Source organism: Coloeus monedula (assembly GCF_965178545.1).
Source record: "Coloeus monedula genome assembly, chromosome: 8".
Taxonomy (NCBI): domain Eukaryota; kingdom Metazoa; phylum Chordata; class Aves; order Passeriformes; family Corvidae; genus Coloeus; species Coloeus monedula.
Window position 1 is genome coordinate 32,183,231 of NC_138788.1, and position 144,179 is coordinate 32,327,409.

The following is a 144,179-nucleotide window of genomic DNA, read 5'->3' on the forward strand; positions in this document are numbered from 1 at the left end:
ATATTTTTCTTGATACAAGGAGTTCACAGTTCGTGCCTGAAGGGGGACTGTGTTTTCTTGCAGAGCCACCTAGAAAATACCAGTTTCAAAAGACACGTGAGCAGTCAATAGAAACACAATTCACATGCAATGACTGAATTCCTCTGAGCTACAGGGATAGGAAGAGCATTTTTTGTCAGATGCTTTTTAGTTTCAGGCAGATTTCTGAAGAAAATAATTAGGTTTGTAAAACTGAGACCAGCATGTCTTCCCATTGATCACGGAGCTAAGAGTGCCCTCAGGGCTGCGTTCACTCCACAAGGAATACCAGCTTGGAAAGAACAGATACAACAAGGTGTTATTTAGCCTAGTTATTTTCCAGCTTTTAATGTGCTTGGCAGAGCCTCTTTTCTTGTGAGATGAGTCTTGTCAGAGCCAGATCTCTCCATCACTAACTTGTGGTCAGTAATACCAGAGTACTCAGACAAAGCCTGCCATGGAAATGCTAAAAATAGCTTCCCTGGCCATCTTGCAGCGTGATGGTTCTCCTGGACAGTTCATGTGGACAGACACATTAAATCCTCAGCCCCATGCAGCTCTTGTTAATGTTTGCTCTCAGGAATGAAAAATATTCCGGGTGCAAAAAGCCAAGAAATGACGATGTTTTGGGGTGTGGGACAGAAGTGCACTGCCTCTCCCTCCTCTCCTGTCTCCTGGTTTCTTTAGGCTAAATTTTCAAGCAAGTCTAAAACACAAGGATAAAGGATATAACTGGCATGCCAGGAAACCATTGACACTGGTGAAGCATTGGTGGTGTTTATTCTGCCATTACTTTAGCTACCATATAGATAAGTAGCCAAATAGTCTCCCAGCTATACCTAAACACTCTTTTCATGCTGTAACATGTTTAAGTATCCCAGTTGATGTGTTTTCCTCAGGGATTTAGACAGGGAGCAGGGTTAAATGTTTTTTTTCTATTTAAGCAGTCCCCCAAGTCCAGAACTGTCAAATGCTTTTTTCTAGTGTGAATAGCAAAATAGCTTAAAAATGAATTTTAGAGATGTTTTACCATAGAACACAATTTCCTAGTATTGAAACACATTGAAAATTACAAACCTTCATTGAAACCCTCACAATATTATATTGTGAGGGTTTCAATGAAGGTTTGAAATGTTCAACTCTTGGGGCTTTTTTAGTTGTTTTCAATGTGAATGGTACAGAGCAAACCTGAAGGAACAGCATCTCAGACTGCTACTCCTATTATGGGCCAAGACTATGTGTGAAAAATATTTTAGAATAAGTGTCCTAACTTGAAAAACTTTACTTTTTAGCGGGTTAAATTATTTAGCACATATAGCTGGCCTCTGCCATTATGTATAGAGGCTCAGGATTTTGTCCATGACACATATATACACGTATAATTTTCCATAAGCATCACAACAAAGCATCACCTGTTTATGTTCATATCACCATCTCCTCTTCCACCACAGCTTTCCTACAACATCAAGAACCACCTGTGTAGTTTCTTGGTGGATGGGGAAATGCCTGTCCTGTATTCTGCCACTAAAATTAATGCTGTTGTTTCTATTCAAAGGGGAGCAAGTGATATTTTACTCCTTTTTAGCAGAGATACATGAGCTGTGCAATGTCTCTTCTTCTCCCGCATCCCATTCCTCCACCCTGAGACTTTCCAGCTTTAAAAATTACCCCCTCAGAGCATGTCAGACCTGGTTATCACACACAGTTGTTCAGCCAAATAAATGTTTAGCATTGTAGATGAATTGGTCAGTGATTCTATGAAAAGCAAAATTTCTGCTTTTTTTCCTCTCTCCTCTGAACATTACATGCCATAGTGAGAAATCATAGATATAGAAATACACATTTGCACACACACTTTCTGTAGGTTATAATTTCTGCAGATTAAAATATAATGCACACCCTCTGCGCCTGGAGAAGAGGAGATGCATTATTCAGTGGAACTAACTACCACACAACCTCACTGCAGAGTAATTAGCAGCATGACTGTTGGGCACAGAGGGGGAAAAAAAAGTCTGGAAAGAGCTGCAAAGGATGAAAAAGCTGACTAAATATGTTACATGCTATTAGTAAAAAATAAGCTGCCAGGTACGCCTTCCAACTTAAACTGTAAGAATTATTTATGGCAGGAGTTTTCCCCAGTAGCAATAACTTCAAATTATTAATTCATAGAGAAAGCTAAGTTAATTATGAAGTATTGCAAATTAAAACTCCGAGCACTAAAAAAGAAATGTGAATCTTAAAAAGAGACAGCTTTAAAAGGGATTGCTTTTCCCAAAGAAGCCAGCAAGGTAATGCATTTCTCAGACTGGATTGTGAGAACCAGGAGTGTTTTTTTTCTAAATTTCAACATTTAAGGAACCTGTAGGCAAATGAGAAAAATTCCATTTCTCCCTGGTGCTTGCAATGGAATCATGGAATGCTTTGTGTTGGAAAGGGTTTTAAAGATCATCTAATTCCAATACCCCCTGCCACAGGCAGGGACACCTTCCACTGGACCAGGTTGCTCCAAGCTCCATCCAGCCTGGCCTTGGACACTTCCAGGGATGGGAAGTATTTTTAAGTAAGTTCTCAAGATTTGTATTTCTAAATAAAAATACCCTTTTGGAACTAGTTTCAGAGTTTATTTATTCTGAAATTTTCTTACTAGAAGTCTATTTCGTATTAATTTCTTATTAAAATTAATAAAGTGATTGCATTATTAAATATGGGTCTAATAAGCATGTGCATAGTTAAAGAAGTCAAAGCAAATAAAAAGTAGAGACTTAGCAAAAGAGATGGAGCTGACCATTTTTCAAAGCATATTTGAGCATTTTTGAGCATTTTTACTCCACTGTTCTCTTGAAAGCTAGAATAACAACTGTGAAAAAACCTCCATGGCTTTTCTTCACTCTTTTTTGACCAATCTTAATTAAAAATTACAGAATAGTAAAAACTTGAAAACCATCAACAGCTGATTTGGCTGCAGTCCTATTCCTTTTCTGCTTGTTCTTCAGCAGACACAAAGATGACTGATTAAAGACAAATGGATGCTAGTGGAGGAATCATTATTTGCCTGAATGCAGTTCACACCTGCAGAGCAGCAAACCTGGCAGGCTTCTGCCCTGCTCCCTTCCTGGGGGTAACCACAATTCCATCAGCTGGATTAGTAAAGCAAAAGTATCCATGCACCAACAGGCACCTTCACATGCAAATTAATGTTCTTGAGTGCTCTTCTGTCTACCCATGCTAATAGCACAGGCATGATTCTGCATTTATATTTTAGCATTATTTATCAAACAATCAATTAGCTGAAGGCAAGAGAAACCAGGACAGTAGGAAAGAGGAGTGAAGTAAAACTCCAGCAAAGTGACCAGATGTTGTCAGTGTGCTGGAGCACCACAGCAAGAGAGGCATGAGGAGGAGAAATATCCCAGAAGAAAGGACTGAGAGAGGAGGCAGGAGGAAGGGAAGATCCCCCTGTCATGTCATTGATGCCAAGAGGTAGAAAAAAATTGCTTCTACAGTTATGTCCCTCTTCAGGAATGGTTAGAAAAACATCTCATTTCTCTCCACATCTGCTTTTTGACAGGTGACAGAACAACAGCATTGCTGTCGATTAACTCTCCTGTGAATTGTCGGGAATACAAAATACCCAGATCCATGTTTTCCTGGTAAAATATTGCTATTGACATTCCACTGACGTGCATCCCATATTAATGCTGCTTCTGCTGCTGACCAGAGCTGGTGCTCCCCTCCTCCTACTGCAATCCATGCAAGTTGTCAACTAAATAATGTCATTTTTTGACTAAGTGCCTTCAATGTCTGACACTTGAAAGATGAAATATTTCTCCTCAGTTCAGTCCAGTTGATTTTATTATTCTATTTCCTCTGAATACAGAAGTGCTGTTTTGGAACTTCAACTTCAAATGTGAATGTGTCCAACTCCTGAAGCTGCTGTTTAAAAAAAACTTTAGAAACCCCAAGACAATTTTAAGCCATCATTCAAGAATCAATAACCTATTAATAGCTTTGGGTGATACTTGTCATGTGCTGGCATAATAGGTTCTATATAGAAATAATACATGGTGGACATGTCAAATAAAATCAAAGCTAGCTGCATGCAAACAAAAGAGAGCTGAGCTGTTAGCAGATCCTCTCCCACTTTTCATTCTTTTTAGAAAAATCTGTGTATAGCAAATAACCCTCTGTCCTGAAAATTTATTCCCATTCCCAAGACCTGTCAAAGTTCACCCAGAGACGGGTTAAGACCTAGGAGCCTAATTTAGACCATAAAAAGTTATCTCCTCCTATAAGTGACATTGGCAGAATTCCAGTGTAAATGTCTTTTGTTCTCAATCTGGGTGTTTAGAGCATGAAATGGCTGCTGCCACAGAGGCACCAGCAGAAGTTTGAGCACCTTTCCTGAGAAAACTGCATTAGCAGTGAAATCACATCCCACCCAAGATGAAAACCACTAAAGTGATTAAAATGCACAGCAAGCAATGTAGCTACAGAAGTAAATGACTTGAGTAGACATGATGTCATTATCTTCAGCATCACGTTTGGATCTGGGGCTCCTGAACTCCTGAAGCTCCCATTCAGTGGGTTTTTCCAAAAGTGGAGCTCTGTGAAGCAAAGAACAGTTCACAAAGTATTTGTTCCGTATTTGGTGACTAAAAGAAAGTTTTGTGTTATGTGATATGAAGGACAAGAGTTTTACAGAAGTTAAACCTTTGTTAAAATGTGTTTCTTGGCCAGTTCAATGTGGTTAATCTCTTTTTTAACATAAATTGAGAAGAAATTGATAAAGTGAGTCAAACACTTGGGATGCCATGCAGATAAGATGAGAAAAATTGAGGGGAGACCTCACTGGGGTCTTCATGAGGGGAAGCTCAGGGGCAAGTACCGATCTCTTCCCTCTCATCACCAGTCACAGGACTCAAGGAAACGGCATGAAGCTGAGTTAGGGAAGGTTTAGGCTGGATATCAGGAGGACGTTTCTCCCCCAGAGGGTGGCTGAGCACTGGAACAGGCTCCCCAGGGAAGTTCACAGCAGTGAACACAGTCCCCAGGTGTGGTCACAGCACCGAGACTGTCTGAGCTCAAGAAACGTTTGGACAATGCTCTCAGGCACGTGGTAGGATTCTTGGGGTGTCCTGCATAGGGCTGAGAGTTGGGCTCGATGATCCCGGTGGGTCCCTTCCGATATTCTAAGATTCTATGAAATTCCCCATTTTAGGCAGTTGTTCCGTGCGGCTCGCCAAAGGCCGCACCGATGTGCTCCGCTGTCTGAGCAGCGACTTTTCCCCTCCCTGCCCCTGTCTCGGCGCATCCCGGTGGGCACACAGAGGTTCTGGCACATCCCGCTGGGCACACAGAGGTTGGCTGGGCACACAGATGCTCAGGCGCGACCCAACCCGCCCCGGCTGCCCGGAGCATCCCTGCCTGAGGTGGAGGGACAGAGAGAGGAGGGCACAAGAGGACAGAGGAGGGGAGCCCTCCCCGCGCCGCTGCGAGCGCTCCCCGGGCTCACACGGGGACCAGAGGTGCCGCCCCCTCTCCTCTCCTCTCCTCCTCCTCCCGCTCCTCCTCTCCCGGCTCCCGCCGTGCCGCTGGCAGCGAGCGGCCGGCCGGGGACGCGCGCCGGGAGCGCAGCGCGGAGCGGGGTTGCGGGAGCGCAGCGCGGAGCGGGGTTGCGGGAGCGCAGCGCGGAGCGGGGTTGCGGGAGCGCAGCGCGGAGCGGGGTTGCGGGAGCGCAGCTGCCGCCCGGGTCCCCGCCGGTCCCCGCCGGTCCCCGCCGCCCCACGGCCTCTGGGTGTCCGCAGCCGGGCCGGAGCATGGCTTGGGGCGAGCTCGGGCTGCTCCGCTGGCTGCGGGAGAGCCGCCAGTCCCGCAAACTCATCCTGCTCATCGTCTTCATCGCCCTGCTGCTGGACAACATGCTGCTCACCGTAGTCGGTAGGTGGAATGGGCTTGGGCTTGTTTCCCGGTTTATGCCAGGCATGATCTCCGGCGGCAGATGTGCTCCCTGAATGCCTGATTAATGCTCTCAAACCCAACATTTTCAACCACTGATTTATTTACTTATTTATTTATTTAGCTATTTTAAACCATGAATTATATTCCGGGCATTGCAAACGCGCCGCCGTGGACATCAAAGTCTCGCTTTGTTTCCATGTTAATTGCAGGATAAGAAATGGTATTAAAAGGTCCCAATAACTCTTCTTTTTCTCTTTTTCTTTTTTTTTTTTTTTTTCATTTTCCTACTAAACGCCACTAACACTTCACAGAAGGAGAGATAACAGTATTTTTAGCTCATCATAATTTTTTCTCCTGTGGTCATGCAACTGAAACAACAGGCTAGATAACACTGGAGATGCCTGTTTCCTTGTGATAGCTCCTCTTTCCCCCACATAGGTCTGAAAATGATAGGTTAATAAAAAAACTATCTAACTCACTTTCAAGAAAAGCACTTACATGGGTTAGTTTAATAAAATAATCCAAGTTTTGATCAAGGTCTAAAATCCAACTTTTAATTACTTCAGTGCGATAGTGTCAAGATTCAGGCATCTACTCAAATAAAACAATTGAATATTTTTCACTGGTAGATTTAGAACTGCTCATATTCAAAAGTTTATAAGAATTTAAAGAAAATGTTTCAGAGAAACCAGTGGCTCATGGATGTCCTGGAAATGACTCGGTCTGTGCAGAGCCAGCTCTCAGGTGATGCTGCGCTCAGCTTCCAAATCAGACTCCTGAATTTCTTGAAGGGGCTTCATCAAAAGTTGATGCCACAAGGTAGACCTTAGATAAAACAAAAATCTATTTTTTGCAAATTGATTTTGGAAAATTTTTTACATCAATATAATTCCTTATAAAATTATTAATATTTAATCACTTGTTTAGTAATATGTATGCTAGAAGCCCTAGAAATTATTATAGCTTGCAGCCTTGGGAGGGTGGGCTTTTTCAGGACGAAATGCAGGATGGGAAGGGGTGAGTCTGTCACTTGTGTTAAAAGGAATGAACCTGACATCTGTTTTTACAAACTCTGAAATCCTAATATCTGAGATACATGTTAGAGCAATTAAATTGCAGCTAAGATCCTAAAGCATGTAAAGATGGTTCCTTCTGGGTGATCTTTTCAATGTAAATTTATAAAAAAATGAGATATGCAAATATCAACACATTAGTTCTGATCCCTTGATATAGGACTGTTACATTTTTTTCCTTCTTATGGCTGCTACTTATCAATATTTTTGTGGTTTATTTTAGAAATGTGGTTTATTGTATATTTTATATTTTGATTTAATAATCATTCCAATGCTGTTCTCATTAATCATGCTTTCACAGTCTAATAAAAGGTTTTGTGCAGCCACGTGCAACAAAGAGGCTTCAGTCATGGGTTTTGATACTTCTTATATTTTGCTTAATGATGTCTGTATAGAAAACCTTACAGAATCTTATGAAAACTATCAAAACACAGAGAATAATGTAAATGAACTTTTTGTTTTAAACTGCACTTCTGAGTTATGGGTGTGTTTTTTCCTGTGAACAAACTTCTCTTTCAGATTTGTTTCTGAATGGGCTCTGTAGGAAAGCCTTGTATTTCCCAACTAATGGCAAAGCAAGCAAGAAAACTTGGTGATTCCATTTACAAACAACCTGATAGTAAGATGCCAATGTATTCTATTTGTTTTTCCAGTGCCAATAATTCCCAGTTACCTTTACAGCATCGAACACGAGAAAAATGCCACAGAAATCCAGACTGCTAAGCCTAACCTCCCCTCAGCAACGATGGACAATTTTCAGAGCATCTTTTCCTACTACGACAATTCGACGATGGAAACGATGGTCACGGGAAACGAATCTGACAAGACACGACCTGGAGAGCTGCACCAGACCCAGACAGAGCAAATGGTTGTCAGTGTGACTCCTTCCCCCTCTGACTGCCCCAAGGATGACAAGGAGCTGCTGAATGAAAATGTCCAAGTCGGTCTCTTGTTCGCTTCAAAAGCAACAGTGCAGCTGCTGACCAACCCCTTCATAGGGCCTCTGACAAACAGGTACGGAACTGCTGCTGCACCATCACTTAGGATTTCACACTCATGTTTTAGCCTGGATTAGTATTTGAAACTAATTATTCTTAATTCTCTTTTGGCCCTGGCTTACTGCCTTCTTGCTTTTTCTGGAGCAATATTTTAGTGAAATACATTTGGTGAACACCTGTAAACGTTCACACCCTTTCCAAAATAGCTGCACATCAGCCGTCAGTATCATACACTTTTCCTCCAGCTCCTGAGACCTCGGGTTTTTATAGAAACATTTGCTGAAATGGTGTTGAATTGTCTCCCATATAGCTATAGGAGGCCAAAAGACACTTCAATGTAGTATTTACACAGATTGTCAATATTCCTGTGACACCCACATTAGGCAAAGATGATGTTGAAACTGTAGGCAGGGTTCAGGTCCCTTCCTTGCTCTCACTGATGGGATGAGCAGCTCTTGGTCCGATTTGGTGTGTGATGGTTTGGAGCTGTCTGAGGTGAGAACCAGTGGGAAATTTGTGTGGACTTCAGTGAAAAGTGAGCAAGTGTCCAGTTTTGCTGATGCCATGTTCATCACCAAGTTCAGTGGGTCCCACATTTCCATCAGTACATGATTCAGCCCAGCCTTCTAATTGCTCCCCCTGATTTCTTGCAAATATATGATTTCTTGAACCAAATAGGTTTAAATGGGACTTTACAGAAAATTTATTAAACCCAGGATCAAGCTTATAAACACCGATATAAATGACTTAAAGCCCCTCTCCAAATCCAAGTACTGATGATGTTTACATGAAGATTAAAGAGTAAATATAATATAATTTAAATTTTTTATGTTAATAATTAATTTGATTTCATTGTTAGCATTTTGTGTGACTGCTCCCCACAGAAGCACTTCAGTCCTCCCAAACACACTATGAGATCAATCTCTGAAGGAAATAAACTCCAAATTGTATTTAGCCCAGTCACTGATCTGCATACTTCTTATGTGAGCTGTTTTCATAGAGAAGAATTATTCCTTTCAGAAGATAATATGCAGCAGAAATTTGTACTTGTAGAACACTTTTGTTTAAGCTGTCAATGTCCATCATAGGTGACAATATTTAAAACAACCAAAAAGCTCCAATGCTAGATATTTCAGATTTTGAAGCCAAAACTACCTTAGGCTTTACAGCATATATATGTACATACATACATGTAGACACACACACACCCACACAAATATATATGTGTAGCCTGAGGGTTTTATTTCAATCTCATAAAAGATTATCCAGCGGAGGGCTAAGCAGCATTTGGGCTCACAGTGTTATGTATTCAAAACCTGTGCTTGATCTGTGGAACTGATCTAAACACAAAAGCTTTAAATGATTAAGAGAGACAGTTTCATTTCTCTCTCATTTCCCCTTATCACCAATCCATATCACCTACACAGATATAAGCACGCCACCACAAAATTACTTTTCCACAAATATTGCTGTAAGCTGAGGGGGAAAAATGATTTTTCTTACCTGGATTTTCCGTACTGTTTAGTGAGGATATCATGGCTCATCTGCAGGTAAAGTAACATAACATCAAATAATATTTTTATAATAGTTCTTTAGGTGCGTCACTTTTCCTAAGTACCTAAATTATTACACTATTGATACTTGCTCTTTTTCTGTTAGCATCTCCATTTTCAGAGCCTGCCAAGGCAGGAGAAAGGCGTGTGGTCACACCTCTCCCCTGGAGCCAGCTCCTGGGATGTGCGTGATGCATCCCTGGGCTTGGCAATGAGGAGTGAGATGTTCTTGTAGCATCTCCTTCCTGTTAGGGGCAGGGTTGGCACCACACCAGTGTGAACTCCACTGCTGTGAGCTGAGGTTTCCTCCTGGAAACATCCTGCAGGTTTTTGCCCAGGGCAGGGTGTGTGACCGCAGTCACAGGGGCAGGTTTGCTCAGATGGGCAGTGAGTGTGAGGAGGAAAACCAAGGAGCACGTCATCCCCTCATCCCACATGACAAACTCTTCCCTCATACAGCAGAAGGAGTGCCTTAATGGCAAAGTGGCCCTAAATTAGATTTAGGGTTCACTGATTTTCTTTCATGCATTATTTGTATCTTGGTACCGGTATCTGCCTTTCTTCTGAGAAATGTTTAGTGGGAAAGATCAGTTAACACATTTATCAATTAACTCTAGAAGTTACTGGATACCCTCCCCCTCTTAAACTGACAATTTCTAATAACAATGTATATGATCAGCTAAAATTTGTGATGGTATAAATCAAACAGAAAATATCTGAGTTATCGCTAGAAAGGCTCTTCCTTACCACCGATAAGCTCTTTGGTTACTGTTAAGCTTTTTGCCTTTATTATGTCTACAAAATTCCAGCAAAATATCAAAGCTTAAGGAGAAACGGTTTCTTGTTTCAAGATGAATGTGCACAGTTGGTTAAGATGCCCAGTAGCTTTCTTTTTCAAATAAGTAGCACACTGTGTACAGTGATCTTTATTTTTTCATCAAATATAGCTGTTCAAGAGTGGTTTAGAATTTTAATCAGGTGCTTGTTTTCACCAGGCACTGGCTTTGAGTGCTTGAGTTTGTACAGCAGCAACAGGATGTTCTGCTCATATGAGTGTGCAAATAATCACTATTTTTTAGGTTTTCTGAAAGTTTTGGAGGCCTGTTTTCCCTTTTTTAATAATTACTGAAGGAGTAGGTTTTCATAAATTTCAAAATTGGTTTCATTCAAGGAGTAGGTTCTGAGAAAAACATTCCCTATTTAAAGCCCAGCTCTTTCCATGGAATACCAGACACACCTGGCTCAGAGAACAGGTTTGCAATTCCTGAAACAATACAAGTTCCCTCTGCCCTAACAAAGTCCTAGAAAAGCAAACACTGGTGATGGCTTTGCCATAGGAAGTCAACAGCACACTTCCCACTGTGGCATGGTTTCAGGGCAGAGCTGATAAGATTTTGTGGGTCAGAAGCACATTACATTTTTCCTGGTAACAAAATTGGTAAGGAACTGCACATAAAGGACAGAATTTGACACAGGGGTCTTGGTGAGAAGGATGCACTGGCATGGGAGGAGTGAAGGCTCTGCCTAAAGCTGTCCAGTGAAGAGAGTGTGCAAAAGGCTGCCCTTTATAACTGGTTTATCCAGCTGTACTGGAACAGGTGCCCAGAGAAGCTGTGGCTGCCCCATCCCTGGAAGTGTTCAAGGCCAGGTCGGATGGAGCTTTGAGCAACCTGATCCAGTGGAAGGTGTCCCTACCCATGGCAGGGGGTTGGAAGGAGATGGGGTCTAAATTCCCTTCCAACCCAAAGCATTCTGTGATTCTCTGATTTATTCCATTGCTTTTTTCAAACTCTCACCAAGCTCTGTGCACCAGGCTGTGAGCCCAGCTGTGCCAACCCTTCAACCACCAGAGCAGATCAATGCCTCTGCCACGTGTGTCCCCTTCTTTTTTTTATCAGTCTGAAAAAATATGTAGTTTTAACCTCATGCTTATCCATATCAGCCTCAAAAAACATTAAAGAATTGTTAGATACTTTCATCATCATCTTTTTGACACTATCCTGTCTATAGCTTTGAACTCCTTTGCATGAGAGAGAGCAGCTAGGACCACAATGTGTTTGTGCCCAAGACACACACAAAGGAGGAGGCAGAGGAATAAATAACATTTGTAGCTACTTATTTACAGTTCAGTTCCTGTGTGAGCTTTCCTTCCAGGTGTTGGCAGGAGACTGAAGTGATCTGTTCTGCAGGTCACTCTGTCCCTCTGCCTTCCCTGTGCTCCAGCGTGCAGGTGGGGAGTGCAGGGACCACATGTCCTGTCCCTGCTGACCCTACATGTTTGTCTTTACCTACACACACATTAAATGGTTCATTGGTTCAAAACCTCCAGGAACATATTCTCCTTGCCATAAATCCTCCCCTGTCTTCACTGCCAGTGAAGGAGAGCCAGAGTGCCAGCCAGGACAGACCTAGCAATGGGTGCTCACAGGGGTGCCATGGAGCTGTGTAACAGCAAGGTTGCAATCAGTGGATTTGCAGCACTGTAATTGATAATTAGGTTCTAATAATCCACAGCTGCTCACCTGGTCAGTGTAAGCTTTATTTTACTGTTGCACAGAACCACCAGTCAGTTGTCTTATTCTGGGGTAATCTTGTTAATGGGTATAAATCATTTCCTGAGAGTCCTACAATCTGGGGCCATTGTGACTGAAATGGAGCTCTTGTGGGCATTCTCCATCAGTGGCAGCCTTTCCCTTCCCTCCTTCAGGTAGTGACTCAGACTTTTTCAGAGATCAAAAATACTTGTAATAAGCACTTTTAGCTGCAAGCAGCCTTGGTGAGACATGCTGGACTCTGCTTCAGAATTGCTTGGAGGATTTTGAAAGGAGTGCCCAAGAAAATTATATGCTTGCCCATAGTAACAAGAAAAAATAAGAGAGAGGCTGTAATATTCTTTGGTTCTGTATACATGCAGAGGAACAAAATGGAGAGGTAACTGTGATGGAGAGTGCCATGTCATGGCTGAGAAGGAGAAAGTCATATTCACTCTTTTCACATGGAAAGAACATGAATGTCCCAGGACCAAGGAACAGAATCACTGAAGGGGCTGTTACATCTGGGGCCTCTCCCTTTTGTGATTGTTTATGTTGTATGTCTACTGGTTTGGCAAAACCTCCCAGTCTGTGCTCTCTAACAGACCAGAGAATGCAGCTGCAGGTTCGACATTTGTGGTAGCACAACTGCCAACTCAGAGGTTCAGCAATCCCATGCAGGGACAGCACTCCAGAACTGTGCATCTCCACATTATGGGAGATGCTCTAGGCAATATTATCTTTCCAGAGTATTATAAGGACTTCTTTAACTCTCACCCTCTGCTGTGTGTCACTTCCCACCTTGCTGTGTCCCTGTTTGTCCAAGGAAAAGGAAGAATAATATCTGCGACTGGAAAAATTGAGAGCAATGCTCCAACAGGATTTCACTGAGCATTGGATGTGACTTCCAAAATACTTATTTTCTTCCTGCCTTCAACCACCAGAAACTTCCCAGGCGTAGGAAGCCTATTGGAAGAGTTGAAATCTCCTTTATTTAGTATGATAGCAATGCTCTGTGTTTAACCCATGAATGCTTATGGAAGATCTCATGGCTCATGTCCCTGATGTAACGATGGAAACGTGAATGTGGGAGCCAGTTTGGATGGCATTTCTCTTCATGCAAATAACTGAATATTATTTCAATGTACTTGTAGCAGAAAGAAATTGCTGTCTCATAGGCCCAGTGTCAAGTCTATGAATTGCTTGCATTCTGTACTGAAAGCAGAATTCTCCCCCACGGTGTCCATCCTAGGTACCTCTGGGATGGCCTTGAGAGACACAGCCCTACTTTACTTTGCAGTGGGAGAAGGCATAAGGACATTCACCTTTTGCTTTCATACCCCAGAGAAAGCTGATAATTCCCACCACCAGCAGCATCCGTACCTGCAGTGTTTATTTTTTTGTCTGTACTCCTATCAGTGCTTTCTTTAACTGAAAAACCTCAAAATCAAAGCAGTTATGATCAAACTCTGTGGCCTGTTCTACCTGGGCCCACTGGGAAGGGAAGTGCTCTCCTCATCTCTGAGGCAGGTAAGAGGTTGGCAAGAGGTAATTTTTTATTTCCTCATGTACACAGAAACACCAGTGGAGACCAGCATCCCACACACACAGCAAGAGAAAGGCTGGCGTAGAAAAATCATTCACTTTAAATAGAGTAGGCAAAAAAAAATATTGCTCTCTTATATGCCATGTATCCAGGTGCTGAGAGATTGAAGTTATTATTAAGAGGAAGTTTGTGATGGGGATTTAATTTGCTTTGGAGATGCTAGTCCAGGTAAGTAGCACACGAGTAACCAATCTCTGCTGGATATTTACAACATCTGCTTACAAATTTCAACTAGAAGAATCTGTGCACTATGCTTCTATCATATTTTAATGCAGTCATGATTTAAGGCAAAATACCATGTGAATGATCAATTTCTTTCATTCACAAGAATGAGACAAACAATGAACTTTTAGCCCTGCACTTCAGAGGGTTTTCCATTATTGAAGGTTCTTGATTGTATAAAAATATTAAGGAAAAATGAAGCTCAGAATAAGTATTTTGGTTTGCCAATGTCATGACTATTATTATTAAAAGTTAAAAGGGCCATTGTAGACCCTTCCATTATTTGATTGACCTCGTTTAACCAATACTGCCCATTGAAATGCACAACACTGTCAAATCATTGGAAGCTGAAATCCTTTGGAAGTGCTCCTCTGAAAAGCATTGTCCACTGTTGAAGAATTTGACCATTAAATAATGTCCTGGCAAATACATTTAGAGATGCACAATCCTACAAAAAATGAAGCTGTGAACAAAGTGTTCAGGATAGAATATGCACACTGTCTTCAGAGCTACCTAGGTTTTGACTCTAGGGTAGATTTTTAATGGAGTGAAAAACAATATATTGTGATTTTTGTTGTTGTTGTTGTTGAATTTTCAGTTTTAGCCTCTCAAAAAATGTATTTGCTTTCCAGCCAGGAAATTCTTTATTTCCTGGAAACTTGAAAATACTTGGAGCAACCAGGCATTTCTACAGGCTGTTTAGAGTCCTAATGAAGAAAGCTTTGATCAGCTCCATTTCTACTCATAAACACATGGAAAGCAAAAATATTATACTCAGGCACTTTGGGACTCTTCCAGTGCTCCTGAGGCAAAACTCCCAGAAAAGCTGATGACAAATTTTTCCAGTAAAAAAGCCATTGGCTTGACCATGTCTCATTATAATCATTGTCTCATGACGATGGAAGCAGATGAGCATTGAAACATGACTGGATATTTCAAAGCTCAGCACACTCAGGCAAATCTTCCCTTGGCATATCTTTGGCAACCTCGTAGAGGCTGCTCAGAGGGGTTTTATTGGGAACAATTAAGACAGAATGAGAACAGGGCAATCAGGGCAATCATGAGAAGGATTTCTTCCAGGGATTTCATATGCAAAGTCTGTTGTGTCAGATGAAAATAAATTTGTAATGTGGACAAATATGGTCTTGTGGTCCACAATAAATAGTTCAAAGCCTACTAAGAAACTGTAGGCTGGATTTGTGGTGTGGTGTGTGAACTCATGTAAGACTAACTCAAAACCTCCATGGGACAACCTCAGAAATCTGAATGTTCTTTTTGTTTTCCAGAATAGGCTACCAGATTCCACTGTTTGCTGGCTTCTGCATCATGTTTGTTTCAACAATCAGTAAGTGTCCACATCTCATCTGGTCTGGCCTAGGGACAACTTTTAAATAAATGGTCCATAATAATTACCACGAGGAATTCTTGTTGTTGATATAAGGGGACTGATTTCCAAGGAAAATTTAAGGGAGCCTGCCACATGTTGATGGTGATACTGATGAGATTGAACAAGTGCTCTCTTAGGAATGTGTTCTAATCACAACCCTCCATCCCACCTCAGTGGGCCTCTTCCTTAGCTGAATCTTTCAGGTCTTTGAGATCTGGAGCAGTGCTCAGACAATTTTAAATAGACAGCCATGGGAGAGCTGTCTTGCAAAGCCCTGAACAAGTAGATATCATGGGGGCTTATCAGAAAGATCATGAGGCTGCAGTGGCTCATGAGTAGAGTATGAGTCAACAGGATCACAACGTTGCTAAACATCGCTGTGGGATGTGCAAACAGGAGCACAGCCTGCAAGTCAGCTGAGATAATTTGCCTGCTCTAATGGCATTGATAAGGCTTCAGCTGCTGTTTTATGTTTGGTTTTGGCCTGACATTTAAAGCTGTGGTCCAGACAGAAAGAGCACAGAGAACATCAAGGGTCATTCGAAGCCTGTGAGGATCGCTGGAAGAACTGTTTTTGCCTCGGAAGGCAGATGTAAGATATATTAGAGCCTAAGACAAAAAAGGAAGGGGACAAACAGTTTTCCATGTCCACTGTACATAAAAGAAAGAATAATGACAGGTTTCCCAGAAGAAATGTGGGTGTCCCATCCCTGGAAGTCCTCAAGGCCAGGTTGGGCATGGCTTGGAGCAACCTGGGATAGTGGAAGGTGTCCCTGCCCATGGCAGGGGATTGGAGCCATGGTGATCTTTATGGTCTCTTCCAACCCAAAACATTCTATGATTCTATGATCTGAAAACTGTATGCTCAAGGGGACTGAATGCTACTAGAGATGACGACCTGGTCTTAGAGCCACTGACAACTCTGTGTTTTAGGAACATGTTAGATAAATTCTGGTTGGGATGTGGCCAAGAGTAGTGAGCCTAATTCATGGCAAAGGAGAGAAATACTGATCTGCTGAAATCCTTTTTTCCTTTATTTTTCTTGATTTTTCTCTGTCCACATAGTAGGGATTTCTATAAGACCTGTTGAAAAGCCCAAGAGGCACAACCCCACTGGGCAGGTGGGAGCAGTGCACGTGGATCCCATGTTTAATTGGTGCACAACAGCTTCTAGCAGCTATAACCTGGCCAGCAAAATTCCTTAAGTGGTCAACAGATGGGAGCTGATAAAAAGCCTTAAAATCTCATTGTAGATTTAATGACATCTACAATGACATGGGCTCTACAAGCACAGATGTGGTTGGGTTTTTGGGACACTCCTGTTTTCCAGTGTTGTGGGTGGGGAATTCAGCCAGGCTGAGTGCAGCATCCAGGGAGTGGTTGGGGGTGAAGCCTGGGCTTAAATCTCTAGGGGAAAGAAGAGTGGCACGTTCTCTGGTGCAGTGTCTCTGCTTTTGGGAGGAGCAGGAACTTCCTGCAGGTTTTGAATAGGTGGATCTGGCTTCCCTGCACCTTCAGCCAGCTGTGCTGCACACATCTGGCACGGGGCTGGCAGCACCTGGGAAAAGCTCTCTCCACCCACTCATTATTGGAGGAAACATTGGTGAGTGTGTTTTACATCCTGCTTTCCCCAAGTGCCTGGAGCTCCAGACTGGGAAGCCTCAAACAAAGCAGTGTGGAGAGGTGAGGCTGGAAAGAAAAAGTCTTATTACTCCTCCTGTGTGCAGCTGAATCAGAGCAGATGTAATCAAATCCTAAGTAATTAGTTAAAACTGCTTGGGATCTTGCATTCTGTGTTAGCTGGAGGCCTAGACACCTGAGAGCAATTCAACACTGACACATCTAAATGCAATAAGAGAAAATAATGCAGTTAGTATTGAAAGTGGCACAAGTCACTGTAAACACTTGACTAAATTGTAGGAAGTTTTTGTGATAGTTTCAAGAAATCTAGCTTCTTAACCTAGTTAGACTTAACCAAATTAAAAAATTTACCTCTGTGTTTGTTTTTTTTTTCTGTAGTGTTTGCCTTCTCTGGAAGCTATGCACTACTATTTATTGCCAGGTCCCTTCAAGGAGTGGGTTCCTCCTGCTCTTCGGTGGCAGGTAAGAGAAGAGGTGATAGAGGAGAGTGCAAATCACTTTCAGTCATTTTTTGGATTGAATTTTGTCAGCACATTCAATAATTTATACAAAAATATTCAATTAAATCAATTTTTTTTTTTTTTTCTGTCCCTTTCATATAAAGTAGCTCAAAAGCAAATGTCTTTTAAGACTTCCTTGGTATTTGGGTTGCAGTAGAGGTAAGAGCACTAAATGAACTGCACTCTCCCTGGGATTTCTGCACCTGTGTCTTCAACATTTTAAATTCATTTTTAGCCATTTTAAAGGTCACTGGGAACTTATGTTGGTACTTATTACAGTTAGAACTGCAGCTCTGTCTGTTACAGAAATTTCTGTTATGAAATGTTGTTTTCAAGGGCTTACCATGCTGGCTGCCAGTTTGGCCTCAGTATATCTTTCCAATGAAACTGTCTCATTTTTAAATGAGTAGGTAAAATGGAGTATGGGTTTTCAGCCCAAATTATTTGAGCATTCTTGAGGTTGAGGCTGGAGATAATATGTTTTGCTCATGCTGAATATTTCAATCTTGGAAAAATTTCCTGCAATAGCAGGAACTGACATCAGTTAAGGTTACAAGTCCAGCTTTCCCAAGGGAACACATGCCAGAATCAAACCTATTGTTCAGCTTTAACTCAGTCCCTGTGCAAGGGTGCATCTTGAGCTACTGGCTCTTAGATGAGCACATGACTTTATTTTTTTCCCAGCCAATGTACACAGAAGAGCAGAAAAGGCCAAGGGACCATCTAGTCCATCCCCTTCCTGAAGGCAGGATCAACTTAGTATCTGTCATTCCTCATGCACACTTGACAGGCATGACCTCAGAAGCCTCCAGAACTGCCCTCAGCATCCAGCTCTGTGCTTAAGTACCTTTATGGTCAGGAAGTTTTTTTCCTGATGTCTCATCTAAAGGCTCCTTTCTGCCATGTGAACTTGTTTCTGCTTCCCATCCTTCAGAGAACACAAAGAACATTTTCCTTTCTTTATCTTTCTGGCTCTTTTTCATATTGTAAGACTGTTATCACCTCTCACATCAGTTTCCTCCCCTCTGGTTTTAAATTGGAAGTCCTGCAGTGGTCCCTCACAGGTATTATTCCAAGCCCTTGCTCACCCTCGTTGCCATTCTCTCCATGGTCTCCAGGCACCCCCAGCTTTCTCCCTGTGCTGCACCAGAACCAGACACAGCTCTGGGAAGCAGCTCTGACTCCTTATAGGGGCCACCAGCAGTGAGAGTCACACCGTGCATCTCACAGGCAAAGGGGATTTTTGTGTACTATTGCTGCCAATCATTTACTCCCCTGCATTTGTGTGTGCAGTCATTCCTACCTATGTGTAAAACCTTGTGTTATCTTCTCTGCATTGCCCTCTCCTTCTTGTTTTCCAGAATATTTCCCCAAGTCCCACATTCATTGTGAATTCTAATGCAGGTCTCTAACAGCTCTCCGTCTGTTCATGTAGACAATTTGATGTCATCCACTCTTTTCAATAAACATGGTAATCCACACAGGACCTCTGCTCTTTTGATGCACATGATGGATGGTATTTACTTAATGATCAACCATACAATGTATTGTTTTCCTTTTCTGTGTAGCTGTGGACCTTATTTGCTGAGTCCTGCATAAATCTCGATTTGAAAACAGAATGATTAATTTCTATAAGGACTCTTCTGCAGCATTTACGTCTACAGAGTCTGAGTGCTCCACAAAAAGATGAGCAAATTAGGCTTCATGTTTCCCTTTGTGTAATGAAGTTTCATAATCAAGTGCAGAAATAAGGCATGTGAAGATAAAGGTCAAAAGAATCCTTTCATTTTGGATGCTGGACTCGAAATACTCATTTACAAAGTAATCAGCTCTTCATAATAGCTCCTGCCCAGAGCGCTGACCACAACTGGAGCTAAGTGGTCACCAGACCTTTGTGCACTCCAAGTATAAACAAACAAAGGTGAATACTTGTCAAAAGCTTTGTTTCTGCTCATTGAACAGCATCGTCATAAAGCTCTGTGACAAAGAGATGCATAAAGAATCTAACAAATAAGGGCATCACTAAATTACCTGACTGATACTGCACAATAGAACATGGTCTTGGAGACCATGGGTATTGACAAAACCATTTGTGCTTGGAAGTTAGTTCAATGGGGAGGGACTATATATATATGTGTGTGTATATATATATATACCCACAGAGAGAAATACTCGGTCATTTCTGTATAACGTTTAGTAGCTGTGGCAAATGATAACCACAAACTGTAGCACACAGATGCTTATTTTTGTGCTGAACTTTTTTCTTTTCTTTCTCCCCTTTTGCTTCTTTTTTTTCTTTTTAACTGTAGGGATGGGTTTGCTTGCCACTGTGTACACGGATGATGAGGAGAGAGGCAACGCAATGGGAATTGCACTTGGAGGCCTGGCTATGGGAGTATTAGGTCAGTGAGTTGGAGGCTCTGCTGGCAAAAGAAATTATCCCCCAGCCGTGTTCTTGGGACCTCTGAAAGCAGCAGAAGGGTCTCACTGGGTCTAATGGTATTGTGCAGTCTCCAGACTGGATTCATGGTGCATGTTAAAAACAGCTTTTCCCGCAGCAGACGTTCCCTATGTGGATACACGTGTCAGGCAGTCCTATCTGAGATGCTTGGGTTTTGTTTACACTGCTGAGTGTTTTGGGGAATGAAGAACATGGTTATTGCCATGATCAACAATCTTTTTTGGGATTTTTAAACTGGATTTTTGGTCGCTCTGTGCCAGTAGCTGGATGTCTGAATGCTTGCAGGTGGGCTGTTCAGAGTCAGAGGCTTCACAGCTGTGTCCTTTCCTTTCCCTGGCAGTGGGCCCACCTTTTGGGAGCATCATGTATGAGTTTGTGGGCAAGAGTTCTCCTTTCCTGGTGCTGGCAGCGCTGGCTCTGTTCGATGGAGGTCAGTAGATACCCTGCGTCAGTATCTCCCTGAAGCACATCCTTTTCCTATCCCTGCCATCCCTCCTCCTTCCTGGAGGAGTGTTACAGCATTGATTTCTTTCCACAGCTGTTCAGTTACTTGTCCTGCAGCCCTCCAGAACTCAGGCAGAAGTGAGTATTAAGGTAAAACACTGTAGGCAATGGGTGCCACTTTGCCTTTCCTAATCCCAAGGTTTTGTTTCGCAGAGTCAGAAGGGGACACCTATACTGATGCTTTTGAAGGACCCGTATATCATTATTGCAGCAGGTACCAGACCTTTTTTTTCTTCTTTAAACCAGCCATTGGTGTCATTTCTGGCTTCCTGGAATGCCTTGGGCTGAGCTGCTTTAACAGTGTCATCATTTGCTGGTTTACTTTGCATAAAGATCTAAGATTGTGTTGGTAATACAGGGTGAATATACCAGTAGGAGCACAATAGGCAGAAAGCTTGAAATAAATACGTCTTTCCAACTGAGAGGCCACTAATGACTTGCAGGTACCTGCTGAGGCAGTGAGATGTGGCCAGGAAACTTCCTGTGAGGCAAGTGGCTTGGGCCAAGCCTCTCAGAGTGAGGGATTCCCAGCACATCACAGGCAGGCACAGGGAGCAACACAGAACTTCATTTCTGTTTGAAGAGGGAGTTAGTTTGGTCTCTTGAGCATGGGTTGTATTTCAGAAAAGGTTTGGGTTGAATGGTCTGTGGTATTATTTGTGTCATTTGTCTAATGAGCCTTTCTGTCTCACGAGAAGTTTGCCTTTTTGCATTGCACATTGTTGAATGCTTATTCTGAAGTCTGTAATTAAGCCCAGACCTTTCTAATGTTGATAAAATACCTGGAAACAGATAATTATTTTCACAGTTCTCTTTCTTCATCCTAACTTGCTTGTCCAACAGAGCAATTCTTCCAGGCATTTCTTGAAGTTCTCTGTTTCTTGCTGATCTTAGGGAATTACCATAACCTTAACTTTGTGACTTGGTCGAGCTGTGACTTAAATTATACAATCCCTTTTGCTTGAGAAATTCTTGGAGCATTAAAAGACCAGTGAGTAAAAGCATTTGAGAGACTAGAATAGCAAAGACTGCACTTGTCATAAGAGATCAAATTTGTCATTCAGCTGATTCAATAACTTCTCTTACAGCAGCTAAAGCATATAAAGTAAGAGAAAGTCTCTCCCATGGATTATCAATAGGATTAAGGAGAACACCTGGGGTCTCTGCCTCCCAGGACAGAGGCTGCCCAGTGCTTTGACTGTACAGACAATGCTGATGTTCTCTAACCTCAGCCTCTTGTCCTGCTTTATTTCCCTTGCAGACCAGATTTGGTTTTGTCAGAGCTGAATGGCAAATACTCTGGTTTGTGTCAGATGTGATGCTTCGTAGTCTGTGCCACCAGTAATCACCAACCCAGGCAGAAGAAATGTTCCTGACATGTTTTGTCACTGCTGGGGGGAGCTCAGGGAGTGAAATCAGTGTCATCCTTGCAGCCAGACCTCACTGACAGGGATTACAGGAAAGTCAGGTGCCACTGCCTGACAAGGTTGCATGGGCAGAGTTTAGTTAGTTTAAATGATCAGATTCCAAAACCAGAGCTGAGACAGATGTCACCATGAGCACACAGGTCCTTGAGTGTGACAGCTTTTCGCTGGGTGCCTGCTCTTTCACAGGAAAATGCCAGTGATGTCTGTGGCACTCTGCTGAAAGCTGAGGGGGTTCTTGGCTGTGGAGATGGGATTCAGCTGGAAGGCTGCAATTTCACACCTTCCAGCACAGGACATTTAATCTAATTCAAGGAAGAAAAGATGTAGGATTCATGCCCTTGATACATGGCCCTTTAAAGAAAGGTCAGCTCCACGCAAGACTGAGGAAAAAACCTTTGTTTTCTTTTGGGGAAGCTTTGCTGAGGTAGCAGGGTCTTGGACTTTGCCCCGAGATTGCAGAGTACCAGCTCAGGCTCTCACTTTTTTCTTGGGGTACACTTCAGAGATCTGAAGCACCTTTATCACCATATCCCTGAGTACCTTGGTAAGCTCTGGTGATGCTTCCTGGCCTCAGGAGAAATAGGTGCCACAAACATGTGCAAGCACACCTCTTTCTCATTCCTTTGTGAGTTTTGCTCCTAGTAGAATGAAACCTTTGCTATTTAAGCCATCTCTGTTAGAATGGTCCTGCTTCCTCTGGCTGCACTTTGTGCAACCTGAAATATTTTTTCCAGCATCAAGGAAGCTGTTTGAGCATGGCTGATTTTGGCTTGGAAGAGGGCAGCCCCAAGGTGTTTAACTGGGGCTCCTTACAGACACACTCTGGGAGCTTGCACCCGAGTGGAAAGGTTGGCTTTTGTCTTTAGGGCAAAGCAGGGCTGAACTGTTGCTCCTTGCCCCGGGAAGGGAGTGAGCCAGCTAGCCAGCAAGCTCATTTTAGGAATTGCAGATACACAGTCTAATACATTCTGACAGGTTTGAGCAAAGAGTGACATCAGTGCTCATTTGGTTTTGAACCTTATGATGAGGAACTTGTTCCGAGAGAAATAATGTTTCTCTGACCTCAGAAAAAAATCTGTTTTTCTTTCTAAAAAAAAGTAAAGTTTGTATAGTAAATGGCTGGAAGAATCTAGAATATTTTCCTACATTTCAGAGATTGTAAATATTTGAAAGAAAGATGGGAACACAAGTTTGAGGTTGTCACTTCCAGCAGTGATTTCCAAAAGCCATCTCATAAGGGATTATCAGAAGGGACATGTCCTGTTGCCCTGCATTAAGCTTTGAGGGCCTGAGGGTCTTTTGAGTAAGCATGAAAGGCATCTTGAATCCACAGAAATACCATGGGGTTTCATAATCCCTGCACTAAAGCTGAAGTGCACTACTGAGGAGAGATGAACACGACACAAACCCACTGGAGCCTGGATCTGCAGGCAGCGGTGTAGGGCAGAGCTGAGCTGTCAGGCAAGACTGAATCAGCACTTCCACCACTTGTTACCCTTTGTGTCTGGGTTATTAAAGGCCCAGGAATTCAAAAGAGATTCGTAAGCATTTGAAATTCATAGGGCTGGGCAAGCTCAAAGCCAAACCCACGTTTGCTGCACAGGCTCCCTGGCTGCTGACTATGGGATCTTGACAGAAAATTCCCATTTGTGGGGGTCAGACTTCCCTGTGGTTGTATCTGGGTATTTTTACAATCAAGACCTCCACATCCCATCACGTGATATAGGCATGATCTCTCAGATAACAGAGGCATAGGGTCAGAGCCTGAGCCTCTTACACAACAGGGCTCTGGAATTGCCCCAGGAGACCAGGTAAAGACCAAGTGATTGTGGTTTCAGCTAATCATTTGTACAACAGACCTCATGAACTTTCCAAATGTCATCAAGCTCACTGCAAACTTTCACATTATGAAATAGCTTAACCTTTATTGTAGAATTTCTAGGAGAATAGAAACATATAAAAAGTTAGTGTTCAGTGATTTTACATTGTGTTCTATTTAATCACCATCTGAAAAATAAGGCTGTAAAAAGTGCAATATTTTATATAAAAGCATCCATTCTTCACATGGTGTTTTGTTTATAGTCAAAAGAAATAATTACTGCTATTTTTGACCCCTTCCCTTCTTTCTTTAAGGATCAATCTGTTTTGCAAACATGGCTATTGCTATGCTTGAACCGGCTTTACCCATTTGGATGATGGAGACCATGTGCTCAAAAAAATGGCAGCTTGGTAAAGTACAGTATATTGTCTGCATCTCTATATTTTGTCTTTTGAATGTCTGAGTTCTGTTAAAGATTATGTGCTTTGGGGAGGGTAATTTTTTTTTTTTTTTTTTACAATCTTTAAAGTGTCAGTGTTAAAGCTGAACAATTACAAACACTGGTGTGTAAGTAAAATAGAGAGTGGGGTGATGTTATTGCAATCGAAGCTCCTGTAATGGGCTACATTCACATTTCAAGGAAAAATAGTTGCAGGCAGCCTTGGGACTGGGGTTAATCCAGCTCCATTGGGAATCCCAACACTGCTTTGGCAGTGAGTGTTGGCCAGGGTAGCTGCGAGGTGCCTGTGGAGCTGCAGAGCCAGCCCTGCAGAGCAAAACCCTTTGTTTGGTTTTTTTTTTGCCTGTTGGGAGTCCCTCCTCAGTTCCTAGTTTGAATTGCCCTGAGCAGGCAGGCAGAGAAATCTGCAGCAGGTGCACTGTGCTGGGTACAAAATGTGTTTGTGGCAGCACAGCCTCCTTCCAGGCTGATCCTGGTAACATGTGGTAGAAACATGGACTTTTGCTTAAAATGTGGCCACAAGGGTGTGAGGAGCACTTTCCCTTGGATTTGGTATATTTGACATCCATTTAGTGGTTACTTAATCATCCCTTTCAACAGAAAGCAATGGGGAGCCCCAGCTTGGACCTCTTTGACTTTTAACAGGGACACAATCTTGGGAAACCAAGTGCACAGGCAAACAGGGCACATGCCCCATGAATCCATTTACACCAGAGAGTAAAGCTGGGGCAGTTACTTTCTCTTTGAGGTGAACAAGAGCAGGGAAAAAACCACCAGAAAGTGGGTTAAATTCTAGTGAGCGACAAACCATGTGTGAGAGGTTGATGTGAAACTACTTAAGTGGGGGATGCCCAGCCTTCATCTACGTCCTTGATGAATTTAATGATGTGTCCTGTGCTGTGATCTTTCATGAGGGTATTTTTAAAATCAGTGTATGGCATTTGAAAGAAAAAGAGAAATCCCTGACAAAAACGATGTTCTGCTGATATTCCTACTCTCTGTTAATGTAGGTGTCCCTACACCCTATAGAAAGCACAAACCTTAGTTCCAATTAGTGCAGTTGAGATCTAGGGTGGCCACAGATGCAGTTCTTAAAGTGCTGCTGGACCTGACAATAACCTCTAGCCTGTAATACAGCAAAGTGAACACGCAAACATAGGTACTTTGAGCCTCAAAAAGGAAAAATAAATATTGCTTATCTACCTCCCTCACTAGTTTCATATTACTGGTGCAATAGAAATGAGATTCACAAATCTCTTCATTGAACAGAGGTTACTCGAAGAAAAATACCCATTTTAAATTAAGACTAATTTAACCCCTTAATGATATAAGTAATTGACTCCATTTCCCTTTGTCTGATTTGACAGCATTAATTAAAATTTTTAAGCCTCTTAAATTGTACCTTGAACTGCAGGGTTTTAAGCAAATTCTTATCTCATGCAATTGGAAATGCAGCTGTTTGAAGCATGATCTGAAAAAGGTATGAAGAACCTTGATGTGACCAATGAGTATTACTGTGCATAAAACCTCTTTAGAAAATTATGGTTCTGCTTCAGAATACCACAGCTTACAGACCAACCTGTGCAAGTCTTATTTTACAAGATTTGCAGTATTATTTCTCTTTTCCAGCTGCCAAGGTCTGCTCTGTGTGACCATTTGGTATAACCAGACAGCTCCAAGCAGTGTTGAAGTAGCTGTGGTTACACAGGTGAAAATTAAGTCTTTCCCCAGCATCACCACTGTAACCCACAAGGTTTTTAATCACAGGATATTGCTGTGCTAAAAATTACCTCTTGATTTTTTTCTTATGAATATATCAGAGAGATGGGAAGGAAGATGGATAGGCAGGAAATGAGAAAATCTGTGTTGCCCTGGTGAAAGATGAGGAGCATATACATGTGAAGGCCATGTCATGTACCCTGATGTCATGGCTGCTTTCCACATCTCTGCCTGTGTCCTGCCCTGGGACTTCTGTGTAAGGGGAGGATGAATCCTCCAGTACAGACTTTAATAATTGGCTTTTAAGCCAGAGATGTCACATACAATGGCATCTACTCCAGATAAGGCCACTGCTGTGGCAACCTCAAGGATAGAAAAACATTTGCTGGTGCCAAAAATGAGCTTTTGCAAGTGGAGGTAGGGGATGAGAGAGTCAGAAAGAATTTACTCAGGTGTCCTCATCTGCAAGTTATTACAGGTAGTTTTTTTAAATTTATTTAAACCAATACATAATTTTTTAAAAAATTAAAAATATGGCTAAATTGTTTCATTACAATTTTTAAAGGCTTTTTACCCTTTCATTATTGATATATGCTTGACTTCAGTCTCGATTTGACCAAGGGCCATATCATGGCACTACAAACTTGCCTGTAACAGGAAGCTTCATGGAATTCCCAGGTTTAGAGGGGGACTGTCTCTTGCAAAGCCACAGCAGCTCTGCTGTCCCCTCCTGCAGGGGGGAATCACCCACCCCTGAGCATCCTGGGCTGGCTGCATGTGCTGAGCATATGCTCCATAAGCCCTGAAGCTGCAGGAGAGTTGCTTTCCTTGACCTATTCCAAAGCTTACTGTAGTTAGATATAAACTTTTTGCTCTTTGTTTTTCTGTCCCCTCTCCCAGACCAGTTCTTGTAGCTGATGCTGAAAATCTCTTTTCAAAGGCATCACGTTGCTCCTGCATTTCACAGATGATGTCTTTAGATTTCATGGGAAGCAACAAACCGGATATTTGATTCTTTGGGCTCTATTAGATGTGTCTAGATCAAAATTGCAGTGTCTGGGATTTATTAGTTTCTTCTAACACTTCACTAAAGTCCTTGCTGATAAAACATCTCGTTCGTATTTTTCAGGCGTTGCTTTTCTTCCAGCTAGCATCTCTTATCTCATTGGGACGAATCTTTTTGGGATACTTGCGCACAAAATTGGAAGGTATGGTTAATTTAAAAATACTAATGATCTTCCAGTCTCTCTGTGTACCATTTCCAGTGTTTCCCAGGGCAGTTTATTGATAGTGGAAATCATTAAAGTTTGTTCTATTGCAGCAAAATTGCTTCTTTTTGAACACATTGCTACTTCTGCTGTTTAACTCAGCACTTCAGACATGGCTTTGAAACACTCAGGATCATCTCTAATATCTCATTATCACCCATCTCTGAGTGACGTTTCTTCTTTAATAGGTGGCTTTGTGCTTTGCTTGGGATGCTAATCGTGGGAATAAGTATTTTATGTGTAAGTAGACAATCATGCATCTTTTAAATCATGTGAATGTTTGTGTGCTCATCTTCAAATATGCCCTTTTCCAGTGAGATTTTTATGACATGTTATTAAGCAATGTGTAGTTAATAGGTTCCAGATCAGAGTTTTGAGTGCTTTCCAATTTCAGTGCTTCATTTATTTTTAGAAATGATGATTCTGAAAGGAGGATGCTCCTCTGTTGAGCTGTCACTCAGCAGTTTGTTCTTGCTGATAATAGTAACTGTGTCAGTGGTTTAATGGCACAGTTGTCTGAAATGACAACTCAGAACAAGGATCAAGCTCTCAGATATGGGCCATAACTGCTTGGAGAATTTATCTCAGAAAAAGAAACTAACCTCATTAGTATGTGCAGTGTGACATAATTAACTGCCTGAAATTTCCTTTATAGGTACCATTTGCTAAAAACATTTATGGGCTCATAGCACCAACTTTTGGAGTTGGATTTGCCATAGGTAAGAAAATTTGCAATGAGTTCTTACAATCTGTTGTTTATGTAAAAATGATTTGATATGAAGTTACATGGAAAATCAGTTTTGTTGCCATTCTGATCTAACAGTGGTGAAGCCTCAGCTGTGGCCCATACAGGCAGGCAGAGCAAAAAGGATTAAAGGACAGTGCTCAGGGTGTTTGAACCAGGCTGCCTTAGACAAGCTGGACCCCCAAGCCCAGAATTGCTCCATCGACCTAAACAGATCTTTCAACCTGTCCATGAATGTAAATGTTGCTTTCAGAAATGAAGCTGTGCACTGCCCCAAACCCAGAGTCTTCCCTGCAGTGGAAAAGGATTTATATAGATATTTCCACAGAAAAAAAAAGGCTTAACTCTTTTGTACATAAAGAGGAATTCCCAAACCCACACACGTGCACTCCTCAAGTAACTCCTTCCTTATGCTGGGCCATGCAGGCTGCAGTGGGGACCCTGCCTTGGTTTTCACTGCTCAGCAAATGTTCTGCGGCATCTTCACACACGAGGGATGTGTAGTGAGGAAAGATGTCACAGGCACAACTACAGATCCCAAGCATCTCAGCAGTTTTGCGAGCTGTCTGTGCTGTTTCTTGCCAGAAATGAGGGTGTGTATCAAGAGACATGATAAAAACACTGTAAGTAATTTTGAGGGACTGGGGGCTAATGCTGTCTTTAGACCTTCAGTATATGTTAAGTTCACACCAGATAACTATCCCCTAGTTACTTGGCTGGTAATGTGAGGTGGGAGCTTTGCACAGACAGTTGCTGGGCAGTGTGGATACACTTTAAGCTCGCATCTCTCCTGCCCTCTGGCAGGTGTCACATGTACACCTGTATACATGCCCACACATGACCCCAGACACAGCAAAGACCATAAAAAGCAAAGATAATACAGACTATTTTTACACAAATCTTTTGCTTAGCTATGAATAAGCATCCTTTTAGCTGCTTTTGCATCCCTTCTTAGCACATAGTTCACCAAGATGTTGAAAGTAGGGGGAAAAAAGCACAGCATTTTCCTGAAGTATGTTTTGCTCTCTCACGAGCAGGAATGGTGGACTCCTCCATGATGCCAATCATGGGCTACCTGGTGGATCTGCGCCACGTGTCAGTCTACGGCAGTGTGTATGCAATAGCTGACGTTGCCTTTTGCATGGGTTTTGCCATAGGTAAGTCCAGCCCTTCCCTGCCTGGAAAGCACAGTTAAGAAAAGGGAATCTGCTGCAACGCCGGGTGTGAATCCCAGCGGCACTTGCAGATTATATGAGAAGGGGTTCTTATTTTCTGCAAGAAACCAAAGCAGAGGGAATTGTTTGGCATCTGTTCCCCTCTGCAGCAATGTTGTGCTCACTTCATTAGCTGTAAGAGGCTTGGAGGTGTCTGAAGGCACTGAACACAAATAGGATATGCCTAGGAAAGAGGCCTCGGAACACTTAAAATGAACACCACAGCTGTGTTCCAAGAGTCTGTGAGGGGAGTAACTCCCCACTGACCCCCTGCCTCCTTGAGTGCATGACACAGATGCCTTTAGGAACATCTCTAATCTCCTCAAGGAACGTGGGGTATGGAGCTAGGAAAGTTTTGTCATATAATTACAAACGTGTCTTTACATTCCTCAAACCCATTTATAAGACAGGAGTTTGTATATAAAATTAGCCTCGTTTAAAGTGACTGCTGAAAATTTTGTGTCTGAGCAATCTCCAGAAAAGGGTTTTTATCTGTGCAAGGTCCCTCTGCTGGTGGTGCCATTGCCAAGGCAATTGGATTCCCATGGCTCATGACAATTATAGGAATTGTGGATATCCTCTTTGCTCCCCTGTGCTTTTTCCTTCGAAGTCCACCTGCCAAAGAGGAGAAAATGGTAAGAGTAACTTGGTTTCTTTTTTTTTTCTTTTGGGTTCTTCAATGAAACAAATGGTAACTTATATTTGCATCTTTGCCTCTCATTTCCTCAAAATGGGACCAGCACAGTGTATTTCACCCTCAGGCATTAACTTTGGAATGAACTCCCCCTTCTTTTTATGTCCAAGATGTATAAATGCAAACTCTTTAGTAGTTAGATGTTACAAAGTCACAAATGTGATTTTTAGTAAACAGGGTCCTGCAGACATCCCTCAGCAACAGCCTATGCTGTGGTGGAGTCAGTAAAGAATGCATTTCTGTTTTCCTTGAAGAGCCAGAACTGTATTGGGCAATTGACAAAATTATTCCTTGGTGTGCCTAAACCTGTTTTTTTCCCATGGTCCTCTACAGTATATTTTGCATCATCTTTTTTCCTCCTTCTCCTCCCTCCATGCAGTTCACTTGCCCCTACAAAGCAATGGCTTCTCTTGTCCAATGCGTTTTGGGGTTTTTTTTATATAAATTTGCCAAAGACTTAATGCTCTAGAGCACTCAGGGTTCCCCAGCCACAGTAGGGTGTGTAAGAACAGTGTTACAGGCTGTAGGTTTAGCCCACCCAGCACTCCATCCTTGCTCTTCCTGAACAAGGCTGCCCTGGGCCCAAAATGTAGGTGCTGGTTGTCATTTGGGTGAAAAGAAACTGATCTTGCATGGTCATGGTCTTATTCTGCAGTGGCACATGTCTGCAAGGCAAGGATAGCACCTGCTGCTTGTGCTGCTCACTTCGTAGTGGCAGAAGCACAGAAGGTGGAAAATTGAATCTTGCTGAAATAATGGTGCATGTGAGGCCAAAGACCTTCTGTTTTGCTCATATTTGGACTGCAGAATCCCAGAGATCCCAGTTAATCCCTTGTCATGACCTTTGCTGACTGCACTGGTTTAGTTTGTTTTGGTTTCCATATATTAAATAAGGCTGAGGAACAGAAAGAAAAAAAAAAAGTAAATCAGCTGCTGTTTCCTGGCAATATAAGATTTACCAGGTGCTTCCCTGGTCCCTGACAGTTTCATTTGTAACATCACAATCCCTGAAGGGACAGGATCTCTCCCCATGGCTCCGACACCTTCCAGCATCTGCCACCTCTAACATACCTTTAAATGCAAAATAGCTCCTGTTCCCAAAGTGGCTTATGGCAGTAAAATGATGGACCTATTCTTTCAGGTTGGAGAGTCAAAAGGAGGGCTCCAAAATTGTGGTCTTTGCACAGTTAATTAACCCCCTTAATCACATTCACCATGAAGAACACTACACAATGGCTCCAAAACTCCTTGGGAAAATTCAACCCAGAGAATTTAGTACTGCATCTGGCCCTTAGCATGATTACCACTTTCAGCTTGCCATGGGGGGCAAGGCACAGTAGTGGGACTGCCCCTCTTGGCATTACCCTCAGTTATGCTGTTCTGGATCTCCATGGAAAGAGGGAACATAAGCAGTAAAAGAGAACTGGCTGGAAGCAGTAGGACTGCTCTTGACCATTCATCCAGTTTTTAATAAGTGGAGATTAAATATGGGAGGGGTAAACTACTGTATCTGGAGAGCAGGTGAATGTATTTCAATAATACATGGGCTGAAATACTGGAAAGAGAAATTTTCCAGAGATGTCTTTAGGGCCAAGATCCCACCTCACAGACCTGTGGACTCAATTTACCCTAACTGCAATCAGTTTGGGCTCTACCTCAAGGGAGGAGAGGTGAATCCCTGAGTGGTGCATGCAGCATGCTGGCTGTGTGGTGGATCAGCCCCAGACTCAGCTGGATGTTAAGCAGAAATACTCTCACTCTGTTTTCTTCCAGGCAATACTCATGGATCACAACTGTCCTGTGAAAACAAAAATGTACACCCAGAACAACATCCAGTCCTACCCCATAGGTGAAGAAGAGGAAGAATATGAAAGTGATGAATAACAGAAAAGCCATATAACGTATTTAGATGTACAAAATGCTGTGGTTCATGTGAAACATCTCATCCAGAAATAGGTTTTAGTTGTACTGTACATTTAATAGTGAAATGGTCAGAAAAACCAAAGGTACATTATTTATTGCCCGTGACTATAGAGCAGACTGCAAACCGCCTTACGGGGGGGGGAAGAGCTTTTATAGACCATTTGTATAGTGTTACTCTTTGTGTATTTAATTTTATTGAATATTACACTCTATTTTTTATTAAATGTGTAGTATAAATCTGTATAAAATGTGAATTTTAACTATTCGGTTCTTAAAGTCACCTCCTTGACAGTATTTCATATTTATTTGGTGTCATAAGTTACTGTCAAAAGCTCGAGTCTTTCTTATTTAATTGGAAATTAAAAGAAGCAACCATCAAAGAAAACCTATCCAATTTGCATCCTTTTAAGTGGCACCCTTGTAGGTACATTGAAACGAGCTGGAATTCAGAGTCTGGACAGCACTATCGCTTTTTTCATCAACTTCAGGTCATAATAATACAAGTTCTCTGCCAGTTGAAATAGTGAGCTCTCCCTGAACCACCAATGTTAGGAAAACAGGTAGTTAAACAGCTGAGTGTATTGCTATTATTGGTATTTAAGAAAGTTTCAATCAAGCAGTTGTGCAGCATGAAGCCCCCCAGACACACACCACCAGGTAAACAAGTTGGTATGAATATGCATCGTTCCTTTCTCTTGGCAGGGAATGTAACAGCATGAGGATAATTTTTGTATTTTTATCATTTGGATCTCTTAACATATCTCAACCTTATTTTAGTTGCATTATCAGTGACTGGTTAAGAAAAGCTGCAGTATTTAGTCTTAGCATGTACTGAAAGTGAGCTGCTAACTGGAGCAGCTCAAACAACTCTTTCACATGCATTTACATACACATCTAAAAATACAATATATATTTATTTTTTTAAATGAGTTCAAATATACTCTTTGCTTAAAAAAATGGAAGAACCAGCCAGTTCGTTACCAAGCTCTCTCACCATGTGGGGACACAGTCCACTACAGGTGAAGTATTGTATTAGGCAATCCTGATCTACACTGAGACAAAACAAGACTTGGAAAGAAAGTGTTTTAAAAACAGTCCCAATGTCCTTCTCAACCATGCTGTATCATTTAATTTGTAAAATGAAAATCTTTATGTGCCTTCTCTCATGTAATTGCAGATGTTTTATGTACTACAGCATAGATACTATGTTTACATATAGTTTTGTAAAGCGTATATACTATGGTCAAAAAATATGAAAAATATAGTGGATCAAGTATTGCTCTGTCAATAATTACACATTCAGAACGTATCAAAATAAAGTTATCTGACAGAAGTTCATGATCTATTGTAATAAAGTGCAAAAAGAATTAAAAAAGAATGAACCTCCCTCATGATTTGCCTTCTGCTTTACCAACGTGGAGAAAGCTGTCAGGTGTCTCAGCTGGTGGGAAAGCACTTCTCAGAGCTGCTTCAGAACCAACATTCTGTCATCTGCTGAATACTTCACTGTCACCAAGTAAGTAACAACTGTGCAGATCAGTGACTATTTACATTAGGTTCAGATTTTACTGTGATTTGGACAGTTGAAACTTTGCCCCAAGAGAAGTTATTTTACTTAACTTCACTAAACTCCTGTGGTCAACATCACATTGTTAATCCAATCAAATTTGAAACTGAAATACCAATGCAAAAATTCTAAATTATTACAGGACATGTTCATTTTTTTGCCAGCTGATCAATCAGTGTATTGCCTGACCTCACAAGTATGTAATTCAAACATAGCAACTCCCATATATTTCTTAAAAAGCACAGAAAGGCTTTCTTCATGGCTTGGTTTTGTACTTTTGGGCACATCAAAATCAAGGAGGAGCTTGCATTAATCTGCAACATGACTATGAGGAGGAGACCCAAGGAGAGATTCATGGATGACATTCCTCTTCTGCAGCTGGAGCCAGGTTTCTGCTGGGCCTTAGGGAGCAGCATCCTCCCCTGATTTCCTGAGCAGACCAATGTGGTGCAGGGGCTCCCCTGCTCTTGCCCCACTCCTGCTCCACCAAAAGAGGAAGGTAACTAAAATCCACACAGACACTCATGTTTGGAATCTCTGAGCCACCTTTCCCCCCACTCCCAAATAAAAACTTAGCAGTTGTTTGGGATTTTTTGAGTAATGAGTAACCAAACCTTTTTTGCTGACAGTCAGGAGAAATTTTACTCAGAAAACACACAAAAATCCCCCTTCTGTTCTGGAAAAATATGGATTTTTCATATTTTGTATATTTTGATCTGTGTCAATTTAAGTGTGATAAAGACACTTAATTCATTTCCTCCCACTACTTATTCCTCCTCTGCCATTGTAAACTTCCACAGGTGCTTTACTTCAAATTTCTCAGCCCAATTAACCCAGTAAACAGTAGTTTAATATAATGCAAAATGTGTTTTTTCCCTGAAGATCGTTCCTTTAAGTGGTGGCTTTAGATGATAAGCTATTGAAATAGAAATGTTTAAAAAACATTGACACAATGCAAAGAACTTGATAATTTAGCAAAACTATTTTATTAAAGCTTATTCTCATGATAAAATAATAGCCAACAAAATCATATTAGGCAGATCTTCTGCAAATGTGTAGCTGCCACCTATTCAGATATCATTAAGTCAAGATATTCTTGTTTTCTGTGGTATTCTTTATTTTCAGCTATTTACAGTCAAGCATGAAGCAAAGATTACATCAGGAATGTAGTATGACAATTTCCCCCTCGAGATTCACTGTTTATTGTAAATAATGCCAGATAGGAATTTATGTTTTCCTTCTTATCACTAAAATACAACTATTTTGCCCTTTTTCCATTCGGTATATTTAAAAATATTGCACTACATTTAATTTACCTCTTACAATCATCATCATAAGCAACACTATGCGAGGAAAACGATATCCAGCTTTTCTTACCCACTGTGTTCCACAGGACAATTTAAAACCATGAATGTGTTTTTGAAATCAGTATTTGCATTGTTTTCACAGCTCCTTCATGTGCACCAGGGCTTAAATGAAGCACTTGGATATATTTGAAAACCTCTATAGTATTCTGTAAGAGCAAACACTGATGGGATTGAATGCAGACCACCACCAATGGTAAGCCGCTGAGAAAATGCAGTGGGGAAGTCTTAATATGCATCTCAAGCAAGTATAGGTTAAATAACTTTTAGACAAGAAGGGAAGCTAATTTTGTGCGATTATTTGCTGAAGCTTAATTTCAGAAGTGTGTCACATGCCTGTTTTAGCATGGATAGTGTTTTCCATACATCAACTAAATAGTTATCAACTGCCCAGAACTCACAAAAAAGTGCAAGTAGTTGCATGACTGGCAGTAACCATTTTGCTTAGAAGCACAAGTATGCTGTTCCATGGTGAAAACCACTGCTTCGTAATTTTGCCCATCACAAATTAAACCAAGATGCAAATTTAAAGGAGAGGTACATTATAGATGACCTCAAAAACTAAAGGAGTTATTTTACCATCTCAAACTCCACTCCCACAAAGGCGTTTCTTTTCTACTACCAGCAATACCAGTGATTGATAATGATACAAGTACCTAGCACAGTACCTAAAATAAAGATGATATTTTATACAAAATTTCTATACACAGAAGGTGAAACAAAGACATGTCTACAGGAAATAAATAAGAACAATGGCCTTAGCCAGGTGATGCTAAGATCCACAGTTTACACACAGCACAAGACCAGACAGTTCTTTTCAAAAGCAGCTGGCTGAATTTCTTCCTCATCTCTACTGGACTCACAAATTGACTCAAATAAAACACGTTATATACACTATAGGACATTTTGCTGACAAAGGTGATCCTTCTGCTCAGACTGTATGTTCTGTCTGAGAAGCTGAATGCAACCTACCACTCTGATTACTCAAAAGTGTTGAGAGAACATGTTTAGTTACTTTATATTTTGCACCTTAAGCTTTCCAAAATGATAGTCTGCAGCAAAATATTAATTTCCTTATATTACTTACACCATCATTACATGCTTTTTCACAGAATGCAATGAAACCTCCAACTCTTGTGAAGAACAACTTTCCTTTATCAGGCTATCAGATAATACAACATCACAAACACATGATTTTCCTCTGGAAGGCAACAAGCCTCTTACCTTGAAAATATTCCCAATTAAATTATTATGAGATACCAGTTTATACTTTGGTATCTAACAATAGTCCGAAGTTCTAAGGAGGATTTCTTTTAGCTTAGCATTACTATATCTTGTGTTAATTACAAACTACAAAAAGTTCTTGTATTTAACAAAAACATGGAAAACAAACGATATGCAATGGTAATTTCAGTAACTACTAATAACAGACAAAATGAAAGACCTTTTGTTTGCTTTCATGATATGTTTGGCAAAAAATACACAACTACCTAGAAGACATACAATAAAACTGTGATCAACACTTAAAAGCCTGGCCCCTCTGTGACTTCTGCGTCAGTCATCAGCTTAGGCATGCAACAAGCTTATAATGTTTTCATCATACAATGGAAACTGAATGTTTTGAAAATCCTGCCTGTTTCCCATTGAAAAGACTAGCTAAAAAAAAAATAATATGGGGAGGGGAAATGGGGGCAAGTAACACATTAGGGAAACCACACACATTGATGTGAAATGGTAAGGTTACATAATTAGAAAAAATAAAAATAAGTTATTAAAAATAAATTTCCAATATAAACCCCAAAATGTAGTTTTAACCAGCCAGTTTAACAAAATGGTGGTGCTGTAGCTGGAGAAGAACCACTATTAGCAATTAACTGTGGAGAAGCAGGACACGCACATTATACCAGTGTTTTAATTTAATTTGTGTGTGTTTGGAGTTAAGTGCAAAGGATTCCTTTAGTCCATTCCTTCAAAGACTAAATATGTAAATATCAGTCTACTGATTGAGGTGGATCAACTGGTTCTTCTGATATGATGTTCAATGTTGGAGCCTCTGTCAGACTGCCATCTTCAATATCCACTTCTTCTGCTATACTGGATTCCTCAAAATCTTTAGTTACTTTTTTGGATTGCTTCTCGAAGAACATGTTCTCCAGGGACTCTATATCCTCAATGCCTGCCCTGTAGTGGATCATCAGCAGCGTGAGGGCCTGCAGTCTCTCACCCGACTTAGCCAGCGCAGCAGAAATCAGAGCTTTTTTCCTCGCGTCGATTGTCTCTTTTTCTTCTTTAACGAGCGAGTTATTATTTTCCAGCTCTTGGTCTATTTCATTCTGCAGCTTATCCAACATAAACTCTAATTTCTGAAAACGCTCCTCTGTTGGTAAACTTCTGTAGAGATCACGCCCAATTTCTTTAACAGCAATGAAGACACTGTCATCGAGGCCGCCCTCCTTCCGGACCAGCTTGATGCCGGTGCCCGCTGCCCGCTTGGAGGGGCTGCTCGGTCCACTGAGCTCGGTGTCGCTGCTCTCATTGTCAGACGTGTTCGGGGTGTGCTTTGGCGAAGGCTCGGCCACGTCCGGGCCCTGCTCGGCCAGGCGGGCTTTGGGCACCTGCCGGAGGTTCAGCAAGCGGGTGCTCGTGTTGATGATATGCCTGGTCAGACCTGTAGTTCTGTTCACAGACTTGGCCTCGGAATCAACCCGAGAGGCTGCGGCTGGGGGAGCCTCCTGTCCCTCTGCTCTGCTACCGCCCACAGTTCGATCGAGCCGCTTCTCAGCTCCTACACAAAAGGGTGTCTCAGTTAAACATTTTTCTTGACATTTTTTATGGCAAACGTAAGCACAGAGCATGCACTGCGAAGCTGCTTTAGTCCATACTTTCTTTTTGCAGTAATCACACCAAGTTGGATTCTGAAACTGAGTATCTTGAAAGTTATGCTTGTTCTCTGTAAGAACTTGTCCCGAGAAAGGATCCTCTTTCTGAAGGGCACGAGCTTCTTCTTCTAAGTGACACTCCCTCTCTTTCTCCAGCAATATGCTTGAATCATCCACTTCACCTTCTTTTAAATATTTGAATTGTAAAGTTACATCACCATAACAAAATTTTTCATTGAAACCTTTATGGGTTGTCAAACTCCGCAATGCTGTTCTGGTGACTGCTGCTTTAGGTGTAGGAGCATCCAGTTTAAATGTTCTAACAAATTCCATCGAGGTTGTAGCTAGACAATCTAAAGCAATTTCTTCAAGTTTTATGCTTGCATATCCTAAGCAGATAAAACCACCTGCTTTGAAAGGGTCTCTGCACCACAGTGCAACATTAAGGTACTTATGGTATCTTTCTACTTCAAATAGACAGGAGGATGTTCTCGTCACTGGCCATCGGCCCTGACGGATTTTATACGGAATTTCTGGTGATTCCCATGTTCGCTGATCATCGCTATCTTTGCAACTACGTGCATTTTCTGTAAGTCCATCTTTTAACGTATCTTGCTTTGGTGCTGTTACTACTTTTGATACTGCTGGGTCTTCTATTTGATCACTAATTTTAACTATCTTCTCTGTAGATTTTTCTCCATTATGTGCAGGTGGAGGTGGCCTCTCTGGTTTATCGGAACATACACCTCCGGTTTCTAACACATTTTGGCTATCACTAGTAGACAAAATAGGCTTAATTTGTGGCCTAGGTGGCACAGGAGGCTTAGTACTGGATCCTTGTGACTGTTTACCCAATGGCTGTGATGCATCTGAAACCTCAACAGTTTTAGGTGCTGCCACTTTAGCCCCATCTTTTTGTTGCGTTTTTGATGTTGTCTGATAACTTCCTAAATGCAGCTTCCGATTCAGGATGGGCGATATAGTTCCAAGAGGTTTAGCAGCAGCAAGAATTACTACCGACCGTTTGGGACTTGGAGTTGTTGGCAGATCTTCTTTCTGCTCAGGTGAATCACAAGCTAAGTCTTCAAATTCTGAATCAAAATCTCTGCCATCAGCATCAGCTGATAAACTATTCTGGTCATCTTCTGCCTGTGTCAAGAAAGCAGCGTCCTCCAGTTGTCCAAATCCATCCTGCAGTGCTGGTCCATGCTGATTATACCCAACAGGCCTTTCATAGAAGACTAGAACTCTGTCCCCAGCCTGTCTAATAAGCTTCAACACTTGGACAGTTGATGTGATTTTAACACCTATTAAAAACAAGACCGACATTATTAAGTTTTAATTATGATAACAATCTAAATGACCAAAAATAGTCAACAAACACATTGTTGCTCAGTAACAAAGGAAGTCAATTACCACAGAAAAGCTTAACTGAAATGTAACAGATGTATTCTCTCCATTTTATTCATGCAAATATGGAGTTGGAAAAAATAATTACATAAATACTCCAGTTTGCTGCTTGGTAATAATACTGTAATCTTACAGAGTAATGTTGATTTGATGTGGAAACAGTTTTAACTTTGCTCTTACTGTAAGTTTGGACTTTTCAGCAGTAGACATTTAACAACGGACTCATAAAAGATGGGCATCTTTAAAGACAGTGATAATTAAAACAGAAGCATGCTAAAAAAAAAAAATAGTTCCAATACATTAAAAAAATGTGGCCATGATGCTACATTATCAGTATGGCTGGAGTGAGCTGAACCATCTTCCTCAGCAGAACTTTCACAGTTGTTTGACGTATTTCCAAATTACATGCAAGCTAAAACACCTTAATGAGCACACAGTCCAAATACAGCCATGCAGGGGATCATATAAAAATGACTTGTCCTTTGTTCTAAAGCAATCATCAACTATCTGTTCAAAGCAACTGAAAACCCTTTTAAAACAATCACTGGAATATTGCAATGGGGACTTACTTAGGCAGTACTTAAGCAAAAGAACTCTTAGTTTTTAAGCTCTGGTCTGTAAAACCTCTATAAAAGCTTAAACTTTCTGCTAGCACAGTCACATGAATGTTTTGGCTTTTTGGGTTTTTATTGTTTTGTTTTGCTGTTTGTTTGTTCTGTTTTTAATATTGTTGCCAAATGTTTATTCAAGCTTCTTTCGGCTTTTACCTAGGAAGGAGTAAATAAATATGCAAGAAAATAAATCAAGCAAGCAAAGACCTTAAGTGACCATAAGTACATAAATGCTAGCTTTTGAGTGCCAAGCACAACTGTAATTATTAAGAAAGGGAGATTAGTTGAACTGCATACATGACGACCCTTATTGTGAAAGCTGACATATCACTCACTGCCAATTGCCAGCAGTCTGTCTCCTCTCTGTAGATCAGCAGCTGCAGCAGGTGAGTTTGGAGTCACAGTTTCAATGACAACATGCCCTGCATCCTCCTCCTTGGACTGCACAAGGCGCAGCGTGAGCCCAACGCTTTGCAGATTCCCTTTCACAAGTTCTGCCTGCAGAGAAAGAAGTCAAAAGTATCTCAGTAAAGCTGCCTGCAAAGATTCATGGCTACTAATTTGAATTAAATTATATTATTTAAATATCATTTAAATAAAATTATACCATTTATATTATTAAAAACAAATTATTATTTAAAAACCACGTTAGGACATCCATTTAAGATTATCAGCTAATTGATTAACTGTCTACCAACTAAGTTTACACCTTTGGAGATATTCACAAAAAGCCTGAGTCCAAAATAAAATATTATGACTAAACACAACCTCATAATCCATTTTATTAGGAGCACTGTAGCATCAATCCAGGTATCACTCAGAATGTACCCCATTTGTGTTATAAAGCCTAACACTATGAGCAGCTCTCCAGTAGTCTGTGCAAAAGGGTGTTTGGAGTGACAAAATTCTTATGTACTTACACATTGCTAAAGTATATTTAGAACAAATCTCAGTTAACAAATAGCCTAAAAAGTTTCTTCAAAGACTCAAACCCTTCCCTCATACTTGTCTTGCAAAATAAATACAATTTAAATGTTAACTCAAATAACCTCAAATACTTAAAAAAAAAAAAAAAAACAGCAACAACAAAAACCAACCAACCAACCAACCAAAAAAAAAAAAAAAAAAAAAAAAAAAAAAAAAAGCCAACTGAGGTGTTCCTGTAGTTGACTTTCAGATAACAGACCAAGGAGACCCAGGTAGTGATCAATTGTTTACAGACCTCAGTGCCTGAGATCTTTGGCAACTTTTTTTCCTAATAAAAGCAGTCCTTAATGAATTTAACAATATCCTGTTTTCCCCTAAAGCACATTTCCTTTTAGACTATTTCAAATGACTATCTACCATCATTCCATCAACATATATTCTATTTGAAAGGGGAACTCATATGTTTCAGCTTCAAGGATAGAAATTTAATTTGCTTTTTTGATTTCCAAGAACAGAGAGGCTGACAGTGTAGAAACCTCCACAGGAAATTTTGTATTTGGTTTCAATCTATTGAGTTCAGGTAGACAGCCTTCTCCTCCGTCCTTCTGCATTTACTTTGCTGCTATTCAATTGTGGATGTTTGAACTGTCTGCAGTTGAGCCTCCTCTTTGGAGGATATGTTTGTTTACTCAGTTTGTGCAATGGCTTTCCAAAGATGAAGTGGATTACTCAGCTCAGTCCATGGCTGTCACTCCTTTCCTATAATTTTAACAGCACCACATCTTGGTTTTTTGTTAACTATAGTTCAGTTCTTTATAGAAATAAAAATGCTGTGCTGCTTGGCAGTTTGCTTAAGAACAGCACTGAGTTTGAAGAAGCAGACTTGCGTTAACTTTCTAAGCTTTGTCACTATTCTCTGCATTTCCTACAGGCACTTAACTCTTTTTTCTCAAACTCCTATTGTGAATACACAGTAGTGTAAGTAAGAATAACAAGACCAATATAAGCATAAATGCTGTTCCCAGATTTAAGGTTACTTCAGAATGAAACAAGTAAATAGCTGCCTACAGAAACAACCTTGATGGGGTTCTTGGGTTGATGTTTGTTCATTTGTTTAAATGCCATCCTCATTTACACCAAAACCACTGTTACATAATTACATTTCAAAAAAATTAAATAATAAACTCCTAAGTGTTAAGAAACAAAGAAGTATTAGAAATGTCTGTGGAAGAACACAAACTTTTTTTGTAAAAAAAAGACTTGCTCTTCTGCTTTAGTCCTTTATTCATATGCAATATAGCTTTAAGCTGGCAACCCACAAATGTTGCAATGTCCTGTATGGAAACAACATAAACAATTACTGCAATTTCAAACAACACTAATTGAATATTTTAACTGTCAAAAAAACAAATGACATGAATTTGCTTTGGCAGCACGCAAAGCTGCAACAAAAACAACATCCAAAGATCACAATAATGTAACTGCACATTCTTATCAAACAATGAGGAAACCATTATTTCTGAGCTTTGCTCAGAGTCCAAGTACTCAAATCTCAGTTTTCCTATGATGGTTCCTTTGTAAGACTCACTCTAAGTGATTAAGCCTGAAAAAATATTTCCAAATCATTGTGTTTGAATAGAAGAGGAACTATCATAATGAAGATCAGGAAGTAAACTCACATTTAAGGAATGCTGACAAACACGAAAATTACAAAGGGCTGAAAACCGAATTATAACCACTTTTTCCCCTAATTTTTGTTAGCACAATGAAGTAGAAAGCTGTTTAGTGAGAGAATTCTGGGAAAGTAATGGATGCTTAGACAAAACAGTGAAGAGAAAAAAATCCCAAAAAAACCTTGAGATGGTTTTCCTTTCAACACCATGTTATTCTGGCCATTTAATTATACTCCTTTAGGGAGTCATCTATTTTGACCGCGTATAGTTTCTTCTGAAATCTTACACTAGTTCTGTATCTCAACGCCCAGAACTGGAGCTCATTAGTAAGACAAGATGTTTGAGAGTCACACCCATCCAGGATAGCCACCCTGTTAGTTTTCCACGGCAGCAGGAGAGACATTGCTGTGAGTTTGTTCACAACACGAGGTAACTCTTGTCGACTCAGTTTCTGAGCAGAGCAGAGAATCACCCAACTACTGAAGGAAAGTGGCCATCACAACACTGTCACAGGAGTTACCTCAGGCAAACCTACCCCTTTCTTTTACAGTTGGGTAATTCCTGATCTGTTCAAAGAGTGGCCCAAAGTGTTAAGATTTCTTCAGAAAGCCACAAGTCTTGTCTGAAAGAGAACGTCAGGAGGAAAAGAAGAGCTGGTGTTGCAGTATCTAGTGTTTTGAAGATAGGCAGCAATGACCTCTAACCACTGTTGGTACTTGAAATCATGGCAAAGTGCACGATGAGCAGATATTAGAAAGGAAGGGCATAATTAGACAGTAAAAAGGGAAAAAAAAGTTACCAAAAGCTCTTTTTTTCAGAATTTGCTGGTACAGACTCTCATCCTCTTGAGCTCCCTTTGAATCCAAGGGCTCCTTTGAGCAGAGCTACATAGTGGATGACTCGACAGTGAAAATATTCTGTAGTGCAAAGTCTAGAAACCCCTGAGGTGATCCCCAGCAATTCACCCTTCCCTCCTCCCCCAGGGAGAGACCACATGAAAGAAATGAGGGACAGCTGGGACCCAAGATACATAGGTATCTCGGAACATTTGGCTCCCATGCAGATTACAACGCGTATGACTCACTGATGGCAAGGAGACTTCCAATATTCCAGCAGTATCTGATGGAAAGCTGTTTTGGAAGGAGAGAGCCTTTGAACACAACAAGCAAAGTTCATCTCAACTTTTTATTAACTTTGGCAGAGTCACAAGCTTTCTCATGAAGTAAACTGGTCTTATTTATCAACCCAAACCAGATGAATAGTTTCCTTGATTATTCTTTCTGGCAACTGCAAGTAATACCACGTTATCTCAGGGTAAGATGAATGCAGGTGAAGACCATTTTGAGCTTTCAAACACCCTCCACCCCAACAAGTACACTCACAAACCCAAACATCTTTGTATACCCAGCACAGCTACTTTATGCCTTTCTGTCTCCCCCTCAAATTAAGACTTGATAATAAATGTGAAGAGCCAAAGAGCTATTGGAACACAAAACACGAGGAGGATGAAAATCAGCTAAATGACACAGAGGTTAGAAGAAAATTGCTGATAATGAAAGGACATTTATTATCAAGAAACCTTGCTGAAGGGAGAAAAACTAACAGCTGCACCCAGGAGAAAGGGAAATTTTAACCAATTATAGCTATATCATATTAAAGCAAGTTTATTTTAATTTGATCTAATTAATAGCTCCATTTTACTAGTTCCTGCAAACCTCAGTAGTTATTTAAATAAGGAGCAAGACAAAACAGATATTAGTACTTCGTTGTCAGTGTGTTTTATTTTGAAAGAGTTAGAACTAAACTGTATCCCAGAACTGAGAAAATATACCTTTTTTTAAAAAAAAAGGCAAGCAATCCTCAGACTATTTATTAAATACTTAAGATGCAACAAAACAGGAATGATTATCCTGGGGGAGAAAAAAAAAAAAAAAAAAGAACTAATTTCCTTAGTGTTTTATTAGTAAAAAACCCCAAAACCAATAAAACAAGAGGACATAAGATGACCATTAACTTTAAAATTAATAGAACATTTTGATGTGGAGCTGTGAATGCTTGACTTTTACATGACAGAGTCCTTAAGTATTAATTTCACAGCCCAGGCTTTAGTTCATTTATATGCACCAGTGTATGAGGCACTGCAGAGCATAACCCCACTGCTACTTTCAGTTCAATACTGGACGTATGCTTTGGAAACACAATGCAGGAGAAAATTATCTTGTGTCTCATAGCCTTTCCTTGCCTCAGCCTTCTTGTTCTGAAAGCCTAGCAGCTGAATGTCAGTGAAAATCAATTTTTCCAAACCTTTTTAAACATACCAATACTGAACTCCACAGCTCCACAGTGATTAATCAGAAGTTTATAGCTTGCTAGTATCATGTAAATGGCCAAATATTTATATGAGTGTCAAAACACAATGCAGTTTTAATCTTCAAATGCTTCATTAAATTATCAGTCTGAAATAATTTATGAATACAACAGGACGATAAACAAGCATCCCTTTTATAGGCAACAGACAAATGTGATGCCATCTCATTTACTATTTATTCCAAAACTGTACATCTGAATGAGATTATGATTTATTTCAGAGGTAAGAATGCCACCAGTAATACTGTAGTCTTGTAAGTAGAATGTAAGTTAACATTAGGTACAACACTTCCATTCAGAATTTCTAAGACAAGACATAACAAATAATGTCCATTAATAAATACAGAGATTACAACATCTAGGAAAGTGTGTATGACAATCTCTAACCAGCAGTGCAACAGCATTCAGCTAAACTTTAAAAACTATTATGTGCATACAAAAATAGAAAATCACAAAATTAAGCCACAGCAGGATAATTAGAACATAAGACTTATTCCTGCTTAGTTTCAGGAACTAAAAAGGAAATTGTTTTTTTGAAAGCTTAATTTTACTTTGTAACTAATACTCTGTATTTGCTTAACTATTTGCAAGTATTAACATAGTAAATCCACTAGAATTTAGTAAGCATGTCATATTCTTTTGAATAAATGCTAAGAAAAGCTTGAACACCCAAGCAAAAATAAGGAATCTTATTTTACTGACTTTACATCAACTAAAAGAATACTGTTTTTTCAAATCTTTCCTATTCCCTATCAGGGAACGTAACGCACTCTATGTAGCAGAAACTGAACCCATGTCAGTGCTGTTCTACAGATAAAAGTATTATTTTAGTCAAACCATCGGAGTTGCCAAAGGGGATCTTAAGTATCCTTGCAAGGCATGGTCTAATGTGTTTTGAGGAAAAAGAAGTGAAAATGTCTGTGAATATGTCTGTAAAGTATTACATTCTTCCAGACAACCCTGCACACTGAGAGGAGAGGAAGGAATATTTCATGTCAAAACCCCCCAAAACATTAAAGTCCAAAACTGGGAAGCAGTTTCTTCTTTTCTGAAGACTCAGTTATTTTTATTATTGAAAAAAGGTTTTTGGCAAACATCTTTAAAACATGGACTTTGGTATTATTGCTTTTTTTAACCCTATTACTGAATGCAGTTATTATATATGACCTGCAGAGCAAAGTGACTGAGATTATCTACGGGGGAGAGGAGGCAGTGAAAGGAAATGGGTATCGCCACACTCACGATTAGCTCCTTAGGAACATTGGACACAAAAGAAAGAAAATCAATTTCTTTTAATGTTCTGGGAGGATTTCAATCTATGGTTTAGAAAAGCAGTAGATATTTTTCTTCTCCTTGTGACACAGCCCTGAAGCCCAAAAACAGAGTGCCAATGTAGCACAAGTCTTTTTCAACCTCTTCTCCAGCCCTCCTGTCCATGGGGCACGACAATCCCTGACGTGTTCTGATGCAAACCTTGACTAAGGAATGCATGATGACAGGAACACTTTCATTTGCCAGGCATAGAGAAAACTCCCAAAAACAGAAAGAGAGGAAAGTTTTCTGAGCATCCAAGAGCTAGCCCTGTTCTTGGGCTGCTTAAATAGCTCAGTAGTCAATGAAGTATGCGCTGAGAATCAATTATAAACTGTGTTCACTGTCTTACACATGCACAGGTGTAACGATGAAGATGTATGGATGTGCCTCCATCTCCAGATTTAACCAGTGTATTTCATTTAGCAGGTTCAGAAATGTTGAAACACACTGACAGAAGGTTTAAATAAAATAAAAAGCTGTAGTAATATTTATAGAATGACTATACAGTATGACAAACAATGAGAAGGAAGGAAATAATCTCTGCAATCAAATTAAATCTACATAGGAAATTGACTTAAGATATTCACTCATTAGAAAACGACTGATGGCAATGCAATGTAAAAGATAATACACCGGCTACTTAAAACATCAGTGTACATCACAGCGAGAAGCAAGATGCCATTCTGAGAAACCAACATATACTAGAAAACACATTTACAAACTTGGAAATTAATTTACTGATTTGTGAAATAATTTTGTCAAATTGCTAATAAAAGACTGCTTGAATAAAAATCTGACTTTAATTTTTTTTAGTTGAAGTTAAATCTAAAGTTGTTACTGTTCCAAAATTTGTATCAAGACTTCTATGACAGTAACACACTCTTTTTTGCTATGTGATCCTTCCTCCATACCAAAGATATACACACTAATAGTATCATTCAAGTGGAAATTTTAATGTATGTTTCCACCATTCCCAGGTTTACACTCATTCAGTTAATTTCAACAATCATTTTGATTTGTCCCCATCATTTTTTTAGTAACTTAACAAAACATATTAGGCAAATATGTTGAATGAATATGTATTTTTTCTCAATATACAGAACAGTGGATGAAGGGGGTGTGTGTAATTTTTTTCCCCAAATAACTACATTTATTAATACACTTAAACATTTAAATATATATATGTGTGAATAGAACTTTCAGTAAGAAATCAAAAGGAAACTATCTGCTGTATATAAAAAAAACCCCCGTTGAACCGCAATCCCAATTATTGTTTTTGCACAATTCCTTTTACAGTCATAACTGAGCAACTGCCAAAAATATATTCTTGCACCCATTTTGCCTGAAAGAAGAAATTTGATGATATTATTAAAAATTTAACATGCAAAACCAAAGTAAGTTTGGAAAAGCTACTAACTGTAAAATGGACTTTCACCATAAGGAGATATCACCAATAAAAATAAAATTTCAACCACCTTTTCCTAATTTCTCTTTCTGTTCTATGCCCCTTATTTGAGAGTTAAACCATTCCTTACCTTTACCCAGTGTTCAATGTAGTGTTTGTAGTGGGTTTCTGGAACAGGCTGATCCTTCAAATTTTATATAGTTTTAATTAATTGTTTTTTGCTTAACCTGGTGTTCTGCTTTCCTCCACTGCAGCTCTTACTCTGTGCTGAAAGCCCAAGAGTCAGGAGGGTTTTTCTGTACTCACAGCTGTCCTGAGCAGATGTTCACTTGCTTAATCCCCTTAAAAAAGTCAGCTTTTCACACTGCTCACCTTTCTACCCAAAACCTCTGAAAAACACATTCTGTCCTGAAAACAATTTTCATCAGTAAAACAAAGGAATCAGCCAATAATCAAAATCATCTTGAGACTAATTATTCACACAATTTTTCTAGTACAAACGTTTGCAATAGCAGAAAATAAGTTCTTCAGCTTGTTTCCTTTAATTCAACATTGCCCATTTTGCAATTTCTGCATTTTTGACATATATTTGCATTCCATACCCTATCAGCTGGAGCAGCTTTATAGGACTGGCTACACCTTGGTATCTTTTATGAGTGTCACTGAATGAATACTAAAGTTCCTTTATAAAGGAATTCTGTAAAATGACCCACTTCTAATACAATGGATTGACTCGTGTTCATCCACCATCACAAGGATCTCTGCAAGCTTTGTGCGACTGACATTGACTTCTTAAAGTTCTGAGAGCTGAGAGCAGAGGAATGACATGGTCATTTTGAAAGGCACAGTTTAAGTTAATATCTCAGAAATTAAAACATTCAGAATAAAGTTAAGAAAGAAATACTGGAGTCCTAATAGCACTAGACCTTTAAAGGACCATTTTTAACTTGTAAAAACACCTCAGTTCCAGAAAAAGATTTATTTTTTTTTTAAATTGTGGTTACTGTTCTCCCAGCGCATCATCTCAGCAGATGATGCACATGACCTCCACACCACTTTCCCATTGCTTCTCCCCTTCACTAAGAGCTATAAAACCAAAAGCAAGCAACCAACAACCCCCCAAACACACACATGAAACACCTTTGCCTTCAAAAGATTTCTTACATTTACTGGCATCTGGAAATGGCCAGTAGGCGATTGGTTCTTATGTTCTTCAGTGACCAAAACATTGAAACATATATGCTGACTTTAAGCATGTTGGTCTGTGTTCTGATGTCAAATTGGTCAGCACAAGATGAATTAGCCCACTCTGAGTTTGATGTTGAGACAGCACTAAATCTTAGTACAGATAAGTTTGCACTGCTCAGTTATTTCAGGTATATTAATATTAAAGTGCAGTACTTCAGTTGCTTTGAGAGTGTGTAATATTTTTAATACTCTCTACCATTTTTAATCTTGTCCATTTAAAGTATCTTTAAGCATAACATAGGATTTTCTCCAAGCTATACTGGCAGCAGCTTTTAAGAGACAGAATTTCCCATTAATGAGTACATCACATTTTGGCCACCAGAATTAATTAAAATGTAAAAGAAGGTAAAATTAATTAAAAATTAATTAACAAAATTACTTTCTCTTTAAAACCCAAACAGCATTATTGATGAAAAAGTCTGTACAGCAAATGTGACACAGAAAGACACATCAGGCTTGATGGACTCTCTACCTCTGCTTTCCTACAAAGGTCTGGAATAGCCACCAGCCATTTTGTGGATTATTAGGAACAACAGATTTTTGATGACAAAAAAACAGTGAAAAAAGGGAAGTTCTTCTGTTAGTCTTTGTAGCCTTGTGAACTGTGGTCTGTGCACGGGGAGAGAACGATCTCAGACGAATGTCACATTTTTCCTGTTTGGTTTGTTTAATTTTTAGGAAGAGGTGTATTTATGGATAAAGGTCTTGATATTTTCTTACTAGTCATCTTAAATAGCAAGGCAGTGGGACTCATTTTCTGGTGTACATGATAGCTTGTAAAACCCAAAAAATACAAGTTACAAAATATTTTTGTAATTTCATTCTGAAATGAGTTATGTATTGGACCAAGATCGTATTTAAAATAGTAATTCATTAAGGCCACAATACTGCAAATGTTATGCACATGTCTAACTTCACCATCATGAGCTATTTGTCTGAAAATAAATGTGACAATTCATCGTAGCAAAATTAAACATCTGCATGTCTGCCTGATGAGCACTGAAAACATTTGACATCAGCAAAATCCAGAACAGGCTTGTTACAGAACAAAATGAGGAGCTGTATCTTATTTTGCCCAGTACTTCTGACACATTGCAGGTGCTCTTCAGCTAAGCCACTGCTTAAAAAATTGCACCTTCCAATTGCATGGTGAAGCAGGTTACACGACATGCAAAAAGCAAACTGTTTAGCAATTATCATGAATTGCTGGGGCATTCTTACAGCAATTACAGGACAAGAATGGAGGAGTTAAAGACAAACAAGGCAGCAGAAAACCTGCATTTAACTTTGAAGTGTCAAAAGCAAGTAAAATACAGGCCTTCAGTTTTAGGTGGAGCTCTTCTTTGCAGAGCAATTTATCACAAACATCAACATAGCTCTTCTTTAAGTGCTCTTACTCACTGACATCCTTTTAGTCTTTATTAAGCCCAACTCTGATGATTTCCTTTGGCCCTGAAGAAATGGAAAAGATTGATTTTTTTTCCCCTAATGTTATATCACCATATAAGTCTTTGATAGGAAAAAGGCTTCCTCCAATATTGCTTAAGGATTACTTGGTCATTACATAAATATTTTGTGCGAAACTCAGGTAGTCTAAAAAGAAATACTGAAATAAGACTACTAAGTTCATTAATAATACCATATGTGACATCAAATCAATAAAAACTTTACTTTGTTATGAATCACTGGATTGCAAATCACAGATAAAGGAGATTAATGAAAACCTGTGAGTTTAGGCACTGTGAATAAGTGCACATGAGAGGTCAACCCAGGGTTTTGTTCATCTCCAAGGTGGAAAAAACCTGAAAACATTCAAGTGTATGTATTAAAAGTAAACCCTCTAAAACAGTACTTACTTATATGTATCTTGGAAGCACCTAATCAACGGTGATAACACAGCTACTGTTAATCTTCCTGGAATAAGCTCAACATATTGGACTATCAGGTAAGGTTCTTGATAATGGAAATAAGAGACATAGTGAAGAGTTTTCTCCACACAGAGAAACCGCTTGGCAATTTTGATTATCAGAACCAACAGCATTAGCTATCTGAATACTGACATGGATATTGCCATCAAAACTAAAAATACAAAAAGTTATTATCCACTGCAATTACAATAATGTGCATCACAGATGCTAGTCCCCATGGAAATCAGATATACAATGTAATTAATATGCACTAGAAAGTAGTCACTTTTAGATTTCAATAATGGGCGTAAAAGTAACATTTTAAAGGGCTTAGAAGTTACTTTCCTGACAGAAAACCTACATTCTCACAAACAAACCATTATGACTGCAGATAATACAAATTACACTCTTATCAATAACACGGCCAAAGCAATAGGGACCTCAAACACACTTAGAACCTACATAACCACACAATTTGAAATACCATAGAAGTTAAGAGAACAGTTTGTTATTTCTGCACTGCATAAACACACTATTTTCTTGGCAACTGGTACATGTCTCATCAACATTAATGGCTAGATGGCTATTAAAGCAAAGCACAAGCCTGAACAATATCCTGCGTGACCCAGTGAGTGTTCAGACTCCCACATTCCCACTGAACTAGCTAAACCCAAAGGAACTAAAGCAGATGTAGTAAAATGATTCGTGATCTTAACAGCTCTTCAGAGATTAAATAGAAGACCCATCTGTATCAAAATGAAGTTTCTGTTGCATACAGCCCCAGCCCCACCCTTTGCCCGGTAAAACCAGATCCACACTTTTCTTCTGAAATTCTGCGTTACCATGGCCAGAAAAAATGAGGATTTGTATTTAATGTATTCCAAATAATTCCTGCAAGAAGGCCAAGGTTTTGTATATAATAATCTTTCTGTACCTAGAAAGGCAGCCAAACCACACTGAGTTGTTTTCAATTAAATTCTGGACAAAACACTGCAGTATAAACACACAAATATATAACCAGTAAAGATTTCCACAGCCATACATCTATTTCTGGTTATTTTGTTGAACACATCACACGAAATCAATTTATTTACGGTTATAGGGCACAAGTCGCTGGCAGGCAGTGAAACAGCAGCTCAATGTCACATCTAATTAGCAGCACCAAGACAACAGCACACCTAGAAACCAGATTTTCATTCTGTTACTAACCATCACTTATAAAAATTGCCACAACTATTACACTGAAAATATCTTTACATCAACGCAGTCAAATACTGACAATTCACTTTGCTAAAGAAATCAATACCCAGCTCTATCTCCTCTGCACTTGAAGAATAATCCAGATTATTTTTTTAAACACATAAAGATCAATTCCCAACAGCTACAAAGAATGATTTAGAAACAGAACATTAGCTATAAATTGGAATCACATACCAGCCAGCTTTGCAACTGAGCTTCTAAAAACGCTTCATGAAAATCCAAACATCTGAGCTTTTCACAGAAGGGATCTTTGTGTGCAGTTTTCTCTCCACGCAGTCAAAGTGACCATAACTTCCTAATAAAAAGTAGGATTTCCTTTCCCTATAGTCAGCTATCTGAATGACAAGAAATCAATTTGTGTAACTACATCTTCTCCAGAAAGCAATTTTAGATCTCAAACCACTAACACTAAAGCACGTAAAAGAGCTAAAAATAAATATTCTTCCAAAAACAGCTTATTAGGAGTACAACAAAAAAAAATTATGAGAGGAACAGAACACTACCCATAGTGGAAGTAAAAGTTCATTCCTTTTGACCTTTTTTTTTTGTATCTTCTGGCTCAGGGAAGTAATATATACCATTTCCTCATCTCCCTTTGGTAAGGTAAGTGAAAGAATGAATAGGAAATTATGTCAAGCTTAAAAACTTCTTTTACTTCAGCACTCGCTATAACTTCATACACTCTGGTTTTATGCTCTATTAGTTTTAAATTAGCAACAGATTTTATTGATAGCTGGTGAAATATATATGAAAAATACCCATGAGATTTCGTAAAGCAACATCTTTCTACTTCCCTTTTCCCCTTCTTTCCTCTGTCACCAGAAACCCAGCTTGCTTGGGACTGTGACCAATTACCTCTCCCAAAGAATTCAGAACTCACTCATTTAATTGAAAAATCGAACAAAGGATTAGTCAATACCGTACAATGTTTGAGAAACAAATCTAACTTAAAAAAAAAAAATCATACTGAAGAAGGTATGAATAATTCAGCTTACTTAATTTCAATGACCTTTATTAAAAAAAAAAAGAAAATTGCATCTAAGAAGCTGATGAAAACTTGTAAAATAATTTGAATACTTGGTTCAGACCATGCTACTATACTTTTTTGATCATCACCGTAAAGGCATTGGTGAAACAGGCCAAAAAAGGCATCGTTCATAAATGGCACATTCAGTACTAAGTATTCAAAAGTCTGAGGTTTTTCTTTTAGAGTGATGCTCTTAAAAATACTTCATTTGAAAACCTACAAGCTTAAGACATTAGGACTCTATAGAAAACACAAATGTGCAGTGTGATGAATGACAAAATATCTCACAGTAAAAAAGAGTAAACCCAACAAAACTTTTAATAGCAAAGCTTCAGGACACAAAATTACAAATTTAATCATCAGCTTGCTCCCAATGTTATACAGCCACTTTCCTCCCACTAGAGTTCAATATTTTTTATAACCTCTGCAACACATTAAAAAAATCTACCAGAAAAATTACATTCAGTCAGAGTTTAGAGGAAAAAAAATAAAGGGGTAAAACGACTGTATATATAGAGACGGGAAGAGGAAAAAAAAAAAAAAAAAAATCAGACCTGGACTGGAAAACTGCAGTTTGTAAACCCATGGCTGCACTATGATGGCAAAAGACTTATAATTTTCCCATTCCCATGACCTCTGATTAATAAAATGTAATTAATTTGCATCAACTACCAAGAAACCAATGGATTAAACTCAGCTTTTCAATTATTTGTTTGCAATGTTACATTTGGTAGAGACCTCCATGCATATATTACACTATATTAAGAAAATAATTGCCTTTTTTGCATGAAAAAGAAAAAAAAAGACAATTTTGGAGCTAAAAAACCAAAACTATCAATGCTTACTTTAGGAGTCTGCTAGCCTGCAATGCTCGAAGAAAATCATAATGAATAAACATGTGTGTTCACCATGCACAGCTTGCCCTTCTTCATGAACTCCTGAAGTCCACAAAACCAGACAATGACTTACACACTTTCATACCATTTGATCAAGAGCATTACAAAGTAATTAAACCTCAGGTAAGTCTACACTATTAAGGCAGACAAACATCAAAATTAACTGTAATCTAGATACTTTCAGCAGAAGCATCATTATTTTTTGCCATTTTCATACAAGGACACGTTTCTGAGTTGAAACAGTATTTTGCGTAGAAAGCAGTCCCAGGTTAAAAATGGCATGCAAGGATCATAATCTGAATATAATGCTAACATCAATTAGTAAGTTGCTAATAATTATTGAGAGAGCTATGGTTTTATTACACAGAGAGTAAAGTAGCAAGCCCTTTACAGGCCCTTCTCCCACCAGATTTCATAACCCAACATCCTTCTATTTCCATTTTCCCCTTCTCTCCTCCTTCACCAGAAATCCAGCTTGCTTGGGATTGTGCCCAATTACCTTCTCCAAAGATTTCACAACTCACTCATTTAATTGAAAATTGAACAAAGAATCAGTCAACACTATACAATGCCTGTGAAATAAATACAACTTAAAAAACCCCATACAAATAGCAAAGCTCTGAGGACACAGGGCCAAGGAGAGTAACAAGGCCTAGAGCCAAGCTAGGCCACCTTCTTGGCTAAAGTCTCTGCCTGGGTAAACACATCTTTCCCAACAGAAGTTGAAAGTCTATTTTACAAATAACTGTGCTTTCATTAAAAAAAATAAAAGGCATTATAAAGGTATACAGACACTCAGAGGAATAAAAACAGGAGACATAGCTAAATTAATACAAAGATGAGACTCTTCCACTGAGCAATGAGACACCTCGAAATGGATATCAAAATTATGCCTCCAGATTTCAGTGACACTCACTCAGTTGACACAACTACCTCAATGTAGTGTGGCTAAATATGATTTTCTGAAATTTTTAAATAAAAAATTGCACTGCTGACAATAACCAATTAAAAATAAATCTTTACACTAGATAAGACCCCTAGCCAACAGTCACATTACACAATGTTGGGGAAGAGGTGAAGTGATAGAAACTCGAAAAAAGCTTGCCTGCATCTATAGTGCATCACCCACGCATATTTTGCATATCAGCCACACTCTCTCTCTTACAGAAGGCATTGCTTTGAAGTATTTCTGACCAACTGATAGTTACTGGCTGCCTGCTCATTCAGCATTCTCAACTGCTATTCTTTCCTTAGTAAATGCTATGCAGAAATGCATGATACCTATAGATACATAAAAAGATGTCTGGACACTTCAAGTTCATGATCTACTTGCGAAGTTTTCACTTTTCTGTAATGACAAATTAACCACTGTTCTCCTGTTCTGGGTTTATGCTGATGCCTCAAGAGAAATTCCACCTACAAAAAAATTCAATCCATTCTATTGGCAGCAGAAATTTATACTCCTGAACTTTGCATTTGTCAATACATAACACCTGAATCTTACCTAGTAATCTGTAGAACTGCTAGACACCAGTCATCAGGAAAGCACATAGCAAGAAAAAAAGAATCTAGCTTTCCAAAGGAAGAAGAATTTCTTTCAGAAGCTGGTTGGTAAAGTTACTCCCCAATAAAATGAAAAAATAAAAAATAAGAGTGCCAAGTTGCGATGTCAAAGAGTTATTTCTGATATAGACAGAAGAGAAGAAAGAGAAAGGAACTTGCTTGCGCCTCTCCTGTTCTACCACTGCCTTGCTGAAAAGGAGGGCCAGGATAAAATCTCTTAAGACCCAAACAGCATCCTTCCCTACACTGTTCTTCCTGCTGCCACAGTAGCATTCCTTGAGTCTCTTCTGTCATAGGTTTAAAATACATACCTCAGCATTTGAGGAGTTATATACCAGGTTGAGGATTTGGCAAAATCAAAAAAGAGCCTTTTGCTCCACTAAATTATTCCTGAACATGCAGGAAAGTGTGTATTGTGTCCAGGACACATTTCCAGTGCCTTTATAGGTTACTACTCCCATCTGTTAAAAGAAATAAAACAAATCTCTGTGGAAGTAAATTTTTTCTTCCTAGCAAGAATCAGGTTCTTAATTTTCTGATAAATCTCATTTATTTTCATTACAATTATTAGATATGAGGGAATGTTGCTTTAATGACTTGTCATAAAATCTGCTCCTCCTAGCAGCTATTTTTAAAGCTCAGCAATTAATTACAACTCTTGGTTACCTCAGTCATATGCAACCAAGACTTTTGGTTCCTCATATACTTCTACACAGCAGTTGGCAAGAATCTGAATGCCTCTGCTCCCAACTGCAGCCAAAAGTTTGCTCCTAGTTATTACAAACATTTTCAGAATATTTGCTATTTCAGATTCTCTTCCAAAGCTAAAGCTTTAGGAACTCTAGTGGAAATACAAACATTTATCAAGCTAGGCAAAAAACTTGTTTAAAAAAATGAATTCTTTTCTCAAATATTGTTTTACAAGGAATAAAAGTCCATCATAGATGTTTTCATGTCTTGGCTATACACCCATTGTAGCCAAAGTGAAGAAGTTTAATATTACTTTCTCTCTCCAGCAGTTCTGTACCTCAGGTGTCATCTTGATGCAATTTAATTAAGAGTTTTTAGGCTAAAACTGCCTCTAGGCTGGACTGCCTGCTACACAAAAAGTTTATTCCATCTGAAGCCAAGCCTACAGATAGATTCTTAGGCTAGTCTGAAGACTAAATTAGTCTTTCCGTGAATTATTTTTCTTTAACTAGTCACAATCAGTTCAGATAGCTCTGCTGCCCTCCCGTCCCTGTGTAACAGTATAGTCCGTCATGGACTATTTAGCAAAAGTGAAAATACAATTAGAAGAAAAAAGACTTTTTTATCAACAAGCACTGCCTGACTGTGCTCAGGAAGAAGGTCTGAGCCAATTTAGCCCTGACCTCACTGGAGCTGGGACCAGATTACTTCCCTTCTGTTCTAAATTACTGACTCTAGTCTAGTAATCAAACAGATACCTTGTCCAGATACCATTTTAATCTTGTTTTGGATTATATATATATATATATATATATATTTATAAAGAAATTCTTGGATTATACATATATTTATAAAGAAATGCTTGAAATCAAGCCAGTTTTTCTGCTGAAGCCAGCTGCTCAATGTTTGTGATAGTACAACCACATATTTCCTGGGAGTTTCTCAAACCTGTAGGTAACATACATTAATCAGGCACTTTAAAGATTCCACACTATCCTATGCTCCCTTCACATGTAACTCACATAGTTATATAAAGTGATTGTTTTTAGTTTACTAGCTGCTGTGCAGACTATTCCTGATATATTCCCACAGATGTGTGATTTAACTGCTGTGGAACCTAGAAACAGATTTCTGCAATTGCTCTCTAAATATCAACTTTGTTATTTCTTGACTGTTACAGATCACTGGAGCTGTAAGTGCTGATGAACTTCAGGTAAGTCAATTCCAATTTCTCAAGGATCATTTATTGTATTTGCAAGTACCTACATTTTTTAACATATGGTCAACTTGTTATGCGTCAGACTTCCATCTACATTTAACTGAAGTAGAAAAACTGATGTTTTTCATTTTATCTATATATACATTTACTAAGTGCATGTAGTTACTTTTACACAAGAAGTGCATATGCATATTTATAATATATATGCTTCTAGATGGCTTCTATAATTAAAATAACTCCAACAAACAAAACACACAAAAATACTTCTGCATATCTGCCTCAGGTTTCTAAGGACTTAGGTTTTTTTCTTTCCTTCAGCCTGGGAAAATCTATAGCTTCGATTAACATCAAATGGACCTGAGGGTGCACAGACATGATATTTGTTCCATCTAAAAATGGAAAGGGATGACGTAAGTATAGATCTGAATACACTGACTTTTGGTTAAAGTATCTGTGAAGACATTCATAGTTCATAAATTCTATTTATCTCACCCAAACTCTGACAGAGGCAGCCTTTTACCAGACTGCATTAAGGGAAATGCTCCATTTTCTGATGATGATTTACTCCTGATCACTTCTGATCTGCAGGTGGCCTTTGCAGAGCATCACTCTGCTCTCCCTCTAACCTTAATACACCAGGTGACCTTTTAGTCATTTCATTTGTGTGACAGGAATCGGCAGTTCCAGGTTTGATCCCCAAGGCTTTTCCAGGGCAATTGCTGCGCTGCCCACTCACTTTATTCTCTTAGTGCTCTCTGCCATCGTCACAGAGCTCTGGGAGAACATGCACTGCCCTTGCCTCATAACATTTCTGCTTATACATTTTTTTGAATTATGGAAACTATTTTTAAGATACTTGGTCATCATTAAGAATCACTTATCTTGCACTGATAATTATCTTAATATTCACTTTTGCCTACGAAGTGAGATTTCACTCCTGCTACTCTACAGACACAGAACAGCCACAGTAACTGGTAATGCAGTAACCAGCGGAAATTGTAACAACGTAAATACACCAAGCATTGTTCTCAATCACTCTGTGTGGCCTCCACGTGTTGAGCTCCACCAGAACTAGAAAAGACTTGTAACACTGAGACAAGCACCTAATTTCTGGTTTAGCTTGTGATTGAAGAGGGAGAAAGAAAGAAAAGATAAATAGTTGATTTAAGATAATGTTCAGTTAAATAATTACATTCTAGGAAGGTAAGATGTGACATGTAAAAACACTGCATTACCTTGAGTCCAAGAATCTGAACCGCTTAAATCATTTGACTTCATAAAAATAGTTACAATACATTAGAGTGTACTCAGAATAAGGAATTCCTCCCACAAAATTAAAGGCTTTGCTATCACTCAGTACATTTTATGCTTGTATTTTGACACTTCAACCACAAAACTTAAAGTGACTAGACATCAACTATTTGTGGTGTAAGAAAATTCATTTCTATCCCATTGAAGGGCATCAGATACCTACGTTAAAGACTGGTAAGTTTATTAGTTAAATAATTCATATTAATAATTATTTTATAGTTATTAATTAAGCATATTTTTTAAAATCGCCATTCCAAATTTCTTCCTGGTATCAAACCTGATGATGCTCTTGTTTAAGCTAATGTAATTGTTAACTTAGCCAGTGTAAACATAAAAATAGGAATCAGAACCAAGCAGCTGAGATTTCTTGTACAGTCATCTCAGTAGTTACTAATGCCCTCCAAAGTCTATAAACAGGTGAGATGTTTATACTTGGAAGCAAGGACAGTATCAGATTCCTGAAGGGCAGAAGTTAAACATCAGCTGTTCTGTGACAACTACAAGCACTTGCCTATCCTTTGACAATCTGCAGAAACTCCAGTGTAATTTTCTCCTCCTTAGCTGCAAGATGAACTTCCAGATGATGAACTGCTTGTGGCAGTAACGCTCAGACAAGTTCCCACTGAGCAACTCGCAGTCAGAAAAGAACAACTCTGCAACTCTGTCATGTGTCAAACCAGCACACATCTCACACAGATTTTGGAAGATGACTGGTTTTAGGACAGTCTATGAGCACCAAGTGCCAGTACCTTGCTATTTCTTAACAAGTATTTTTACTCACAGCCACAGGCCTCTTTTCCACAATTTTTTACCCACTCCCAGGCTTTCTCTCTGGAAAGCGTTTCTGGTCAGTAATTACACATTCAAGCACAGACTCCCTTCCTTCATTATTTTGGGAGACATAACTGTTCACCAACAGAAGGAAAGCATGCCCAACTTGATGAGGTCCTGATTTGGTAGGGAAACATTGCAACATCATTACAACATCCATACAGATGAGTAAATTAGCTTCAATCCAGTCACTACCTCCTTAGTAAGAGCAGATCCCAGTCTCTCAATCTGAAAAGGCCTGTGTTAGGCAGAGGTTAGCTATTATAAGGTTATCAGAGAAAATGTATTTTAAAAGTAAACTGGATGGCTGAAGAAGAAAACAAACTACAAACCAATAAGAATAGAACCAGCTTATTTCTCCAAAGGTGGCTGTGGATATCTGTGTTTAAGTTAGTCCCTCCCCTTCCACTCCAGCCATGTGAGGCAGCCTCCAAATGAAGCTGCCAGCTTATCTGGCCATGCAACTTTGCAATAGGATGTAACAAAATAATTTAAAAAGTCATTCCAGAAATACTGAATTACCCAGAAACCACTCTGTGTGCCCTGGTCAATAAAACACTGTTATCTCTCTTACAATAAGCCATACTGTTTATACAAACTAAGTTAGCTTTCGGGCATCAGCCATCTATTTATTTAGCAAGATCAGCTATCACTGTAAATCAATTTCTCTGCAAATGAGAAAGACAGCTGCTGTAAAACCTACTTAAAACTCTTTACTGCATTCAGTATTTGGACAGGTTGCAGAACAGGTGACAAGACTAGGAAAAAAAGAGTCACCAGTACCACATCTAGTGACACTCTGAAACAGTGTTTACTTTTACAAGCATTTCTAAGGAAAAGGTATAATTTACTGTTTTCTTATTAGTTATATATATTTAAACATGAAACTGTACATTAAAAAGTATGACAAGAAAAGCTTACAACTGCCACTTGAACTGGGTACTACCAGGATGGTACATAAAATAGTCACCTGAAAGGTAACTCATAGAACCTGTACTACAGGTTGGCTATTACATGCATAAAACCACAGCAGAAATGAGTATTCTTTTCATATCAGCTCTGTAAAAAGTACTAAAGAAACAAAACTAATCCTGAGCAAGCCTGAAGTTTCAAGTAACTTTTGTCCTGGAACAGTCATACAGAGAAGTCTTGCTATGGGGTATTCACCCAACACAACCAATTAAAAGGCTGGAGCCTCTTTCACAACTTTGTGAAGAGTCAGGAGGTCACTGCCATGTTTTCAGGGAGTTCAACACCCTGCAAAGTATCAGCTTGGAAGACCCCAGCTGGATAGACAGTATAACCAATGGCATCTGCAAAACCACTTGGCTACAAAATCTAATGGAGATTTCAACTGGAATTAAGTGGCTTCAAATCAAACTTATTTCACTATACGAGACAAGTATCTGGTTGCAGAACTCTTCCTAAACCCAAGTACCATGAATTAGCCTTGTTGGCAGCTCTCAAAGTTGGGGGTCTGGAAGTTCAAGAACACAGAGAGCACTAAGCACTATTCAGCACAGCTTCTTCTCACTCAATTAATGGATTTCATTCATGAATCTCTTCATCTACTATTTTAAATTTGAGACTCAGCAAGTCAGATTGGTTGCAAGCAGTCAATTTCTGCAGTACTCCAGGGAAAGATCACAATGTCAAATTTGGACATAGGGAGAAAAAGGTGCAGGGAAGGGAAGCTCCAGATTTGGATGCACATGATAGATATATCTAGTACTGCCTGCTGCCAAATGCTGCTGTGTGGCAAGTTCCACTTTCTGCCTGCCCAGCAAGGGTCTTCATGCCCAGGGATGCAGCACAGAACAGCTTCTGATGAGCAGGTAAGAAGTACCAGGTCAGACTGTGACTAGAATGATGACATTGAGTTCTAAAGAACTATCTCAATATACACTGAAATAAACCCCTCTGTCAGTGGGGTTTTGGTGTGGGTTTTTAATGTTCGTATTCAACAATCCCTAAGCAATAAAGAACTACAGTGCATTTTCACAGGAGGTTGTTCATTAAATCACAGTAAAGCTTTTTGAAGCCTCAAGTCAAAAAGCTTAAATGTTTAGGAAGAGACTGAAAAAATCCTGATGGCCTTCAAGTTTATTTGAAAGACAGATTACAGAACATTATGTAAGGCACAAATCTCGGAACTATTCCCCATTGTATTTACAAATATTACCAAGTTTTACAAGATCATGAATTTTCATAAAAAGTGACATTTTCAAAAAGCCTTTCTTGCTTTAATCCTCCTCCTTTCTTTTGATAGGATTAAATGCTGAAATGGCAGGCTGTAAAATAAGCACACTGAAATGCCAACTGTGAGGCATTTAATTCCATGTATTTACAAATTAACATTTCACAGTTGCTTTAAATTTTGACATTATAGTTTAGTAACTTCAGGCAACTCATTTCAGAAGGGCTGGATTTGATTTACATTATTTTTCATTTTAGATTCATATGTTATGGTACTGGAATACCATTAAGTTTCCCTTAATCCCTGATAAAGGAAATTTAGTTTTATGAAAAGCTGAGAAATATTGCTCTTCTTTTTGAAGAACAAGTACCAACCAGCCTGGAGATCACAGCCTATATATCTCTAGGTATACATATGAACAAATTCAAAGTGCAAGATTGAAAGATGGTGTTAAAGGTCATCTCCTTGAGTTACTCCAGTGCCAACCACAATGTTCAGAATGAACTGGAGAAAACATCAAGCAGTATTCATAAAAAAGCACTGGGATGTTTATCTTAATTCTTTAATTCTTTCTATTATTAGTTTACTTCAGAAGATATATGTGTGCTCCTGAGACAACTGCTGCAAGAGTGAATCCTATGGGCTACCAGATGTGGCATTTTAGATGGAAATTTTTTATTTTGCAGAATATGAAATGCAGTTTCAGCACTGCTAAAGTTAATATTTACAGAAGGGATTTCCACAAAAATTGTAATGAAAAACCCAACCAACAACAAAAAAGCCTCAACACTTACTGCCTGTAGAAATAGGAAACTGGAGAAATACAAACCCATGGCTGTTCTTACAGTACCACCTCAGACAACGAGTTGACACCAGAGTTTAAAAGTGTTCCTTCTTTTTTTTGGGTTATCTAACTTGATTATTTCATGATCAATAATGGTTCTCTTGTGCTCCTGAATTTCTATAAAAAATACTAAGAGAAAACTTGGAACAGATACATTTTTGGTGTGCAATTGAGAACCTCTCCTCACTACTTTAGATTCTTACAACCAATAAAAAGTACAAACCAATTACAGTTTACATATGTTTTCTGGGTATAAGAGTATCAGATGATACCAATCTCTTTGCAATAGTTTCTGCAATTTCTAGAAAACTACTTAATCTTTATCATAAAGATCAGGATGTAGATAAAAACCATGACTACAAAGATGAGCAGAGCAGTTCGTAAGAAACAAGATTCTCACTTCAATACAACAGTACTTTTGAGCCACTCTTCTCTACAGAGGTGGATCCAGAGAAAAGCACCAGCATCCACACAGCAGTCAAGACACAGCAGTCAATGCACAGGGTACTTACAAAGGTACCTCAGGTCTCTACTACTCATACTTCGAGTTCATCTCTATGTCCATTCTTCTGCCAGTTCTAAAGAAGGCAGACTATATTCTCCCCTCTTATGCATAGAGAAATTTTGATTTCTGCTGAAAAATCATGCTGTTCTTTCACAGCATTATACAGGAAGTGCTAGCACAGGTAAAGTCACAGCAAGAGTCTCATCAAGGGTAAGGGGGCCCAGGGGTCACTCTGAACAGATGTGTTCCAAGGGAAAATAGAACAATTCTTTTTGTTTGTAGAAATAAATCTGGTATTGCTGACTGGCAGTTCAATGGACATAACCATCCACATTTATGATACAGCCTCCACTTCATATCTACAAGCATGTATCTCACTATTGAGACATATCTAATTATTTAACCATGGAACACCTGCCTAGTAATCCAGTGCTGCTAATGCTAATTACTGCATCCTAGCCATACATAATTTTTACATAGCAATGCACTGATTAACGTTAATTCCACCAGCATGTACTACTAATTAAGATATTTAAGAATGTTTCACACAGGAATGTGCCAAATCACTCTCTGAAGTCTTACTGGTGTTTCAGACCTGAGAAACATAAGCCTGAGACACCTCTGTATTGTAATAGACACTTCAATAATGCTCCAGAAATATTCAGTAACACAGCAGCTTTTTTCAAAATCAATTGTGACATCTACTAATGTTCCATAAATTCTGGGATCAGATTAAAGTCTTGCCAAAATTCATTACAAAGTATTAAATCTGTCTAATCTTTTATCACTACTACCAGCACAATAAAAAGAATGAAAACGTCAGGAAGTATAGAAAGTTATGAGAATTTTCCTCAGGAACATTGTAGAACATAGTCTGTATCAGAGGATGTATTGTCATGCCTTTGTGAAGCTTGTATAAATTAGATCCTTTTAAACCAGAATATATCTTTTAACTTTTCACTTCAAGTTTGTCTGCCATTTCTTCTTCACAGTTTCTGAAGTTGTTACTCATTCTAACTTCATCTCGAGTAAATATTGCACATGTGAGCATTAAAATAAGGATTTAATATTAGAAAGATAAAGTATTTGCTGCTTCATGGTTAATATTGCATTAGGACTAATAATCAGAAGGACAGAAGTAAACTTTTTGTTTGGAAAAATATCACATTTTTTTCATTATAACTTGCTATTTAACTACTCACACAGTTAATATTTCTTAAAAAAACAAAGCTCCAGTGCTAAATGTGTCAGCAACACTTCCTACTTTGTTGAGGATCTTTGGCAATACTCTTACCACTCGGTGAGATGTCCTAACACTTCGTAACTTAGCTTGAAAAGGTAACCTGATTTCCTAAGGAAAAGAGATTTCCATGATTACACTACAGCTGTTGAATATAAATCAAGAAGCAACAAGTAGTTCTGCAAGCTGCTAATTTTAATTTTCTGTATTGTACCATATCAAGACCTTCAAAAGCACGGATCTTTAAACCAGGCCACCATTCCAGTGGCCTCAATTCATGGTGGTTGAGCACAGTGAATTCTCCAGTGCCAGCTGAGCTCGAGATGCAGCAACTCAAACCAAGGAGTCTCTGCTCTCTGCCAGTGTTTGAACACGCTTAATGAAGGACTGCACAGAAAACCCTCCCGTACACTGCAGGCCAGATTTCCAAATACTTAAGACAATTTTAAAAACTGCCATTTCATTTAAAAACCTGCCATTTCATTTTAGATGCTGACACAGAAGATGAGTTTTGAGAGTCTCTCCCTGAATACTTTTCCATAGTTTTAAAAATCAGCCATTCCATCCTCACTCATTTACTCTTACTGCCATCTGCTGTCACAAACACATTCGTGCCAGTGTCTACAGAGTGTTTTTCCTTTCCTCTTGTGTTGTTAGAGTGTAAAAGAATGTGTGCTACTCCACACCTAAAAATAATCACAGCCTTATCTGTGCAGAGGAGTGTACTGGTAAATCAATGCACTGCCACCTTCATTGCCAGAGCATCAACCCTGCAGATCCATGCATGTTTTCATACACAGATGTTACTCAGCCATACACCCTTTTTGGCAAAACATAATATACAGTAAGCTGGAAACAAGTATCACAGCATTTGTTAGAAGGATTTTAGAACCAATGCAAAGTGGAATTTAATGGTGGAAAACTGAATGAGACGTTGAAATTCTGGATTCTTGCTACTCCAGTGGAAAATGATGCTGGTCTCCAAACACAACTCCAGTCAGATATAACAAAGGCACATGCTTAAGCTAGTTGCACTCAGCAGAGGGTAAAATGCAGGACAGGGATTTTTGTTCCAGTGATTTCTTTACATGAAACCAACTGTTAACATGAAGTCTTTTTAAAGCTTCAGGGGTTTTTCTTCAATAAGCACGCTACTTACTGCTCAGCACAAGCCCAATTCAATTTGATTACTAACACAATATCCCTCTAATGTAAAACTGAAAGGTTCTTTCATACATCACACCTCTTCTCTGAAGATATAAAAAGAAGGTCATTCTCACCCTCACACACACAAAAAGGCAGGCAGTCTATAGGCTGTATGCTGCTAAACTCATGTTATCAAGTGTAATAATTAGTAAAACACTACCTTACAATACTGGCCAGGCAAAGACAGGTGAATCTTACTCACTGCCTTCTAAACACTGCCCCACCCAAATATAACAGGATTATAAAATGCCTATTTTCCACTATTTGTTTTAATGCAGCTGACAGTATATTCAAACCAGGTACAGTTTCAAGCACAGTTGTGATAACTGAATGTGACGTTGTCCATACATGGTAATTTGACAGTGGATTAAAAAGTAACTGGTCTGCTATGTTTAGGGTTTGTTTTTTTTCCTGTTATATCATCCATTTGATTACCTAAAGACACACTTTCTAGATGATGTACCAGGAGCACAAGACAAACTGCAATATGCAATGATGACACCCTTATTTTTTTTTTTTTACCGTTTTAATAGAACTTCTTGATTTCTCTTCCCAAACATTACTGCTCAGCTCCATTGTGCAATGAACATTTGTTTCTCTTTCATAGGATCCAAAGATCAGTAACCTGAAAGAGAAAAGCCAATAGTAAGAACTGTAATACCATTACGAATACCCCAGATATTACATTAAACTCCCCAATCCTTCATTTATACACTATTAGTACCAACGTGTACACATAGAAGTCCAGATGGAACAGATTGCACAGGCACAGCCCTACAGCAAAGGAAAGCCACTGCCACCCTCTAGTGGAAGAACTCCAAAAATGTAAAACACAACAGAATTTTTAGCTAAGGGGTTTTTTTGAGTTGACTTTTTTCCTACTTTGTTTTCCTTTTTTTTTGTTGTTGTTGTTGTTTTGGTTTGGTTTTGGGTTTGTTTGTTTGGGTTTTCTGTTTTTAAACAAAGTGTTCAATTGGCATTTTTTCCATAAAGGACTTGTGTTTTATTTTAAGAAGACCAACAACAGCCACCAGAGTTTCCACTTTAGTCCTAAACATCACAATGCAAAGCTCTCCTTGGGTTTAAGAGAGTTCTTACGTAGATTAAAGTCACCGTTTACTACTGCTTATATTTGTATTTCACTAAACTGGGATCCTCTTATCTGTGATTTTTGTAACATTTATAACAAATGCAAGAGTGGTTCTTCATGCATGATACCCTATTCCAGAAGGCTACAAAACTTTTCAGACTGATATCAGTACTAGAAAAGAGAAAAAACCCAGACTATAAACTTTAGGCTATAGAACAACAATCAAGTTGTTCACAGCTTATCTTACAGTAGCTGGAAGCAGATAAATATTTTGGAATAAAAACTTCAAACAAACCTTAGTCACTCAAAAGAGCTGTTAGATTATAATTCCCCCTCAACCTTCTATATACATTTGACAAGAACAGTTTCTAAGTTTTCATCCAAAGTATCTTATTTGTGACTGTGATGTGTTACACAGCTCTTTAGATGATACGGACAAAAGCTGTCAGAAAAACATGTCAATTTTCTCTGTTTATCTTGACATTGTTAAATAATATTTCTAGGTTAAATATTTATAATCAAAAAAGCACCTCTTCTTTCAGATGTGGAGATTTGTAGTAAACATACTTTGAAAATTAAGTAAAGCTATTGAAGACAACTTTCACCAATAATTAGAACTGGTAAAATTAAGCCAACCCAGAAAAACACCTTTGTGACTGTGACAGCTCTCAAGCTTGCTTTTGATCACTTAGACACACTCCTGGGGAATTTTTCAGGGGTACTTATGGTCCCTCCAAAATATCAGCACAGAAGCTATTTAGCTATACTGGATAGAAAAACAAGCACATGAGATAGGTGAAAACAGGAATAGAACAATTTTTAGCTAGAACTGTAACATGAAAGTCACAAGGAAAACAAAGAGCCATATTGAGATTTCACCTTACAGCAGGTCAACAGCACCTGTTAACCTGGTGAAAGGTGAAGAAATACATCACAAGACAGCCCAACTACATATTAAAATTTTGAAGAGCTCTTCATGCTGGAGTTTGGAGCTCAGTTTGCAATTTCAGAAAGACAGAGGGGAAATTTTAACTGCTGCTACACTAAGAAAATTTTTGTTTGAACAATATCTCCATTAATATGCAAACAAAGGTGCTGTACCCTGTAAGATGGCTGCACATAAAGACTGACATGATTACATATAACTATATATGAAAGAGATATCTATATCCTACAGACTGAAAAGTGCCCACTTTATGGCACAGTTTTGGAAGCGTATTCTCACCTAATATAATCAGTTTATAGGCTTTGTTACTTTCTTCATAGTGTCTCTTTAAAAAGAAAACAACAAACAACAAAATTTAGCAGAATGCTGCTTTGTTTTTCCCTTTTTCTTCAAAGTTTGAAGAAAATGACAGATAACAATGTTTTTGCAACAATTAAGTTCTGTGAGGGCATCACACTGACAGAATTTGAGGTTTTTGTACAGGTTAGATAAAAACTAGCAAAACATACTCCTTTCATTTACACCAAAATTCCCATCCTTTCATTAATTTAAAAGGTGCGCAAAATTTAATTTTTCTTTCAACAGAAAGAAACATGACAGCAGAAAATTGCTATGGTCAAGCCTGCAATTAGTGCAAAAAGTGCAAGTATTTGGTCATGTGAAGAGCATAATTTAATTAAACAGGCCATTTATAACATAGAAAAAGTTTGCTAAATGTTTTACCACTATAGTTTCACCACTGATGTCCAGACTCAAACAGGAGAAGCAGCAGAACTCCATTACCTGACTAGATGGAAGAATTCTACTCCAAACTCTGTACAGAAGTCAAAGATCATCTACTGTACTGAGAAAATATAAAACCTTCTGGGGCACTGAGCAAAATTGAAAACCACACAGAAATTAAAGTGATCTTTCGTTCTGGAATGAGAATGAAAGAATGAAAAATGATCAGGCCTCTGTGGCAGATATAAGTGCAAAAGCCCTGGATGTCAGCACAAAGTGCTGTACTGGGAATTGGCCCAGCCAACTTCACACCACTCACAGAGGGCTGGTGCAAAAGGGAAATTTGATCACTGTTACTTTTGTATATATTGTATGTTTCTTCTTTTACTACCAAAATTCCCTATTTCTCTTTCTACCTCATCAATATCTTCAGATGCAAAGCAAGAGTACTTACTCACTGAGGGACCCTATGGACAGCAGTTGTAGCTGTTCTGTTCAAAAAAAGAATGGGGCAACTGGAAGATCTGAGGAATTACTGTGGGTCCAACAGTCAGACATCTCGGCTGAGAAGGGTGTGTTGAGAAAGCCCAAGCTGCATAAAACACTTGGATTATGCCAGACCTGACAAATCAGCAACTGCATCCTCTCCCAGCCATCTGATAAGCATCTGTGACAGCTGAAAATACTGAGAGGTCAGATGATGATGTCAGACTGAGCAATCTGGGTTCTCAGTGCAAAGAAACTCAAGAGTTGATGCTGCACAGTGTTTCAGATTCAGGAAAGACAACATTTAAAAGATTACTTTCCAAACCAAGAATAACTGCACACAGTGCAAGGTTGGTCATTTTGGATCTTATGATAAAAAGAAATGCACCACTGGGCTGAAATTGGAGAATTGCTATGAAGAGAGATCAGAGTTCCCTTACTCAGTACAGGCAAAGAGGGAAATGCTCCTAGTGGACAAGGAACTCAAGACAGACATTTTGGGATCCTTGGATTATCCACAGAAAACATCACAAAGATAGGGAGATAGGTAAGCAGGAATTCTATCACAAAAATATAACCACTGTTGTCACCACAGAACCCTTAGAAGCAAGAAATCCTCAGCGCTGATAAACCACACTAGTACAGCAAATACAGCTGAAGTGGTTGTACAATGCTACAGAAAGAAAGTGCCAAGAGGAGTTGACATGGGAATGCAAGCAATGAAAAGAACAGGTAAAAAAAAAGGTCTTGCCGCAAAGCAGTTTAGTTCATAAAGAATAGAACTGCACATGACTAGATCAAAGCCTTAGCACTACTTGGATAAAATCTAACAAACCAAAAGGCCTGACAAAAAAATCCCCAGCAAACCAAGAGCCCACACACCTTCTCTCCAGCTTTGAAGAGAGTAATTTTCTCTTCAAGGAATGAAGGAAATAGATTTTACTTCTTTCCATTATTTTGTTCAAGACAAAGACAATAAATAATGCCTTATAAAAGTGATTTGGATTTATCCAAGTGAGTGAAACAATTATTTCCCTCTGCTTACATGATACAGTAATATAATTGCAACATTTATATTGCCCTGGAAAGAGACTCCTAATTTGGTGTGGCAGAAAGGCAAATCAAACAAATAAGAGGAGGCACAGATTAGCTTGTAACCAGGCAAAATTCAGAAAGGCAAAGGCTTGCACCCACACAAAACAGAAGTTTCTCAAAGTAACTGCAATTTCCTTTGCTCATTTTTAGTTTAAGGAAAGTACATTTCTTGATTAGAGTGCAATCACAGCACCAAAGCTGCCACTTTGTGAATCAGAACTGGCCTACAGCTATAATTACTATAAACTGAGGAAACACTGGTCCTTGCTTAGTCAAGAATGAGCAAAAGTGCACAAAAATATACCTTGTACATTCAATTAATGTGACTTTCAGTCGACCTTCTGTCAACAGAAAATCCTGTATACAGAGGTCTCGATCTTCATATTCCTCAGATGGCAATACTTGAAATGGAAAAAATGGCTTGAACCTGAAAAATACAGAATAAATTTCTCTTAATTCAAATTACACAAATAATACGAACACACAAAATTATAAAAAAGGTAACAGGATGATAATTAATCTTTAACACTATTTAAGAGAAATACTGCCATTCCTACGTATTCATTGGTCAAAGGGAATGAGTAGGAGCTACCAAAGCTTTTTAAATGCAGCAGACTGAACAATATAAACAATGATTGCTTCACAGGAATAGACTGAGTTACATTTACTAGCACAGGAAATTCTGAGAAAGTGGGAAGCAGGTAAAAATCACACAGTATGTTTATGATTGCAAATATGATTCAATACAAGAGTCCTATTACAGTAAATATCTTCCCAGGTCTTTAAGTTCATCTGAATAAACATCACAGCATAGAAAGATGAAAATATGTTATGACCCTAAAACTTCAACTTTTTATGACAGTGCTGTTGGTGCACCCTAATGAACAGTTCCTTTTAGTTACACAGATTGAGTCTTCTCCCGCTTTGTAAAAAACTTTCAGTTGCTCTTCTTAGCCAGTTTTCTCAAATAAAAATAAAGATACAGGTATTCTAAATATTTGCCCTTACACTTTATTTCCCTCACTGCAGCATGTGATTCATAGGAAAAGCAGTTCATGTTCAAGATAACGTGTGTAAAACACTGACTATCTCACCACATAATTCTCTCTTTTGGATTAGAAAATGCTGAGTTATAAATACCAATTTGGTTTTTAAGTGATAGTGCTCCAGTGTCAGCCCCTATCTGAGGGAGGGGAGGAGGAGGAGAGGCTGCACAGCTGCAGCCCCATCACATGGCTGACACACACAGGCAATCCCAACTGCAAGGGCCACAACCTTGCACAAAGGAAGATTATCACAGCATCTGTACTAAAGCTTTTGAAAAAAAAACCTCCTACAGGGTATTCCTTCCTTCAGTCTTTATTTATTGCTCTCATTTCCTAGCACTGCCTTGTGCTTTGGTTTCCATCCTCTGTCACTGACACAGCCTCCCAGCGATTATTTGTGTGGAGACTTACGAATAGCAGAAGAGGAGCAGCACAGCCTGCAGGATGTCTCTGCCATTTCATAAGAAAGAAGTCTTTCATAAGTACTGTTTGCTCAACCATCAGAGGCATCTGCTTGTCACATTCAGAGATCACAATATGTTCAGGAAACAGTCACATGGAGCTGAACTGAAGAGTTTCAGAAACTCAAATAAATAATTAAGTGTCCTTTAACTGTCAGCACACACTTTGGGAGGGAGCTCCATGCTCTCTGATTCAAGACGCTCCGTTTCTGTACGAGCAACAGTCTCGTACAGAGCCATGAGAAAGACATTTCTTTTGTTCTCTTTGTGAATAAACACAACTCAACACTCCAGCTATTTTCCTGAAATCCAACTCAACTTCTAACTTTAATTTGGTTCCAAGTTTCTCCCTCATTAACTCCTTCATGAAGAAAACCATTTTGAAATATGTCACATAAAAATACTCAGTTTTAAACACGTTTTTTTTTTTTTAAGTCTTATGCATGACAAATACGAGGCTATTAAATCACTCTGGCCATGGTTTAGGTTTATGAGTATACCCCAAATAACCAAGTCAAAATATGCCCTGTGCATGTACTGACTGGTCTGGTATTTTACTCATAGTTTTCCTTTATAGTTCTTGAATTACTAAAGTAATAGTAAGCATCACAAGGGTAGGGAAAAACCACCAAGATGACCCCACTATTTTGACTCTACAGAACTTAGCACCACTTCAGGGCCTGGCCACCTCCCCACTCAGACCCACCTCATGTTTCTCACCTTAAGCACATGCAATGGTACCTGCTAGGAATGATTTTACTCCCTCAAAATACAGGCTTAGCTCAGATTTCATTAGGCAGAAGAGTTAGGCAAACAACCTGCAAAATAATGCCAAGTTTTGAGTGAATAGGTACTTGTAGGTTTGAGGATTTTTAAGCACTAATAAACTACTTTTCAATTAGTACCAGCAACTGCCAATACGCCTGTTCCTAAAACCTATTAAAAAGATAGTTTTCCATGGGAGTATTGAACGCACAACCACCATTCCGAGCTTCAGTAACTTACTGAAACAAGACTTCTGGCAGGGAAAAATGACAAAGAAGATAGAAGATTCAATAGGCTACCTTCAGCTCTTCCAATTTCTGCAAATACCATGCTTAAAAGTGTTGGTATTTCGAAGGCCTTTCGCTTACATATGCACACATCCTGCAGCCTATTTAGCAAGAACAGAAACCTGGACAAATCTATCTTAAATACTAAAAGAACAAACCAGAAGAGCAAAATAACTGATTCCAGTAAGAATGCAGACATATCCACCTACACATTCAAACCAAAAACATCATCCTCAAGTGTTAGTACAGCACACACTGCAAGCCTTTGCTGCAGCACAGTATAATGAAATAATCCCCAGCAAGCCATTTTCCTTGCTAGATTAAGACAATGTTTACTATATTTTTGATTTCTATTTTGAAAAAAAAAAAAAAAACAACAATTTATACAACAGTGAATTAAAGGCAAAATAATTCTAAAATACCAATACAGTTATATGCAATAATATGCAAAACACTTCGCAGTGTATGCAGGACTTTGTGCAGCACTAGTTAAACTTCCTACAAATATGGGATTAAAAGGCAGTCTCAACATCATGTTTAATTTACAACAAGCACTTATGTTCACATTCTTATCGCCACAACTAATTTGCAAAATCTTTAGCAAAAAAGGAACACATAACCCATTTCCATAGCAACATACAAAGAGCTAAATATCCCATATTAAATGCATTTTTAATGTTTGTCAGCTACTCTGAAGCCTTCCAAATTTATAATAGCACTTATCTATTTAATTTACAGAGAGTTTGTGCATTTCCAAAATTAAACTATTTCCTGTACATTTCAATTACATATTAGGGAACTGAACTGTTGTCAGAATATTTAAGTGCAAGACAACACTATTTATTTGGAAAGACTTTCCCAGTGGGATTTGGTGAACTAATACAGACCCAGATGGGGAGTGCTGGTAACAGGGTGGGACGGTTCCCTTATGTTGTAAAACCATGCACAGGAAATCCATGCTCCCAACAGGGACAGGGAGCACAGTTCTCCCATCGTTTTCCCCAAAGTAGGAAAAGCCTGTGAGCTTCCCCACCTTCTAAAAGCAGGGCACATGTTCTTACAGAGCCATCATATCTCTCCTTTTGTTTGGCTGGACTGCAGCAGGCCAGCAATGGATGCTCTCTGCAGAAAGTCTTTAGAAGTGCCTTATATTAAATGCTTATAGTGCCTTTTCAACTTGTTTTTAAATACCAGAGTCCCTCCACAAACTCATCTTATTTGTCTAAAAGTGAAATTCAGACAGCACACTATAAAGAAAATGCTAGCTAAAACCTAGCATTAATATGAAGAGGAATACCCATCAATCAAACTTCATGTGAAATTTTAGCAAGTGAAAAAACCACAACCCTACAGAAGCAATATTTAAAAGAAGCTGTAGAGTATCAAGTGTTTGTTAACAAACATTGCAAGATACAAACAGCAAAAAAATTCTGCTTCACGCAGGGAATTAGTCAGATGATTACACTGAAAGTAATTAAGATAAAGTTACTCAATTAATATATAGGATTAAAGGTGTACACTAAAATAGCACAATACTAAGCTCTTCCACACACAAAGCACAGCAAAAATGTTTCCAGCCACTGCAGGCAGTGTCTCCTTCACTTGAAGGACTTCTACACTCCATTCGTGCCAGACTTCAGTCACTTCAGTGGCTTATTTGCTCTTGCAGTGACTCATTCCCTCTCACCACCGCCTCATCAAAGTCTAGATCAAAAGTGTATCCAGAAAAATCCCAAGCAAACCAACCTTATTCTCTTCATTTTGAGTGCTTTCAGCCCTGAATGGGAGGAATTCTCCCTTCCAGTTGCCAGTTCTGGGAGCAGAACTCACCTACATGGAACAAGTCTGTAATTCAGTGATTTAAGTTTTAAAGATGTCTGACCCACATTGCCTTTAATTTATATTCACTATTCTGTGATGATTGCTTTGTAGTCCTTTAACCAACTTTTAACAGAAAAGAGGACAGAAGTCTTTTATACCTTAGTTTAATTAACCTATTACCCAAATTAACTGGTCCCCTCAGTACCTACTTAACAATATTTTTAGTTGCATGAGGAAATCTATTGAGAACTTAAAAAAAAATTGATTTATCTGGTATGATAACCATATGCTTCTGTGTCTGCTCATTGCATCAGTTAAGAATATACACAATCACAGTAAAAAAAACAATAATAAATTGTTCAGAGCTAAACAGAAACAGGATCAAAATTCAAAAGCTCTCAGTACTCCATCTCCTACTTGGGAGAACCAGAAAGTCTTACAGTTTCATTTCTAAGTGCAGGAGGAGGTGGGATTTCGTAGAGCTTTTACTCAGAAGTGAGAATATTTTTCTAGAGTAAGTTATAGAAAAAGTTTTAAATTATTCTCTGGTTTTATACAGTAAGTTTGGTATCTAAAACAGCGTTTAAAATTACTGAACATCTGTTTAAGAGTACATTAAACACTTGCACGATATGAATCCCAGCAGTACTCTACTGACATAAAGATCAAACGTTTTCAGGTTTAGGAATTTAAGTTACATTTGAATATTAATAAGAAGCAAAAAAAAAAAAAAAATTAATCTTAGAAGAACCCATCAACTAAAAATGCAAGTATCTTCAGTATAGGACTACTTCAAATGCATTGCAAATCTTAATTTTTACTTCGAATTCTAGTAGAGCACCAATTCAGTTTTGTAAATGCTACCGTATCTGAAGATTCTAGTATCTAAAATGCTGTTGAAAGAGTAACAGCTGAATTTATTTTCAGTTTGGGGAGTAATCAAAAGGTTCAAATAACTACACAACAGAATTGAGTCATTTTTAGATTGCCTTTTTCACCTGAGTCACAGAAACACAAGTCAGGCACTTATAAAGTGTGTAAATTTCAAAGAGTCATTGAGACCAGATATTTTAAGATACAAACAGCCCTCTATTCTTACACTGTGCGTAATTTAAGATAAAGTTTTACTTCTACAAAAAATCTAAAATATTACAATCCACTTCTAAAAAGACATGATCACCTTAATAAGATTTAAAAATACTTATCAGCTAACATTTATACTTGTCAGGAATTATATTGTAAACAGCTTATATCATTCTTCACACTGAAGATATAAAAATGGAGCTCACCCTTACTTTGAGAAAAAAAAAAAAAGTAGCAGTACTGGTTTCTTTATAGATTTTGTTATACATTTTACAAAAGCAATTCTCCAGCTTCCACTAATTTCTCAAGGAATAATGCTACTGAACTGTGTCAGTATTCACACTCAGGGGACTTTAACAATTCAAATTATAGTAGGTTTCTATAACGAGTTATGGTAAACTGCAAATCAGATCTAGTACTCCACCCACTGTCTTACAGGATATTCTGCCCCACGCATGTAGGAGGCTCATACACACAAGTTCTCAATATACAAACAGTGCCCTTTTCTTTCCTTAAACCAAGTCCTCAAAAGAAAAATAAAAAAGGCAAGGATTTTACTGTTCTCTTTTTTTTCTTCCAAGAAGTTTCACAGATTCTTAAACTACAGTCTTCTATCTTCTCAGTAATTCTGAGGTATATTTTGAATCATACACTCGAGACAAGACACTTCTCAAACTTCAATTTGTTCTTGGCTTCCACAAGAACAAATAAAAGAATAAATGCAAACAACTTAGTAACTTCTTCAAAAAAGACAGTAGATTTTTTCTTGCTTATATGACAGAAATTGCAAATACAACGTGGAGAGTCTTAACAGTATGGTTTTACTGCCTGTATTGAAATAGCCACAGGTAAAAAATAAATCTTACCAAAACTTCTTTCTTATCAGCACAAACCAGATCAACTTGACCACGTGCATACTTTTTTGCATTTCAAGAACACTAGCTTCCCAAATCCTAAATTCCAAAACTACTGAAACAGCTTAGTTAACTCAATGTAGTCAATGCCTGTTTGATCCCTGAGTTTTCAGGTCCTGTTGATTCAAATTAAGAGATGAAAATCCTGCTGTAATTCTGACAGGATGAAGACAAAATTTCCCTGTCTAACCAAAAAGCCTGAATTGTTGTGGCTTTGCTCCAAATGGGACAGAAAACACAGAATGTGCTTATGTTCACATAGAGCTGAAAGAGAAGTAGGTGTGGTTTAGCAACCAGCTTTTAGGCATTCAAGGAAAACAGCAGCAGGAAAAAGCCAAACAACATAAAACAAAAAGTACACACAAAGAAAAGCAAATAAAAGCCAAGCCACCCCAGAAGTCTACCTTTAGCCAGCTGGATTAGAGATTGGTCCCAGTGACTGATGCTAGGCAAACATTAGCTTTTGCTCACTTCAGCAGTATGTTCTCCCATAAGGAAGTCTCAAGCCTCTACAAACAGCACCTGTCTGCAATCCCAGTTAGAGCAAAAAGATGATGTTCTGTGAGAAGTCTAAGCTCTGAACACGACTCAGTCATTGAGCTGAAGAGTTTTAATCCTCTGCTCTAAACCCCAGCCTATATCCATGCGGAAAAAAGGGACATCTCTCAGGCTGCTTAGACAGAAAACAACTGTCTCACTGATGAAAGCAGTCTCTGACAGCTGTAAACCAAAAGTGAAAAAACATTTGTATCTACTGTGATTCTAGGCAAGAGACTTCCCAAGGTTTATCCTCACTCCTCCAGTTAGTTTTAAAAATGCTCGAACTGCAGAAGATTCTCCTCAATCTACATTTATCCAGTCACTTCTGACAAGACAGAAGATGCTCCAATTCACTACCTGGGAGCTCAGGCTTCGTAGTACCGTTTTCAAAGCTGAGATGACTGACAGCTCACCCTGAAGCTGCAAACAGCAGTCATTATGGGCCTGGTTTTTAGAGAGCTCAGGGTCTGCAGTGGTGGGGAGGGCACACACGGACCCAGGGACACACCATGGCCATGTACTTGCCAGCTGTCCCCCAAGCAAAGATGACACCACAGGGCAAGTCACAGCATTTTATTAATAGACCCATACAGTAAACAGGATCAAATAACACAGAAGCTCAGTCTGGACATGACCTGTGGCACCACTGTTGACAGTCAAACACAGGAAGGGTTTGTAAGATTAATTAACAGGAAGAATTCCTGCCCTTTCCAAATCCTGCATCCCTCATGGCAAGTTACAATTAGGACTTGTGATTACATTTGATAGAAGCAGCTGCTCAAATTAGTATAACCTTTTCCTACCAACCTCATTAGGAATTTGAATACTTTCTCTAATTTGCTCTTCATTCAGAGGAACAGAGGAAAAGAAGAAACCATCTGAGTTTTTGTAGTATTGTTTTAAAACAATACCACTGACTAACACTGCTGTTCCCACCCCACCTCCCTTTTTAATTCACTGGGCTCTTTCTTTGCTTGGAAACATTAGGCTTTGTTTTGTTTCTTCTAACATGTGGCATCAGGTTTTGTTAGCAAGTACGCAGTTATTCTTAAAAAAAAAAACCCCAAACCAACAAAAAACCACACAGCTGTTGAAGTTTTCTGAGTCATAACCACTGGTTAATTACTTAGGAACTACTCACCAAGCCGGATCATTCAGAGGTGATCCAAGCACCACCAGGAAGCCCTGTGCAAGACTGGGATCTTCCATTTCTACTCTTCCTATTTGAGCTTAGGCAAACAGGAATAATGGTTTAATAATGGTTTAAGCCATTTACTACACAAGTGACTACACAATGGGTTACCTTTAAGATACTACATATAAAACATGTGACGGGTATTTTTCACAGATTTAAGCATAATTTAAAGCATTTTACATATGTGGTAGTAGTTATGACCAGTACTACTACCTTCATTTCACTTGCAAACAACACAATGCCATTACAAAAGTAGATTGTAGTATTTGTACACATTTCCTTCTGAGTGAGAATTTTTCATAACAATGTTGCCATTGACACTGATGCAGGAAAATATCCTGATTAGCATTAAGTCTCAGTTAAGAAAGTCAGAATGAAGTATGTAAGTGTTATGATTTCCATTAGATATCCACAGATAATTTAAAAATATTAGACAGAAAGAAATTTTTTTAATTTACATCTTGAAGTGTCCCTGTAAGTTTTTCAGCTAAAGCAACAAAAAATTGCCAAAAAATTAATTCCCAAGTGATTATCATAATCTAATTTTATGCTAGTCATAGCTGGCAATTAATTACTGTCTTTGAGGACGTGTAACAGTCTGATTAACTATCATCAGCTGATCACTGTAATACACACTCTATTTCAGACAGAGCTTTATGACATCTGGTAAGCCTTCAAAAATGTGTGAACTGTATTGCCGTAGTAGAATTCCTGTATTTTTCATTATATGAAACAGCTTTAATGGAGAGGGCTGGGGACTCTGGTCCTCACAGGCCATTCTGCTGAACTCCAGCAGCACTGAACAGGGGAATTAAAATGTTATGAAGGTAAGTTGTACCCCATAGTTTTAAGGCTAAAATGAATTAGAGCAGCCTGTAGGGGAAAGAAAATACCAAACTAAGTAGCTCTCCAGAGCCCAACTCAGGGTTGAACACAATTTCTGTGGGTTTTTTACCTCACAAAATTTAAGGTTTTCCCTCTCTTTCTTTTCTCGTCTGCTATGGCCAGCATCTCCTGGCAGTTTGCAGAGCTGTGTTTGGCCACAGACAGGTCTAAAACTGCCAGGCTCCAGCTGGGTCCTGCAGCAGAGTCCAGGGCTGCACAAGGGTAGGAGTCCTTCCAGAAGGCAGGGTGCCTAGGGAAGAAGATGCACCTTAATGGCCTTGGGCAGGTGCGATGTAGGAGTCTTCACGATCACATTGGATTATTGCTTTTTTCTGGATGAAGGCATGGTTTGAGATCATCATCCAAAGGTTTCTGTACTTCCACAATTCAGGGATTTTAGCAGACTGGAGTGACACAAATTATCTATTAATGTAACCTAATGTGGGTCGCTAATTTCTCTCCATACTCATTTTAGAAAATAAAGCTTATTAATCCTAGAAGTGGAGTCAAAGTCTTTGACTATACTCTAAAGAAAAAATACTATCAAGAATACTCAAATGTTAGAACTGTTTTAAATCAAGCAAGCAGGAACATGAACTGTAAACACAGGAACAGATTGGGTGACTTTAGGCAATCTCTGCAGGAATGCAGAATAAGCAGTTTCCCACAGAAATGCAGAACATGAGAGGACTAGCTCCAATAGTGAATCCAGCAGCTTGAGACTGAGCTTCACCAGCACTGCACTGTTCTATCCCACTAAAACCTACTGTCCTTACCCAGGCTGCTTTTAAGAGCTTTCTGATCAAGTGTCATTTGCCAATAAAAGATTAACTGCTTTGTGCATTAAATATATATAAATAGGTTAGACAAAAAAGACTCCTACATTTTTACATCAAATGAGTTACTGAGAGATGTATTAGCTACATATCTTTACAGGCAAATTCTGCATCTTTGTTCCTTGAAGTAATCTCCTTCAGGGAAACCCAGTGTTCAGTTCTGTGTGGCAGGTAGGGAACATTAACCATGCTATCTATGCACAGAGTCTAAAAATTATAATACAGCCTGTAAAAGGTGGTTCAGAATAGCCCAATTCCAGTACCTGCTTCAGCAGGCAGGCTCAGAATGAAACCCAGACATTTCTTAGGTGCCTACAGTTCAGTAAAGCGATTAACTCCTATATGATTTATATTTTGAAATAAGTTACCTTTCAAAAAATAAACACTACTACTGGTTAGTTCATATTTTATTCATATGCATTGAAAGCAACACAAATTAGGACAACTGATAAAAAGATCCATATTTATTTTCACTGAGCAGCAGATCAGTTCAAGATCAGAGCCCAGATGAACAGAAACATGGTCTCAATGCCGGTGAACAGGAAACACCATCAAGTACTAAATAAATCTTAGCAGATTTTTCAGTCTTTATTCACTATCCACATGAAAGTTCATTGCAGGACTAAGATCAAGTAACTTTTAAATACAAACCAGCAAAGGATTATGAGGTAATTTTCTTTTCATTATTATTGCACAGTCTTTTATATATTGTTGCAAGGAAGAAAAGTTGAAGGAGGTCCTATTTTTGTGTCAGACCAATTAAGCTTACTGGATTTCTAGCTGCAAGAAAAGGCAGATACTAATCACCAACACTTACTCCTTTGTGTCTTCATCCATCTCCCCCTCCAACTGAGATTTTTTTCTCCGTCCCTGACTATACCTCCCAATTTTTTCACTAAACCATCTCAAGTCAGTGATGTGTTAGTTCCTCACCCTTGCAGGTAAGAATAGAAAATGTAAGATTTGTTGACTAACCACAGAAAAAGTCTCACTCTTAAGCTGAAAAGAATGTCACCTGTATACTGGGAAATGTCTGGTATGTAGCTGGTCACTCATTAAATCTGACTTTACAATGAACAAGTTTCAAACTGGCATTCTTTCAGAATTAAATCCTTCCAGTGTGAAAACTCATGAAGTGCTGGAGCTGGGGAAGATGACAAAAAATGTTTCAAAACCCTTAGAACCAACGGATTTGGACTTGATAGCTACATAAGATTTACATACATACATTGTAACCATATAATTTCATACAATGTGAAGAAACTTGTACTTAGTGACCCTCCAGAAATTATGTATGCCTCCCAAAACAAAACAGTAAAAAGCTCTGCACTACAAAGCTCCCTTGTACACATGTAGCACCCTTGAAAAAAATGAAAATATTTGCTGTTCTGAGGTTTGGTTGTGTTTATTGTGTGTCAGGTTGCCTACAGACCCATTTATCCAATTCCTGTAAGACTAAGAAAAACTGCTTGTCCATGCACTACTAAGATAATCTTTCAAGCATGAAACTACCACCTACAGACAGATCTACTGAGTCAAATTATCACCACTTTGCCATTAGCAGAATAGTCTGTGCTGGCATCATTCAGGGCAGTACCTCTGGGACAGTCTGCAAATCACAGTGCTGCTTTACCATCAATTTTTGCAGAGCAGAAAAGGACTCAGATCCTGGGGGCTTTCTTAATGCTTTTGTACACTGGAAGATTTTTGTATCTAGAATAGGCATGGCGTTAAAAAAAATAAACAATAAAAAAAACAACAAATGACTCTCCTCTCAGCACCAGTAGGAATGAGAAATTCAAACAGGAGTGTCTTACAGATTTAACTAGTAGAGAGATTCATATCAATTACAGTAGAAATCCAGTCAAAAAGAAAAACTCTCCCTTTGCAGCAGCTACAGAGAAAGGTCTCTGAAGCAAAGACATGCTCACAAGTCCAAGCTCTGATTATTTCTGGTACTCCTGTATATAGACTCATCATATGAATAATACATACTACTTAAAATTTTATAGTTTTTCAAATACCTCCATTTCCTCGTTATGAAGTAATTTCTATTGTAAAACACATTTCTAATCAATAGCTATTTACATGACTTCTAGGCTTAAGTTTTGCCAAAAATAGGAAACTACTATGTAACTCTCAAATTGCGTTCCATAATGGTAAATAAAAATAGTCTAGTCTAATTGTTCTTCCCAGAGAAATTCAATATAGCCCCAGCTTCCAAATAAAGCATAAAACTATCTAACATGACTAAATATAATGCAAATTATCAGTTCTAAGGAAAATTCATGTTGGAAGCGACCAGAGGAGGTAATCTAAACACCCAATATAGAAATGGTAGAAGAAATGCTTTGTGAGAATACTTCTAAAGAAAAGAAAGTTATTCCCCTCTGTGGTAGCATGTGTTAAAATAAAGCAAATATAGTCTATCAAAGCAGGCTAGTATCAATACAAAATATTCGAGTTTTTTAATGTAACAAACTAAGAAACAAAGTGTTTCTAAAATACACAGAACTGACCCACTGCTCAGGCAACACCAGCTCTGCTTAGAATCTGAATGGATGAACTTGCAAGATGTTTCATTCAGGAAAAAAAACCCAGCTGTCAGGTTTTTTTACATCACTGCTTAAGAAATACTCGGAAGTTAAATTCTGGCAGAAGAAGGACTTTACATACACATACCAGGCTTTGTATCTTCATTATAGCAAACTGCGTTTTTATTGCCTAGAAGGAACCCAAACCCCAAACCTCTCCAAAATTTAAAAGCAAGATCAGGAGCTGTGCAAAAGAGAAAAAATACACCCAACTATTAAGAACAGGCTGGACACCACACAACCAGTGTAAACTTGAGGTGAGGGGGCGCATAGCAAGGTTGTCACCATAAGCAGCTTAATAAAAGGTTAATGAGCAAGGTACAGCTCATTAGAGAACTAACACAGATGAACCCATGACTACTGCAACAGCACCATGGAGCAAGGAGACAGACACCTGAAATAGTCCTTACTCTGTGCCTCTAAATCCTAAACATGCTATGACAATGCAAGGGACTGCAGCTTAGCGTTAACCATCTTAATAGCCACTATTAAAAGGACAAGATAAAAGTTAAAACCAACATGAACTGAGTCTATAGCGTTAAAGAACTGACTGTGTATAATGAAAAAACAAAAGCTGGACTCGGGTCACAAGATAAACTCTGCTTCCTGCTGATAGTATTCACTGCCCTGCTCTACTAAAAGAAACCTACATGAAAAATCCAGTGTCAAGTCAAGCCATGCAGATGCAAGACTGACTGAACACAGTTCCTGAGAGTGCCAGCATGAAAGATTTGGGGACAATAAGACAGCCAGTGGGTCAGTGGCCACTGCAGAACACCAGCAGTTGACATCACAACCAACCAACAGGGAAGTCAAGGCTTTCCATGCTCATTCTCAAACTCTACCCACTGGTCAATGTATCTTAGCACTAAAAAAAAGGGTAATTTAAAAAGTTAAGTCAAAATAGAGCTTGGAGCATTTAGAGTCAAATAAATGATACCTGCAATTATTCATTACAGCTAGTAGCAAAAAAGAAGTAATATTAACTTACAGTTATTTTGTTTCCCAAAAGTGCAGTAGAACTCATGTATACCAGAGAATAAAAAAAGTTGTATTAGATCTTCCCCACATCTGAACAAGACACTGTTCTGACAGACCAAAATATTTGCAGAAAAGCTGTTTGCATTTCTGTTACAAAGCAACAAATACATTCACATTAACTATAAAATATAACTATTGCCATTATCAATTGCATAAATCCTTTATCAACGACGACAAAAAAAAAAGAAAAACCCAGCCTACCATTCACTGGATTTTACCAGCAGCCTTACATCCATTTACTCAAATTCTACTATACAAGATAGCAATTCCATTCAATGGTAGAGCAGCTACAAAATAGGGTGTTTTGCCAGACACAAACACATTTATTAAAGAGACAGAGAAAAGCGATTACATGCTATAAGAGTAAAACACAAATTGCTACTTATTTGTTTAGACATAAAATGCATCCCTTCTTTTTCAATTAGTAGACAATTGCTTTTATGGAGAAAAAAAGTGCATAAAATTCTAGACAAACTTTAAATGCACTAACTAGGCTACAGTCCCTTTCCCTAGAGACTCTAAGGAGTACAGCAGGAATGCAAGATGCCTTTTCCTACTTTCAAGGTACAGTTATGCAGATCACACAAAGTCAGTCCTAGAAATGGACGATACAAAATATGATCTTACTCATCACTGCTCTGCTGCATAAACTTTGTACCTAACTGGAAAGAATACAAAGTACTTGTGTAGTAATTTGGCTGTAGCAACAGACACTACACATATGAAGACACATTTTTCTAATACAGTATTTTATAACTAAATAACAGAGGAGGCCAGGATCTGTAACACAAACTTAGCTACACGACGTTCAAAATCAACTACTGGCAAAAGTTCTCTTCATCTGCCATCCACTACCCAGTAATAACCTCGAGAAGTGGCCTAATACAAAAGCCAAAGAAAATGGCGTATTTTTATATGCTAATTAACACCTTGAAACAAGATAAAACTCTTCTGTGGGCTTCAGTGTGGAAGCCAACAGAGTAGCAAAGCGCCCCTTTTAACCAGATGAAGAGAGAACTCCTCACACTCCAAGTGCTTTTGTTTACAACATTGTAATCACTGCTATTCAAAGATTCATTTACAAAGTTACTTGAGCAAGAGTAGGGACACCCCAAAAAGGTTTTGAACTACACATGGAAGCAAATACTGACTATGTACTTAAAGGCATATAAGCAATAGGAAAAAATTCGGAGAGAATAATCATGTTCCCTGTAGTTGAGAAACTTTTAGGCTTTAAGTAAGGTAACAGGTTATTAAGCAGTTGAGAAACTCCTGGCTTTTTCGTATCTATTCTTTGCTAAGAAATATATTAGCATACCATAACCCCAAATCCAATGTAATCTTACAACTCTGTTTAAAGCCCCAAGTTTTGCGTCTTATCAGCAAGGGACTTGGTTTTCCAAACCAGTTCTCAGTAACACCTGAACTCTCAGCTCTGCCACCACCTAAGAGTATATTGTTACTATTCAGTTGTTACCAAGTTTGGGCATTCACCTGCCTAAACTCATCTGGGACATGCTGGTGAAGAATTTGTACTTTTGGTCTGTATTCCACAAAACCTTGGGCTACTGTGGACAGTTAAAAGTTCCCACCTGAAGCTTTAAAGGCCATGTTATGGACAGCTGGGACACCAATGACCCTGTCTTCCTTTCTTAGGACAATTCCATTCATGTGCAATGAGCTTAGTGTCCTGCCTTAATGCCCCCTTCACAACACAGGGGGTTGAAATGATACGTTCAGTACATGGCATAAAATGTAAAGGTCAAAAGCACCATATCAGAGCTGGACACTGTTTCACTGAACACAGTAGGCTACCAAGCCACTATGTAGTGTGGAAATCAGCTATGATACTGCATTTTACTCTGAAACACTCATAAATTCCCAACTCCTTTAACTAGAGAGAATACTTTAGGTTAACAGTTAATTCTTCTTCATTTTATAATTCTTTATGCTTCATGTATTATTCTTAGTGTCAGTTATCTTCTATCCTCACACTTCTCATTTCTGTCTCAGGCTCTGCACTCTGCATCTTTCCTTATTTGCCCTTCCAGTCCCTCACACATGCCTCATTCATTCTTTCTGGTGGCAGAAAGTTTGAGAAACACATGGAAAACTTACTATCTCCAACTAAATAATGAAAACACCTTCCTGTCCCCGTGCATCGCACAGAGGCAAAGTGAAGATGCCTGTTTACATCTGCTGAAGGGGAGAAACACATCATCACGGGTTGCACAGGAACCCTAAAAGCTGGTCTAGGGAGTGCAAAGTTCATTTCTAGGTATGCTGGGAGTGCTGACTCTGCTATCACAGCCTCTCCTTCGGGCTCTTCTCCACAGTTTACAGCTTCACTCTCTACAAAACAGTAAGAGAATGGAAGCAAACTTGCTCTTGACAGCTTCCCTGCTGTCCAGGGGTTACTCTCTTCTGGAGAGCAATTTGGTACCTCAAAATTTGAAAGGACTACCACACCACCTGACAAAGCTACTTATTGCCCTAACAGGGCTATCCAAATCCTGGATATTTTAAAAATCTACTTTCGTGAGAGCTCTTATAAATTCAATTTCAGGAGAACCAGCTGAAAAGGCTTTAAAAATTACATCACTACAAGGTTAATTACACTTCAAAATTCAAATGGGCATTTTCAGTTAGTCATCTCTCACGAATTTCAGGGAAAAGGCTTATTGCAGAAGAATGTGGTAAACAAAACTGAAATCCTTACTTAACACATAACAAAAGCTACAAAGCACAAACAAGAGAGAAAGGAAACATGGTATCCTACGAGTGGTAAGACACAACAGAAAGGAAACAGTACCTGAACAGTGGTAAGACATTCGATATCAATATCAGAGGACAGAAAAAAAGCACATATGCCTTTGCCACTTCTGCTACAGAAGTATCACTGCATATTTCATTATATTCACTATATAATGAAGTCTGTGCTGCAGTGTGTGCATTTGTAAAAGAAAACATACTATAATAAAAAACCAACCAAACAAACAAAAAAAAACCCAACAAAACAAAAGGTCCCCCAAAGTTTTACTTACCACAGTAGTGGCAATATTTCTCTTATCAACTTTTAGACTTCCCCCCAATTACTAAAGGAATTAAGCAGACCAGAAAAGAAGCGGACTGCCCATATCATGGGATCTCAAAAATATTCCTTAGAGAGTGAACTCTACCCTTTCTTATATTAAGTAATAATCATCTCACCTCTATAGGTAAGCATAAGCCACAAGTCTTGCCCTGGTGGCTCACCAGTGGCAGAAGCTTGGGAGGACACCCCAAACCCATACACTCTCCATGGAGACATCCTCTTACCTCTTCTGAAGAGGGATATCATGGTCCTATTACCACACACCTAATAAGACCCCAAAACTTTTTATACACATTAATTCTGCCACTTAGTTACACCCAGTTGAGGGCATGCCACAACCTCACCGTGCAATGGCTTCTCCACCTGTTATAAATGGAAAATGATCCTTCCTTTCATGGAAAGCTTCTGCCAGCAGACAAGCAACGTACCATGCTTAATACCCTTTAAGAGCAAAGCAGCAATTCTGCTGCACACCACCCCAAGTAATGCTGAGGATGCAGGACAACTCACCTGATTTTATAATTGGGTAAGGTGTGCTTGCGCTTAATTACTTTCTTGAACTGGTTCACTATGATGGAAGTGAGCTGCGGCATGGGCCTCCCTTCAAACTGAGACTTCACCTCAAAGAGTATCACGGGGTCATCCATAAAAGAGAAGAACCAGTGCGTGAAGGGCAGGCGCGTGAATACCAGCTTCAGCTTCCCCATCACCCGGGAGATCTTCACGAAGAGGTAGGCCGACTTGCCGAACACCAGGTCAGCGTCGATGGCCAAGTGGAAGCCACCATTGTACTCCAGGTCTACCTCAAAGCCCAGCTCCTCGGGACAGCCCTCCCCATTGCAGATCACCGGCCGGATGAGCTTCACGGACTTGAAGACAGGCAGGACATCGCCGAGAGAGACCTCCCTGAGGCTGAGCCCCTCCAGCACCTTCCCTGTCATCTTGGCCTGGAGCAGCTCCTCGAACTCCACCTTGATCTTCTTGATGACCCAGTCCCTGACCAGGGCAGTGTCCCTGAGCTCCCTGAAGAGGAAGAGGAAGATGGCATTGAGGAAGTGGCACGTCTCCTCGCGGGAGGACGGGTCTGGAGGGGGCTCCGGCTGCTGCTGCTTGGGGCCGGGCTCGGGGCCCGGGGCGGCGGCGGGCGCAGAGGCCGGGGCCGGGCTGGGGGCTGGCTCCGCCGACGCCGGGCCGCCGGCCGGCTCCGCGCCCTGCAGGTATTCCCTGAGGCCGTGCTCGGGCGCCACGCGGGCGTAGACGAGACCGCCGTAGGCTCCGTCCGCCCCGGGGGGCTCGGGCTTCTTCCTGTAGAGGAGCAGGAGCTGGAGCAGGAGCGTGAGGCAGCAGCCGGCCAGCGCCGAGAGCAGGATCACGTACAGCAGCGGCATCCTCGGCCCTCCGCGCTGCGCCGGGCGCACCGCCCTCACCGCGCCGCCGCCATCGCGGGGGTCGCGCCCGCGCCCGGCCGGCGTTTAACGGCCGCGGCCGCCAGGGGCCGCCTCATCCGGGTCCCCCCCCGCCGCCGGCCGCGGGGCGGGGCGGGGCGGGGGCGGCGGCGGCAGCCAACCAGCGGCGCCGGCCCCGCCCTCCGCGCGCTCCTATTGGCGGGATCGGCGATCTACGTCATGGCTCCGCGCACCGCTGTGGCGTCACGGCGCGGCGGGCGCGTGCGCGCGGGGGGGAGCGGCGTGGGCGGGGCGGGGCGGTGGCGCGTGCAGGGGTCACCCGCGGCCGTGAGGGGCGGCGCTCGCTCCCGAGAGCGATCCCGGGGCGCGCTCCCGATCCTCGCTCCCGAGACCCGTTCCCACGGCCCCGTTCCCTGAGAACGCTCCCGGGGACCCCTCTCCCTGGCCATCCCCGAGACTTGCTGCCGGGGCACGGTCCCGAGACCCTCTGCACGGCGGGCCGTGCCCGGTGTCGCGGTGCGGGCGGGGTGTCCGGGGCAGGGCAGGCGGGGTGGGCGCCCCGCTCTCCCGGCGCCGTTCGGGCGCTGCGGGCGCGGGCGGGGGACGGCACCGCCCGCGGGAAGGTGACCGGGGTTGGTGGCGCTTGGTCGCCCGAGGAGCACCGGGGGGCGGTGGCAGAAAAAGGACGCTGAGCCTCTTCAAAAATCGGCGGCGGATGGGGACTGTTTCGGTAAAATTGTTCCGGAGAGCGGCGATGAGATAAAGTCTGTTTTCGTGGGCGTTGTGTGACTTCCTAGAAACCTCTTTGTTTCCTGCTGATGAGAGATGCTTTTAGCACATCAAAAAAAAAAAAAGAAGAAAAAAAAAGAAAAAGAGCTCCCTAGATGACATTTTATCCAGCTCTGCTATTATCGGTGATAAGATATAAATCTGTTTCCGGCCCCTTCAGCTATCTACTTGTGCTTAAAAGTCGTCATTGAATACATGAGGTAAAAAAAACCCAACCAAACCTATGGAGAAAAGGAACGCGAAGAAAAGAAAGCTGAGAGCTTTGCGTGATATTTCAGCCTGTGGTGTGCGTGAGATCGCTGCTGTCCTGTGGGTAGGACAATCAAGGACAGAGGTTTCTTTTAGGACAAACGGTGTCTTCGATGAGATCACAGAGGAAAAGAGAGGAGAGGAGGGATCTCACTGCCCAGGCTGCCCATAACCCTTTCAGGGAGGTGACAGATGTACTCTGTGCATGTGGCACGGCCAGTGACACCCCATCAAACTGGGGACCAGGAAGGATGCGCATTACAGCATCGCTTTAAAAGCAGTGAGTGAGGATAGAAAGAAGAAATGTGACATGAGACAGGGCTACACCATGCAGGAAAAACATGTGACTCTTCAGAAAGGGTCATTTTGAACATTTTGAGAGGTTAGAAGAGCCATTGTGTTCAATTTTGGTTTACTAAATTGTCATAGAAAATAACCATATTTTTACTGGAAAATATAAACATGCATCCCAAAGAAACCCCTGTTCTTCTAATCCAGCAGACTCATTTAAAGGCCAGATCAAAGCTGTATATACTACTGGGGAATGTACTATGTCAGCTGTCCACTGTTTTTCCAGGTGCTTCCCTTTGTCAGGGGTAGTCTTTTCTTTCAGTCTTGAAATGGAAGTTTTATGATTTCTGAAAGGCAGCCACAATTGAGACAAAAGTTACTTAAATGATTAAGCTTGGTTTTGACACCGTTTTTTATGTTTAGCTAAATACCTAGCTAAAACTTCACAGATTATGTTATATTTTAATAGAATAAAAGAAAGCTCATGCTGACATTGGTGGCTGTTTTTTTCCCCAACCTCCAGAACTGCTTAAAAATGCAAACAAGAGGAGAAGAAAATGTGAAATTTTATTGCCAGGAAGATAAAAGCTCTCTTCCCCATCCCCCTTCGTAAAGTGTGTGGGGTGGGAGGATTGAAAAGCTCTTAATGATGTAGTGCTGTGGTTTGAAACTAGAGATTCAGAGTATGAATTTTTTATAGGTCTTGTGACTGAAAGTTGAAATGCCTGAGTGTTTAACAGAGCACTTCTATAGAAATACCAGAGGTCATTAGTCCAACATTTGAACTGCTCTGTTACGGGCCTTTACCGTGGCTAATACAGGCATACGTGGTAATAGTGGAAAGGTTTGGGATTTGCAACTAAATGGCTTTTCAGATAAGGACTAATCTATTCAAAAAGGCAATAGCAGCCTTGCTTTTGGGTCAGGAGGAACAGCAGGAGGATAAAAAAAAAAGTCATGTTGCAGATGTCTCAATTGAGTATTTTCTTCTGTTAGACAAGCAGAATAGGGAATTTGGCACATTCTGTGCACCTGATGGCAGCTTAAGAGCCTCTGAAATGTTCAGCTCAGTAATCGCTTCTCTCATTCCCTGGGAACGTTTTCAACAGGAGCTATGTTATCTTAAAAAACACGTTATGAAGCAAGAATCGGGCGTGTTTTAGCATTTTCAATGAGAATGGGAGAATGGAGGGAAATAGCAAATGTGGTAACGTTAATACAAAATGGTTGTGCAAAAATGTTATATAACACAGGATTGAAATAAAAGAAAAAAGTATTTAAATTTGTCAGGTAGAGGAGAAAAAGAAGATTCATCTTAATACCATCTAAAAAGGGCCTTTAAGAGCATATTTTACTTTGGCTTCCATTTGGAAGCTCTTATTTGCATTTTTTGGAAGTCTAGATAAATAGAAAGGTTTATGTAATCTCAACAATTTCACCCTGGTTACACAGAGCTGTGTAGAATGTACTCAGTTGTTTACTCCTTGAATAGCTGGAACTTATTAAATGGGACACAAGACATGCAAAATAAAAAAGCCTGTATTTATGCTGGTCTTTTAAAAAAATACTAGGAAATAGCTTATTAAAAGGGATATTCTACCTGTATTTAAACAAGGAAAATACTCTTAATTTGTAAATCAGTTTAGGACATGATGGCAGCAAATCTCTAAGTGTAAGAACTTCAAAATTAATTTCAACATTTTGTGGGAGATTGCAGCAATGATAGTGTGCAAAGATTGCAAAATATGTAGAGTTCCTTAACTGATAATAGAGCGCAAGTAGCATAAATTCACAGAAGGGATGTGTTTGAGGCAATTCTCCTGTTCTAAGCAAAGAGTGGTGGTGCCTTGGGAGCATTTGTCTCAATTCATCTCACTCATGCCTGATCCAAGGATCACTGGGCTTTAGGAGAGTTTTCAGTAACCCCAGGCAGTGTAGGACCAGTCAAAGCTGCACACTTTAAAGTTCATGTTGTGGCACCAAGGAAAGAACCATCCATATCACAATATTGGAAAGGCAATTACAGATGGGGTGGGTTTTATTTTTTTCAAAATTGCAAAGTAGTCTAAATGATTGTTTTTCAAAGCAGGATGTGCTGGGTTGTTTTGTAATGAGTGGTTTTAGTAATTTTCTTCATCACTGGACTGGAATTATTGCCTTCTTTTGTAATATCTGTTGGCAAAATGATTTCATTCTTTCCTGGGCCTCCTATTGTTTTTGTATTACATCTCTTAGAGACCAAAATTAGATTATCGTTCTCATGGTGCTGCATGAAACAGGATTTAGAAAGTGATTAGGTACATTCATGAGGAAAAAACAATCCATTGAAGGCTATTAAACACAAAGATTGCTGGAAGTTACACTGGTGACAGACAGCTGGCGGGTGTCTTTTCCTTTTGACTGTCCTCAGGCATCTACAAATTCAGACAGGATATGCTGCACAGAGAGCAGCTGGCCTGCTCCAATTTTGAAGCTATGTTGAAGAAAAAAAAAAGGAAACACAGTGATCAGTACTGCTTCCAGTTCTAGTTCTGAACCCTGCCAAGCACCATGTTATCTTAATATCAGGCAATTCTGCATTTTATTGGTGTAAACCTCTTTAAGAACACTGGGACTTCAGGTCAGGTGAGATTTTCTTTGATGCCATCTAAATTCCTACTTTTTTTTTGTTTTAATTCTGCCTTCGAAGGGGCAGGTTGCACTGTGAGGCTGCTCCCAGAGCTGGCAGAAAGAGCTCACCCTGTTTCCAGATGGTTCCTGGGGAGATTTGTTCAACTGACCTGGAGGAATTTGTCTCTCACCCACTCTGAGCCCATTCCTTGCCCAGAGGAGAATCCATTGCTTGTGGCTCCATATTCGTTTCCAAATCTCTCAAGTACATTTCACTATTACAAGCTAAGTTCCCCCACTCAGAATTTTGTGGGAAAAAAATACAGTTTGGGTGACTCAATCGTATTTAGGATGTGTTAGTGCTATGGAGAACCACCAGCATTTCGTCAGCCAGAATAAATCATTGGCTTCATTGCGTTAATGCATCCATTTGTCCTGCTAAAAAATATGACACATGCATCCCCCAACTTCTAGTTATTTTTAAGGATGGGAACTGAGAATTTGAGGAGGTTTTATTCCTATCCTAGAAATGTCTCACTGGAAGGCTTATTTTTTCAAGTTAGGAGTGCATATTGCATATTGCTTTTTGGTGGATCCTTCCTGAGATACCCAACCCTCAGTTTTCAGAGATAATGAGAAACTACAGAATTTACTTTGGAATTGTGAATATTGTGTGCAGCAGGAGGAAAAAACCAAAACAACTCCACTAGCTGAGTAAAGATGCGGATACCCCAAATTGACATTTCCTTCTGAAGAAGAAGAGGGTTTTTAACTCTGTGTTTAAATTTACAGATCTGGTATAATCTGTCTCACAAAAGGGATACTCTCATTTGTGAACAGCTTTGCAGTCTTACCTGCAACAAGTAAAACACTTGAATTGTTTGGTAATAGTGGCTTAGAGCCCAACCACTTTGGATCAGAACATGTTAAAACAAAAAACGACAGTGAGGGTTTGCATCCAAGGTTTAGTTTGGCCCAAATAAAAACCCAGTATTTTCACTGAAGCTCATCTTTAATTATCTTTTAAAGTATGTTCTGCTTGTTTTATCAAGAGCTTAACATTTTGGATGTAAAGTTGCTTTGGATGCTTGCTTCAAGAGGCTCATCTTGTTCAAGCTTAAAGTCTCCTGGTTCTTAGTTAGGGATTCTGTTAATATCTCACACAGACCTAGCTTTTATTTTATCATGAAACAAGATCCTCCGCTTAGGAACTGTAGCTCTCAGATAACTTTTCCAAGATTAAAAAAAATATTTCAAAAATATCTATTTTAATTGTAAATATAACAAATTCGGGCTTTTAATATTACCAGTATCCAAGGCAAACTGAAGATTTCCTTTATTCCCTGTCTGCTGTTACATCTTAAGTCCAGAAACTGTTACTTAATTCGCAGATGCGAGTGAGACTTGTCACACGCATTTCACTTCTATCTGCATTTACTTTGCTGACTTGTGGTATTCATGTAAATGCCAGCTTGCTTAAGGCTTAGGAAGTGATATGTTTGGGACAGTTATTATCACATTTGTCATTTAGTGTTCATTCCAGTACCTTTTCCTTACATGCTCTGAAGCACATTCACCATCCCTGCTCAGGACTGCAGGCAGCCTCCCCAAGACCCTCTTGCATGCGCCCAAATTATCTTTTTCAGAATGGAGATTGTTTTAGCTACTTCCCCTAATCCACTTCAAGTATAATTACACTATGGTCAATATGTTTTTGATATTCCATAACCTCACATTATTTTTTTTAATGCTTGGCTCACTTCCTGGATTAGTCCAAAGCAGCCTCTGGCTGATGGAGAGGCTTCAGGAAACTGCATTAAAAAGCAATTTTGGTTTGCGCAGGGATTCACTGGCTAAAGGGTTAATGCACACTTCAGGGATGAGTGTGGGCTTTGAGATGAGGGTCCCCGTGAGGCTTTGTGCCTCACTTGCCCTTCATTAAAAGCGTAATTCCCTGCGTCAATCCGCAGGTAGTTGTCAGGTCCGGCAGCCGCCGGTCGCGGAGCATCTGCTGTGTCTCGTTAGCCTCCAGATAAGCTCGGCCAAATCAGGCCACGGCAAGAGCTCCCTCGCTGCCTCCCTCGCTCCCTGCTGCTGGAGGTGGCCACCCCTGCGGGAAGGTCAGAGCTGCACACGCGGCCGGGCCGCAGCCGCGGAGGCGCGGGGCAGAGGCTCTGTATCAGCCTCTGTGTCCTGCGGCAGGGAGGGCGAAAGGGCTGCGGGGGGAGCGGGAGGGAACCGCCCGGCACTGCCACACTCCGAGCCCGAGTTCGTGCCCGGGTCTCGGGAGAGCAATTACTTGTGCAAAGAGGCGGTAATCCAATTTCAGCAGCTCCAGCCCTGGGATCGGTGACATGCCGTGGCAGGTCCTGGATGCCTGCAGCTGCTCGCACGGCCCGTGTATCCTATGGGGCTCAGCTGGAAAGAGAAGCTAAGTAAGGGAGCAGAAGATTTGAGGGAACCTGCTCCAGTCCTCCAAGCTGGAGGGAGTATCTCAGAAATTTTAGCTCAGACTGGAGTTTTTTTCAGAGAAGGAAGATTCTGGGATTTCTGCATTACTCACCTAAGCGTCTCTGATTGCTGCTAAGTTTCATATGAGGTCTCGAGCCATTAAAAAGAAAAACAAAAAGGAAATTACTGATCAGCTCATGTACTTTATGGAGAAGGTGTGTTTGGTGTAGGTGCAGTGGGCAGGCATGACTGTGTCCTTTCATGCCTTGGGCTTCTCAGGCACCTTCGCAAGGCTGTACATAAAGCTGTCCTTCTCAGCATCTGTAACCGTGTTTGTGAAGCTGAACCATTCACAAATGCCTGAAGAGATCCTTTCATCTCCCCTCCTGTTTGGTCAGCCCTTCCTCCCCTCAACCCAGCAGTTTAAACTAAAATGAATATAACTTTTTCCAAGCACTCAAAGGTAGACCAGGCATTTTGATGTAAATAAATCTGGGGGGAAAGTCCCTTTTATACTGGTGGGAAGCTCAGGAAAGGTAAATGGAAACGTTTATTTACATATTCTCATTTCTGTTTCTTCCTACTAACGGGTTTTCACAACTGTCTTCCCCTGCCTGTATTGATGCTTCTGTATTCAGATAATTAAAAGATGCACATGGGCTCCCAAGGCTAATCTACATGCACAAAGTTTTATTCTCTTCACAACATATTTCTGCACAAACTCAAGTAGATTTTCTCAGAAAATATCCCAAAGACCATGTTTAATGACAAATAATAATCATTGTGACCATATCTGAATGATAATTCTAATATAAGTACATATGTTTGTATTTTAATACATACACATGTCAATTTGGGCTACATATTTGTAATAACATGAATTACTTTGTTCAACTATGTAAGACAAATAGCTATAATATTAAAATCTCTGTAAGTACCATTAGTAACACATTTCAGCTGAGAAAGCATAACATTACAATTCCTGCAATTCTCCCTTTAGAGTTTATTTAATAGTCTGGTTTCATACTAAGCTGTCTGTGCTGCTTCTGTTCAGAACAAGGCAAACATCAGCCAAATTTAAATTCACCCAGAAACACAACCTCATGATTCACACTCAAGAAATTATACATTTGAAAGGACAGAAGCAATTCGTAATGTCACAAACATTTTGCAAGTTGTAAAACTATTATCTCTGTAGTAACAGTCAGATCTGGCCTTATCCTTTGACATGGAGTCTAGGCTGTAAGTTTTTAACACTTTTTTTAACACCTTTTTTTTGTGCATAAGGCATTGCGGAGGAACAGGCTAAGTGAACTGCCTACACAAAGGAAGGAACAAAAATAAGTAAGAAAAATAGTAAGGAAAATCAGCAGACTGGGGAGGCTGTTCTAAAATTTGGGTTATCAGTAAAAATAAATGGAAATTTCTGGCAGAAATGCAATTTAAAACAAGGATCTTCATGTTCACTTCCAAACTTCTGTCAAGGCAAACAATCCAAATCCCTCTTAACTGAAGAACAGTTTCCCATATTTTGGACAAACTGTACTCCCGTAGCTTCATTAGGCCAGAAAGCAAAGCACATGGGTATTCATAGTTTTGGATCCGTTCAATTTCCACTCTCTTTTCCCAGGCACTCGGTGATGCTGAGGATGCTGGGTTGAGTGAGAAGGTGGAATTCTAATCTGCAGGCTAAAAGAAGTGAGGAACCTGTTTGTTGTCTTCAGCATCACAGCAGATGAGCGTTTCCTCCCACTACCAGCCTACAAATTTTCAGTTATTTCAGTAATTTAAGAAGCATGTCTCTAAAACCACAGCTGCCTGAAATGCAGCCCATACACTTCTATTTGAACTTACTTATTGAGCTCTACGTCTAACAAATGGAAAAACTGAAGCAAATATTTTCAATATGAAATTTAAAACTTCTCTGAAATAAGCCTTAAAGCAGCTTGGCTTCCTGAATAATTTCTGCTAAATTTTGTCATCCCTGCAAGGTTATTTAATCCGAATCAATATTTAAAAAAAAAAAAAAAAGCCAGGAAGATGAAAACTGTCATCTAAAAAGTGAAACTGAAGTTCTGTGAGGGCTGTATTTCCAAATAATGTTATTTTTATTGGAATGGGTAAAGCTTAGAATATGGTAATAAAAACTTGGAGGGTTTTTTTGCCAAGATTTTGACTTAACTGCATTTGATCAGCAACATTTTCTCAAAAGCTTTTGAAAAGAGCAGCCCATGTAACTACCTGAGTACCAGCAATACATTTTCTGCCATTGGTACTGTGACCTGATGAGCTCAGCTCAAAGACAAATAAAATCTTTAATGCAGTCAGTGCAGTTTTTGTTTGAATTCCATGTGTTGAAACTACTCAGATTTTACTGAGGGAGCTCCAAGTGCATGCACTGACATCCATATGAATGATAACCCTTATTTTTATAATAGGATTGCTGCGTTTATCACCCCAATTACAATGATCCTAAGCGCTGATCCTAAGCCCTTCTGCTTTAAAAAAGGAGAGTATATTAAACAAGGGATATCTGCAAAGGCAAGAAACTGTTAATAAAGTGCTGAAACTGTACATGTACAAATTTTTAAGGGTTGAAAAACTGAGTAAAGCTCCTCTCCAGTGCTGTTTAGTTCCGCAGCCTGTGTACTCCTACCACCTCGTACAAGTGGGAGTATTGTCAGCTTCTAGTAGTCTGAGAGAGAAATGTTACCTATGAGGAATATAATCAATGCACATCACGTACAGTGGCTACAATAAAGGTCTCCGTAGCAACATTAAGAACAGATATTTTTAAATGCTCTTCGTCTTATGTTCCTGGGTTTTTTTAAATGGAACTATTAACTGCTTCCACTGCAGATGCTGCTGTGAGCTAATTATCCAACAAAAGTCCTTTGCTGAGGCTTGAAAGGATGATCCCTGCCTTGTTTTTCTGCAGATCACCACTGGCTCGCTTTCTCCTGCAATCAGTAAATATCCACTAAATATTGCATCATTATTTATCAACAGGCAGCTGGTCTGAAAAATCAACATGTCAGAGCTTCCTCTCCTCTGGCAGGAGTAGGAAGAGCTGTGGGAATAGAAAGAATTAAAAAGGAAAACTTGAGCAGGTTATGGCAGATGATCCAGCAAAATGGTAGAAAACAGGAGCCTGGGGAGGCTCATCATGCCTGGGAATGGGGCTGAGGGAGGCAGAGTTAGGAGGTAAGGTGGCAAGGAGGAGGAGGAAGCTGGAAAGCTCCTCAAAGCCCTGTGAACTGCTGCAGGTGCTGCAGTGGGGGAGCTGCTGTGGGAGCAGAGCTTGATCAAGAGAGGAAGAACAACAGAAAACAGTTGGGTTTATCTCAGGGATCAGAAATGGCTGGTTCTGGAGGAGGAGCCAGAAGAATGTTAATATTTTTCTGAGAAATGAAGTGGTGTGTGAGTTTTTCTTGCAAACCCCTCTGTCACAACAGTGTCCTCAGAGCTTCATCCCCTACTGATTCCAGCATAAAGACTGAGTTAAGGCAAGCATGGATTTCCAGACCTCCTTGTAACCAGCATTTTTATTTGTTATCTCAGAATAATCCTATTGCTTTCCCCTGATTCCTCAACCCTACCGATGGCAAAGCAGTTTGAGAGGGGAATGTAGATTTCAGGCAGGTAAAACAGGTAGAAAAAGGATGAGCTCAGCTCTGTACTTAGAGTGGTACTGGGGCTTCATTTCCTGGAAAGAACAGAAAGCTCTTCCTTTTCACTGTTAGCTTCTTAAGAGAAAACCAGCAAGGACCAATATTAGGAATAATTTATACATTGCTGTACACAGGAGTGATATGGGAGTGATAGAGGCATGTACTGCAAGCCTTGGACTTCATTAATTATATATAAATATGCATACTTGGTAAAAAAACAACCCTCCTAAGTTTGTTAATAGACTTCTGAGATGCTAATCTTTGCTTCATCAGCTTAAATGCTTAAAACGTAGTCTGGCAATACTGTTTGTACCATGCAGAAATGATCTGCTTTGGAGGGAGCACAACCCAGGAAGCATGAGAGTGTAGTCATCCATTACCTGCTCTGTTAGGTACACAGGGTTCTGGTCCATCTCTGAGCAGCTTGGGCACAAAGGGTGTCAAAGGCAGGGGAAGGGAATCCCAGGCAAACATGTAAAAATTGCATGTTTAGAAGGATGGCAGGAAAAAATGCGTGGGGATTTAACAGCAGGCCTTGTCAAGAGCAGGGTATGCAGAAGGGTGGGTAAAATGAGTGGATAGGTAAAAGGATTGAATTCTGCCCTGTGCAAAAGCTCCCCAGGGGAGGCCAGAGGTCTTTAACAGAGATTCACTGAGATGCATTTGTGCAACAGAATTGCCTGGCCTGGGCAGAGCTGGTGTATTTGGGTGTTCCTCTCTCTTCGGTTAGGATGGGAGCACAAATTTCTTCAGCTAATTACAGCTCTGTTCCTAATGGCAATTGTCTGGGATGTTCTCCTTGTTCAGGACTCTATCCCACTTCCACTCATGCTGTTTTACTGGGAAAGCCTGGGAGAGAGCCTGTCGATGGCAATTTGGCTGAGCTGCCCATATCTCTAGGAAAAGGGCAGCCATCAGCAGCTCTGTGAATGCTTAATGCAGTCAGTACAGCTCCTGGCTGGCTGGGTGGGAGGTAGCTGAAGATTTAAGGCCAACTGCACGGTCTGTTCAGGATCTTTGCCAAGGAGCAGCTGGACAGGCTGCTGGCTGAAGCCTGTTACACCACCATGGTTTATAACCAAGGTAATTGTCTGTGTTTGATTTTACACGGGAGATCTGTGGGCATCAATACTTCCTCCGCACCAGTTGCTCAGCATATCTGATGCTGTAATGTGAGCTTGCTGGCTTTCTTGTTGTCAGAAGGGCACCATCAAGGACATTTTCAAAGTGTATGCCAAGTTATTTGTGTAACCCTCTCAGAACAATGAAAATATTGCTTTTCCACAAGGCCAAGTTCTTATTTGATTCCTACAGTTACCCTCATCAGCATGACTCTTCCCACAGTAACTTTCTTTTTCATGTCTTTTATTGGAGAGGTGCATTTACTGGGGGAAATTTTTCATTTAACACAAGATAGGTGCCGTTACAACAAGCACAGGTTCAAATTTAGGTGAAGAGGAGGTCACAGATGCAATGAAGATTTAAAAGCAAGTTGTTGCTGTTCTTCTCACATCATTGATTTTCCCCTTTTACTTCCCCCACTTTTTACATTTAGTAGAGTTAGCAGTAACACTCTCTAGTTGGTTTACACTTTGTGTTTCATTTTGTTGTTGTTTTGGAGTTTTTCTTGACACAAGTGTTACCTACAGATATAGGTTTTAGTCAGAATTCATCAGCACAGTTCTGTCGGCCCTCCTTTCTCATAATTCTGGCTCAATATTTTGTTTCTTTGTTCTTCTGTACCTGGGCTCAATATGCCCAGCTGTCAGGGTGGTTTTGCTTTGAATCTGTCCCATCCCAGCATTCAAGGAGGCTATTATAATGATTCAGATGCCAAACCTGGAGAGAACAGCCCTGTGAGACAGCAATGCCAGGATTCCTGCCTGAATTCTCAGACATCAGCCAAGTTGCTTCATATCTTCAGAAGGTATTTAGTCACCTGAATCCTATGAGATGGAGCTTAGGTCTTCAAGCCCTGAAGTCACACCTGTAAGATCAGGATGAATGTGCTTACTAAAATTACAAGCTGGTTAGATAAGTAGGACATGTAGACACATCTGGGGCAGCTGGAATAAGTATTCCCATTATCCACAGTACTGAGCTGATACAGCTCTTGTTGGAGGCCAGGGCTGCAGGAAAACGATTAGGTGCTATTGAAGGAACACAGGGTCAGTGAGGGTGCTGTGGTTGCTCTCAGTACATTTTCTCTCCCTGTGGCTCAGTGACTCATCTTTCACACTTCCTCATTTCCCCATTTACCAACAATACAAAGTACCCTTTTCTAACAGAGAAGCATTTAGAAGCACTGGGCTTGGTTAAACGATATAAGAATGATTCTTGGTAGCTGTGAAGAGTTCTGGTTCACAGCTTTTCTGAGGAGTGCTTGTATTGATGCAAACATACCTCTTTTCCATAGCGCATTGCTTACACAAGACCCAACTGCTCATAGTTTGAGCAATACCCCTGATGTGCTCAGTGCTTCTCTAGTCCAGAATTCGTGATGGATGATGAGAATTTGCAATACCCGATCCCTCTTCATCTGAAGATTTCATGCTCAATAAATCACATGCATTTCTTTTTCCTTATTTTGATCTGGGAACAAAATTTTCAGTGCCTTTTCTGCTTTCGCCTTGGTTCATTCTGCTTTAGCTACACTTGTTTCCTGATTTAGCTCATCCAAGGAAACAAAGTCCTGCATGGGTCTGGCAAACAGTGCGTATGCCCCTGTGTGCTATGAAAAAGTAGCAGGTGGAGAACTTGAAAAACAAGTTATTTGGAAATGCAATTAAGATGCCAAGGAGTAGCTTGCAAGATTTTGCTGAACATGTAGATCCAAACAGGCTATTGCTAAATACATACTGTAGACTAGCACAGCTGAGTGAAAGGAAAAGCAAATAGAGAATGGTCATAATAAAATTAATAGATTTTCATGTGAGAAAGAAAGGAGAATACCCTCTGTCTTATCATATTACAAATACTAGAGGTTTGTGATTTTCTTTTTAAAATTTTTGGGTTTGGTTTTTTGGTTTGTTTGTTAGTTTGGTGGTTTTTTTTTTTTTCACTAAGTGTGAAATATAATATTTCAGTACATTAATTAAATGCTTCAGGAGTTAACCACACAAGGACTTGTAGCTGAACCCCTCAGATTTCCTGTGGCATTAAAAGCCTAACCAACACAATAAAAATAAATTATCCTTTGAACAACTCCTTCTGAAGATACTCTTGGCTTGAAGAGACAAAATATGGTCCAAAGCTTCATCCTCAAGGTCTTCTGGGACATGGGGCTCTAAAACTTTGTTCTTTTTGAGTAGCAAAAGATGCAAAGCCAGCCTATGCTTTTTCCAAAACAGACCAGCATCTGCACATCAGCATGTAAAACAGAACAGCAAAGAGTATGAGATCATTCTATCTTGCCAAGGTTTGTCTAGTCAGGCTTCCTGTAACATGGTACTGTATCCACCAGCAGAGGAATACTGGAAAACCTAAGTGCAGTACCTTCCTTTGCAGGCAATAATATGCTATTATATCTTGTCAGTTCTACTTATTGATGTCAACAGAAGAGCTTTGCAGGTGTGTAGACATACTCAAGCAATCGTTACAATGAAGAAGATATTCAGTTTCTTCCCTATTTTTTCCCCGGATTGAGCCACCATGGAGGTAGATCAGCACAAGGAGACCTGAACTCATGCATAAAAATATGCAGCATTAATGGCTTCTTTTTTTCATCTGTGGTTAATGATACAACAGCGAGCACAACCCTCATTTCTTAACAAATTTTGAAGACCATGAGTACATTTCCCACCATGCAATTTTGGTACCTCACCTCTAGGTAATCCACAATCTATTAGAGAGGTCCAAAGAGAACAGCCGAGAGAAAATAAAAGACAGCCAGCAAACATCAGCAAAATTGTGTGCATTCAGAAGGTCCTGGGTAAGGTCCACTTAAAACCAGCATTGAATCCAGTTATTGAATCTACTGCCCTTGGGGGATCCACTTTTTGTGGTGCCACCACTGCCATGGAAGTAACTGACTTCCTGGCAATTGACTTCCTTGACTAATTGTCAATAGCTGAGACTTCTCTGGACAGATGGACAATATCTTTTGGCATAACTTAATAAAGAGTCTTGTACCTCTCTCTGTATTTCTCTTACATCTTCACTGGGAGCTGGGTTGGCCCCTGTCCGTGGGATGCAGAGCAGCCTTAGGCTCAGTGCAGTATCTGGTCCACAAGGTGTATCCTCATACATTGCTTGCATTTCCACAGTGTAAAGTGACAGACTGTTCCAGCTCAGGGATGAAGAAATATTGTAGGGGGAAAAAAAAGCAGAACAGGCCTTGTTAATGGACTTGGACAATGCTATGACATTCTTTATTTTGGGGAGGTGGGGGAAGGAGTGGGATGGGGTGAGGGAAGTAGTTAGGAAAGCAGTAAAACTCTGTTTTCCTCCAATAAAATTTACTTCTCAGGAATTTCAAGGAATTCTGCCTTTATTTCTTGCTACAAGAATTTTTTAAAAATGGAAACAGAGCCAGCAGTTGCTGCCTGTGCAAACGGAACTGCTCCCTCTTCCACACACAGTAAGGATAAAATCTATATGCTCACTATCTCCAGCAGCAAGTAGCTGTCATGAATCCCTCACCGTGGCAGTGCTGGTGATCTCAGCTCTTGGAGAAAGACCAGGGCAGCCCAGCAGAACTGCACCATGTTCCAACAGGGTAGCACTACATGACCAGTGAACAGCTGTTTTCCTTTCAGCCTGCAGCCACCCTCCATACATATTCCCTCTTCTGCAGGTGAGTTACCTATGGATCTTATCCCTGCAAGGGGTTTTTGGAAATATTAATAATAATAATAGTGACAAAATATACTCCAACCACCCCTTTTAAGGTTTCATTTCTTACTGAACTGCCAAACCTCCAAATCTCAAACTTCTGAGAAAGCAAATCTTACTATTTGCTCTGAATTCAGCCAAGTTTAATCCTATTACATTCTGTTAACTCCTGCTAGACTTATATTGCCTCGTAAAGACTCTACTGGAGACTGATACTGTCACTTACTCACTTCTTCCTTTTCTACAACCACCCTGCTCTGTCACCCACCTGGCACCAATAACATAAAGCTTCCCATTTTTAACTCCTGCCTTGCAGTCTGATATTTTTCTTAGATGTGATTCTGATATCTGGTAGTGTTTATCTGTTCTCTCTCTCCTGGTTTAGAGGATGTTTCACATCCCATGACAGGGGGTTACTCAGGGAGTAGCTCAAACCTCCTGTGGATACAGGCACTGCTTACTTCCCCCTTCTGTTTCCTTAACAGGAATCAAACTTCTTTATCATGATGGACTTGTTCTGTTCAGAAGGTTAAGCAGAGGTGCTTAATTGTACTGCTGAAGTATTAGTAAGTTCCTTGTGTATGGTTTGGAAAGACATCCCAGTATTCTTTTAGAGGAGCAGAATATGATTTTCTGAAGATACCCATCTCTGTTGGAAGTTAATATGAATGATTTACCAAGTGACTGTAAGTACTAGCTGAGTATAAATAGTTGTTTGTGAATAATAGGAGCTTGCTGCCATCTGGGTCCTATTTGGAGACTTATCATCTTTTAATCCCAGAAGAGGACTAAGCATTACCAACCAGGTAAACAAACATTACAAGAAATGGAAGGAGAGAAATGAGAGTCATCATGTTGAGGGCAAAACAAAAAGTGACATGACAGAAATGTCAGTCATCATCAGGATGTCCTTAAGCAACCACCCTGAACAGACAAGTAGGATGTTTCATCAGGCTGCTATCTCAGATAATGCATCAGCAGGATCTGAAAAGCTGGCTTCTGTACCTCTGCTTTTTAGTTTCAATACATGTGTTTTTAGACTCAATTGTCATTCCTTGAAGCATCTGTATCCTAAATATAAGCAGTGAATAGTGAGCAGGGTTTTACTCCAACACTTTCCACAACTGTGAATTAAAGATTTGTATCTCTGTGCAAAACTTGTTGCTCAAGTGCCTAAATATAATACCCTGGCTCAAGCACAAATCAAGTACACCAGAGCCATAAACCAGGCAAGAGCATTACCAAAGCCCAGGGCTCAAAAATAAGTGAGCTCCTGCAGTGTAATGAGTTACTTAGTGAGCATCAGTGGAGCCAGATGTTCTTGGCCTGTCTCATATTTGGGAAAAAATGTGTTCATTTAAATGTCAGCAAAAGAAGATTTAAGATAATGCATTTTTGCTGCATGTTTGTGAGAGTCTAGAAGAATGCATGTGGTGAAACCCTCAGCCTCGAGGAGCACACAGTAACTCTCCAACCAACAGTAACTTGATTATCTCTCTCAACCCTGAACTGAACCACAGCAGTCACTTCAGATTAGAACTGAGCAAGAGGCACAGGGATGCCAGAGAAGGTGTAAATTTAACTTCTTAAATTGCAAGTCAGGTCAAGTAAGAAATGGTGTTTTACTGAGGATTTCCTTTATGGAGTCACAGCATCAGCACTTCACTAAAGAAAAGCCTGTTGTCTCAGAGGGAGAGTTGAGCATCTCCTAGTGCACCCTTAGTCAGAAAAAATTATTCTGTGTCTGGCTCACACGAGGCTGGTCAGTATTTTTCTAACACACCAAGAAAGAGAATCAAGGTCTTCTCAAGTTCCCCAACTCGTCCAAACCAGCTGATGCACTCCTTGGTGGCCTGGTTCACATCCCCCATCAGGAGTCACTCTGCAACCCTGTCTCAGCAGGAAGTGAAGCTGAGTGGCTGCAATCCAAGACAGTCCCTGTGTCTGCTTGTCCAAGGTCAGGAAGCCATTTGGATGCTTGAAATATTCCCTTTGCTGTATTTAACACATTGTGGGTTGGAACATGATAACATGATAAGAAAAAAAAGCAATCATGATGTAGAAAAAATCACTCATGATGTAGGATTGCCAAGTTGGACTTGAACTACCTGGATCTAGTGGCCATCTAAATCTCAAGAAACGGGGCTGTGAATGTTTTAATAAATGTTTCATACACATTTCCTTTTAAAAAAGAATTGGTAGCAGATCCTTCACTCATCATACTGAAACCACGACATCTGTATGACTCTGCTAAGTGCAGAAAGCCCCTTTGTTTAGACAGCATTGCCAGAAAACGCCTAGGAAGCCAAGGAGATGAATAGAAACCATCTGAGAGCCAAAAAGCCCTTGGAAAAAACTGATTAAACAAGCTGCCAGCCTGCATAGACACTCCAAGTTCATCCATACATTACCTTTAACACCAAAATACCTTACTGAATGAATTAAGCTTATTCTGAAAGCCAACATCTATGGAGGGAGCACTGTGTGGGTCAGAGCAGAAGAGTGGCTCCTAGTACATGAAGATTTAGCACTAGATCTCGAAGAAATTATCTAGGTGGAGATATAGATTTTTTTTTTTCTTCATTCCCTGGATGGTGGCACTTATAAAATGTACATAATTTTTTTTTTTGCATACACAGCACTTTTAGGATACATGTAAATAGTGGTAAATCCAGCCCAAGCTGTTAAATCCCAAAATTACTGTGGCTGTCTCAGTTTGTGACCACTGGATGTCACTACTGATCCATTTCAGGGGACCAGCAGATTTTTATGAGTGCAAAACAAATACCCTCCTAATTTGGAGAAAATGAAACATTATTTTACTTCTTATTATTGTTTATAAGAACTTGACAGACCGTTTTCCTAAGCATAGCACGCCTGCCTCTTTGTCTGTAACTGTGAAGGAGCTAAGGCACAGACTGTTTCCTTGCATTGCCAGAAAAATTCTAATCAGGGAAGAAATCTTGGGATCCAGAGGAAAAAAACTGCAGCTTTTGGAGTGATGGGACCATGTCAAGGCTGCTTGGAGCAGAAGCATCTTCATGAAGCCTGGGCTCATGAGCTGGGGGATGCCAGGAGCCTGGCAGGGGAGGCTGCTGGGACCCTGCTCTATACATCCCTGGAGTTGGTGCTAAATGCCAGCTCATTACCAACCTCATTCCCTGCCTTTTCTGTGGAAACAGGGAAGATTTGCTTATTTTCTTGAGGATAAAAGACTGATCCCAAGTATTGCAAATTTTAATAAACAGCAGTGACGAAGCACCTGCCAGGCCACTAAAGATGAGTTCTCTACAGATCCACCCCAGTGTGTTGGACACTTGCATGGACATCAAGTGAGAGCTGGGTCTGCTTCTGAAGCCTTGCAGTAAAGGAGGTAGCAGAGATCAGAGGACAAATTGTTCTGTTCTCTGATATCTTTGCTCTGCCCTTCTGTGGCATCCCCACAGACCACAGGAGAGGCAATTTGATAGGAGCAGATGAAATGGAGCACTGGAGAGGGAAGAGAGAAGATGATGTCAAGATTTGGATGAGAAGATGGAGTTTTATGGCAATGAAAGGTAAGTTAAGGAGATTCTGGAACAATCACATCTAAAACATCATGAAACCAACCAGGAATCATCCTTGCTTCCCTGGGACCTCTGGGCAGATCATATAGATTTACACACCCAGTGCAGTGCCCTGGAGGGTCTGGCACAACCAGTGGAGTGCTCTTCTAAACATTCTGTGAGTCCAGCCTGCACTGCCTGAGTCCCACCTCATGCCAAGGCTGCTCAGCCCAGGTAGAGGTCTTATTTGCCATTCAGTACAGCTTCACTAAACTTTCATCATTCAGGCTGAAAACTCCTGGTAGATTTTTCTGCCTCAAGCTGAAAAACAAGGATATAAAACTATTAATCTATTTCTAAGAAAGAAAATTGAAAGAGAAATCATATATATTCAGTAGAGACTTCTAGAGATTAATAATTGGACTCTTCCAAGATTTATCCCCTTTAGGCAGGCAAGGATCCCCAAGCCACTTAAAGACTGGGTGACAGACTGGGAGGAGAAAGGAGAAAAGGACCAGACAGCTAAAGGGATGGAGATTTTATACACAGGGCAGAATTAAATTGATACAGGCAACCCAAAATTACTGCCTTTGAGCTCCTCCTTACCACCTGGAAGTGTTTTGAATGCATTTTTGGAGTACCTTCCCCTTGTGACCCAGTTTGTAGTTGGGTGTTGTTTAGGGTGATTCAGGTATTTGCAAAAGCATAGATTTTGGAGCTCCAGGGTTCCCGAGCCCCATCACAAGCTCTTGAGGAGCAGAGCATGGCCTTATAACCTCATCATCCAAGCCACAAGCTCGGTCCAGTGTGAATTACATCAGCTCGCTGAATTCCTGCAGTGACATAACCAGATAAAGATAGTGGTGACCAACACCCAGTTATCTCATGGAGCTGTGGCTCTAATGGGGCTGAGCCCAGGCTCTTCCCGTCACTAGCCCACTGAGCTCATTGGAAACCTGAGAAACTCTTCAGATTTATGCTGGGAGGCTCATTTTGATTTAATCAACCTGGCATTTTGCCACCATAAAAATTTCCTCTCTGAGATTTTCCAACCCGCTTCTGTGAGAGCTAAAGAAAGAGCCAAGGAGGTCTTCAGGAGCTCCTCTTCTCCTCCAGTTTCCTTTCTCTGCAGATCCAGATTAATGCCATGGGGAAATGGCACCACGTGCAGAGTTGTGTTAATGTCATGGAAAATGAAGGAAATGCATGTGACAGCACAGAGGGGGTACAGGGCAGGGACTTCACCTAATTGGCGGACTCTGTTCAGGAAAAGAAGCAGCAGGACCATGCCCATGGGATCCACCCTTTTCATCTGCTAGTGGAAAAGCTACTTTATTTAAGTCAGGGTGTCCAGTGAAGTACGCTCACTTTACAAGTGTGACTGGGAATTTGGCTGGAGGGAGGAGGAAAAGCAAAAAAATCCAAAAACAAGCAATCAAAAAAATGCAATCAGAAGAAACAAAATGGCTTTTTGGATGAAATTGATGCATCCTTTCTGACCCTGGATTCCTTTATGTGTGCTGGGAGAGCCAAGCAGACAACAAAGCTCAGCCATGGCATCTCAGTCTCAATATACTGAAATGCATGTAGGGTTTAAAGCTTTTTAATATATAAGTAAACAAGGTGAATGGATACTTGTAATCAAAGCTAGTGGCCTCTACCCCATGCCAGGACATCTTTCAGCTCCATTGCACTACCATTGGTTTCAGTACAATTACTTACAGAGTAAGAATCTGCTCAGCCTGAGGGAGAGAACCTGATCCCTTGTTTTCAGCTGAAAGAGTAAACTTTGGGACAAGAATAATTTCCATTTTGCAGACGCTCAGCTTGGCTCTCTCTTTGACCATTCTGTAAAGCAGCATACTGCAGGAAAGCCATTTACTAGTCCAAAACCAGGATACTGAATATCAACTTTAAATCATCTTTTAGAATCATAGAATTATAGAATTGCTTAGGTTGGAAATACCTTTAAGATCACTTTGTCCAGCCATTAACCCAGCACTGCCAAAGCCACCACAAAACCACGTCCTTAAGCACCAAATCTACTGGACTTTGAAATACCTCCAGAGTTGGTGACTCCACCACTTCCCTGGGCAGCCTGTGCCAGGGCTTCCCCACCAGCTCATCTTTGAGCACATGGGGACAGCTTGCCCCTCTGTCATGAAGATTTCTTTCCTGAACAATGTCCAGCCTTCCTGGACTCCTTTGGCCTTCAGCTCTGCCTTCCAAGGGACTCCATGAATCAGTATCCTAAAGAGGCCATAGTCTTCCCTCCAGGTGACCTACACAGCAGTTCTGTGGATCCTCCTTACTTGTCTGACAATCAAAATCCCTGATCCCTGTCCCCAAGGTGGCCTCCAACCATCACATCACTCACCAGTCCTTCTCTGTTCACAAAAAGCAGGTCCAGCAGACACCTTCCCTGGCTGGTTCCCTCACCACCTGTGTCAGGAAGGTCTCTCCTGCACATTCCTGCCACCTTTTCCAGAAAGAAGACCCAATTCCTGCCTGACATTTCTCAGGTGCTTCCATAGTTTCTAACATGTTAATAACCCCCATGTCTCTGTTGCTGAACAGAACTCCATCCCTTCCTCCACTGGGACAGCAGACCATAGGACCTCACTAGCACCCTGTCCCTCAAACTTTGGGGTGCTGCCCCCAGGCTTGTCTCTAGCAATCCTGGTTTTATCCCTTCCCCCCTTCAAATCTAGTTTAAAGCTGCCTCAATGAGCCCTGCTAATTCCTGTGCAAAGGATCCTTTTCCTGCTTTGACACAGGTGTACCCCATCTGTTGCCATCCAGCTCGGTGTCATGTAAATTGACCCATGATCAAAAACCCCAAAATTCTGCCGATGACACCAGGCTCAGAGCCAGCTATTGATCTGCTGGCTCTTCCTGTTCCTTCCCCCATCATTCCCTGCAACTGGAAGATAGAGAAGAATGCTGCTTGTGCTCCTGATCCCTTAACCAGTTGTCTCAAGGCCCTGAAGCCTCTCTTAATTGCGCTTGGAATTCTCATCACAAATTTGTCACTCCCTACCTGAAAAATCAGCAATGGATAGAAATCCAATGTCCATACCAGGGCAGAAAGCTTTCTCTCCACATCTTTGATCCAGATCCTAGGAAGGCAGCAGACTTCCCTAAGAAATGAGTCTGTTTGGCATAGTGGGCCTTGTGAGCCCTTCAGAGCCCTTCAGAAGGGAATCTCCTCTGACACTGACCCATTTTCATCAGCTTCATTTCACAGTCACACTGTATTTTAGGCTAGGAAACTTGAATTTTCCCAACAAGAAAGCAAAGAGGGAAGGAGATGGCCAGAGCTTTCTGAGACACATTGGCAGGATCCTTCCTTCCCCACTCCACTGCCTGGCAGACAACTCCCTGAATGCCTTAGCACCAGCTGCATGCTTCTCCCTCCTTTCCTGAAAGTGTTGCTTTGTCCTGTGGAAACTCAAATACATATGATAATATGTAAGGAGTTCTTACTAGCTCTTTTTATGAGCACTGTGGAAGATGTCAGATGATTATCTGAGGCCTCCCCACCAAACCCATCGCTTCAGGGGGACACATGGAGGCTGGCAAGGAAGCGAAATCCTGTGGCCAAAAGCTCTTGGAGAGAGCAGTTTCTCCTCCCACTTGCAGAGACCATGCTTAAATATTTGTGGTGTCATAAATATGCTCTTTAGTGCATGCACTAATAGATCTCTGGAACACAGCTGGGTTTGGACTCTTGGGCTTGTGAAAAGCAAGGTAAGAAGTGTCCAGTGTGTGGGGGAGGTGTTGGGTGAATATCTGCTGGGATCAGGGTCATTTGGCTTGACCACATCCCAGTACTAAAGCAACCTGCCACCATTACAGCTGTGGGATTTTGAAAAGAGCAGTTTTTTATCACTAACCTGGATGACTGTAGCATAAACATTACATATAGGGAGGAAAACTTGGCGAAACAGACCTCTAGTGCCTTATAGGTTATATAGCCACTTACACATGTATGAAATGGATATAAGAATATATAAATTTTATTATATGAACATAACTGATAATATTCTGCTTACCCTCCATACAGTGATTTTATGCTAAGGGGTGTCACTTACCTAATATGGTGCTAAACCCTTGATCTGAACACTTAATTCCTTTCTTCAGCTGTGTTAAAACTCCTTCGGGAATAGAACTCCTCTTTTTCCCCAAGCCCTTGCTTTCCCATGCTGCTCATGTCTTCAGAGAAGTCTCTTCAGTCTCAGAAGCTGAGGTCCTTCCTAAGAAAAGCAAAGTTAGACATGCTGAAGGCTTTACCTGTAGTAGTTTGGTGTAACAAGACAGCAATCCCTCAGGGGCAGAGGGTTTGAGGTTGATTTTAATGATTTTCTTCATGTCACAAGGAAAGTTTAAATAGATTTCTGTGCCCTGAACATGAGACCAGTAAGAAGTGATTTCTGTTTAAGTAGGTGTTAGGAGGTAGGAAAGAGTGTTGTAATAACAACCTGTCTCGTAAGCCAAGGAAGTGAGATGTTGAATCTGTACCCAAACAAAGAGTGAACCTGAGTCACAAGAACACTTTGTATTTATAGGGCAGCTTTCACTGGAGAATTTCAGTGTTCCAGAGTGTTTTACCTACCTGGAGAGCCGGGGTAAACATATGAACTTACACCAAGTGCAGCTTTCCTCGGTGATGTCATGGAGCCAAACAGTCAAGGAACACAGAGCCTGGGACTGTTTCAGTATGAGTAAGAGTACAGAATTTGGCCCCTTATGCTTAACTTTCACATCTCTTTTCCCTTGTAAATTAAGCTTTCATTCCACTTTATAGATGGGTAACTGATGTACAGAGATCCCAGGGAGTTTGTCTAAAGTCACAAACTGAGGAAGGTAATGAAAAAGGACCCAAAAGTTTTGGCTTTGTGCTCTAACCCCAAGGAAAACTTAATTTGGCACTAGCAGCTGCTTGATCTTTAGGGCTTCTGCATGAACGGGGAGTAGTTTGGTTAATGAAATAATATCCCAGGCACATATGAAGAGCAATTACTTGCTCTCATATAAACTCTCATGTATTCATCTAGAAAAAATGTTCATGACTCAGTCATCTGGGATGGTTCAGGCTACTCACCCTCCAGCATGAGGCGTAGGCATTGCAGTGGTAAAGTTAAAAAGGAAGACACGTGACCCCAATTACTCACAAGGAGAAAAATTATGATCTCAGATAGAGTGGTATAAATCCAAAGTCATTCCCCCCCTGAAGTAATTGACATCATACTGTATTTTCTCTAGCATACGGGAAATCAGAATGCAGCCTGCAATCCCAGTTTGTCTGCAGAGCTTTGTTCAGAGAGAGGCTGTGCTCTCCTGCAATGGATGTTAAGGGATGGAGAAAAATCAGGCTGGAAAACATACAAGAAAGAAAAATATGCCAAGCTTCCCTGTAGCAAGAGCAACAAATTACTACCTAGCTTTAACAGTGTGCTTAATAATTATTTCACTTTTTAAATCAGGTTTTCTCCATTTTTTATAAACAATAGAAATTAACTGATATACAGAAAGACTGTCCAGTTGACCTGTATATCAATTTCCTCTTTTTTGCTCTGGATATCACAAACACTGAGGAAAAAAGGTGTTGACTGTCAAGAAAGGTGAAGAAAATGACAAACTTACAAATTTATAGATGGTGTGTGACAACAAACACAGATCTATAATTAGGGACATTGCAAGTTCAGAGAAAAGATTAATTAATGTAATGACCACAATGAACTGTTCCAGTGGGACATGGGAAATTGTATGAAACCATTTCCATTAGTGCAGAACAAAGGACTTAGAGCTTAAAGAGTGGGGACACTGGATTCAGCACAGCAGGAGATCTCATAGAAAAATATTCTGAATAGACCCTCCATTTATCATTTCTGAGATTTTGATAATTCAAATATTCTCAACTTTATGGTTTTAGTAATTTGAAACTGACAGATGAGAACTTTACCCCTTGAGACTATGGAAAACCTGGCAAGAAATGAACAGGGAAATGGTTCAGTTTGAAATATTATAAGCACCTAGCAAGTTTCCAGCACATCAGGCAACCCAGAGTTTTTACAAATATGTGTGCTTTCAACATTTTCTAAGACTACAGAAGCAGTTCAAATGTATGTAAAATTATATTATTGGCAACTTGTACCAGCAGTGTACAGAGGGACACCCAGGTGTTATTCCTTAAAAACACTGGATGTGCAGGAGGCCTAATGGGGTGCCCCCGACAAAGCATCCTGCCTGCCCCTGCTGCTGGCACTGGGAGGAGCACAGCAGACAGCTCCAGTGCATGTAAGAGTACTTTATGGGCACATATTGAAATTTCTGGTCGGTCACCCGGTTCAGATTTCTTCCTGAAAAGTCTTGGCACACACATCTTGTTGATATAATTTCTAAGTATGCAGAGGACATGCTTGTGCACCAGTAAAGCTACAGATCTTGTGGACTTAGGAAAGTGATACGTGTATTACATGCATGAATGCAAAGCATGTATATTTACATGTGCAGAAAATGTAGATGTATTTTACATGTGTGGCAGCCTCTGTGTAATGGAGTGCAACACAAGGTCCAGGGGTATCATTAGGAGACACTTGAGTGAAGGTGAGGAGGAAACTGTTTGCACTGGCACAGCTGAAATACCAGAGCCTTCTGCCTTTTTGCAAAGAGAGGCATTGCAACAACTTGAAATGTTTTTGCGGCAGATCCAAGAATAGTAAAGACTCTCCCAGCATCAAGTACAGTCGAAATGATGGTTTGCAGCCGCTTGCTGTGTGTAATTAACAACTCTGCATATCTGCATCGGTCAAAACTCCTGCTGCAAAACTTCCACATATCTGGTAACCCTGGCAGAGAAGTGGCTCCCAAATAGCACCCAGCCCAGTGCAGCTGAGTGGGGCCAGCTGCTCTGTGATGCTTCATAATCTCAGCAGTGTCCTGGTCTGGTTTGGGCACTCTGTATGTGCAAAAGTATAGAGCAAAAAACAAAGTACTTTAGTTAAGTATCCTTTATTACTAAAGTAATGAATGTTTTCAGAGCAATTTTATACAATTTCAGTTCAGGGGTGATTTTTTTCTTGAAGTAGTACACCAGCCCATCCCTGCACATTGTGTCTGTTGTTTTTAGCAGAGAAGGCACTGTACATCAGAACAGCAACACCCAACTCCCACAATAAGCTCATCTTCCCTCTGAAGAGGCTTTTCTCATGGAGAAAAGCTTTTCTCATGGAGAGACACTTACAAGAGCTGCCCCTCAACGTGCTGCTCTTCCTCTGGCCTGGGATCCCAATGGGAAGTGATCACTGGTCCTTTGGCTAACCAGCAGCATCCAGGTCTCTGATCCAGGGAGAAGAAGCTGGACACATGGCACACTTATGAGACGAAGGAGAATGTGAGGGGGGAACATCTAAAGGACCCTGAGAAATTAAAATGCATCCTGTCAACACCAAGAGTGTGCTGAGAGTTGTGGTTTGACAGCTGGGAAAAAGTCACACAATATAGAACCAGTCTTCGCAAACTGGGAGGTTCTGGTCTTTGAGAAGATTTAAAGAAAAGGATTCTAGCTAGTGTTGTGTGAAAAGGAGCATTGTCTCCAGAGATGACACGCCTCCCTTACTTTTGTTTAGTCTCCTCATCATAGACACCGTCCCTTACAGGCTCTGATGGGAGCACAGGGTTGTTTTCCAGCAGCACCATCCCAGATCCCGGCCAGGACTGAGTCTGCAAGGCTCTGGGAAAGCTAAATCTCCAAAATTGCATGAAGATCGCTCTGCAGCCCTACTTTCAAAAGCGTTGATACTGATCTAGCTCCTCTCATCTGAAAGCTAGCTAGAACACTTTGGTGAGGGTTGTAGGGCTGCAGCAGAGCACTTTGAACTGCATTTTCCTCGTTCTTGGTGAATAGAGAAATCTTTAATGGGATATTTCTTTAATGTGCCAGAGCCAACAGGTGTAGGTAATTTGGAACTGCTGAGGACAAATCACCACGTGTAATGCTAAGACAGTTACTCCAGGGAGGGGAGAGGGAGGGGGGAAATGCTGTATATTAGCATAACTATCTCCTCACACATCCTCTCTCCTCTTTGCATAATATCCCAGTCTTGTGGGCTCCTGCCAGCAAAATAAAACAATGATCCCAGCCCTGTGGGCCTGTCATTATTGATTTATAAAATACTTACAGCTAGTTGTAATGTTAAATGTGTCCTTGCACTGCAAGAAGGAATTACTGGGCATACAGTGGTGTAAGACTACGGGGTTATTATCATGCTATACGAGTTACACATGAAGGCATCTTCAAAATGCCTTTTTCTAGGCATTTTGACCACTTTATGGAAACCCATCTGGAAATAAATGTAGCTGGCCTAATGTATGTAATGAATTTAATGTGCTGTTCTTCCACATTAAGGATAAATCTAATAGGATGATTGAGTGGGGCCAAACTTCTCCAGGAAATTCCTTTATAATACATGATTGAATTATTGTTTTTCTATTAGGGCAGCCAAAACATTCAGTGTCCTTGACAATGCAGGATGTGTGCCGTAACTTTTTTGCCACTAAGCTAGGCATACTGTATCTGGACATAAGCCCAGCTTTTTGAGTATTTCCAGTTGAATGATTTATTTATTTTCCTAAGAAAGGCTACATAAGTTATACAGAACTCAGCCGATTTCTTTTTTGGTCAGATGACAGAATTTGGTGCCTGGCTGCCAAATGAATGAAATCTCAGGAATCCAGAGGCATTTACAGCAAAGCTGAGATTTTCCTAATGGATACCTAAAAGTTGTGCTTATGAAACTACTAAACCTTTTCTCATTAGAAATTGTGCACCTAACTCCCTTTGCAAATCTCTGTTTCAAGTCTGCATTCAAGCCCCTAAGTATCCTGATTTTCAAAAATTTTGCCCTTCCAGCTGCAACCATGTAATCTAAGAGAAGCTGAACATAGCACATGTGAAAATCAGATTATTTATTTATAAGCCTAAATAGGATTCTAGAAGCCTGACTTCAAATGCCTTTTAAAACCTAGGACCAAATTCAATGATCTTAAGGGTCTTTTCCAACCTAAATAATTCTATGATTCTATAATTTGAATGTGGGCTGTTGGTTTGGATTTTTTTTCTGGAAAGACATTGCGTATTTGAGACACCCACCTGGACTCCCGGGGGTTACAGCCACAAAATGTGTATCATTATTAGTGCACACGATGAGAATATGCTGTGACTCTAAGATATCCTGGAACTCCAAACATAAGTAAGTACATGGCTGTATACAGAAGGAGACAGGGAGAAGAACTCTGTTTTTTCAAACTGCAGCTTGGGAAAAGGTGGTGTATATTAGTGTAGCCTCCTAACCTTGTCTAAAAGACCTCATTGCTCATTTCCTGTAGCAATAGAGCTTCTTCCTTTTTGTCCTCTTAATAGGGGAGGGGAATTATTTTTCATCTGTGAATAAAATATTTCCCCCCCCCCCCCCCACTGTCCCAAGTAGTCTCAGGTCAAATCAGTCATGTAGTTGCAGCTGGAAACTATTTTTGGCCTAGGTTTACAGCTCTGTAGAGGATATCCAGATACTTTACCAAATATTTAAGGCAGTCAGCCAGGGTGTGGGAGATGGCAGGTTCAAATCTCTCTGGAGAAGTGGATTTGAATCCACCCCCCAGGAGGTAACTCTCATCAGCACCTTGCTGTGTAGGGAATGATGAGTGAGAGAGAATGATTCAAGCAACCCAAGGTTTGACCAGCTACTTGTCTCACTTGCAGCTTTCCTCAGTTCTTGGGCTGCAGGGAAGGTGGGACGGGGTACAAAACCAAGCAGGGGGCTCGGTTTGACCTCGCAGGCTAAACCAAACCACTTTTACATTCAGCCATCATCTGTCTCAGTCATGCAGAGGTGAGGCTGGGCTCGCTTTCACCCCTACCCGTCTCCCAGAGAAACCTGTGTTTGATTGCTGTGTTTGATTTCTTTTTAATCCTCCTTAAACTGAAACTCAGAGGTTATCTGCCACTGAGCCAGGATCCTTACTCATCCTGGCAGAGATCAGGTTCTGAGCTCTGGGACATCAAATAAAAACAAGGAGGGGAGTAATATTTGTTGGCCTTGTTAGAGAGTGAAAGACACCCAAGTGGGTAAAACTGGAACAACCCAGTATCTGCTCTGCACAGAGAATGTGCTGGACCTCTCCTGGTGATATTTCTCTACATGTTCCCCACAGCCTTGCTCCTCAACTGTACCTTGAGTTAAACAGCTCACCAGGTTAACCCATACTTTTTGTGCAAGATTTCTAAGCTAGCTGACTGTTTATCATCCGTGAGGAATCTCGCCTGTGGAGGTTTGATTAATTTTTTTCATACACATATAAACAGATTCAAGATGTTCTTGCTCAGCCAGAGAATAAAGGTTTCTCCTGCTATCTCAGTTCTCCATCAGAAAAACAGTCATTCCCAATGTGCCAAGATTCTCCCAAAGGCATAACTGCTGTCATCTGCGTTTACTAATGCAGGCTTGCAGGCATCCTGAAAAACAAGGACAGTGTCCTTTCCCAGCATGAACTCTGAAGTCTGGATAGTCCCAGGCTTGAACTGCTTCTTACATGTACCTAGAGCCAGGACAGCTCTCAGAGAAGACCAGGAGATCCCATCCACACTGCAGAAGTAACATCGGTCAGCTTCGGTCATTGGCCCAGCCTCTCAAGGGCAGAAGGACCAAACCTGTGATTCCAGCTTGGACAAGTGCAGAGCATGACCTAAACCTTCTTAGTTCACTCAAGAGTCTTCCCTTTCCCTCCTAAGTTGCCAAATCACTCTGCCAGATATTGCTCAACTGCTGATGTGGGTTTGCACTGCTTGTGTCACGTGTGAGTGGATGTTAAAAAGAGTCATTATCATTAGAGAATACACATTTGCTATAAAAAAATCACTACAACATCACTGAAACCTCTTCAGAGGATTGGGCCACATGCATCCACAGACAGCTCCCTAGGATGCTCCAGACCCACTTGTCCTTTCCTCCAAGGCAGAGGCCAGGCTGTTTGTCCAGCACAAATCCAACCAAACTTTAAGCAGCCTTTAAGTGATTTCACTGATCTTGAATGAAGAAAAGATTATTTGGTTTAGGATTCAAAAACGTCAAAAATTTCCACCGTTCCACCCTTTCTTGCCAAACCCCAAATATTTAAATTGAATGCAACTGGACCAAAAAAACCCCACCAAAACTGAGTATTTTGATTATCTGGGATCTCAGCCTTCCTACTGAGAAATAAGGTTACAGAAAGTAGAAAAGAAAGCACATTTTAGATAATCCTGGACCCCAGTGCTACAGCCTTGCCTTTATGTCAGTGTCCTAACAGGGTGAAAGGCTCTTCTGACCAATTCTGTTGAGTTCTTTGGGAGATGCCTGCCTATTCAGTCTAGTATAATCTGCCATTACTGTCTCATTTACAGGCTACTCATCAGCACAGCTGTATTCCGAGCTGGCAGCATGAGCATCCAGGTTCAGGATCTCTGCTTTCTTCTCCCCTTTTATTTTTCCTTCTAATTTACATGTATGCACATCCACATTTCAGATATACCCAATGATACCAGGTTTTGAATTCCCCCATCATTTGCTATCACAGAGATTTGTGCAAACTAGAATTCTTAGTTCTCTGTACCACTTTCTACTGACATGTTTGTATGTGAACAAAATAAAATGCCAGGGGTTCCCTGTAGCACGTTTCCAGCTTTCCAGAGCAGTCTGGGGAAGGAGCTTGTTCACTGATTGCTACAGCTACACAATGTCATAAAATGCCATTATTGATATATTTGCTTTATTAGGCAGAATAATATGAATTATTCCCTCATAAATTTTTGCAGTAACTCCTCCCTACACAGGGCTCTAGTTGATGAGAATTGTAGGTCTAATTATTGGAACATGTGCTTTAATGTGCTTTAATGCCATGTTTTCCTTTAATTGTATTATATTGTAAGCCTGCTCTAGAAATAACACTATTAAAGTTCCATTTCAAAACAAAGATCAATCAAAGAGACAAGCAATTATTTCATTATGCAAGAAGCTCATAACATAATGAAAGGAATGTTAAAAATAAACTAAATGGGTGTACTTGATTGAAAGAATAGATCAGTCCTAGTGACTTTTCTCAGAGAATAAAAAATTGTCCAGGATTATGTTTTCACAGCTTTGAGTATATTATGGATTCTCTGTTCCTAAAAATTAAATAGGGAAGAATTTCTTCAATAATAAACTAAGAATGAAAGTAGCAAATACTCAGGACGAAAAGCCAAAACTGCAGTTCTGAGAGCAGGTGGGATTAGATGATGCTTGGGTTGACTGAGTTCTCTCCAGCCTTGGAGGAGACTCCATGTGTGACTCCACACCATCCCTGCTGGTGAGCTCTGGAATGCTCTTGAAGGGAAATTTGCAAAGCTTTGTGAGCCTGCTTTGTTGGCTTTTTTCCAACTTTTTGTGATATTGGAGCCTTTCAGAAGCTCAGATTCTGAGGGTAGAAGCAGTGTAGAGGGACATCAGAGAAAAACTTTTTGTAACAGAAAAGATTTCCCAAGAAACTGTAAGAAGAAAAACGTGAGCAGGTCGGATATGGATCAAGAGAGGAGCTTGTGTCTCTTCTCAGTCCTCTATCCAAATCTGACTTCTCTGGGCTGTAGTCTAAAATAGGCAGCACCTGGTAACCACGAGGCAGCCTGGCTGCAGAAGGTGAAGGCAGCTTTGCTGAGCTCCTGGGACATTTGCCATGTGTAGCACTGGGGCCAGACAGACCCTGCAGAATGGAAGACAAAGCTTGAAAGAACCAGAAAGAGCAAATTTCACCTTTCACAGGCAGAGGAAAATGCCTTGCTTCCTGTCTGCTTTCCTCAGTGGAGGGGGAAAACCAGATGGAGGAAGAAGGATCTCAATTAATCACCACTGGGCAGGTCAGGGGACCATCACTGCGCTCCCCTGTGCTCCCTGCCCAGCAGCCATCCAGGACCAGGGGAGCCATCAGAATTGGTTTTCATAGGGTCACTCTGAGTGAGCTGTGCTGGAATCAGCTCTTTGGACATCAGCTCTGACCTAAAGAACCATTTTTACCAACATAACTCTCCCAGGGGGATGTGTTTTTACCCCTCACAGCAGAACTGGGCTGGCAGTGCCTTCCTGCCTTTGGTTGGACCTGAGCTTGAAGTTGGCAATAGTCCAATCTATGCTGCTTACACTGAAAAATACTAAATAAATTCCAGTATCTCCACGGATATTTCTTTGTATAGAGCCAAATATGCCATGCACAGAGATGAACTCCAGAGTGGTTTACCCTGTGTGTTGCCTATATCTGAATGTCTCTTCAAAGCTGCTCAGAATTCTTTTAGCTCCCGTTGCTCCCATTTTACCAAGCCAAGCGAGGAGTGAGAGCAGCTGCAAGTGGCCATGGCACCAGGTGTGGGAAGAGGTGACAGACTGGGTTCCAGGGCTTCCTTTGTCACGCTGACAGCAATGATAAGGCTTTCAACGTGGCTAAACTGGGTCCTGACTTCCAGAAAGAAAATCCCTCTTGGCATCACTGCATCCCAGCAGGCACCATTGTTGGTTTAACCAGTTTCTCAATCTATATAACCAGTTCATCCTGCCTGAGGTGTATGCATCAGGATTTGTTAAAGTAGACTCTCGTGCCTTGTGTTTGCTGAAGAAAAGTCTCTGCCAAACACTTTTCATCCTTTCTTTTGCTGTTTCTTTCTCTGATGGGGGGCCTTGCTGTGGCAATTTCTTTCACATGTTGAGACTGTTGTTTTTCTAACACAAAACACTATACATTTCAAAAGCTTAGTAGGAAAAATGTATTTCGAAGTCATGTTTCTTGCCAGAGGAGTAGTGAACACTAAATGTTGGCTGTAGACAGTGGTAGACTTGGGATTTGGTAGTTAACCAGTAAAAATATTAAAACAGGCAAAGTCTGTCATCATGTAAGAGACAGCTTTCAACTTTACTAAATGTCTTTCTACTTGCAAAGTTAATGGAAACCAGTCACAATGATAAAATCTGTGACTGTCTTAAATAGAAAGAATTCTTGGTTCCTTGTGGTAGAAAGAAGACTGGAATTTAAATTCTTGGGCTTTCCCTCCTCATTTTTAATTCCTTTCATTTGATTAAAAGAAAGTTTTTTAAATGTACAGGCCAATGCAGGAAGAAAAGAGAAACACACATCTTAGCAAGAAAAAACCCCAACCCTTAAAAAAAATACCCAAACCATGCAATTATGAGAAATCCAACAGCCCCAAAACATGTGGACCCAGAGCAGATAGAGAAGGTAAACGAAACCTTGGGCAAAAAAGGGCAAATGCAGGAATGTTACTGGAGAATGCCTGATAAAAACGTGACGGGAGAAACCACCATACAAACCACATGCAGCTCAGGAAAAAGAACAGCAACGAGGCAGAGATGGGAACTGCAGATAACAACGTGTGGAAAATTTCTGAGAGAAATCAGGGAGAAAAATAAGGACAAAGAGAAATCTAAGAGATGAGATGTGCTGAAATGCCAACAGAGAAAATCACGAGGGAAAGAAAGTGTGAGAACATGGAGCTGAGAAGCTGTGATAGCTCTGGAGAACCTCCCCAGTCTCTGAGCATCACAAAAGGAGGAAAAACACTCCAGTTATTCTGCCTCACCTTAAACATCTCTGCCTGAAGGAGGAAGCTGGACTATGACACAGTGCTGCTACAGGTCAGGTCTGGAAGAAAACCCCAGCTCTTGCTCTCCCTTGGTGAGAGAGGCTGTTCTTTCAGCTCTTTTAGGCTGATGCAGCACAATCCAGGCTCAGTCCCCTGCTCAGGCTCTGAGACAGCAGCAATGGCCCAAATAACAAATAGCAGAGTATAGTCTAAGTCTCACAGCATCAAAACTGAATGGGCTGACTCTTGTTAGCCTAGAAAAGATAATATTGGCCCCTGTATGGAAACCAAAATGCAAAGTTGGCTGGTGTTTAGTGCAGATTTTTGTCTGCCCTCTGGAATACTCTTTAGAGTGATGAAAGGGGAAGTAATATTTTCTAGCCTATGAAAACTTCTATTGTAAAAATGGTCTAATCTGGTCTGTGCTAGAATGAAGCCATGACTCCCTGGTGTTTCACATTAACAAAAAGAGAAAGACTCATCACAGCACACATTAGTGCAATGACCTTCGCACCTGCCCATTCAGACCTACTGGTGAGAGCTCTCCCATCTCTCAAACATCACAATGTTTTTCTGTCTTAATTTGATGTATTGGAGGCTTTTTGCAGTGGAACTTGAAGGATCCTGAGTCTAACCCAAGTCAATGACAAAACAGACTGGAATTAATCTCCATGAGCTTTGGCAGTGTGGTTTAACAACGAGGTGACTAGCAGGTTATCAACTAGGTGCATGTTTCCATTCATGGAGAAATGGAGTCTCCAGCGAGTGAGACTGTGAGAAGCTCCAGGGGATGATTCATGCCCCCCTGAAGCAGGTACCTACAATAGGTGAGTCAGGGTGCATGGTTGCTTCTCTCTTCTCAACAGCAACCTCAGGATTTGTTCAGCTTTAAACATCCAGCTCACACATGGTCCATGCTCAATTAAAAAGAATCACCCAGAGGACTTTGACATGTTTGGGTCAGGCCCTACAAGGGAATGTGCATTTGGAAGTAGAATTTGCTGGGGAAAAAGGTAATTTAAGCCGTTTTATTTGGAGGAACGTCTGTATGGCTCCTTCTCCAAACTAAAAACTTTTTCTTTTGGTCAGGGCAGGGGAACCATGCTGGTTCTAACAGCACTTGGGAGAGATTTTTCAGTCAAGGCTAAAATTGTTATCAAAATGAAGAAAATGCCCCAACAACAAGAACTGAAAGTACTGCAGTGATAATTGTTCCTGTTGGAAGAACCTGAGCTTCGTTGGGGAGGCCAAAAGAGCATCTGAAAGCCAAAGACACAAACCTGTCGAAATGGCATTCACCAAACCTGCGACTCGTCTTTGTCTCTTCCTGATGCTCTCCTGCATTGAACTGAGCTGCATCTTAGCAATGTTAACGTTAAAGTGTTAAAATATGCTGGTTACCTGTGCAAAAGTTTTAATTTGACTTTAAAAAATACCTCAGCAAGTGGCCAAGTGTAACTGGCACACGTTTATGCTGCAGCATAGCTCTTAAATGGTTCCTCTTAAATGTTTAAACTTAGTAATTCCAGGCAATTTTGAGAAATATTGATGGTTTTACTAGTTTTTAGTAGTAATGGACAGTACATAATTACTAAAAATGTAATATTTTTACACCTGTGTTCTTTTATGATAGTGTTACTCCTGTGCAAAATTAAATGTCAGCAAGAGAAGAGTTGTTCTAAAATGCAATTTAAGTAAATGTATTATTACACTGTGGAGGCAATATGGTGATTTAATATGGCGACTAGTCACACCTGAATAACTAAAGAGTTTGTTTTTACAGGGAAGCACTAAGTTTACTAAAGTGAGGGAAAAGTATTTTATTACAAATAGATTATCCTGGTGCTTTCACTCAGTTTGGTGCAAAACTTCATGTAGAAGCTGGGATTTGACAGAAGTGTAGCTGGGGAAAAAGGAAAAAAAAGAAAAAAGCAAAGTAAAAAGTTATCAAAGCAAGGTCACTAAACATGAAATGCTGGGGAAGAGAGCAGCCAAGAACCTTCCTCCACAGCTGTGGGTCCATGCTCTGCACTAAGACCCCACCAAATCCCACAGGAGTTACTGCAGCAGCAGGATCAAGGACACCCCATCCCTCTTTGGGGGGAGATGGGCAACTCTTCAGGGCTAGAGCATCCCCACCACTGCCAGTAGTCATTGGAATAAAAGCCACTCTCCACCCACTGAAATGTGTAGGGCTGGAGAATTTATGATAGCTCTTTTTAAAAATTCTGTTCAACCCATGAACACCAGGTGCTGAATGAATGCAAAAGAACATTGTATTTTTTCATCCAGAAATTTCTGGAAGGAATCTAATTTGCTGACACAGTAAACTCAAAAAATCTGTTTCGTGAGTGCATGGTTAATTGGAGTTAATTGCAGTGCTGAAGTTCTTATTCTGACTGGGGAAGGTTCTGTTTTCCTTGTGGGTCTTCTTAGGGCTGGAAGGCAAGTTTGTCCACAGATATGTCCACTGTGTCCTCTTTGTGAAGAGAGAGGTGTGAGAAGCTGCACGACTGAACCACTGACCACAGTGTGTGTCATTTATGTGATCCTGGATTTTTTTCCTTTTTTTCCTACTTCAACAGCACAAAAACTATGCAGGAAGTATTGGGAACCTCAGCCCAGTAAGAGCAGAAAAATTCTGAGTGTCTCTTAGAGCAGAAGAAGAGTGTACATCTTCATTCTACAGAAAATTGTTCTGCTTTCTCCTGAAATGGCCTCTGTAAATTTTTTTATAACTTCCTTATTTGCCATCAGTGCAGTTTCCCTTCTCTGCTGATTTCTTGCATCAGAGTATTCACTAGATAGGAGGATGTAAAAGAGAATTAAAAAATGAAGAAAAAATAAGGATCTGTTCCCAAAGACAGTGAAAACAATAGGAGTCAAAGAAACTGGCATTGACAAAGATTTTATTTCCCTCAGGAGAGTAAGAATGATCCTAGCCAAAATTTTATAAAACAAAGATTCCAGTAATAAGTCCAAAACAGCAGAACATAAATTGGCATCACATTTAGGTTCTTCCTTCCTTTCTAACAGTGGCACACACCTCAGATTATGCTTGATGAGTAAGGTAAAAGTTGTCATTATTGTAATAACTGCATACAGCATGGTCTTTAATCTTGCTATGGGATTTTAGGCTGACTACTGTACATATTGCTTCTGACTGCTAAAAGCTGAGGATAACCCCTAAAGAAGATTAAATCTATTTTTTTTTTTTTTTTAACTTTGGAAATTACAAACAGAAGAGCCTGTGATGTAGAGACACACAGAGGGAAATGATCTGAGAGAAGCTTTAATAAGCTAAATAGGTTCAGCCTAATGTAGATTCATGCCTTCATTAATTTAGTGGATGATTTTCAGAAGAGTGAGCCTCTCTTCCTCTGGAGTAGGCAAAATGCAGCTAAACTCACCCCCTGCTGATTTGCTATGGGTAAAATCATCTAGAAATCACTTAATCTGAAAGCAGAAATCCTCTTAGGTATTTTCCCAAATACTTCTTTGAATATGCTAAGCGTAGGCACTCGTATGTGGAAGATCATGGTTTAGCTGAAGCTCTTCCTACAGCACAGTCCCAGCCCTGCATCTTCTCCCCTCAGCTGCACACAATGGCCCTCCCTCCCCTGGCTTTGGGAAGGAGCTCTGGCTGGCTGTGCTCCGAGGAACTGACAGCTGGAGTTCAGATTCAACAAATCAAGGTAGAGGAAATCTCATGAGAGGGAGCTGTCACGCGGGGTCACATAAATGAAAAAGCAGCACTCAAGAAGCAGGTGTGTCTCAGGTGCCAAAGCACTGCTCCTGAGGAGCTGACTGAATGGCAAAAACACCCCTGTTTCCATCCCAGCTGCTCCACGGTGCCCATTCAGCAATAGCAAGCCCCCACGTGCCAGCTGCTCCTGTGGCATGCAGAACAAGACAGGCAGAGAGAGAAGAAGAGCTCCAGCCCAACTCAGCATCCCAGCATCCTGTGTGCAGTGCAGGATGCGCTGGAGCTGTGGAAGGAGATTCAGAGTTGTATAAAACTGCTTTAAAAGACCTCCAAAACACATTCTGGTATGGCAATAATACACATTGGCTAAGGAAAGTTTAATGCAAAAGAACAGTTTGCTCAGATGTTTTTATCTTCTTTGGAACCATTCGAATTTGGGGAAATGGCTGCCTCTGCACTGTAATTGCTTTGGGGTAGCTGTTGGATTTGTTGAGAGGTTGTGGTCAGGCAGGTTTTGTTTGCAGGTGCTGTGCCAGAGGTCTGAAGGGAATTCTCTGGATAGGGTACTTCCTTCTCCTGATTGCCTAACCCTGACCTACTTTCTTTTGGAAAGCTGGATTTTGGAAATTGATTTCAACTTCCCAAGTACCAAATATTGCTCTTGCAATTAAACACTCTTCTTTTTTCTTTCTTTCCTTCCCCCCCCCCCCAAGGCTTTTTAAAATAACCCGTGATTAAAAGGCATCACATTTCATTATTGATTGCCCATGCAGCTTGTAACTGGTATTTTTATTATTTTTTTCCATGGTTTAACAGGATGCTGGACCTCTACATTTGGAAGCTCACTAAATGCCTACAAATTTCTATTTTATTGCCAGGGTCTTTTTTTCTGATTTCATATTCACTGAATCAAAAATCACTTAACTGTAGTACTTGCTGACAGAGAGATAAAGATACTTTTCTGTGCAATGCATACTCACATGATGGTCTTTGCTACATGACAGTAAGGCAAAGATCAGTGGGATCTGGCATGGGAATCTGCATGAGATTATTTATGTTTTATTTTCATTTGATCAGGTTAAAGACTTTTTACCCTTTAGTGGCTCATTTGTGTCTGGAGCCTCTGCATCTATTGGCAGCAAAGCTGGTGCCCTGGATGAGCTGGTGAATTATTATCAGGCTTCAGTAGTGAAGAATGAGACTTTCTTTCTCCTCTCGCAGTCTTTAAGTAGTGTTGCTGGTCCAAATCCATTAATGGTTTTGCTACCATCCTCCAGCAATGTGGGAAAGGAAAAGACAAAGACTATTCATGTCAACAAGAAATCGGGGAGAGGGGAACAAAACAAAACCAAACCAGGCTTTCGTAATCAAAGAACTGTCTCTGTCCTTGTACAGTGTAAAGCAGGATAAAAAATGAAGTGTATTTAGGATTCCCCAGCAATAAATATGCCTGTAGTTTGAAAAGCAGCATCAATAGATACAGAGATAGCTGACATGCCATATTAATTGCACATTTCAGTTGAAAACAATTTTGAGAACTCAGCAAAAAACCTCCCAGTCTGAGGCATACAGAGCTTATGTTCACACTGCCACATGATGGATGCCTAATGGTTTCCTCCAGACAACCAACCTTAAAATATCTTAGACCTTATTGTGTTGGTGGTGTTTATAGTTTCTACTGCAGTGAAGCCTAAGAGCTGAGGGCCACAATTGTGCTGGGTATGGCAGAAAGAGAGCAAAAACAGTGTCCCTCAGAGACTGCAGTCTAAGCAAAACCTCATCTGTCACCTGTCCTTTCCTCTAGCTGATGGTTTGTGTTTTCTCCAGCCTGACTCTTCAGTGAAACCTCTCTGATGTAAGAACAATTTGTTGCTGACACATCTGGGTTTCACTGGCTTTTAAAGGGTTCTTGAATGAATAAACAACAATTCACTGAGTAGAGCTTTATATGTGCCTGTTTGGGTTTTTGGGAGTTTGTGCTTTTGGTTTTTTTTTTCTCAGAGGGGGAATGGACTCCAATGGGTTTTGGAATATTTACACGCAGCTGAGTTTTTTTGGAATCCACAAAAATACAAGCCATAATAACTAATAAATTATATTTTCTGTGCTGTTGTGTAATTCCATTGTAATTATCTGGAATCCTATTGAAATTCTTCTTGCAGATGCCTCTGTCCTTTGCTGGATCTGGCCAAGGAATTGAATGTGGGCTAGTGAGAAGCACTAATGCAGTGATGGAACATGTCCATTCCGCTCTATTGTGATTCCAGGCAGCCAGCTTCTTTTTCAATGTCTCTCTTAAAGGCTGTGGCACTTGAATGAACCAGCCTAGAGTCAAGCAGGGCACTAGAAGCCAATTCACCTTTTGATACCTGACTTGTGAAAAATATTTTCATAGAATCATAGAGTCATCAGTGTTGGAAGGAACCTTCAAGATCATCCAAAGTCCAACCATCCCCCCAGCACTGCCACTGCATCCCCTAAACCACAAAGTCTCCCCTGGCCCCTGGAGCTGCTGGTTATAAGGAGGAGGTTGAGCCTCTCCTGGAAGTGGAGGTGTTCACTCTGTTCCCACCACCCTGCTTTCATCAGCTACCCCAGGCTGCTTAACCCCAAAATTCCACTGCTCCCTGAGCAGCACTGGGAACCCCACTGCCAGGGTTAGGAACACCAGCACCACGCTTCCCTCAGCACAGCTGCAGTGAAGTAGACTACTTTAAAAATGTGATGCAGGCACATCTTTACCAAGCACCTGAGAAATGAAGGCAGAGAAATCCCTCTGCTAACTTTAACCTGAGGCCAGCGCTTGCTTTTGGTGCTGTGAATTGGGTGGCACATTAGTCCCTTTGGATGATCTCTTGCATGAAGCCCCATCCCCGCTCCTGGCATGGCCAGCCCCACCTCCTGAGCTCTTTCCTGCCTGATTCATGCGGGAAAACTTCAGCCTAAATTGCTCTCTCCAGATTTTTGCTGCCTGATTCTGCCCCTGCCCACTCTGTCTAAAACTGCCTGTGAGTTGCTCAAACCCACAGAGTCTGCTTCGTTTCTTCACTCAACCCTGTCATGATCAATTGTTTCAGCTACTTTGACTTTTCTGCGGAATGTGTGCCAGTTTTATTTCCAAGAATGCAACATCAACATTTTTCAATTATTCAGATAGGTTTTAGGTTGTCATCGTCTCCATCTCACTGGGAGGAATTACTCACACTTGTCCTACCTCTGGTCTCTCTGACACTAATGTGATGACATTGACTCTGTGGAGGTTACTTCCCATTTCAGCAGGAAGGAGAGAGCAGGATCCAACCCTACTATGCTGCCTCTCCTGCCATGTGGAGCAATGCTGAGCTGCTCAGTGCATCTGGTTTCAAAATAAAACCCTCTACAACAGACAAATATGTTAAACCTTTGAAAGACTTATTTCCAGGTTTCAACAACATTCTCTTCAGAAACGAGCACTTAATGGAGTTCATTTAAGGTTGGTGAAGCCACAACTTGCTGTCAGCGCTCTTTACCACTTCAGTGGCTCAGCTAGAGCCTCAGCTGTTGTGAGCCAGTTCAGTGCTAATAACGGAGTCCTCCTGATTTACATCAGCTGAAAATCTGACCGAGCTTCTGCCAGGCTGACAGCCTTCCTCTGCTGGGTTCCAGTAGCTGTTTACATGCTCACTCAGTGCAGACAGTAGTAAAAGCAGTTTTTCTTCTGACACTCCTGTCTGTGCCCTATTTTTAATGTAAAACCAAACGAGCGTGGCAGATGCTCCAGCGTGGTGTCCTCTATTGACTGGGCATTTCAGCTGGGCAGACACCAGGATTTGCTTTCACAGCCCTGGAATGCAGCTGGAGCAGTCCATCAGTGGTGCCTTGTATTCCTCTCTCAAGGACTGCATTCAGGGTCTTCTCTCCCCAGTCGTCTGGGGACTGATAGAAGCAAATCTCCATCTTTCACTGCAATCCCCACTCCCGCACTCCTTGGCTTTGCTTGCTGGGCTGAGAGGAGGGACCTTCATTTTTTCAATCATTACTTTTTAATTCTATTTTCCAGGAAGAACAGCTCAGTTCCTTTATATCCATTGGGCTTCTTACTTGCTGCTGCTGTAATTTCCACTCCTGCTCCCATATTAAAGAGCCACAGATCTTGCCAAAGCCATGACACTGGCCCATTTCCAGTTATGCAGGTTAAAATTATCAACATTTTTTTACTTCAAGTCTTTTATCATCTTCCAGGGTTCTGCCCTGGCTAATGCTGTGTCTGAAGCCTGTAAAAAAAACTGTATCATCAACTCAGAGAGCCAAAGCCCTGCAAAATGGCAGCCATCTGCTTCATGGTGAACTGGCAGCGCCCAGTAGGCTGAGAAGTGGATGATTTTAGTGAATAAAACCACAATGCCTTCTGTCATTTATTTCAAGAGTAACAGTAATTTTATTATCTTTTTCCCTGGTTTGCCACAGAAATTTGCTGAGAGACATCAAGGGAGGTTTTGACCCTCTGATAAAATGTCAGTTTACACCTCCTGCAGAAGACCAGCTTTTTTAACAGCAGGGAATGACTGTGTGCAGGCAGATCCAGACATCCTCTTTTGGAAGGTACCGAGGGAATGTTAATTTCCTGTTAGCTCATCCCCATTACTTAGTAGGTGGAGAAGGGTGGCATCACCCAGCGGGTCATGCTGAGGGATGGGGTAGAGCAGAGGGCACTGTGAGCTTGGGGACATCACACCAGAGGCCCTGGGGGAACACTGAGCTGTCATCTGGGAGAAAGAGCTAAAAACTGGCCTGGAGGCCAACTCAGCTCTTGGGGTGGAGAAACCAGGGTGCAGAGGGATGGGGGAATTGTTAATCCACCACATGGCCCCAAATCAAAAAGCTCAAGAGAGACAATTTTTTGAGACTGCCAACACCAAGATGTTTCAAAGAGAAAAGAGTGAAATCCACAAATAGGTGTGATTAGCTTAATAAGAACAACAGCATCGCATTTGTGGCTGTGCCTTAATTTCCCCTCCAAAGGGTGCATTTTTACCATTTTGAAAGACACTTTTCTCAAAAAGAACCCCAACTCCTTTATAATCAAAAATCTACGACTTTCTCTTGATTGAATGATTCCCTCAGATGGAGCATTAAAGGAAAGTGTTGTATATGACATGAAAAAACTGTGAGAGCTGACAACAATAAATCTTGCTTAGAAGAGCTGCTACCACCACAACATTTGTGATTTCTGAATTTAATTTTAATGTACAGATCTCACAGTTTTGTGTCAGTTTTTAAGGGCATATCAGGATATTGTGCTCCAGCACTGTATGTTAATGGATTCCTGCTTCCCTCCAGGAAAAATGGAATATTTCTTCTCTGAGCTTTCACGCACCCTTCTGCCAAGTCAAAGCAGAAAGGAAAAACTGTGTACAGTGTTTTATTAGGCCAAATGTCAATTTGTTTTTCTGAAATCTTTACCAATCTCTCTGGCAGTTAATATTCAAACAGAAGAAAAAAAAAGACAGAAAAATAATAAGACTTTCATTTCAGTCAGCAGTGCCTGAGACATCCAACAGGCCATGGTACATGGAGCTACATTTCTCTCTTCTATAGGAAAGGGGGGGAAGTGAAACATACTTGAGAAGGTGGACAGCATCCGAGTAAAAAGGAAAAAGATAGAATCACGTATTTTTGAGCCTTTTAGGCCAGCTTTCATTAATTTCTGCTGAATCTGGCTAAAGACAGCACACCTCCCATTTGGTCAGATCTTGGTCTTGCCCTCAAAAGATGAGTTTTTTCCATGTATAAAAGGATTTCAGTTTCTACCTCACTTGGAAACCTTCCCACATTTTCAGCTCACTAGACAACACAGCCTGAATGTGAGTTGAACCTTTTTACATATTAGCATTATTTGGTACTCAGTATTTGAAACAAGTCAGCACAGATGCCTTGGCCAGCCAGGAAAGCCCAGCTGAGTCAGGTATTTCATTTGACATAAGAGCTCAGGAGTTTGTAAACTTCATTTCCAATGCAAGGGCCACTGCTTGATCACCCCACTGAGAGACACTCCCATCTCTCGAATCCCAGCCTCCCGCAGGAGCTCCCCTGGCCATGGGGAAAATGGATCCTGGCCGTATCCTGTGTGAAGTCTGGGCATCCCAAGTGCCACCTCTGCCCTTTGAACATCCTTGCTGTGAAGCCTGGTGCACACATCCAGACTCCTGCCTGCATGACAAGGGCACAGAGCTGCTCTGGGCATGTCCAGCTGCCTCTGGGGTTCAGCTCCAAGGCAAACACTGACTGTCTGTCCAGGGAGTCCCTCTGATAAAAAAGACACAGAAACAGGTTTGGTTTTTTTGCTTCCCACAGGCTGTGGAGAGACTTGGATAAGCAATGCTCCTAAGTATTTAACACAAGAACCAGTATCTAATCCAGATTTGGTTTTGACAGGGACAGCTCTGTGCCCACACTTACCTTTCAGCAGGATTTGTGTCATATTAAGAGTATGCCCAGCAAGGCTCAGAAGTATCAGCTGCAGATTTAAGTGACTTCTATGAGTTGTAACTCTTTTGTATTTTCAGTTACACCATTTTTAAGCAGGAAAAGGAGCCTGGATTTTACTTAAAAGGTCTTTACTGCAGAGGCTCAGTGTGTTAGCAGCCTCTGGGATCACTTTTGTCCACTGGATATTACAAAGGGATTCAGTTTGGGACCTTAGCCCATGTCAGAGGTGTGTCTGGGGAACAGAATTCATCCTGTTTCACTGTGAGCATGACATAGGCTTTTTGCATTAATGCCATGCCCAGATAGTGGATTCTTCCCAAAACACCACTGGGCATCAGTTGTTCTGAATATACACTCCATTACCCACCAGGCCTAACAGCCATATTCCTGCTGGACTGTGAATTGATGCTGGAACAGTTCTTTCCTTGCCCCTGGAAATGGGGCATTGTTGCTTTGCCTCTTGGTATTGACTTCCCCTGCTATTGAGAGGGCACTGAGGCATCTCAGTGACAGCACAACAGAACAGCACAGCAAAGAGTATAAAGTAGTGTATCTGTTCACTTGCCCACTTTCCTGATGCACAGGAACATTTTTTCCATTGAGCTCCAGTTAAAAGTCTGCAGAACCCTTGCACTGAAATCCCAAAGAAACCTGAGGTCATGGATCATCCCCTTAATTTTTTTCCAGGGCTGTAAAAGCAATAACTCATCAGAGGGTGGTTGGAGGTATTTGAAAGTAAGAGATTCACCCTGTTTCTTCATCACTGCTGCCTCCCCCTTCCTCCTGCCCATCTAAATGTGACAGTGGTGCCAGGTCCCTACAGACCTGGTCTAAAATCAGGCCTTACCCTGCAGAGAGGGCAAAGGCAGACACCTCTGTACAGCTGAGGCACTTCCCTTGATAGCACAGACCCAACCTCATCGGAGAAGAAAGGTTTTCAGAGAGCTAGAAGGAATATACATCAATGACACCACAAGCAAAAATTCACAACTTTCCTTTGAAACAGCACAGAAATGTGTCCAAAGAATGGAGGTGCTCCTTTGCCTAATGCTCTACCTTTCAGAAATTATTTCACCCAAAAGTACAACTTTCTACAAAGAGCTTTTTACCCAACTCCAATCTTTTCCATCTGGTGTGGGCTGTGCAGGATCCATTCATATTTGAACCTTCCTGGCTATTAGCCCAATGAAGTGATCTGGCTAGGATAAAAGAAAATGGTGAGTTTACATTTCCCCCTTCTGGCATTCTCACACTCTGCTATATTTTTAGTAACAGTCCTGTTTACAGAAGAGAGGTTCCTAAGGAGTTACAGTATGTTACACAAAAAGAATAGCCATGGGCAAAAGTTGACTTGAAATATGTTTCAGCAGATATTTATATTCTAGTTAACTCAGAATTTTCTTGTAAAATATCTGCTCTTCTCTACTCAGGGGAGGAAGGGATCATTTGAGGAAAAAAATAATTTATTAATTTCAGCCTTTTTTGTTCTGCTAAAAATACCCCTGGATTTGGCCAAAAGAAAAATATATTTTCAACAGAACATCAGTGACCTCTCCAATACATGGATAAGTAATAAAAGGATGGCATAGGGCCCAAACAGTGTGCAATCAAAGAGATCTTTAGGCATTTTTAAAGCCCTGGCTATGACAGGAGATAGTGTTGATTCAAGTTCCCTTTCATCTTTTCATTCTTCTCTGCTTTCAGAACCCAGCTAAAGCATTATCAGAGATGATTCAGGGAAGATAGAAAGGTACATCTCACTGGGTTCTGGCAGTGAACCCTTTATCACCCCAAGAAGAGCTTTTCTGGAATGTCACATTCCTACAGGAGATTAAGACCCACCAGGCAGGAGATGGGGTTAAGCCCTTGTCTTCTCCTTGAGACTTCAAGGCTTGCATGGAGACTTGTGGTTTTCATTCTGCCTGCTGCAACAACACCAGCTTCGGGTCTGAGTTCAGCATCCGGACCTCTCCAAGGTCTGGAAACGTGAGGATCCTGTGTTTTGGTTGGGTCTCCTCCTGTTGAAAACATGTCATTGCCTTGGGTGAATTGTGATCAATGTGTATTTAATAAACCACAGGGAAGCGTGCAGCTATTCAGTACCTTTCACCAGAGGATCTAAAAGTACTTCACAAATAAATAGCCGAGTTTTATAGAAATTTCTCATTCCAGGCTTTCTAGATAGTAGGAAAGCTGACATCCAAGTGGCTTTCCCACAGTCATACATCAAAACTGCACCAACTTGTGAACAGAACGAATACATCCCAATTCCAGCTCTAGTTTCATTCTCAAACAAGATTTGTTACTTCTGCACTTCTTATTTATCCAAAATTGCCATTACTGCTGGCCAGAGATAGACATGATGGTTTATACCAGTGTACCATTTTTTTTAGCTTGAAACTTCTTCCCCTCTCTAACATGAATGAATAAAATGGATAAATTTGAGCAATCAGAAGAGAAGGTTTGCAAGGACAACCAAGACCAACAGGTTCAAACACCAACTGCATGTCCCAAACTGGCGCTGGCTGCTCCTGACCTGGCACATCACATTTGGAGGTGATGGCTGCTGCCATGCTGATCATAAAGCTGAGAAGAGAGGCAGGAAGGGTGGAAAGCAACGGGCTGTGTCTGGAAAAATGGGACACAAATCCAATCCTGGTTAAAGCAGATGTAATTTGTGCTGAGAGGATGAGAGGGGCAAAGATGAGTGAGCAGTTTCACAGCAAAAGTAATTTTCTTGTTGTTCTCTGGGTCCTGAATTCCTGCCCTGCCATGTAAGAATGATGTCCACGGCCAAATACTTATTAATAATACTCTTTAGTTAATAACAACAGAAGTGCTATTGGAAAATTTCAGGTCCCATACTCTCAACTTGCTGCCAAGGTAGTCACTTCCCAAATTGACTTCTAAAATTAGAAACAAACAGGCCCCTTCCAAAGGCAATAAACAGCATTTTAATTGGACTAAAACCTATAAATCTGTCAGCAACTAGTTACCCTGGCTCCCCTGTGTGATCAGCAGCTTTGAATGCCCTTCTGGGTCTTTTCCAGAGGGCTATGATGCAATCTGATGTCATCACAACTAAGGTGTGATCGAGCAAGGAATCATGGCCTGGTGGCTCAGTGCTGGGCTCTGGGGCTGACATGCCCAGCTGGGACAGGGTGTCACCAGCAGCAGGGCAGAGGGACAGCCTCGTGCTGCACAGCTCTGACTGTGGGCTGGGAATCCATGGGCATGAGCTAACACCCTGGGGAACTCTCAGGTCAGGGCCACATGAAATGCATATTGCAAGTCATTTTCCTGAGCTAAACCAGTATATTTGGCTCTATTTTTTTTGTGTGATGGAAGACTTTCAAAGGAATTCTCACACATGTCAGAAAGATGCCAAGTGTTAGCCTTGGGATGCAGAAGATCCCATCCAGAGAATGGGTAGTGATGCCCTGGTCGCTCTTCCCTGACGAGAACATGCTTATAAAAAAATAGACCAAAAAATACACAAACCTGAAGGGAGGAGGGAACAACCCTTTTCTGATTGAGCAATAGTGGAAAACATCTTGATACACTCTCCAGAACACTAGAAATAATCAGCAGTAGCTGCAGATCTATGCTACTGCTTACACTTTACTCACTTTTTATTGCTATAATTTTCATTCTTCAAAGAAGAATAGAATATTTCACTAGACAGAAGTGAGAATTTTACTCTAAACTACGTTGACCTGAGGCTGTCGTACAGTGCAGGAGTGATGCCTTGAAGAAAAGTATAAAATTTAAAACCTCAGGCACCAGGAGGAGACAGCCCTTTCCATGCTTCCCAGCAGACATGCAGCATCACCTGTCACAAGGCTGTCACCTGGGTGTGACTGAGTGACCTCCCCCAAGATGTGACCATTCACACCACTACAAAGCTGATCCTCGACTGCAGATGTGCTCAATGCCAGGCTCCAAAGGAAAACAATAATAAATTTCAGCAGCATGCCTGTGAAAACAACTGATTCTCTGGGCCCTTGAAATACCCTGTATTTATAAACAAAAGAAGGGTTTAGCTTTTCTTGTCCTAGAAAAACACACTGGAACATTTCACCACCGTTTTCTTTCACTTTAATTAGCAAGCAAAGAGGGAATGTCAAAGAGCAATTATACAAAATATATACTGTGCTGATTAGGGATTTCTTTTCTGTAGCATGGAGAAGGCAGCTTGAAGTTCACATTAAATCTCTCTTCCCCTCTAATGAGATATGCCTTATCCAACCCAGAAAGATACAATTAACCCAGGAAAGAATGCAGCCACTTTCTCAGGGGGAAAAAAGCAGAGGGAAGGGAAGGAAGGATTCATGTTCAAAGGTGAAGCATGAAAGGCTGATTCTGCAGATCCTGAGCAGCTCCAGGCCTTTAAATAAGCCCAGTTTAACGAGCCCCAGTCCTGGTCCTGAACACTTGTGGATTCCAGGCTAAATCACCTCTCTTTCTGCCTGGAAGTGCTGAGACCATTTGCCTCCCCTTGCCCAGGGGATGGTTGGTTGGAGACCAGGAAATCAAAGAATTAGAAGGCTGAGCAGGGGCTTAAAAGGACCCCAAAGACCACCACCAGTGTGGGCTCTGCTCTCTGGGGACTGAAAAGCTTGTGTGGGTCCTGGCTGACCTAAAGCAGCTCTGAAAAGCTGGAGAGGGACTCTTTACGGGGCATGCAGTGATAGGGGGAATGGCTTGATGCTAAAGGAGGGTAGATGTAGATTAGATATTAGGAAGAAATTCTTTGCTGTGAGGGTGCTAAGGCACAGGAGCAGGTTGCCCAGAGAAGCTGTTGACACCCCATCCCTGGAAGTGTTCCAGGCCAGGCTGGATGGGGCTTGGAGCAACCTGGGATAGTGGAAGGTGTCCCTGCTCACGGGAGGGGGATGGAACCAGGTGATCCTTAAGGTCCCTTCAACCAAATCATTCTGTGATTCTATGACTCTATAATCAACCAGCCCCGGCTGCACCTTGGCCACCCCACTTCCCGCAGGGAATGGATGTCCCTGGGGGCCGCCCACCTCGCACCTCAACCCAGCCTTACTGCTCGTTTGTATTACTTCAGGGTGTTTTGGGTCTTTTTTCCCCATGACATTTGTTATTATTTTCATTTGAAGAGGCACGGCATCCCTGTCTCCCCTTGCCCCCGGCAGTGGGCAGAGTCCCGGTGCCAGAACCGGGCTGGAGCGTGCGCTCTTCCAAAGCCCTCCTCAACGATAGCGGGGTCACAGGGAGAAAAAAAAAAAAAAAACAGCAGCAACCCAGGAGCACAAATTGGACCCAGAAGGGCAGATGCAGACTGAGCAGGAAGCGCTGGCCCGAGGCGAAATGAAACAGCTGTTGCCATTGTTCTGTCTCTGCGCGCTGCGCGGCCGGGCCGCGGCAGCAGCTGCTCGCAATTACCGCACATGAAAGGGGGGCACGGGATTAGGCGAGTGACGAAAAAGCGAGGGGACCGCGAGATTTATCACCGAGCGGCCGGGCAGCCCCGCTCCGGAGGGCGGCGGCAGCCCCGGGACCTGCCCGCGGGCAGAGCCCTGCCCGGCCCGCTCCGAGCCCCGCCCGGCCCGCTCCGAGCCCATCCCGGTCCGCTCCGAGCCACCCCGGTCCGCTCCGAGCCACCCCGGTCCGCTCCGAGCCATCCCGGTCCGCTCCGAGCCACCCCGGTCCGCTCCGAGCCACCCCGGTCCGCTCCGAGCCCAGCCCGGTCCGCTCCGAGCCCAGCCCGGTCCGCTCCGAGCCCCGCCGGGCCCGCTCCGAGCCACCCCGGTCCGCTCCGAGCCACCCCGGTCCGCTCCGAGCCCTGCCCGGTCCGCTCCGAGCCACCCCGGTCCGCTCCGAGCCACCCCGGCCCGCTCCGAGCCACCCCGGTCCGCTCCGAGCCCCGCCGGGCCCGCTCCGAGCCACCCCGGCCCGCTCCGAGCCCCGCCGGGAGCACCGGGGATGCTGTCCCCAGGGGGGCTCGCACAGGAGAAAGAGGAAGGACAAAGTCGCGGGGATCTACAGCCCGATCTGCCCTCGGGAAGCCCAGAGCCGCCAGCCGGGATCCGCTCGGGTCGATTCTTGGCATGGTCCTCTGCCGAGGGATCCCACCGGGACCGGGGACTAACCGGGCTAAGCCCAAGGACAGATTCCATCACCTTCCTTCGTACGAGCAGGAAAACAACAAGCGAACGAGATACGAGCTTAACATTCCTTGAGAAATTACTTCAGCTCTTCCACATAACCAGAGTTGTAAAATTAAAATAAAATAAAAATTAAATAAAACAAAATAAACCCTCCCAGCTTTCTGTTTGCAAGGAGTGATGAGCATAAGAAAGGTTTTTCGGAAGGTGGAACATGTGTTTGCCATCTTCACTTCTGATATGAAAACCATATGCTTAAATACCCCACCAAACATACGCAATATAACACTCTTTTTTATTAAAGGTGGTTTTATAAAAGCTATCCACCTTCCATCCACTGGTGACTCCCAAAGAGGTCACATATTCTTCATTGCAACTATCAATACATATTTGGGATAAATTAAGCTCCAAATAGACTGTTTCTGATTATTACTGCCAAGGGAGCAAGAGGCCGTCTTATTTTCCCTCACTGATAAATTAAAAGAACTGTAATGGGTGATTTCTGCAACCTGTAAAAGGGCAACACCATCTGTGACTCATTTAGTGTCGCTTTAAAGAAAATTTATTTTATTAATTTGGGCAGAGTATAAAGAGAATAATACCTTTTTTTTTTTTTTTAAACTCTACTGCTAAAGAGAGAGAAGCAGCAGATTTACCCCATCCCTGGAAGTGTTTGCCCCATCCCTGGAAGTGCTCCCTCGATGGAGCTCTGAGCAACCAGATCAGTGAAAGATGTCCCTGTCCATGTGATGGGGATTGGATCTTTAAGTAATCTTTAAGATTGCTTCCAACCCAGGCCATTCTACAATTCTAGAAGGAAACCCTGGCTCAGAAAAAATATTTTGCAAATGAAAATTGCCTAAAGTGTTATTAGAAGTGCAGAAGCTCCTGCCTTCCTCTTAACTTTGATTTTTTTTGCCCTGGCAACTAGATCTCAACATGAGATGGCTTTAACTAAGTTCCATATCATTGATGAAGAGATAGATGTGATGAAAGACATGAAAAAAACAGAACTGAGATTGAGGCTGCTCCACTGCTCCTCTCTTTTGGAGTCAAAAGGAGCCAACCATCCAGCCATCCCCCTGGTGTGATCCCTGCAAAGACCTACACGAGATTATTTCCCTCAGGTTGTGCAGCCAGGAGTAGCACCACTTGGTCAAATGGGTTTTTAGTTTACTCAGCATCCAAAAACGACAAAGAAGAGTAGGGAGAAAGAAAAGGGAGAGAGGATAGCAATTTCCCATCCTTCAAACCAGAGGTGATGGTAGCACATGACATGACCACGTTTGTCTGGACTGACAAGCAGGAAGTGGAGAAAAGATCAAAAGCAAGTGGAAATCAAAAGGATTAAGATATTGAAATTCTTCTGTTTTGCCACAGGCTGTCACCCTAGCTCCACATATCACTCAGCCAGACAGGAGCACTCTGTGCAGAGCAAAGAGAAATAGCTCTAGAAGTCTGGAAGCTTGCTCCTCTTGAAATTTAATTGGCCTGCAGGTTGCCCACAACCACAACTCCCCTGCTTGTAATTCAGACAGTAATATTAAATAGTAATGATAATAAATAATTATGAAATAATACATTAATTTTTATAAGTGATGGCAAATTCTGTGGGGCCTGGCTTGTTGAGAGGGGTCTGCCTCAGTTCTGGAGTGCCAAATGACATTTTACTGCTGCAGGGTTTGCACATGGACAGAGATGTTGTTTGCTCTTCGACACAGGCTAAGTTGCTTTGGACTGCTTAAGCCCTCTGCAAAGACTAGGCCTTTTACACCTGTACTGCTCCAAGGATCTGGGTCCAGCAAAGTACCTCTGAGCATCTGCATCTTCCTTACAATCCATGACTCATCCAATTGCGTTTTTTGTCACCACTAACATCAGCCCTGAGCCAGTCCCATGGTAAATTGTCCATCTTGCACACCCAGCATGTGCCACCTGTTCCTCTGCTGAATTCTTCGTGAGTCAGCTGGATTGGATCCCTGAAGATTCTCAGGTTGCTCACTGCTCTTCCAACATTTTGGACAAACCCCTCCGGTTTCCAGATTGAAAGACTGTAAGGGTAGTGTTATTTTCATAACTTGCTGTGGAAAACATGGATGGACCTCTGAGTTGTAAATGAGAAGAGAGGAGAATGAGTGAGTTTTTTCAGAGCATTTGAGAAACCTGACAGGAGGTTGGAGCCAGGTGGGGGTTGGCTTCTCCTCCCAGGCAACCAGTGACAGGACAAAAGGACACTGTCTTAAGCTGTGCCAGGAGAGGTTTAGGTTGGACATTAGAAAGAATTCCTTCACAGAAGGGGTGATTAGACACTGGAATGGGCTGCCCGGGGTGGTGGTGGAGTCTCCATCCCTGGAGGTGTTTAAGGAAAGCCTGGATGTGGCACTCAGTGCCATGGTCTGGTTGACACAGTGTTCAGCCATGGGTTGGACTTGATGATCTCCAAGGTCTTTTCCAACCAAAATGATCCTGTCATTCTGTGGTTTCCAAAACACAATAATGCAATGTTTGCTCTTCTGAGAAAAGGGCAAAATCTGTGAAATACTCATCAGGATATTTCATTGTTGAAGACCCATTTTGTTAAAATACTGCTCATCAAATATGTTGGGTTTCCTCATAAGTAGTAGTTTAATTTGTGCCTAGTTTACTAACAGCTAGAGCCATCCTAACTTATATAAATATCATTGTTTCACTTAGTGATCAAATTTTCACAAATCTCTGGCCTAGCTGTGACTTCTGCAAAGAAAGATTTGATGATCCCATCATGCCCTTTCTTGCCTTTTGCCACAGAGGAGCTGCAGTGCCAGGTCTGAAGCTGCTCAAACTATTCAGCTCTGGTTTCCATAAATAAACTGTTCAGGTTTGGTTTGTTTTTCTAAGTGGTTTTTTACTCTGAGCTGTCCTGGTTTTGTCAAGTGGAAGTTGGGGGATAGGGAGATGGGATTATTACTTGATGTGTTTCTCTAAACCTGTTATGTGAAAAGGGGTTCCATTGGTGCAGGAGGAAACAATACATTTCCTAGTGATCAGCTAACCAGGCTTTTCCAAAGTGCCTCTGGAGATACAGGAAAAAAAAAGAAAAAGATTTAAATTTGACTTTGTGGTAAGTTACTTTGATTTGGGAACAACTTATTGTGAAGTATGTACAGGGTAGCAGCACAGGCTCCTGCCCTCTGAGATAACCGTGTTTCACATGCATATTTCACACTGCACGTAGGGAAACCTCCTGGCTAATTTTTGCCCAGTGCAGCTGCGTCTCCAGTGTAAGGCTACTGATGTCTGAATTTGCAGGTGATGTAATAGCTTGGGGAATTAAGTCTTATTTTTTCCTTCCTCTTTACCTCCCTCTGTTTGCTTTTTTTTGTTTTGTGCTATGTGAGCCCTTAGTCAAATATCCCACATACACAGTCATCACTGGGGCAGCTTTAAACACAATGCATGGACATGTCTGGGCACTGCATTAATACATCTTCTTGTTGTCTCTCTGTAGATTATCCTCTGTTAGTGTAATTTATAACTCCAGCCCTTTGTGTACATGCTTCCATTCTGAAAATGTAATATCACTGCTAATTAAACAGTGGTTTAAGAAGTCAGCTGATAGCTCCTCACAGCATCTAGGAATTAACCTCACCTGGGAGCAAGCTGCTGGTTGAGGCTCAAGTGAAGCTTAGATAAAGGCGGGGAAAAGAAAAGACATCAAAGAAGTAGTCACCACCAAAACCTCATCCTCCACAAATTCTAGGTGTGGAAATGTTTTTCAGCCATAGGGATCCTCCCTCCACTGGATTTCCAAATAACTATAATCATCAGAATTCCCTCTTTCACCTCCCTCTGGCCTGATTATCTCATCTTTCTCATTTGAACTCACTGGTTAGGAGCAATACATTCACTCCTCTCCTCTTTATTACTTTGATCCTAAAAAAGCCTAATTTGGCTCAGATGGTGCTAATTTAGCAATGAAGGGCTTAGGGACAGCAGTGGCCTGGTGGGCTGCTTTCACCTGTGAACAGGGTTTTGTTCCTAATCTAAAAGATCTCCTTGGGATTTGTTTTATGTGTCCTTTCCTGGAGCTCCCTCAGAGACCATGGGTCCAAACTGGTGTATGCAGAGGGCAGAGCTGTCTTGATACCTGAGCAGTGCTTGAAATTCATGTGAACTTCGGGAATCTAATATTCAGAAGCCTCCAAATGTTTGGATTTTTTTTCAAATTAAATATGCTTCTTAGCAGAAGACATGGAATAAACAAAGAAATCACAACCCAAATTAGGCCCATTCTGAGTAGCCTCATGTCAAAATCCAAACACCAAAATCACTAATCACTCTGGCTGTAAATTTTAGGATGTTGACAGAGCATATATTCTGTGATAAAGAGTATAGTATGGATATACAGCTGAGATAAGGAGGTGATTGAGTTCTGAAACAGATAAGCAGGGTAAATTTCAAGGGTTACACAGGGAATTCATCCACCTCTGTGGATGGAACAGTATCACTCCTGAGCATTATTAATTCACCTCAATTCTTTGTTCTCTCTCCTTTTTTTTTCCTTTTTTTTTTTTTTTGTGTTCACAATTCTTAATAATATGTTTAGAAACTGATTAAACTTACAAATCAAGACTTGGGGTTAAAGGCAACCCTGTCTAACTATCTTATTATTTATAAAAAGATTATCATTAAATATCTTGCAGAGAAATTCTGAACCACTGCAGAATCTGAAAGTAAAAAAAGTGCAGGAAAAAAAAAATAGCTAATGTGTCTACTTTTTAATTAAATGTAAATATAATTTGTAAGGCTTATGGGTTTTAAACAGAGAAAATTTACTCTGTGTAATTTCCTTTCTGGTTAACCTTATAGACAGAAGTGTAAGTAGGGTTATTCAGAAGAATTTTGTAGCTATTAAGCAGTTACCAGCTCCAGATCCATTGTTGCAGATCACTTTAGGCACGTCCAAGGTTTCACCTGAAGTGAAAGTTCCTAATTAACAGTGACAACACAGGGATTCTGAGCATCAAAATAAACTTTGTTAAACAACCTGGTTTACAGCTTGTTGAGGATGTCAGCAGATTTTTCATCTTTATTGCTGCAGACAGATAACAAGGCTCTGATCTGGACGTACCTCACGGAACAGCTCAAACACACAAAAGTGATCTCTTGGTTATTCTATTTTAATGTGACAAGTAAATATAGCCCAGTAACAAAGGCAGGATAAATAGGCCTGACAATACAGCAATGCCTAAATTACTGCCAGCTTAGTATTAAAAGTTCTGTCGTGGTTTCTGGTTCAAAGAGTCCCATAAAAATCAGAGTTAATTTAAAACTTAGCCATCCATGGGAGTATTTCTTATTCACACAATACAGGATCTCTTGCACAGGTCTGTTTATATGCTTCAGCAATGGAGAAATTTTCATTTTCTTTTCAAGAAAGTACTCATAATCAGTCCAGCAAAGTAACTAAGCACATGCTTAACTATACACTTTATTTAGGCATGTCCCCATTACTTCTCATCATTTCACCTGTCACAGCTTTTGGAGCCAGTTGCTTCATTACTTCCTGCCTTTTTTTTTTTTTTTAAGTGACTAATTCCTGACAAGATTGTGATACTAGGTTACAGTAGATCAAGTGTTGTAGAACACTACTGGGTTTGGTACCAGATCGTGGTCCAGCCAATACGAAGAGTCCACTAAGCATCACTGCCTAGAGACATTTGAAAGTCCCGACCCTCCTATGGAAATCCATGCAAATCTTCCCTAATTTCCTCAGGACAGTCACCTGCCAGTCCATAACAGGCAAGAGGAGTGAAGGAAGGTTTTGTAGGCTGGTTGTGCAGTGAGCACCACCGGCACCCCAGGGACAGGGCCCTCCAGCATGGGCAGGTTTCTCAGTTCCAGTAATGGAAGACATTCTTCGGTCTGCACTGTCAGAAATGAAAGATGCTTTCACCAAATGGATAGAACAAAAGATAGATCACCAGATAGAACAAAACAATCATTCTCAACCCATATTCAGTCATGCAATTACTGGCAAGAGGAACCTCTGGAGCTCTGCAGTCTAAGCTCCAGCTCAGAGTAGGGTCAACACTGAATTCAGACCAGCTTGCTCAGAGTTTGTTCATCTCAGTCTTGAGAACCCCCAAGAATGGGGATTTGATAACCTTTCTGGGCCTAGCTCCACTGCCCAATGAGTCCATCACCTGTGTGCCATGAGCACCACTGTCTCTAAGAGCAGCCAGACAGATCTTGGCCCTGCTTTCAGCAGTTTTGTCTCAGCTTTCAGTTTCCTGTTGTTCTACAGCTGCCTGCTGTTCCAGTCTACTGCCCCAGCTTTTCCCAAAACCCTGCTGCTGTTGCTGCTTACTTGTAACTCCTAGCTCACCCTCCAGAGCCAAATAGTTCCTAAGTAGGAACTGCTGGCCTTTCCCACACCAGAGACCTTTCCTGGCGCGCCGTCATACGGATAACACATGCTGTGTCTACACTGCCAGGAAGCTGCAATCCAGAGCGCTGCTCCCAGCTTGATCCCAGCGGTAGGGAAGTGGCTGGAGTATGTCTCAGGTCCCCAGAGCCCACTGCTGTGTGTCCTTCTCACCCACAATGGGGTGGGAAGGGACAGAGGGTTTGGGGATGTGCTGGCCCTGGCACAGAGCAGGGTGTGATGGTGTGCATACCCAGACCAAAGAGCAGGAAATCTTTCCTACGTGGTTTATTTTACTGTAGCTTCTGTGCCCAGAAGTGCACCAGGGCTGGCACCGGATTAGTCAGAGGAGGAAGGGAGGTCTGGCAGAGATGGATGCTTCACCAAGTATCTCGTGCTGCTCCTGCTCTTAACCTAACGAGCTGGGGCTCCAGGCAGTGGCTTTTGGTGCCTTTCCCTGAAACCAGTGTGTCTTGGAATGGGGTGTTTCCTCCTCAGCCTACACAAAACTGTAATCCAGGCTTGGTGCACCCTTGCCCTGCTGGAACTTTACTGATGGGGGGAAGCCAGGACTCACCAGCCTGGCTGAGCTCTACAAGGGCTCTGCTCTGGCCCTCCTCAGGGGAAGAGGGACTCCACAGCAGATGCTCTTTCTCCAGACTTCCTTCTAACAGGGAAAGAAGGGAAAATCTCCATCCCAGGTTGCAGCAAAGTATTGAAAAGTCCTTTCTCATATCCTGGCCTCTGAAGGAAGCAAGCAGAAAACTGCTGTGAGGAGTCACTGATAGTCTCTGTCCAGCTCATGGAGGCTCTGCTGCAAAAGGAAACACCTTTTCTCTCCAAGGAGCAGGGAGCCAGGACACAGAAAGGCAAG

At 40.9% G+C, this 144,179-nt stretch overlaps 2 protein-coding genes across 3 annotated transcripts; one reads left to right on the forward strand and one right to left on the reverse strand.

The window, feature by feature from the left end:
* Window positions 1-5,834: 5,834 nt before the first annotated feature.
* SLC18A2 (solute carrier family 18 member A2) lies at window positions 5,835-31,682 on the forward strand (the record flags this gene model as incomplete). Its single annotated transcript, XM_082285646.1, has 15 exons — window positions 5,835-5,955; window positions 7,703-8,063; window positions 15,246-15,304; window positions 17,366-17,449; window positions 19,797-19,889; window positions 20,289-20,378; window positions 20,487-20,530; window positions 20,606-20,666; window positions 24,013-24,108; window positions 27,007-27,085; window positions 27,334-27,385; window positions 27,801-27,864; window positions 28,928-29,047; window positions 29,606-29,739; window positions 31,572-31,682. The coding sequence occupies 15 exons, from the start codon at window positions 5,835-5,837 to the stop codon at window positions 31,680-31,682; spliced, it is 1,569 nt and encodes a 522-aa protein (XP_082141772.1).
* A 2,632-nt stretch (window positions 31,683-34,314) lies between these two features.
* Window positions 34,315-87,584, reverse strand: PDZD8 (PDZ domain containing 8). 2 transcript variants are annotated; one of them, XM_082286600.1, is made up of 6 exons: window positions 87,462-87,584; window positions 86,595-87,107; window positions 69,827-69,949; window positions 65,705-65,807; window positions 39,888-40,050; window positions 34,315-38,838 (listed from the first exon to the last, which is right to left on the reverse strand). In XM_082286600.1, exons 1-6 carry the CDS (start codon window positions 87,470-87,472, stop codon window positions 36,644-36,646), a joined length of 3,108 nt encoding a protein of 1,035 aa, XP_082142726.1. In that variant the 5' UTR covers window positions 87,473-87,584; the 3' UTR covers window positions 34,315-36,643. The 2 variants fall into 2 exon arrangements, with proteins under 2 accessions (XP_082142726.1, XP_082142725.1); XM_082286599.1 differs by having other exon boundaries at window positions 86,595-87,578.
* Window positions 87,585-144,179: the final 56,595 nt, after the last annotated feature.

What these genes read in the sequence shown, in the direction of transcription:
- PDZD8 (XM_082286599.1), bottom strand. Translation starts at nt 87,472, where the DNA reads ATGCCGCTGCTGTACGTGATCCTGCTCTCGGCGCTGGCCGGCTGCTGC. An exon ending in CAAGAAGTTCTATTAAAACG is followed by an intron (nt 40,051 to 65,704) that starts GTAAAAAAAAAA and finishes CTTTCTCTGCAG; the next exon opens with GCAGAACTTGTGAAAGGGAA. An exon ending in CAGACTGCTGGCAATTGGCA is followed by an intron (nt 38,839 to 39,887) that starts GTGAGTGATATG and finishes TGTTTTTAATAG; the next exon opens with GTGTTAAAATCACATCAACT.